General features: G+C 44.7%; 1 protein-coding gene across 1 annotated transcript; it reads right to left on the minus strand.

Annotated features, from left to right (window-relative positions):
* Nucleotides 1-54,596: 54,596 nt before the first annotated feature.
* Nucleotides 54,597-99,673, minus strand: FNDC1 (fibronectin type III domain containing 1). Its single transcript, XM_086460411.1, has 21 exons — nucleotides 99,616-99,673; nucleotides 98,697-98,906; nucleotides 96,938-97,036; nucleotides 95,570-95,684; nucleotides 94,141-94,328; nucleotides 93,385-93,492; nucleotides 89,914-90,102; nucleotides 87,468-89,131; nucleotides 86,753-87,437; nucleotides 84,834-84,955; nucleotides 82,941-83,052; nucleotides 81,607-81,987; nucleotides 76,878-76,943; nucleotides 74,793-74,954; nucleotides 72,568-72,798; nucleotides 71,042-71,150; nucleotides 62,459-62,538; nucleotides 59,701-59,730; nucleotides 57,348-57,509; nucleotides 56,169-56,291; nucleotides 54,597-54,712 (listed from the first exon to the last, which is right to left on the minus strand). The coding sequence occupies exons 1-21, from the start codon at nucleotides 99,671-99,673 to the stop codon at nucleotides 54,597-54,599; spliced, it is 5,010 nt and encodes a 1,669-aa protein (XP_086316537.1).
* Nucleotides 99,674-144,179: the final 44,506 nt, after the last annotated feature.

Genomic DNA, 144,179 nt, shown 5'->3' on the forward strand with positions numbered 1-144,179 from the left:
TTTCAAAACTATTGCTTGCCTTGCAGACTCACACATACGTTCAAAGCAGACTACTAAACTTGCATAGTAATGAAAATGTTCTTTGTCCCCATCCCCTCAATATGCAGAAAGGGTCACCAAGAATTTGCTCCTATCTGGGCTCAGGACTGTAGAGTTTTTCTCCCAGATGATAACTTTAGAAGGTGATAGGTCACTGAAGATAAACTCTCTAGAGTGGAAAAGCTTAGACAACCTTAGACAACCCAAACCATCAAAGTAAGTGTTGAGTTCTGCCGGCACCACAAGGGATGGGCATGCCCTGCTCCCTGCTGTCCTCTGCAATCCCAAGGCTACTCCATCCTGCACACCACAGCCCCCTCCCTGCTGACAGGCCCAGGTTTCCTCCAGACATCCTGGGGCCAGGATGAGCAGAGGGGCTGGGGCACCTCCAGACCCTCACTGGGCGTCGAGCTGGGAGGTGGGCAGGGTGTGCCTGCTGGGACAGAGCAGTGGGCTGCACCACTGCCCACAAGCCTTTGCATTCTATCGGCGCTGCCCCTAATTCCACCTTCCCAGGTTGTGGGCTCTTTGCCTTCTCACCCGTCACTGCTGTCTTTGGTTTCACAAGTTTCACAGTCCTAAGCCTGCAGCTATCTCACACCACATCTACCACACTTCAGCTTGGACAATTGATTTTGCCACGGTTTTGTGTCATGGTCTTGTTGCTGCCAGAACATGAAACAAATCTGAAAAAGTATTTCTGTAAAATCATGTATCTGTCCCCTTTGCTCAGGACAGGATCAACTTCATCTAATTCTGGCCTCTCGTCAAGGTGGAGATTTCACAGCCCTCCTAGGGAACCTGTTTCAGTGGCTGCTGGCCTTGCTTTGAGAAAACATTTCCTAATATCTATCTAATCTCAAATCTTTTGTCCTTCAGTTTTCTCCAACACTCCCTATCTTACTTAGAGGGGGCACAGAAAAGAGCCAATTATCTTCCTCTATGCAGTTTTACATATATAAATGCTGCTAGAGCAACACTTTTCAGTCTTCAGGGAAGGCTCCCGCCTTTCTTTCAAGCTTGCCTGGTTTTGCGTGCTTTGCAACAACTCTACCTACACATCCCAGAAAAATACCTGTTTTCTTCTGCAGCAGTTCGACACCGCTGATTCAGGCAGCCTGACATCATGTGTAATCCTCAGGTTTTCTTCTACATGCCTGCGATCTTGCCAGTTTATCCAATCTTGTACTGAACCAGATGATTTTTTTTCTATCCAAGCATGACGTTTTACATTTTGCTTCCTGAATTGTTCCCGTTTTCCATCAGTGCAGACCTCTGCTCCAACTTGTCAAGATCATTTTGAACTCTCACCCTGTCTTCCAGCATATTGGAAACTTGGCAGCAGATCTGAATTTAATAAGCATGCTCTTTCTTTCATCTTTCCAGTCATTGAGGAAATCAGTGAATACTGCTGTCCCTAGGAGAGGTCTATTCAGTACCCGAATTCCAATGCAATGCTGCATCACTGACAGCTACTCTTTTATATGGCTTTCCAATCAGTTTTGTATCCACTTGGTTGCTATTTCCCAAACTGTCTTATAAGGATCTCTTGCAAAACACTGGGACAAAGCCTTATGAAGTCACAATGTATTGCATCTCTGCTTCACCTCATTCTCAAGACCTGTTGCTCTGTCCTTGAAGGGTTGAGGAGTGGTTTGAAATTATTTGTCATTGAGATATCAGTGTTAATTGCTCTTCATCTCTTTTTTATCTTCTAGGAGCCCAAAAATAAATTGTTTGATAACTTCTTCGATATTTCTCAGGTTAACTAAAATTACACTGGTTAGTCTGTAATTCTCTGTCTCTCTTACCTCTTCCTTTAAAGGGAGGGCACTCTGTTTCCTCTTCCTCAGTCTCCAGGAACATAGTCCATCTTCCTCAGGCTCTGTTAGTTTGGTGTGTCTCTGCCTTGCTTCCTGGGTTGCTCCAGGTTGAGTCTGTGGCCTTGTGCACGATATGACCATTGTTGTTGGGATTCTTCTTCTTGCCATTTGGAAGTCCATCTATTGGGCTAGATTTATTTTCTTTCACCTTGGAGGCTGGAATCCCACTCTCATACTTGATCCTGCTTTAATACCTCAAAATATGCATGGAGATGACAGTCAAAGTATAATGATGATTTCTGAACTCTTGATTCCCCTCTATTTCTTGCTTTCAGGTTTTTTTTTTTTTAAAAAAAGGTATTTTAGAGTATTCTGATATTGCACTTCTGAATACTGTTTTGACTCACAACACTTCAGTTTTCCTATCTGCTTTTTCAAGATGTTTCAAGCATTTCTGCAAGCATCAATGTTTCATTTACTTCCGTGCCTCATTCACCACATATAGGAGATAGAAAAGTGCTTTCCTTTCATTTTCTTTACCAGGGCTTCCAAAGTAAGTTCAGTAAGTAGACTCAAGTCAAGCTTTCATTGTGTTCATGTTTCAGAATTTTTTAATCTGGACAACCAGCTTTCTCGGTGGTCTGTGCATCTCATGCTGTCTATTCCAATCTGCTACTTTGTTTGTCTATCAGTCACACCCACTTCCTTGCTGTGGGCCTCATCAGGCTAATGGCTACCAGCATGTTCCATATGCTGTGTGCTGGCAGATAGCGCAAGGGAATTACAATCTTGCAACAGCTTAATTGGCTTTTTTACTGAGAAGAAAAATTTCCAGAGATGCTATGATCAAGCTAGCACTCCAAGCAAGTACGTTCAAGCTGACTTCCTTGTTTCCCAATAAATTAATCTGATCTTGTCCCACTTTTGAAGTTATGTTCAAGAATGGGGGAGTCCAGAAACCCTGGTGTGAGTGTCTTCCAGTCTGGGGTGGCCTCATGTTGATGTCCCTTGATTTGAACCAGCTCTTCTAGTATTTGATTCCATTTCGCACTATCCATCCATGGAGATGGTTGAGAGAGTTTGTGCATAGGAACCCAAGACACTCCTAATAATTGTATCATTTGCTACGGAAATACTTGGTGGCTTCAGAGTTGTGCAGACAGCTACAAAGAAAGCCTGTGGGTCTGATGACTAAATAAATAGCCCTCTTAAATATTTCACTCACTCAGTTCCTTGGGATGGCTCAGGTTCAGCAGAGAGCTGTTTTACAGCCACTTCATAAGGGAGGAGGGAGGAAAACAGTAATTAAACTATCTCCTTTTGGCAGCGCAGGCCCTGTCACTCAAACTAATGAGGAAGTTTGATGCCAGACAGGAAAGTGCACTGGGAGCACAGGGTTTTCAGCACTCCCCTGACATGCATAGTCTGCAGATACCTTCAAAGGACAGGCTGTACCTGAGCTGAGTTCAGCCCAGCTTCTACTTCTTCTGCCGAGTCTGAGGAGGAAGTTGGAGTTGTGAAGGGGATGAAAGTCTCTAACATGCATGAACACACCCTTCCAGCTGTCTGGGAAAGAGCTCTGTGCAGCTAAGGTTTTGGCCTGGCTCTCCAATCTCACAATTATTTTATATAATTTAGAAGATATTGAGCCTCAGAAATATGCGTTTCTCTCAGAAACCCATTGACAAGCTGGGAAATGTTGATCAGGTTCCTGAGAGCTACCTTCACTCATGCTCTTCTAGCCCCTGAGAGCCTGCTTCCGAAGCAGCCAGACCACATGTCAGTTCTGGGTTACAGCAGTGTTTTGGTGGCTACACAGACCAGTAGATATGGAGCTGTTTGAGTCACCAGTGGAGCCAAACCACTGCATGGACAGCTGCTGGGCCTCTCTAGGGGTGCAGGGCATAATTGCTTGGACAGTATTTGGCTGAAGTGTGTTTATGTCCAGGCTGTATGGGCCCGTGCCTGGGACTGCAACCAGCATCTGTCATGGTAATGCTGACAGCACTCCCACAGGAATTTCCTCTTGGACTTTCCTTCATTTACTAGTTCTGCCTGGAAAGCTTTTTTCCTTTGTCTTCACCCAGAAGTGCTCACTGAGCTCAGGACCGCTCTTTCCACTGACATAACACCGCTTACCAGCAGAGGCTTGGTGTGTTATTTGCTTTCTGTTTGCCTTACCATCCGAGCCAGCACCGCTGCAACTCCAGCAAGGGAATTGAGCCACCTTCTGCCACTCATTCCTCTCCTCTTTCTCCCACTGCTGTGTCTTGTCTGAGCCTGCTGTGCAGCCCAGCCCCAATGCCCAGAAATCATAAGTCAGGTCAGTTTAGGAAATTATGGGATTTCAAAAATAATACATGTGGTGATTTTTTTTTTTTCTTGCCTCTGGGGTTTTGAGACTTCAAGACTGTGTTTTACTAGCCTGCGTTATTCTGGGTCATTTTTAAATGAAGATCAAGGCCCGTGTTCCCTCAGTATCATGGAACAATGTCTTGAAGAAATGACACTGGATACTGCACTGAAGTAGTGACTGCTCTTTCTGTTTCCTACACTCATTTTCCACTGTGGAGGTGAGGGATACATTTGTGGAAGTTTAGTCACATTCTTCTAGTCACATGAGACCTCTGATATTTGTCATGATTAGCACAGTAGAAAACCTGAATAAAGGTGACAAAAAGGATAGTCTTTATTCTGAGATCTGCACCCAACAAGTCTATCTAATTTAGTGCATCTGGCTTTCTTACTAAAACAAGAAGCAAAAATGTTTTCAGCGTTTCAGTAACAAGTTTATCAAAAAAAACCACCAGCTAGTTTTCGCTTTATGAGACATTAACTTGTCTGTGACTATTCCAGCACATCCTATTACTCTAGCAGTTTGTGCAGCCCGGTCAACAGCCCCGGTTCCTAAATGATTCTTGTTTTAATCCTCATAAAGTGGGAATACAGGCTTTATTTCTTGGCACCCATCACAAGCTCTGCGGTTTTAGAGACATTTGAGTACAAATATTGGTTTTCTCTTTAGCTGTTGATGCTTTCCAATGACTGTATATACAGTTAAACTGCCATTAAATGTAATATTTCTCAAATCTGTCTTGCTCATTACACTGTAATATACAAGCTGAAACCGTATTCTATGAGAAGGCTGTGTGTCTTCTAGTATTGGGTAATGGAGCATGCTGAAGATATTTCCATGTTGCCAAAAACAACAATAAAACTAAGAGACAGTGTGTCGCATTTGCCTTATAGACAGATCCAGCTGTTCTCAAATGCCTGGAAAATCACAAGGGTGAGCAGCTACAATAGTTAGTCGTCAACACTACTCATTTGGCAGACTATACGAACCTTTGGTAGCTCCGTTTTACAAGCAGAGAACTGAGGAGCAGTGGCCTAAACTGTCTTGAAAGTGCATGGTTTATCTCCCACCCAACCTGGGTTTCTCTTGCATGAAAAGAAGGGCAGGGAGGAACGGGCGCCCATTTGTTTTGCCCCAGTCTGGCATTTGCCTACGGACAGCCCCACTTGGGTATTGCTTTTGGACTTTCCTGGTGAAGAACACCCTGCTGTGGCCTGAGATTTTGGGTGACCCCTGAGATCCAGGGAGGCATGCAGTGTGTGCTGATGTGATCCTAGGTTCACATCCCTGGGGAAGGACCAGCAGAGTTTACATCACACACTGTTTTCAAGGCATATCCCAGGCTGCAATCACCAGCAGTGATTAGTGTTCTTATCTCTAACCTGAATTTGAGGTTTAACCCATACCCCAAACACCTTTTCTCTTTTGGAGGAGACCTTTCAAAGGGCTCCGCATTTCACAGATTGCCATGAATTCTGGAAGCATGCATGAACTGCAGAGTCCTTCTGCCCTCCTACCTCAGGGCTTTTGTTGTCAGCATTGTTTTTTGGGTTACAGTGGTTTTGCAGCCAACCAGCATCCTGTTGTCTATTTCTCTTACATAGCTGCAGTGGGACATGAGGTTTCTCCTTCCCAACATGAAGCAGCAACAAAGACTGGAGAAACATGCCAGGGAAACTAGGGTCTCCCCGGCTTGGTGACAATGACCACAAGCAGAGCAAGTGGTGCAGCCTGCCAAGGAGTCCCAGCTCCTGTTAGAGCAAAGCTTCCATGGAAAGGCACAAGGTGAAGATGCTCCTTCTTAAACTGAGCACACACTTTGCAACCCGCTATGAGTTGCCATGGTTTGGCAGACCTATGTAATGTCATTAGCATTATTTGGACATGCTACAATTTCCTGCTCTTACTAGTTTCTTTATTTCTTGAGTTTTAAGAGAGACTTCACCAAGCAGCTGTCAACCAGCACAGAAGGTGAAGAAAAGCTGCATGCTTACCCCACCCTTGAGAAAAGACAAAGTTGAATAAACTCATGCATAGTTACCAATATATCAAGAAGAGGCATATGTGTTGGAGATTTTTAAAAGAAAAGTGCTACAACCCAGATTAGCTAGTCCTTCATTTAGTTTCAATTAGATTGGAAACCAATTCAGACTAAACATTTTAATTTATGAATATAGTCCCTTCATGCCAGAAATTGCCTGTAAACAGACCATGACTGCTCTAGAAATACTTACTATTAGCTGTAAGTTTTCCACAAGTAAACATCTGTCTGTGACTGTCTCATGAGTTGTTCACCACGACTATTTGTTCACATATCTGAGATCCAATATTTGAGTTACACGATTAGTTAGCCAAAGTCATATGGTATTGCATGTCTTTTCCACCACATCTGAATGCCTACAGGAGCAGCTTCAGCACAAGGCTTGTTGAAAATACTGTATTTACATGATTATTCACCACTGCCTTGCAGCAAATGCTGTCAAAAATAAAAGCTTCCCCCCCAACCAGTGACTATAATATTTGCAAACATGATAAAAGAATTCTTCACTCAATTCTGGTTTCAGTGTAATTTGCCATATCTTTAACTTGTGTTCATAAAGAACTGAAGTTTCTGTAAACATAGTGTATAGATGTATACCTTTTTGTATATATCCCTAATAACTTTTGAATCTTCTAGCCAGTTTTCCTCAGATTTGACAGAGGAGAGATGCAGACGTTAAGTTCCTAAGACTCTCTATGTTTCAGTGAAAGAGATAGCTGTATAGAAGCTGCTGAGCCTATTAGTGCCACCAATGACAGAAAGACTTCAGCACAGCCTTTCCCTTACTAGAGGTTAGAGCCCAGAAACTCCAAGGTTCAGCCTTGGCAATTTAAAGCAAATCAGGTTTCATTGGCACTATCACCCACCAACTCCTGAATTATCTTGATTTACAGCACACAAACTAGGTGGAAACTTGGTGGACTTAATTTAGAAGAGGAAAAATTTTTCTGTTTCAGAATTTTTTGTTCTTTTTGAGTATGCTCCAGTCCTTACATAATTTTTTTCTAGTCAATCTCCTTTGTCAATCTCACAAGCTCCCTCTCATTTACAGGCTTTCAGCAATGCACCTTGAACAACCTTTTAATAAGAGTCTTTATGAAGAATAGGGACTTGTCTTTCTGGTCCTTTTAAGTGCTGCAAGCAGAAGTTGAAGGAGCACAGGTATGAACCCACTGCAGTCTTGCAGTATCAGTGGGACCAAGCTATGTTTCAGAAATTGTGCTAAAGGTTTGGATTGAAATACTGAGTAATTATTATCTGTTTGAGGGTCTTTTCCATGGAGATGTCATCATTTTTGTGGTAGGAGGTGCAAGTCAGCCTTTATTGTCAGCCTAACTAGGCTTGTTTTCAATTGTCATGACTGAAATACATAATTATACTGTGAAGGTAAGAAAGTGTATTATTTTCCTACATGGGAGCACTGAAACGGAAACCTGGAGAAAGGATGAAGGGCTTTTCAAAAGTCTTGTTTGGCTTTGACTCGTCCTGTGTTGAGATTGAATGCAATACAGAAATACTTAGACTCAGTTCAAGTATTTCTGAAAACCTTACCCAGATTTTTATAGTGCCACTTTATGTCACTCCAGTTTACACACAAACATGAAATAACTTTTGGTAATAACACAAGTTCAGGACCTCATGACCTATGAAACCACACTGTTGAACATTCTTCATTGTTAACTATTGCCTTTAAGCACTTTTTAAGTTTCATGTTGAAATCTACTTTCACATTTTCCCAGTCTTCTTTGTATATTACCAGGCTTTTAAACATTTTTATGGTGCTAATAAGGCATATATACATTCAGATAGGACTTCTGGGCAGTTTTCTTGAACTTCCTAGAACTGCCTGTAGCACAGGCTTAGATTTCTCTGTCCTTGCAAAGCTATGTTCTGAAAACAAAAGTTTAATTTTGTTTAGAGGGGACAGAACTGTGCCCATTCCAACCCATTAAAGCTAACAGGACAGTTAATGATGGAAGTAAGAGAAGAACCCTGCCTAGAATCCACTTATTCAGCAAACCATTTCATGAAGAAGGTAGCTTATTTGTTTAAGACACTGTTACTCAAATTGTATAGAGGCATCACCTTCTAGGAATATTCTGCTACAGTTATGCAGGAAAATGCATATGCCCATGATAGCATTTGAGGGAAAAGGTATGGCAACACTTCCAGGGCAATGGTTTTAAAAATCTCTGAGTATAAATTGGACCTCCAGCTTCTCAATGACTGAGTAATTAGGAGTGGCCATCGGTAAAACCACTGTTTGAAACATTTGCAATTTTATTTTAGAAATTCTCCTTGTCTTAACATTCCTCTCAGAAAGACACCGGGACAGTAGCATTTATGTTGGAGGATATATAAAACCGGAGCAAATCTTGAAGAACTCTGCAGAGACACGTCTCCAGAAGCCCAGAGTAGCAGAACCTGACACTTCCCCTAGAGACATCTTTGTTTTGTTTTGTTTTGTTTTGTTTTTTCCTAGGTCCCCTTCCCATTCTTTCCACACCCACGAGAATAGTTGCCTCTGACTCATTTTGAGAAGTCTGGATTTCAGCTACCAAAAATTTCTCTTCTTTATTCTCTGAGAGCTTTGCCAAGGTACTGGCAGCCTGAAAGCTGGCCATTTAACTCCATATTGCTGTTCAGGCTCAGCAAACTGCAAGTGTCAGAGTATTTTCCACCTCTAAGCCTACAGGAGTGTGGTGGTTTGGCCCTGTTGGGATGCCAGGTGCCGACCAAAGCCAGTCTATCACTCTCCGTCCTCAACTGGACAGGGAAAAGAAAAAATGTAACAACAGGCTCAGGGGTCAAGACAAGGACAAGGAGATCACTCAGTGTTTACCATCAAGGCAAAAGAGACTTGACTTGGAAAAAAAGTGTAATTTATTACCAATCAACTCAGAGAGGAGTAATGAGAAACAAAATCAAATCTTAAAACACCTTCCCCCCACTCCTCCCTGCTTTTCTAGGCTTAACTTTATTCCTGATTTCTCTCCCTTCTCCCCCCCGAGCAGCGCAGGCGGATGGGGAATGGGGGTTATGGTCAGTTCATCACATGTTGTTTCTGCCGCTCCTTCCTCCTCAGGGGGAGGACTCCTGACACACTTCCCCTGCTCCAGCATGGAATCCCTCTCACAGGAGACAGTCCTCCGTGACTTCTCCAGTGTGAGTCCTTCCCAGGGGTTTAGTTCTTCATGAACTGCTCCAACGTGGGTCTCCTTCATGGGATGCAGTTCTTCAGGAACCAACTGCTCCAGCGTGGGCCCTCCTCATGGGGTCACTAGAAGCAAACCTGCTCCAGCGTGGGCTTCTCTCCATGGATCTGCAGGTCCTGCCAGGAGCCTGCTCTGGTACAGGCTTCCCATGGGTTCACGGCTTCCTTCATGCATCTGCCTACTCGTGTGGGGTCCTCCACGGGGTATAGGCAGATACCTGCTCCACTGCCCATGGGCTGCAGAGGCACAGACTGCTTCACCATGGTCTTCACCACAGGCTGCAGGGGAATCGCTGCTCCAGCGCCTGGAGCATCTCCTCCCCCTCCTTCTTCACTGACCTTGGTGTCTGCAGGATGTTTCTCTCACATATTCTCACTGCTCTCGCTCACTGCAATTACTGCTGCGCAACAACTTTTCCCTTTCTTAAACACATTATCCCAGAGGTGCTACCACTGTCACCGATTGTCTCAGCCTTGGCCAGTGGCAGGTCCATCTTGGAGTCAGCTGGCATTGGCTTTATCGGACATAGGGGAAGCTTCTAGCAGCTTCTCACAGAAGCCACACATGTAACCCCCCCTGCTACCAAAACCTTGCCATGCAAATTTATGACAGAGAGTCCAAACCACTCATGGTAGGGAGCCCACTGAGTTTAAGAGGACAAAAGCAGGGAAATTATAAGGACAAAGATAGATTTTTGTCACATGGCATAAAAAAAGTGTTACGGATTGCTCACATCTTTTGGTGACTTGAGCGGGAGAGCAGTCCCCTCAAGTCTGGAGTGTCTCCAAGGGGTCATGCCAAGAGACATCTGCAAACCTGGTATTTACTGTTTCTGCTTTCCTTGGTCAGAGAGGAGGCCACAGGCAGGACCTGGGCAGCAAGACATACTCTCACAGGCTCATTCACATCTATTCAGTAGCTCCTGCTGCAGGAGTCATCCCTCCACTGCCCTGCCAGCTCCTCCAAGAACTCTGGTGAGATGGGAAGGGAAAGTCACATGAAGAACAGTCTGCCTGCCTGGGCTGAGCGGGCAGAGGGCAGCAGTCTGGCCCTAGGCCTGCTGCTCCTCACCTTCCTTCTCAGCGTGGGGGCCACAAGCATGCTGAGCCTTCCCCACAGTTCAAGATGTACAGTGCAATGGTTTTTGTGGTGAGCCGAGTAAGTACGCTGTACTTGGGTGACTCAGAGTACATGTCATGTGTGGCACCGAAAACTGTGTTTACTGAGGGACACAGCCCCAGCCAGCATACTTCTGGAGAGAAGTCTCTGGTTTGGAAGGACACTTGCAGTAAGCCTGGGATGACACACAAGAATGCATTAAGATCCTTTCTGATCTCCATTTAAGTTGTGGCTTTCTGTTGAAGCGATGGAACGGTCAGGCTCTGGGTTTTATTAATTTTCTGGTGCTGGATACTACCACATGCATCATTCTGTCCCCTCCTGCTCTTTTGGCAGGTGTTTCACTAGCATCTGTTGTCTTAGCCCCAGAGGACCCAGACCCCTCCATCAAAAGAGAGCAGTGGGAAGCAGACAGTCATATGCTCTTTTAATGACTCAGACATCAGCATGATGTCCATGGCACCATGCCATGGTGCCACGGACAATAATGATTGAAATAGAATAAGTGGATAAAAAAACTTCAGCATGATCTTGTCAAGAACTAACTGCCTCAGACCAATCCAGTTTCTTCCTCTGAAGGGATAATTCACCTGGAGAATAAGTGGGAAGCAAGAAAGATTATCTTTACTTGACTTTTTTACACCCTCCACCTTGATTTCCTTTTGTGAAACAAAGTGAAATAGCCTCTGTGGAACCACTGTGCACAACCAGTTGTATAACCACATGCAAGAAGCAGTTGTCTGTGTGTCATGCTGTCTAGCCCAGCAGATATGTACAAGAAGGAAATGCAAAGATCTGGTCCATATCTTTTTCTATTTACAATTTGGACCTGGACATAGAGATAACTCCTGTAAAATTTATTGACAAGACAGACAAAAGCAGGCACTAAATCTAAAATTATTTTAATAAAACAGAGACAGTACCAAAATTGCGTTATTGACTTATTTTTATTTTTGATCATGTTTAGCTATTTGACCTTTCTCTGTAACATTCCTGTTTGGCTGACTGTTTTCCTCTTTATATCTGTGCCTTTCACTTCTGCCTTGTAGCACTTTTCATTTCTCTTACACCACTTTCCCTACATAGCTTAAAGTGAAGGATAAGAAGAAATATGCTTAATTTGTGACAAAGGTGGTTTTGGATCAATATAAGGGAAGATTGTGATGGAGAGACTGTGGGCTCTTGTCTACTGGAAGCTCTGAACAGCAGATGCGACGAACATCTGTCAGGCCTGATCTCCCAGAACTGAACCAGTCCTGTGTTCCTATGGTTAACTTTCAGAGAGCAGCTGTGGATCCTGCAGCTGCACCAAGGACACGTGTCTCTTGAAGACCCAGAGTTATTGACTATTTTATAAAATCTACAGCTGGATTTTATCGAAAACCCCAACATTTCCCATCTCTCCCTGCTCAGAGGCAAACAAGTCATGCTGCATCTGTGCTTTGGCCAAAGAGAAAAGCTTCTGCTATTGAAGACTGATTTTATTTACTTAGAAAATCTTCAAAGGCATATCCATGTGTGTACCTTTGCTCTAAGTACCTCTGGTTACCTAGACATTGCTTCAAAAGCAATGAAGAAACTTTGAAATTTTGCATACCTCATTGACCTTCTCACACAGGAAAGTTGTAGAGCTGGAGCAAATCAGCTCAGCCAGCATTTTCACTGGCTGACCTAGACATGCCAAAGCTCATGCTGGGCTTCCCAGAAGCGAAGGAAAATTGAAAGTGTCTGCTCTAAGAAGGAGGGCCAGGTCTGGAGCCATAAGGACTTATCATGCCTGTCACAGGGGAGGAAAAGGGAGGGAGAAAGAATAGCAAGGGAAGATCCCCACTGCTGTCACCTTGCCATGCCTCCTGTCCCATTCCTCCAAGAGGTGGCAGACCCAGCACAGAAAAAATGTGCAGTGGAGTCCTGGCCATTTCTCTGTAATCAGGTGTCTGTTGCTCTCCATAACTAGCTGTAGAGCAAGCCCAGAGTCTTACTTGTCCTACCTTGCTTTGTCAGTTAGTTACGAATTATTTTACCTTGACAAAATCCTCCTGGCACGTTTGCATGAGCAGAGACTGACTGCAGGTTACAGTGTCAAGTGTTCGCTCTCAGGAGAGCCCTGCTGGGATGCCGCAGCCCGCACCAGCTGCAGGAGCTGAGAACTAGTTCACCAAAAACCAGTGCTGAAATTAGCATGATTCCCTCATGTGATATGATGCCTGGCTGAGTAGCTTTCAAACGCTATATCACGCTTTGGAGGAATGGCATTTCTGCATTCACTGGTAGGGTGATGTGGCCTCAAGTTGGAAATCCTGGAAGCAGGAGATTTTCGGCAAACTGTCCTGGGGGGCAGCAAGAGCTCTGCCATGCAGGAGACATACCATGGCTTTGATCTCGCTGTAGAAACAAAAAATTCCTTTATTTCTCAGAATGGTTCCTACTCTGCCTGTCCAAGGGCCTGCGATGGCAATTTCAGAAGACATGAATACAGATCACTGTCATTTTGCTACTCTTAGTGGCAAACCATTGCCATGCTGCTAGGAATGACAGAGTATAAAATCTCATAGAACTGAGTCATTACAGCAACACAGATAAGGCTGTGAAGACCATGTTCAAGTATCTAGCTAAGTTTGTAGCCCAAGAAAACAGTCTTTAGAAGTATAAATCCGTGTATTCCTACAATTAAGAAAAGCTTAATTTATATCTTGGACTTCTATGGATTTGGCACTCCTTTAGTGTTAATCCTTCCCTGTTTTTCTACATAACCAAAATTTTCAAGAGGCTTTTTAAAAATGAGAGCAAATTGTCTGAAGAAAAGCACATCAGGCCAATCTCACTTCCTGAAAATAAGTTTTCTCTAGAATGTGAAAGTCTCAAATACTCCTATACAATCCATTTTGGTATCTGAAGATGCTTGTTCATTCATGAAGATCTAAGCTTTTCAAATTAATGAAAAAGCTTGGCAGCACCCTAAAATGATCTAATTTGATGGCATTTCTTTCCTGGTGTGCCAGCATGAAATTTGAAGAGGCTGGTGTCTCCATGGCAGTGACTGAATGTCTCAAGTGACTTGTCAGTAGGTGGCAAAAAATCATCATATCTGGATCTCAGCTCATCACTGAGGTTGGAGTTATGGGAGAACCATTCAATAGCTGTCACTGGTTGGAGAAGCACCAAAGCTGTTAAGGGATGGTTTGCAGGAGATTGCATCGGATTTGGCCATCTTCCATTCACTATAAGTTAAGTTACTGGGGGAGATGCTAATTTCTGTTTAGGCAGCCTCTTGGCAAACTTGGCAGCCAGCTCTGAACCAATCCTGTGAGCTGGCAGCCCCTGATGGAGGCAGGGTAATGCCAGTGTCAGTCAGTCACAGTGCTAAGAGCCACCAGCAATGGAGACGGTGGTTGCTGTGCACTGCTTGTCATGCACTGCTTTAGGTTTTGGAGCCCCACAAACTTGTCTCCCTCAGCCTCTGAGATTTTTGCAAGCTGAGACCAACAGATACAGTTGGAGGGACAGCTGTAGCCTGTGAGCCCTAGATAGGGGAGCAAAATTGCACAGTTTTCTTCTGAAACAACTATCATTTGCCCTTTCCTTTCACTGTGTTCCTTCACATATGGACTGCAGGGCCTTATTACCAAAAGGAAGGCATTTCGCATATCCAGATAAGCCACCTTCAGCACATCTTTACACTCCATACCAGCTGCGTTCTTCCCCTCCATTATTCTTCTGGTATCAGCAAATGGAAAGGTTAAGAGATGACTGTGGCTGGACCTGACACATAAGCCAGCTTATTTTAGCAGGCTGCTATACTTCTGTAGTTCAATACTGGCAGCCTGACAGGGAGACAAAAAATGAGGAGCACAATTTCTAAATGAATTCCCAAGCATGCATTCAATTAGAGAGGTTGTTTTTTGACCTTTTGCAGGATTCATTACAGCCCCTATCACTTTTCCAGAAAAAACAATTTTGAAAACAGATGGGAGTAAATGAAAAATTCATGCCTGCAGTGCCACACAGCCCAAGATGAGCCATCTTGAACGATCTCTGCTGAGTACTGGTGTGCAATTAAAAGGTTACTTATGAAGCCTTCATACTGTGAAGTACAAACACTTGCCTATAACCTACTGGGAACTGCCTCACGAGAGAAAAACCATACACTCTATTAACTCAGCTGGTATGGAGTTTTGCATGTAGACTATAAAGTGACTTAGAAAGGTGAGTTTATGGAAGCTGGTATTAGTCACTATGTGATGATACAAAGCAGAAAAAATACAGGAAATAATTATTCCTTAGAAACAGCTTTAAAAATACATAGGAAAACTCTGAGAAAAAGTAGGAAAAAGGTTTGGGAAAGACCCAAAAATCTATTTCAGGGGCCTAAAATCTGAGGAGCACTGGAGGAATGAGACAGTTGTCAGGTCGATAGTTGCCATTACTTACAAAAATTAAATACTCCTTAATACGCACATGTGATCCTGTGTTATTTTTTAGCCTATATGTAACTCTGCCTAAATCCCTTTTGGATCTAGCCTCAAGGCCCTTCTGATATCCGGAAGAGTTGTTTTCCAGTTCTATGAGCTGGAATGTTTTATTGGAAGCACTCTGCACCCCACCTGCATGGTACTGTGTGCTGTGCCTCTTACACACTCACGGCTGAGCAATGCTCTCCTGAGTGTACGTCATGACAAGCTGTCATCACTGAAAGTGAGCTGTGGCCCACCTCTACTTGTGTAGTAAATTGTGGCAGAAAGAATTGAACCAATTTGGACCAGGTCTCCTGACAAAACTTGCTCTAAGCTACTTGAAATGTGAGAGAGTGAAAATGGTCACAGTCTGCTGAAGTTCAGGTAACTACAGAAGACCTTTCAGATGTTAAAGCAGGAATCAAAACACAGTTTTACTCCTTGTGGAAATCAGTGTAATCGTATTGGTATAAAACCAGGTGACTACTGTGCAGTCAGGTCTCACTGAGCAAGCTCAGAAGTCCAGTGCTCCATTGCATAGATCATTCCTGTGCTATTACTTGATCATCCAGCTATCCTTACACAAAAGAATTTGACCTTTGGCCACAAAAGGCACACGCATCTCTGTAGCAGCTTCAAGTACAGAGAGGGGATGATGCTGATGCTGTTGTTCATCAGGCCACTTGCTGTAGACTCTCTGCCAGCAACCCTTGACAATTTTGTGTTAGTACACAGACAAGAGGGGCATGCGTCTTCAGCATTGCGACATACTCGTGATTCATGGGTATTTTCTTTTCAAACCATGGTCTCTGAAGTTATTCCTATTCCTCTCTCTTTCTGAAATACTTGCAAACGGCCATCTCCCCATACCAGACTGGAGAAGCAACTACCTGTTCTCAACAACATGAATGGTGACTCTGCTTTACTGCAGGTGGCAGGGGTCTGCACCGCAATGCTGCAGGCTAGGAGCACCCCGGTGAGGGGGGATGACTCCTTGTGCGTTACATGGCAAGGCACTGCCTGAGCCAGCCCCACAGGGACCCTCACTCAAATGAGTTAATCTGTGGCTGACTACTGCACTGAAAGTGTCTAATAGAGGCTGGAGCAAAGGCTGAGCATTTTGCTTGTATAGTCTTTGAGTCTGTGAATGGTGCATATGTTTAACTGTCTGGAGAACATATGAATCAATTTCCTTGTACGCAGCTGCTTTCTTTATTTCTCTGCAAATATTCTTTTGGAGTCATTAGTGCCCATATGGTGGAAGGCTCAGCTAACAATATGACGAAACTGAGCTTCGTCTGGAATGAGATTAAAAGTGGTTATTTTATTATGCCAGTCGCATTCTGCTGGGTGAGATGTGTTCACCAGTTCTGTCATGACCAGCATTAAATCATGCAGTCCCATAAATCTTGACATTTTCAGCTGTGTATACTTCTAAATGTCAATTCTAAATATAAATAAATAAATATTCCCAAGACCATGCCTTCCTATGGAAAAGGACACTTCTTAACATTTAGATTTTTAAAGATCTTCAGTTTATTTAATGTGAGAGCATTTGAAAATCATTCCCTGACCTCTGACTTTCTCTGTGTACTTATACAAACAGTTCTTAGGCAAATTTGAACAGTAATATTTTTAGGGAGGAGAGGAGAAGAGAAGAGGGTTTAGAGTTGATCCTAGCACCTTCTTCTACTGCTTATATGTGGCCAGTCACACTGAATGGACACGTGCTCAGCTGTACGTAAAAATGGTCACTTCTTCCTGAACAGCAATGACAGGAAAGAGGGAAGGAGGAATATTTGAACCTGCTTGTGCCAGGCTGACACTTGCAAAAGGAGGCTTCTTAAGCTTAATAATTTCCTGCTGCTTCTTAATATCACCCTGTAGTTTATCTTTTAAAAGGAAACAAACAACAATAACAAACATAAGCTTATAATTGACAACATCAGTGAAATCTGCTCCTCTGAAGATGCCACAGGCATGCGCTCCCTTCCCCAGCTCTGCAAGTGCTCAGAGACTTTCTGCCTCAATTATTTGGCCACGTGTTGTTGACATGGGGCTGCTCAGGTGCACGGTGTGCTGCAGCCACAGGTGCTTTTTGTTGTACGCCAAACTAAGTTCTCAAACCCTTCCTCAACAAGTGTGTCTCTGGTCAGGGTTTAACCCACAGAGAAAAATCTGCAGCTGGGTAGAGAAACCCTAGGAGAAGACCCTTACTATCCTCAATGGATCCATCTCAAGGCTTTGCACTTCTCTTCAAAACTTTTTCCAGCATATTCCTTGTTAGGCCTTTGTGTGTCAGAAGCCATGCAGCGGAAAGAAAATTTGAAGAGGGGCATTAAAAGATGTACCCAAGGCTTTAGAGGGTACCAGGTCAGTATTAAAATTTGCATTACTAAGTGACTTCCTATGCCATCCCCATTTCTTTCCAGACCTGTATGTGTTTCAGTTTAAGAAGGGACATGAGGCACTACAGAGCAAGGAAAGGAAGCTACTTGTTGTTAGCTGAAATTAGCAATCGGAATTGGGAGAAGATGGAAGCAGTTTCCTGAAGAAATATGAATTGCCTCTGGTGAGACACAATCCCCCTCAGCTGCAGGTGGGTTCTCACTGAGGCAGGCAATGTAGCCTGGCCCATGGCTGAAGCTACTTGCAGTGACTTTCACTTCTGCAAGCTTCAGAAACTCTAGCCCAGTCTCTTCTCTCTGAGGAAAGCATGTGTAACCAGCAAAGATCCCAAGTTATTTAGAGAAACACTATACAAAGAGGAGGAAAACATGTATTCTATGCATCTAGCCATCCAGCTTCTTCTGTTTACATTAGCCAAGACTTTGGGGAAATACCTAAAAATGAAGGTTTATAACTGCATTAAGTCCAACAGCATATCAGTGAACAGCATAAAGTTATTAACACTTCATACCAGTGTTTCCCCTCTTTTGCATGCTGCTTCTGCATGATCCAGAAGCTTTGGGACAATTGCTATAATTCACTTTTTCAAAGAGATGACATGTTACATGGCAATGACATTATACTTTTTAGTAAATCTCTGAAACTGGCACATTGCTGGCTGTTGATTCATTTAGTAGCTCTTGTCTGGAACTGAAACAGATGGAATTAGCACAAATATGGTGCTGTTAAGGTTCAGCACTTGGCGAACAAAGGTGCTTTGTTGCTAGGAGAGCGATTTCTAACAACACATTTTTAAAACAGAAATTAATGTTTTACCCTTGTCATGTTGCAATCCAGTGTCCCATGTCTCTAGCAATCCACTTCTCTCCTCAGAGCAAAAAATTCCACTCCTGGAGTCCAAACTTTCTTGTCTGCTCAGGAGCTATGAGAATACAGCATACAGGAAAAAGTGAGGCTCATCCAGCAAACAGCCATTCCTCAATGTTAAGAGCTGGATATTGATTGTCTCCACACTGAAACACCTCTGCAAAAACAAGCGTCCTTTGCTAGTGAAGAATCCAAGCCCTGTGTCTCTGATCCATGGGTGTCTTTCTGAAATAACTATTGGCCCATAATCAAAAGTGGCCAACTAAACGTACTTGTGAGAAGAACTGGAAGAAGTTGTGTTACTCCACTCTGGGCCATTTGGAAAACGACCATGAAAAGTGCACAGATCAAATCTGATTATGGTCTCCAGAGCTGGGCACAACGAAGCTGCTGAAAGACATGACGGAGGCAGGGAAGAGCTCACTATGCACCAGCTATGTTGAGAAGAAATAAGGTTAAACAGACATGCCTGTGCATGAGATTTATCTTGGAAACTGGGGATCCGACTCCAATACTGCCACCGAAGGCCATGTGGCTATGCAGCACTGAGAGAGCGTATGTGAGCACTGTGGCAGGCCGCATAAACAACACTGCTGCGTGATAAACGACTGTCACTAGGAGGCAAAGCTAGTCGCTTAAAAACTTGCAGAACCAAGTATGTGCTCACATATCTGGCAACAAATTAAAACCAGAAAGAAAGATCATCTCGCATAACACCCATGCAACAATGCCCAAGGAGCGGTGCAAGCCTGCAGAGCTGAGGTGTTTGCCAGCCATGGCAGGTGGAGGAGCACAGCATCTCACAGAACTGGGTTTCAGCGTCAGCCACAGCTCAGTGTGGGAAGTCCCCACTGCTCACCCTACCAGGGCTGGCTTTGCTCCCCTGTGCGCCCCTGCCCCAGGAGCACCTCAGCAGCCGGCAAATAGAAACTGGAGGCAACTTTCTGCTGTACCTCAAAGTATGTCCCCCATCTCTCTTTTCTGGGAGTATTAAGAAAGTAGCTGTTCAGATGGAGAACTGAAAAAAACCTTGCTTGCAGGGGCTGGAGAAACCAGGGCCCAGGGGTTTGCTCCAACCCTGCCTGGTGTGGGGTGGCTCCAGCCCATGTTGCTACTGCTGTATATGGAAAGAGCACACTCATGTTTTTAACATGTGGACAGAGGGTTTGCCTTACCCACCAAAGTGGAACAGGGCAGGTGTGAAAAGGGCTTGTTTCCAGAAGCGTCTTCTGTTCCTGGCCTGTGGGATGGCAGGCACTTCTGAAATGAGGCACCTTTGTGCATGGCCACGAGTGCCAGCCCAGGGATCCCTGTGAGCCTCAGAGGCACCAACAGGACACCCTAGAAGCAGCCACCCTGTCGCTTGCAAAAGTTCTGTGTGGGACAGCAATGAAATCTGGGCTGCCTCATACAGTTGGACTTGTGTGTGACGCTTCCCATAAGATGCCTTGCCAAGTAAGACAGCTCATAAGCCATTTTCCACATGCCCTTTTTCTCCTCAGCTCCCAGTGCGTCTCTGTTCTTTGAAGTCCCAGGGGCTTGAACAGCATTAACTGTGCACCTGGAAGCTCAGCCGGCACCTTTCATCTCAAAGTCCCCACAGATCCACTTGCCCTGAAATTGTGGGAGCTGTAATGCAAACAGCTTCCCGGGGGCTTGAACCCCACAGGGATGCTTCCATTACACTATTACAATACGAAAGGCCCAGAAGAAAAAAGCAAAATTAGGCACTCTGCATAAGCCTGGTAGATGCGCTGGAGGTCTCTGCAGGCTTGCGGCAAGCAGTAACCTCTCAATGTGTTTGCAGTCGTTATTGACGAACTCAGTGTGCCTGAGCAAACCAGCCAACAACAGGTCTCAGCACTGAGATTGCCAGGGCCTGATTTAACTAAGAAATCTGCAGAATCCCTTAAAATGTCATCATGCCCAGCAAAATATAACACTAGAGCCATGGGAAAGGAGCAGAAAACAGCACTTTCCAGACTAACACAAGAAGCAAGACCAGTAGCTCACGGACACACCATGAAAGCTGCAGGTGCTTGCAGCCTCTGATGGCAGAGCAGACCCCCCTGTTCAGCTCTGCCTACTGCCCCATGCCTCGGCGCTACCCCAGCTGCTTTCCTGATGGCTTTTGATGCAAGGTGGCCACAAACTTGGCACAGATCTGCTTCGTTTTGCCACTCCAGAGGAGAGTAAAGCACAGCTTGACAGTTGGCCCTGCATGCGAAATTACCTTTTCTGCTCTGATACCCTGCTTCAAACAGAATCAAAACTTGTCTTTCCTGTGAGGAGTTCTCATTTATCAAATTCATCTCAAAGTAAGAAAATCCCATGAGGGAATGTGCTCAACATATAAACACATTGATATCAACGAGCAGTCGTATATGCCCGGATACTTCACAGCTTCTCTCTGAAAGTGTATCCAAGATGTCACAAGTTTTGTGAAAGAAAGTTGGCTTCATTTCGCTGGGACATCTTTCTTTGCTGTCATGAAGTTGCACAGTTTGAGGGTCTGACACAGCGGAGTACTTAATCATTTCCCTAACTCAAAGTATCTATGTAGTGCTGTACTGAGTACCTGTGTAGTGCTGTACTGAGTACTTGTGTAGTGCTGTGGTGACCCTTGGTAGGTGGCTTCACTGAGCTGAAACTGTTTTCTGCACTTGGAAAGGCTCCTGGCCTTCCTTGGACTGTTGCTTGTTTAACAGCATGAGTCTTCTCTGCTTTGGAGCTGTGCCCAGGTAATTCGGTCAGATTTAAAAACTAAGTCAATTTGAAAATGTTCTCAGACTGACATCTACCATTTGACTGACTTGGCTCTGCAGGCAGGGCCATTGGCCATGGTATGACCAGCACCCTGCTGGGAGGAGAGTGGACCAAGCAGGAATGGAGATGGTGTCTGATACCACCGGGAAAAGGGAGTAGGGGAAAGCATTATGGGGAGGCAGGGGAAGGGAGAGTCATGTGGACCTCCACGGGAGGACCAGGAGGTGCCTGGAGCCAGTGAGGAAAGAAGAAAGTCGTAATTGAGACGCTGTGGGAGAAGAGAGTATGTCTGAGAAAGAGAGGTCAATTTGGCAGGCAATATAAAGACTCTTTCTTTTCCTATTCAATTACTGGCTGCTTCTACAGTCCAAAATTAACTACTGTAGTCCAAGACAATTATAGGCTTCATTAAAACCATGGGAGAATGAGCTGTCAGACTGAAGAGCTGTCAAGCCCTTTCGTCTAAGGAAAAGAGTGAGAGGCTCAGGCTGGTGCAAGCCACACTGCAGGCAGCCTCTGCAAATAGGCAGGGTTTTTCTCTGGCGATGGGCTGGGGGTGTATACAGGAAAGGCAAAGCCAGGAGGATTTGTGCCGAACGTGGGTGGCAGATTGAGCTTGACAAGCTGCTGGGCCAGCAGGTTTGGGAACAGCTGAGTTGGCAGGCACTGCTGCCTCCTTGGGAGATGGGGCTGCCATACTTCCCTAGGGATGCAAGGCAAGGTCATGTCAGATAGCCTCCAATTATACAACTGGTTCTCACTCTAATGGACACTGTCCTCCAAGTGACTTCTTCCAGTCACACAAGCTGGACAGTGTCACTGGCTGGGCAACATAAGGCAATGCCCTTTAGATGCGTTTCAGCCTATGAGAACAGCATTATGTACCTTGGGGTAGGGAGGGGAAGGCAGGACTGATTGTGTACGCTATGCTAAGGATAACTGAGATGTTATAGACGGCTTTGCATGTTGGCATGAACGTGGTCTAGTTCAACCAGCCTCACATCAACCGGAATTCGGTCCCACAGCCTGCATCTGCCAGATAAGACATTCAACAGCGTGTACTCAACACAATACCTCTGATTGCCCAAGGTCCGAAGGTTTCCTTTCAACCAGACTGCAAGTCACCAGTTCCACCTCCTCCCTTTTCCCAGCGTTTGGCCTGCATATTCTTCCTCTTCTCTGGGTCATGGAATAGGATTTGAAGACTATTTAATGCTTAAAAAATCTGTGCAGCCGTGTTCTACTTAACAGAGTTTTACATGGAAAATATGTAGTTTTTCCATTATGTTAACTTCTCACAGCTCTGCCTGCCAGTTGTAGCTCCTTGCTTTCAAGCTACTGATGAGCCTCAGCATCTGTTCTTCTGGGCATACAGGCTGTTTGCAGAATCTTTAAAAGCAAAAGCTGTGAAATGCTCATTTGGTAAAATGACAGGGTGACTTCCAGGGTTGGAGTCAATTAGTGAAACAGGCCCTCAATGTATTGCTGACATGATGTTGCAAGAAGAGTAGGTTGAGGGCTTGTCCACTCACTCTAATGCTACCACAGCCTTCTCCTGTGCTAACCCAAGCAGCAGAGTTCCCCTAGGCACTGGGGAGTGAGTGGAGAAGTCAGTCCTTCTAGTAAATGGCAAGTTGGAAAAACAGTTTTGAATACTGCTGACAGCCTAGCTGCTCTTTAAGCCTGCATTAGAACAGTCTCCTGACATGGAAAACAAATCAAACTTTTAACAAGGCAAAACTGTAAGCAAAATATCCGGATAAACCCTGATGGCATTTTCCAGCTAGTAACGCTAGAATGTTACACTTTATGGCCAGAAAGAAAAGTATTCAACAGCTGTCTGGGAACTAAGCCAAAGTTTTGTGACAAAGATTGTCACTCCTTTGCTATCCAGCCAAGTTTTGCCTGTGGAGATTTTCAATGATATGGCTTTCAGTCTTTAGTGACTTTCTTCCAGGAAAGAGCACACTTTATCCATTGCTGTTAATATCCAGGTAGGAAGGAGAGCTGACAATGAGAGATTATCTATTGCTAAGCTTCTCCAAATGAAGACTCAGTATTTCTTCTCGACAGCAGGGTTGAAGGTTTTCCCAAGCAATGCACAGAGCTCTGCACTTCCGTTGCTGCTGAGATGTTGTGGCGCATGCCATTTTTTCATACTAATGACAAGTCTGGGAAAGACAAAATATGATGCCCAGATGTGACTATGAAGCAATTTTCAGTGACTGCAAAGCAGTTTTCCTTTCATCATTTTCTGTGGCAGTTCATCCTGGGCCACACTCACTTCAGGGACACAAGGAACTGGAAACTAGTATGTCAGGAATGAGGACGTAACCCTAAGGTTTATCAGGCTGCCCTTCCCATTCCTGTGCAGATCCTCTTGAGAAAACAAAGAGAGGAGAGATGGCAGGGGAACATGTGTCTGCATAACGACCTTCTTGTCACTGCTGGCACAGCAGGAGTGTGCACATGGCATAAACCAGTCCAGCCCCTCCTTGATGAAGTGAGTGTGCATCAAAATGGGAAGTAAATAGGAATTAATCGAAGCACTTCTCAGTATATCTATCCCTTGGCCTGGATACGAGTCCATTAATCAAGCTCTTTTTTGTTCTTCTCTTTTTCCCTTTTCATCAAGTTAGTCTTCCACAGACATTTTGTCTCTCTCCATTTTTCCCCTTTTAATCACTCTAGTGACAACAGCACTAAGATAAATGTGTTTACAGACCAGAACTGGGCTAGTATCTCAAATTCCTCTCTGCTGCAGACAATTGCATGACTTCACCCACTGGCCACACAGCAGAAGGCCAAGGGGCTGCCAGCCAGCTGCACTTCTGGCACTTGGAGAGCTCGAATGCAGCAAGGGACACAAAAGTGCCGTGCCTCTGTCAAGAAGAAAACCATAGGGAGAAAGTTGGGGATGGGCTGTGCCCGTATGTGTCTCCACTCCCCAGTTCATCCAGCTTGGGGGACTCCAGGCAGGTTCATGTGCATGTGGCAAATTTGCACCATACCTGGGTAGCCTCAGCCGGGCACGTGTGCACACACATAGTGTGTGTCATACTCTGCCCTGGGGCACTTCAATGTGGAGTAAAGTCTTGCTCCTGGTCCCTACAGGACAGCCCTGCCAACTGTTTCTGACTTCTGAAGTGAAGAAAGGGAAACAAGCCCCCTTCTGAGCAGACCAATGTGGCAGGCAACTCGGTGAGCAATGGTAACACAGATTTTTTTCAAACTTAGAGATTGCAGAAGGGCAACTCCAGTTGTTTTACAGTTTCCTTACAACTACAGAGCAAGGGGAAATGCCCGTCTCTATTTTAACTTCATAAATTCTCTGCTGTTACATCGACTGAGGACACCAACTGTGTATTTGATCTTGCCTTCTGTTTTTCTGAAGCATGTGATCTTTTTTTTTGGCTTCTGGTTTCACCTGCTGAAGGCCTGGAGTTTGCTGTAAGCTGTTGGGCAGTACATTGTGGCTGTGGGCGTGCAGCACATAGGGTCTGCCAGCCCTCTCTGCACAAGCATCTCAGCCCTGGCCACCAGCTGGCCCCAAGGACAGCATGGAGCAGCCCAGGCTGTTTTTTCCTGACCCAATATTGCCTAATTGTCCAAGCTAACAGCAGATGAGGGTTTCACTGATTCAGGGTGCCCCAGAGATTTAGCAAGGCAAATCAAGTTGATTATTGCTACCCCAGTTTCGGGGAAAGACAATTTTATAAAAGACATATTGTTTTTCTCCCACAGCTTACTTTAGAAATGCCCTCTAAAGCAATTTCACATTTCACATTTAGGAACCCCCACATTTCAACTCTTTGTTTCCAGACTCTTCTGCCCCGCTGGGGGAATATGATGAAGGTTGGTTTGTGTTAAGCTAAACCCAGCCAGCTGAGGCACGGATTTTTGCTGCCTCCAGTAGATTTCCCCTTTTACTCTCCTACCTATTTGTAAGAAAATCTTCTCAATGAGAGATGAACTCAAGACAATTTTTTGCTTGGCTTTTCCCTGCTGATTTTGTGATCATTCATAGCCATTCTAGATGTGTGGACTGGTAGTGTATTTCACCTCCTTCTTTTAGTGTGAATTGCCACCTCAGGAGCACATCACTGATAGCTGGTCCCATCACATACCTGACTGACTGTAGTCAAAGAGCTGTAGGATTGCATGGCTTTTCATAGAGCTTCCACCCACCAATGTGCAGAATCATCAGCTCCACCCACAAGGGCAGCTAAAACTGTTTACAAGCCATTTCAGTACTAGGGAACACAGAGCGCTCACACAGAATAGGTCAGGTCCCAGCACGAAAATCCTTGATAAAACACTGTGATCAAAGTGAGTATCTATATAAAAATGTGCATAATTCCAAATTGTTGTACATGTCAACAAATTAGAGACACCCTGCTGATAACATCTTTCCGGTGCCCCTGTAACAAAATGTAATTTGTAATTCGAAAGAGCACCGTCATTTCCAATCTGATCTCCTCCAAGTTTTCTTTTCATATCCAGAGCATAAAGTGAAATGAACTAAAATCTGGGAAAGCTGAGTTTCTTCTGTTTTGTGTACTCAACTTTCTCATGGCTGCTTTAGAGACCTAAATACTAACTGCTTTGCAAATGGAGATTCTTGCATCATTAAAACAAATGAGACCCATAACTTTGTGAACTAAACGATGCTGTTTCTAATGTTAATGTCACAAAAAATGAGAGGTGCTGACCAATATTCAAAAGCGCTTAAGTAAGTGACTTAGCAATGTCAGTTTCTGAGGAAAAAGCTTCAAGTCACTGTTGACAAATGTTTCTCATGGCAGAAAACATTTTTGATGGGTATGACCATGGTGTAAGTTTGAGTGAGACCTCTCCCTGCTCTGCATTTGAAAGTAAAGGACTTTTTATATACAAATGATTTATATACAAAAAAGTATGTAAGTAATACACTGCACAAGCCCAGCAGCTTGTGCCTAGTATTCTAGGAGGAGCTGCTTGATTTGTCAATGGCTCTGAGTACTAATCACGTTAAGCCACAGATGTTTGGAGAAAAGAACCGAAGTGTTGCAGTCTGCTCTGTAGGCCTGATCTGCACACTAAGGTGCTCCATTTACACTAAATGGGACGAAGACTGTAGTTTCCAGTTCAGTCTCTAACATTGATTTAAACCTGGCTTGTGTCAGCTTGAGCCCGGTAAAATTCCTGGCAGCCATGTAAGAAAATATCCATGCAAAACACTGGATTTAACTAAACTTGACTAATATCATTGGCCTGTCTTACAACATGTTTTTGTAGTCAGTTGACAGCTCTTCAAACCAGACATTTATAGACTTCGGACATGGATTTAGTGAGAAGGCACCGTATTTCATCAAGGATGACTCTTCACCCAAAATTCACCGAATATGAACAAAACCTCAGCTTGTTATTATTGTCTTGTTTTCTGTATTACTTCCTTGGCACTGGCATGTATATTACAGTTGTGTCAGGATCCTGCTTTAACATCAGGTGAGCCTTCAGTAAGATCCAGCCTAGCCAATGAAAGGCCCCTAAATAGTATGGCCCTTTGAAGGGGAATGAACAGTTCAGGGTAGTTGGAGTTTAGTGCAGGTGAGCTAGTCAAAAGGGCAGTCCTAGCAGCAAGGAACTTGTCTCCTGTGTCTTTGCACCCTGTAATTACAACACCACCCAGGAACTGCAGACTTCAGTGTAAGGTCCCCAGGGACCTTTGCACAGAAAGGACTGATGTCCACATGGCCTCTGCTTTTGGGGAAAAGGCTGATGGGACTGAAGTGGAGTATGTTTGCCCCACAGCCTATGGGGGAGGGCTAGACATCTCAGCTAGCTTGCCCTCAGCTGTGCCAGGCATCTGCAAGGCAGTCGATGGGGAACTGTGTGCTGCAATGGGTGTACTATTTCTGGTACTCAAGTTACTTTGTTCAAGGCAAGCTTACTAAGCTCTGCACCACAGAGTGGTCCATGTAGATGTTCCCCTGGAACTCTAATCTCTTGACTTAGAAGAAAAAAAAATGGAAGCCAGACTAAAACCTTTTTGAAATCTACTCCCTGGCTATATTTAGTTCTGCATTAGCTTTCCAAAAACTCAGTTGAAACTTCAGTTGCACCCCACCATCCCCCCCAAGGAAAAGAAACCAAACCAGAACATCAAACTATCTGTTGAAATTTATGTTCCCTTCAAGCATTCAGCAGGGCTAGGTCTTGCTTGTGAAATATAACAGTCTCCCAGTGGGGGACAGCTCACTTGTTACTATCGTCTCTTCTAGGACTGTGGAAGGTTTAAAAGGATCAGGAAAGTTCAATCAATATCAAGATTTTTATAATTCTTTTTTCCAGTGTTAATTTCCTGTTCTCCTTTCATGTGAAAAGCTACCTGGACAAAGCACAGTGCGTGATTGGCCTGGTGTTCCTTTCCCCATTATTGAAAAATATAATCAGACCAGAAGCTATTCAGGGAGGATTAATACCAACTGAAAAGCAAGATTTACTATGGAGAGTATCCAACAGAAATTTCCTTTTTCTCACCACAATTTTACATGGGATTAAAATCATATTCATCAGCACTTTTGTAAATGTTTTTCACTGACATTGCAACCGATGTTTTCTCTTACTATTTTAAAGAGCTTGATCCATTACCAAGCACAATAAGTTCTTCGTAATTCCATCTGTGTTATAAGAAGGTAGGTGTTTTACTAAGGTTTGGAAATTCCTATTTACCACAGCAATTTGACACAGCCCTCCCAACCTTTGGAGCCACAGTGGTTCATTTTCTTCTTCTCTGGCAGGCTGCCTGGTCATAACTGAGGTTCCTTTCCTCATTGCCCTGTTGGTGCATGTGAGGACTAACACTGCTTCTACAGATTGTGAAAAATCAAGGTTTGGAAAGGAATGGAAGAAGAGTGAGGCTCTGTCTAAGGCTGCAGTACAGTTTGTGCCCTGTGCAGGCCTCCTGCACCAGGTAGTTGACACGCAAGGAGGTGTCCCTGCCTGGCTCATCCCAGGCAGTGCTATTCTCTGCAGACCATCCCTTCAGCATGGATACTAGGACGTTGCTTGTGGTGAACAAGAATGTCAGAACTGATCTTATAACAGGTGCAAAGCTTAACATTTATCTGTTCTGCAAGGTCTGGAGCACAGTAGCTAACTTCAAATTCTGATTGGTGATTGATTGCTGTAAAATGGAGTGAACAGCAAATACATCTTCACTGTGTAACACTGGCCCTCTTGCCCCTTGACTCTGGCTCTCACCTACCCCTCCAGCACCTCTGAGCTCTTCTCAGCATTTGCATTTGCACCCTGGTCTCTAACACCCTGTGCAGGGGTCTAGCCAGTCCAGCCTGACAGTTTTTTACACTGTCTCCCAAATCCACGTGTTGTGTGAGGACAGGTAGTGGTATTAAGTGAGGCATCAAGGTAGTCTTGATTGTCTTCTGGAAACTGTCTACCTTATTTCTGGGTCAGATGACCAAAGCTGGATAGTATGAACACCTTCCACCTCTCCCTTGCTCTAGAAGCCCTGGGTTCCCCTCCTGCAATATTCCTGTGTAATTCCCGTGTAACAGCCAGGTGCTGTTGGCTGCAGCTAAGGCCTGGCTCAAAACTGTCTTTAAATTAAGCTATGACTTTAAGTCCTGACCCAGCATTCATAGCCTCACTATATATAATCCCAGCATGCTCTTTCTAGGCATTAAGTTCCCATAAGAGCTAAATCCTGGCATGAAAAGTGGAAAAGAGAGCATGGACTGACCTTGTAAAATGAAGTAAAATGGTCTTAATGAATAACAGCTTAAACAGCCTTCCAAAGTAACTTTGAGAATTTACCCTCCATGTACTTGACTGAATCCACATCAGCTGCCACCACACCACCTCCCACTGCCACATCCACTCCAATTCCTGTTCCTAATTTTTTGCCTACAGGTAACACAGTTGTTGTATTGTCTCTTCCAGACCTTGGGAAACACTTGCTCATCCTCAAGGTTTGGATAAAATTGCAAGGAGAAGAAAAAGTAATGGTACCTGGGATGTGATCACCGAATCCATGAGTGATTTATTGTTTTCTGGTGTTATGTATACAAATATGACCAGTATTTGTAAACTAGAAAAATGGGAAAACGCTCAGGGATGTTACAAAAGGTGTCCAAAAGCAGTGAAGAAGGTTGTCATGATTAAGTGTGGTCATAAACAGCCCAGGACTGAACAGAACTGCCCTCTGCTAACTATAATCACCTTCTCAGGGAGAAGTGGTTTTGGCTTTCACTTCTTTTCAGCCGCTTCTGGAGATATTTTTCCCCTTCATGGCCTCACAGCCCTCTGTTACTTTGGTCAGTTTTCCAGACAACATTTCTCATATGAAAATAAGGTATATTTTTGATCTATAAATATGAACCTTGAGAGGCATGGAGCAAACAAGTAGCCTGATAATATATCATGAACACGGAAGTGTACGAGTTTAGACAGCATGGAAGCGGCCAAAGACAGATGAAAACCAGGCCTGGCTCCTGGTCTGGCCTAGGGAACCAGGCTGGATCCAGTGCTTGGCATCCAAAGTGCTGTGTGTCATCAAATCAGGATACTGGACAGCAGGCTGCAAGCTGAGGTCAGACCAGTCTTGCTACAAGTTGATTGGAAACCACCATGCATTGTTGTGGCCCTGTGCCCCATGCTGACACCCTGCTACCCAGCAAAACTGGGTTCTTCATAGAATTGAATGGGAAAGGGTTAAAGGACATGCACAATCCTTTGTGTCCTTTCCACTCCCATTGCTGGCCTGGCTTGACCTAAAACTGGTCAAAAAAAGGCAGCCTGCAGACCGCTCTCATTTACCTGTGTTTGCTAGTAGCCCTTCAGGCTATTCTGCAAGCTTCTGTTGGGGCATGGGCACGCCATAGCTCTGTACTCTCTGTCCCCCACCATGCCCCACACCGTTATTAACCTCTGTAGAGTTTACAAGTTCGTAGCTGCAGATCTGGATCTGGAGTGACGCTGCAATAAGACCTGCGTGGCTTTAGGACAGCTACTGTTCTTCTGTTCTCCTGTGCCTCTGGAAGCCAGAGGCAAACCCTAACGCTCCTCCCCAGGTGCTCTCGCTTTGCGTTGCCCTTTCTGCCCTGTAAAGGTGGGGGACAAGGTGGAGAGCAGCACAGATGATGTCCTGGCTGTTTAAGCGGGCTGGAGATGACCATCTGATTCCCAGCGCACAATGGGGCAAGATTTATCTTCCCCCACTGGAGGCAGACCCAGAGCAGAGGGGTTGTCCCCTCCATGGGGGCAGCTGATGAGACCTTGTATGAGCAATGGAGGCACCTCATTGGCACAGTTTCATCTCTGTCCTTATGACCAGCTCCTCACGGACAGGTGCACCCAGCATGGCTGTGTTAGTGCTGATGTCCCTGGGGCCAGGCCACTTAGTGCTCAGTATCTGACCAAAACCCCAAGACCTGTGCTTCAAGCACGGTCAGGGTTTGTTTTTTAATTCCTTTCTTTTTAATCGAAATACCACAGGGTTAGCGAGGTGCTGACTCCCTGAGCACACAGGGGCCGCTGCTGTAAAAACAACCTGATGTTGCCAAGTCTTGGCAGGGCAGTTGTCAAAATGTTTGACACATTGTGAAACGTCCCAGCCAGACCGGTCTGCACATCTCCTTGGCATCCAGTGGGGCTGCACCCCAAGCCCTGCCCCGCACCGTACCCCACTCATCAGGCAGACGTGGACCCTGGGAGGGTGCAATCCCAGGCCAGGGACAGACCCTCAGGCTGTGCCTCTGCCCTGCCTCTCGCCAGCAGTCACCCTGCAGGGCCTCCACTGAGCTACAGGGCAAGGGTGTTGCATCCTGCCACCCTGGCCCCAAAAGGCCTGTGTGCTTTTCTCATTCAGATTGAAATCTGCTAACCTGTCTGTTACTACATGATGCACGTCATTACGTTGCCTGTTAGCAGCTTACTGTCTCTGCAGTCACGGTTAAGGCACAGCTGCCACGTGCTACGCCAGATGTTCTGTGCAGCCTACCTGCCTCCTGCCCATGCAGGAATGGATCCAAAAGTCCCTGTGGAGTCAACATGGATGTCAGGGATTTTTTAAACCTTCTTTGAGTCTTTCTTCTGTACCTCTTGCTGGTTTTGCTGATTGTATGTTGCATCCCCCTCCAGCCACGCTGCATTCCCTTGACTCTCCATTATCAGGCGACTCTGCTGCCTCTCTTGATGTTCCTGCTTGATGTTATACATCTCTGGTATCCTACCTGTCTCTACAGTTCTGTGGCAAAGAAATGGCAGGAGCAAGATGGGCAAAGTTTCCTGGAAAGAAAGAGGCATTTTGCCCTGTAGAAGAAGTGATAGCCCAAAACAACTAACTCAGTAAGAAAGAACTTACCAATCAACTCACAGACAAAAGTTCATATGGCTGCACCAACTTCAGCATAGTCAGGCCAGTTTACAACAGGTGAAGAAAATCATTCCCCCAAACCAATTGATCTGAGGCCTAAGGTGGATCTGGCTTTCAGACTCCCCGTACATACAGTATATAGTGCATAGAGGGTCAGGTATCCCAGGAATGGATCCCAAACTGCCAATAGGTCAAGTAAGGTGTCCTGCAAGGGAAGGATTTTCAGTGCTCATTTTCCAGATCTAGACAGCTTCCTACCACTGAGCACTGTAATAAAAAACTCCTAGATATCAGGTCTTTTCTATGTGTAGGACCTTCTCCTTTGAAAGACTGAAGCTGAATCTTAAAACAAAAAAAGCAAGAACAATTGGTTGAACTTATGTATGCGCACATGAAAGACTTAGTGAATACGGTGAAAAACAAAGAGAGACAAGAGTGACTGGATAAACAAAGAGTATAAAGGTTTAGAGAAGTATACAGAGGAAACAGGAGCTCAGGATGAAATCACAAGATCAGAGAAAAAACTCAGATACTTGTGGAAAGAAAGATAAGCATAATAAAGCACGTCTGAGCAAAAAGTAAATGAGAGAAAGAATATTTTGGAGATCTATAAAATACACAGAATATCCCTTGATGCATCTTAAGTCTATGTATTTAACGACTATAAGTAGTCGTCAGCAGCAGTGTTTCTACTGCAGGGAAAGTGACAAACATCAGCTATTCTTTTCATGCAAAACTGTGCTGGCCTTTCCCACGCAGAACTTGTGGCTAAGCATCTGAAGCAGTCTGTTTGGGACAGTTGCTTCTCAGTGGCCACATCAAGAGAATGTGAAAGTGTGTGATGTTATTTCCGCTTGCCACCAGCAGCAACAGGCAAACGCCTGGCTTCACTTCAGCTGTCCAGATGGAGGAACGGGAGTGAGGTTTACCCTCCATCTCTGTGCATCACACCATACGGTTAAGGCAGACCAGGCTATCTGAAGGAGCAAGGTGGCTAGCTCTCCCCTCGCCTTCTTCCAGCTTGTGTAAAATGATACTCACAGCTGGGTCACGCTTCAGGACAACTTCAGTGTGGGACAAATCTATGAGAAAAGGTTTGAATGCATGCTGTGCTTCTGGCTTCCCACCACGTTCTCCTGGATGTTGAAATATTTATGGGGAAAACAGTCTTATGAGTTGAAAGAAAGAGATAAGAGTTACAAAACTGCTGATTGCAATAAAGACTCACCCTCCTTTGGCAGACTTGCATTTCTCCCATTAACTTGCAGAGATAGGCTTAGTCTTTCTGGCATGGAGATGGCTGCAGTCCAAGAATTCACTTGTTTGGTGAAATGGGAATAAATACTTCTGAGCCAGTAGGTCTAGATGAGATTTGTTCTGTCATTATTGTCCTTTCCAGTTGAGAAGGGTGGGGTATTGTGATAAAGACTGGGTGGGCTCTCCTTAAATGTTCATGCTTGGTTTCCAAGTCACAAAACTTTCCAGACTTTACATGCTATCCCCTCAATTTTTATTTTTTTTTTTTTTTCTGGTGGCAGTAAAATATTGCTTTGATAGATAGCAGAACTCAGGCTCCATCAAAGTTCAAGCCATAACTTCCCTGTGGCAGCCAAAACCACTGAGTAAGGGAGCCCAGCTTGGAAGAATTTAGGGGAGAGGGGTTCTGGGAACTCAGATTTGGGATGATTGGAAGGTGCTGGGAATGTGGTGCAACTCAGCTGAGGGCTTTCAAGCCATCATGAATTGTGCTTCAGAGGAGGCAAACTGGAGAGTAATTGCTTCTAATAAGCAGGTGGATAAAACTGATGGAACTGTTTTAAAAATCCTAAAGCTAAGGGATCCTATCCTAGGATGAGTTCAGAAAGTATTTCACATCATTAAAACCCATCAGGTAGCTGCTTTTCCTCAAGAACCGAGAATCTTTCCGCAGCAGCTCCACACGGTCCTGCAGGCTGCCGGACCATTCGTCACCAATTTTATCTCAAATTATACAGTGGCAGGCAGCATGAGCAGAGGGCAGAGAAGCCTGTATCTCTACACTGAGAGAATATGTGAGTCACAGGCTGAAAGGAACAGGAGGCAACACCTGTCTTTTAAGACGGGTTGATGTTGTCAGGAGTGAAGTGGAACCAAACTGGACTGTTGAGGATGATAAGTACCTCAAGCTGTCACCGCTGACAGACAGCTGCTTTAGGTCAAAACCTCAGTCACACACACTTTCTGCATGGAGTGGGAGACCGCTCAGGTAGCGGGTGCAGGTCCTTTTGGGGCTGGCCTTTGCAGGAACAACCAGCATCAGCCTGGCCACTGGAGCCACACTATGGGCAAACCCCTGCCCTTCCCTGCCCCACGTCTCGCCAACGAGCTGCCACTGCACAAATCTCTCACACTCGTGTATGTCCCAGCGCAAAGAGAAAAGTTTGGGGATAGTTGGAATATTTGGACACTCTAGCATCCCAAGGATTCGCTTTCTAACATTTGAAATGGCATTTCCTTTTGAAAGGTTTGCTAAGTTATTTGAGAAGAAAAAACATTTGGAAGCATTTTTAAAAGGTCAAAATCAAACTAAACATTTGGAAAATCGAGAATCCGCTCACCCAGTCTGAAATGTTCATTTCCTTTGGATTTGCTGCACAGAATTTTTTTTTCAGGGCCTCAACATTTCTTCTTTTCTGGTCAGAAAAGAATGTCAGATCCTGACAGTCCTTGTGGGGCTGGAGGAGCCTCTCCCACTTGGCCCTTCTGTGCATGCATCATTCATATGAGAAATGGGCCCTTGGACCGTAAACCAGTTGAGCAATTTGCTTCCAAAAGGAAACCACCACCAGAGTAGAAAAAGATGTTGAGAACAAAAGTTATTGTTTAATGTGATAAAGAAAATCAGTGTTGAAAACAGCTTCCACTGTATCCCACTTTCTACAGCTTTGTCATTGGAAAACAAAGATTCTACTCTCTCTCCTCTGCAGGCTTGACCTAAAGCTTATCTTTCTCCCAGTTATGTCACTTGAATTCTACTGACTTTACACTCCCTGCAGTTTCTCTGACTTTGCTTGTCGGGTCCATGGGGCAGGGATACATTTTTTAGCCACTTTCCAAAGCACAGTGGGCTACCACTCCCTGATGCAGGCACTATACCAGTACAGATAATAAACAAAGAGGAACATGCCAAGGCATACAAGAATTAGAACTTTGAAGTTTTCCCTCTTTCTGTTTTTCTCATTGCAATTTTAATGTAGTTATTTAGAAGTCAATACATTTCACCCTTGCTGCTCACTAAATATTCTCAGAACAGCAGAGCTGCTGAACACGCTTAAAGCAAGAAGGAGAAATTGTTTGCCAAACAGATGTAGAACATTATTATTAATTTATTGTTTTTCATCATTCCTCTCCGGTCAAGAAAAAAATCAAATAATTGAAGTCTGAAACTGGTAACAAACCTTATGGCATTTGGATTCTAAAGTAAGAGGCAAACCCTGTGTCTGCAGTCATCCAGCAATTTGTCCTTCAGTCTTAACATGTTTGTTGTACTTGGCATTATTTTAAAACATCTCTATCTCAAAAGTTTTCTTCCAGCAAGTGAGGATTTCTAAGGTATTGGTGGTGCCCTCTCTCTGACTCTGTGAGGGCAACAGCCTGAGATGGCTGGGACGTCTCTGGGTTTAACTCACTGGGCTATCGGTGAGTGCAGGCTCACTTACCCTGAGTTTGTTCTCACCATGCATCTGATATCCTAAACGCAATGAAGCCATGACATATGCTTTGGTCTCACTATGTTGCAGGTTTCCAAATTCCCAGTGATGCTCCTTGTGCACTAGTGGTGCTGCCAGGCAGAACTGCGGCTTCTTAGGCCCCTTGTTCTTTCGCTTCTAGTATTACGAGACTTCCTGAATCTGTGGCACGTGGTAGGATTTCAGAGCTGCACTGAATGCTCAGTGGTAGGTATCCTGTGTCCCCCACCCTGACGGTTCAAAGGGCCCCACAAGGTATTGGCTTTCCTCAGAATGAATGAGCTCTTCTAAAATAGCAAACATGCCTTGCTGCGTGGCCAGCCTCTGGCACCCCAAGCCACCCACTTCGAATCGCCAAGCTCTGATGCCCAAGCATGGAGGCTATGACCTTACCTGATTCTGAGGTGACAGCTAAGATTAAAAATAAACTGAAGAGAAGACAGCTGTGGGCTGTGCAGTGATCTGGCAGCAGCTACTAAGAGGGGCCATGCCCTAGTTAGCTCCCAGTTCCTGAGGCTGCATCCGGGGCCTTTCCTCAGCTGTGGAAAGCGGCTGAAGGCACGGTAACCCAGAAGATCTACCTTCTTCATGTAGTCTGCATTGCTCCAGGCCTCAATCACGACCAGATATAGAAAAAGTTTGACCTCAGGTCTCCTCAAAAGGCAGACATCGCACCAGCCTTGAGCCATCTGCTACACTGCTGCTTAAAAGTAATTTTGTGCAACATAACCTCCTTGAATAGGGCAATAGAAAGCAGCAGAAAACCATAGGATAAGAGTCATCTGACCAGCTTAGGCATCTACAGTGGAATTTTTCTCCAGACACAGGCAGCTAAATGTTTGTGTCCCCATGTAAGTGCCTGTGGTAACATTTAAAGCCTTGAGTGAAGAGCTGCCCCGTGGAGCCAGCAGAGCCTACAAAGCCGTGTGGTTCACCTTAATTTCCTTGCCTAAACATAGATGCCTAAGTCTAGGCACGCCATGGAGCTAGCAGCTACAACACAAGACTTATGGGTGACCCACAGCTTTCCAGGGTTGTGTCTGCGGACCACACAAGATACGCTATTGCATCTCAGGGAGAGGCCTGTGTTTAGCCAACTGAGTCCCACCTCTAGAAAGCATGTAGGCAACAACACTAAGGTGTTTGCCTAGAGCTAGATCCCTCCCCTGCTTCAGGACGAGCTGGGTCTTTCCATAAAGTGCCTATTTCTCTTCTTTGACTGTATGGGAAATCCGCGCACCTGGGCAGGTGTCAGCAGCTGTGCTGTAGATGCTGGAGACACCCCCCCCTCCCACCATCTAGGGGAATGCCACGACCACCACCACACTAGGTGAGCATTGAGGGGGTCTTCATGTTTCTGTGGAAAAATGCTTTGGAAATATTGACTTCTTTCCAATGAAATATTTTAACTATTTGGGGTAGGGGAAGAGGAGGGAAATGTTTTTATTTGTTCTAAAATAAATATCAGGTTGCCAGATTTCTTCAACACTGCCTCACACGTGTTTCTTGCCCATTTCAGGTTTGAAGTCTATCAAAAATTTTGTGGCTGCACATTGATCCCTCACAGTGATGCTAAAGGCAAGCAGCATGCCAGGATGAACTCTTGTCTAGCCAAAAATGATGGAAAGTCTCCTATGAACTTTGGTAAGGGCAAGATTTTACCCCTAATTTATGCAGTCAAAGTATTTCCATGGGCTTTAGTTCTTTGCTGGTATATAATCCCCAGCTGGGGTAGATTGGGCCACCACAGGGAAAATTCATACAAGTAGCTCTGAGATCTCAAAGCGGGGCAGAAATATCCTCAAATACCATGTGCTTGCACAGGGATGCTACAAGGGGATTTGAAAGCAGCAGAGCAATGAAGAGCCAGAGGAGGCTGTCAGGAGTAGAAGTGGTTCTGGAGGAGGTCAGGAGAAGGCAAGGTGAAGACTTTTCTCTGAACTGCATGAAAATGCAGCTTGAAACTGGGTGAAAGTTCAGGGCTGTACTGCCTTTATCCAAACCAGATTTCCTAGCTTCACTCTCTGTGTGCAGGATTATTTTTCAGTTGTTATTTCCTAGCTTTCCTGTTGCTGTATGTAATCATTCCAAGGAAGGTTTAGCTATTTTCAAAACTTAGCGCTTCATAATTGAGGTGGATTTTGTATAGGGCATGGCTTTGTCTGCACTGACAAGCAGTGCAGTACAGTTGGAGCAGATCTGTGGAGTGGGTCAGTGCTGAGGACGCCCCTCACACTACTCAGCACCTTGGGGTTTTCTTCAACTCAGCTCCAGCCTGGACTTGGTGCTCATGAGGAGATGGCACACACTACAAGCACTCACAGGGACCACTCTCACCGTGGTTTCACCTGGCAGGAGCCCAGTTTGACCTCTCTAAGGCCAGTCTGCAGTACAAATCCTTGCAGGTTGTGCATGGGGAAGGCAGATTATCCCTTCAAAATCTCACTTCTGCTCCAACTGAATGCTGGTGTCAGCACAGTCCCAGGTAGCTGTAATGCAGGGACAGCAGAATAGCTCTCCTCTTTGCCCCGATCAGAGCAGACTGAATCACAGTGCTCCTAGCTACAGCAATGCTGTTTGGGAGGTCCGGTGTGGCACCAAATGCGAAATGAGCCTGCTATCAAGACATTAACTACAGGCAGCTCCAACCATTTTTCTCAGAAGCCACAGCAAACCATGCTGATCCAACCCATCCAGAGCATCTGGCTGTACAGAAACAAGAGTGCTGGAAGTGGTTAACAAGGAGTTCAACACTAAGCTGGCATTATTAAGAAAGGGAGATGGAGAAATCTCCTTTCCGGTCACCTCTCCCTAACCAGTGCTAACAAGCTGGGCCAAAATGCACCAGTTTAGCTTGTGCTCAGATGCTGACAGCTACTTGTTGGGATGTGAGTAACACCTGCTGGGCTGCTTGCAGCTCATCCAGCTGGTATAAACATAAATCACACAATCTCTGGACTGTGCTTGAAGGGAGTCACTAGTTCAGGCTCATTTTAATTGTCATTTGTATGACTTCCTGCTTGGAGGAGCAGGCAGAGAAGTGTGAAAGCACTGAAACCCCTTTCTCTCCGTGATCGCTGACCCACTTCTCACCCTACAAGGGTGACAGATGCAGTTACCACAGTGCCACACCAAGCTGCTCTGCAAGAGCACAGTACTGCCCAGATGCAGCATTGTCAGCTCTTAAGGGAAAATTTGCCCTTTTTGAGGGCAATTCTTGCAGTTCTTGTTGTTCTGCTTACCCTGTTATCTTCTGAAATCAAGGTAAAACAGAAGTGCACCAGATGTATTCTATTTCTTGAGCCCAGCTTTCATGATCTCAGAGTAAATCTTGTGAAAGCAAAATGCTCCAACTCAAGAATGAAAATGAAAAGAACTCTAAATTTGCTGTTTAAAAATGCTTAATTGATACGACTGTCTTTGGGGTGAGAAGTACAGTGTCACACGGTGATTTGCTGAGAGTTGCAATAATTAAACAGCATGCTTTAAGACTAACGGCTAGTTAAACTCTTCTCTCTTTCCAAACTCTCTTCTAAATTAAGTCAGTGTCTCCCATGTGCTTGTTGCCTTTTTGTCCAGGACTGGATATTCATCCCTGACAAGAGTTCAAAATATTAATTTTGAATGGCTCAAAACCTTTTCCTGGATTCATGAAGACATAACTCCTGGGTTTAGATAAGAAATTTCTTGAATGCAAAACAAATATTTCATGATCTGATCCTGCAAATGTCCATGAGTCAATAAATCTATGGAAGTTGCTCATGCACAGTGTTTGCAGAATTGGGTCCCCAAAAAGGATCTTCTTAGTAATGATCAGCAAAATCCCTAATGGTCAGGGGTCCAGTGCAGAGATTTGGATGCCTATTTTACTTATGTAAACCTTCTGGATCAGCAACACTTGGCTGCAAATACAAGAAGTAAGACGGTGGAAAGAATTGTAGCACTTCTACTATTAGTCAGGCCCCCGAAGAGCAAGCAGGATCAGGGGGAAGAAAAAACACTGGAAACGAAATTAACCAAACTTCGCTGAAATGGCAATAAAAAGCTTGTTGTAGATGGAAAGAATATGATACATTACCAGAAATGGCTAACCTTTCCAGGTCCATTCCAGCCAACCCTTCAGTGGGTTTGTAGCTTGAATCTTCTCGTTTTCTGAAATGCAACATGTCACGGCTCCGGGCCCCTGATCACAGCGATGTCGCCGTCAGTGCCCTGCTGGCTGGTAGCATCTGTCCTCCCAGGCCTCCAGGATGCTGTGGGGAGCTGACCTTGAGCCAGTGCAGATGTTTCACAGGTGGTACCATGACCATAAGTGCAAAGTATCTGAAGAAGAAATCACAGACCTAAACAGGTAGCTCAGCTTGATGAGGGAATACAAACATTTTCCTTTGGCTCTCACTGACTTCATAAAGCCAGCATTTCACCACATCTCTGAATTTCCACCTCAGTTTCATGTTTTGCAATATTGGCTACAGCTCCAGTATGACCAGGGACTCTGCACAGTCATGCATCTGGGGACATGACCCACTAGTGAGGGAACATGGGGGCCCCACAAGGCAGTACTTTCGAGGAAACCTAGAGGGGTGGTACAGGTCCTTTAAGCCTCAGCAAATTCAAGGCTGGTGTTGTGTGCGTTAGTCATACGGTGTAGGAAAACGTATGAGCAGTTAAAAATTCAGCTGAGAGGACCATGGACCTTGGTCTGATGCTAGGTGGGAGGAGATACCTGCCCAGTGAGGTCTTAGTGTGTGGCTGGGAGTTGGATTTAGCTGTGTAGATCAGATAAAAGCAGTTTCCTCTACTTTCATCCCTTGACGTTTTAGTAGTTAGCAGTTTAAAAATTCATTGGGTTTTGTGGTTCAATGTATTTTAGTTATTTTTTTAATTGTTTTCGCATCCCTCTGTTGCTCTCCTCCTCAGCTCATGACGGGCTGAAAGCTATTTAGTTTGGTCCAAATTCTGCTCTCAGGTCCACCAAGCTAAAATTAGTGACTAATTTAAGTGTGAGCAAAGTTAGGACTGATCTCTCTGTCCTTTCTGTCCAAAGGCAGCAGAGAAGGCCAGCAGCTCTCAGGGCTGCATGAGCAGAAGCACAGCCAGCAGATGAAGGGAAGTGACTGCTCCTTCTACTCAGCACTTGGTAGACCACACCCAGAATATTGTGTCCATTTTTGGGTGCCTCAATACTAAGAAGACATAAACGAACTGGAGAAATTTCAGCAGAGGGCCACAAGCATGGCCATGGCTGAAACACTTGCCTTGTGAGGAGAGACTGAGGGAGCTGTGCCTGCTCAGCCTGGAGAAGAGATGGTTTTGATGAGACCTGACAGCAGCCCCTGGTACCTGCGGGGAAGGCACCCTCCATCGAGGATGGAGCCAGGTTCTTCACAGTGGTGCACTGTGGGAGGATGAGAGACAATGGGCGTAAGGTGAAATAATAGAGGTTCAGTTTGGATATAAGGTGGAGCTTTTTCACCGTGAGGACAGTTTGGGAGGCGAACAGGCTGCCCAGAGATGCTGTGCAGTCCAAAGCAGGTTGAGGACAGAGTGCATTCTGTCATTGGACTGACAGACCAACAGGCTGACAGACAGGCACATTGCTAAAGGCTTGGACACAGGTGGAGTCCTTCATTCCACATCTGTGCAGTGCCTGTACGCTGAGGCAATGCCCATCTCAGGTACAGCAGCAAAACCTTTATTAGCACTCCTTTTGTTGTTACTATTGTTTTGGGGAGTCATTATGAATTAGGCTGGATAATTAATTAATGATTATGAAAAGCCAGCTGCTTCTGCTGTTCCTCTCATGAGCTGGGTAAATAAGCAAACAGTGTCCAGCTCTGTGTCTACACCAGTTTTACGTCTGTGCAGCTCCATGTAAGCTTCAGCGGACAGTACCATGCGCCATTTGTGTCTGATCACGTGCCCGTAGTTGATAAATGGCCCATACGTACATCACATACATCAGTGGTTTTGTTGCTCCTTTTGCAGATATTTCTCATCTGACACTTTCATGATACATGCCTTCTCTCCCCATGGGAATGAAGTCTTCTGACACAGACCTGAGTGCAGAGTAACACAAACTTTGGGCCAGCAAATAGTTACAGACTTAATAAAATGTTGCCTTCTGTTCACAAAAGGCTTTTGTTCCCCTGTTAATTTAATATAATTACATATCAGAAAATACTTTATAGACTAAGCTTTTAAAATTAGCCTGGTCTATATGATGCTGGGAAGCAGGGATAGTATTGATCACTAGAGGAACAACGACAGCAGTCTCTTCTGGTCTAATTTGTGAAGGAGGGCATGGGTGACCAGGGATTGGTCAGGGAACAGCTATGACCTGTGATGTTGTTCTTATGGTCCTCAGCCATCTGACTTCCCTCCATGCTCATGTTATTACATTACTGGGTATCGTTAAGGGACCTCGCCTGCCAAAGCGCTTGGGCCTATTTGGCTCTCAGCAAGGAAAAATATTCCTCAACTCCTGTTCTGAAGGAAACGTATTTCAAAAGTTTTCAGGTTGCTCAGCATTGCCTTATCAGAAGATGCTGAACTCAGATCCTGTCTTTGGTCGCCACAGTGAGACTTAATAGAGACGGGGGTGCTGGGGCTCTGCTGGTAGTCGCTGCACCCCATGAAGCTCTAAAGGGCTTGTTACAGTATCTCAAAGGGCCAAACAGAGTACTTAATGTGGGTTTACATTTCATTGACATTCTAATTTCTGCATTGTATTTATAAAGTGGAAAATGAGCTACAGTTGTAGAAACTGCTTGCCACTATGTGGCTTCCAGGAGGCAAGGGAGACCTGGACCTGGAACAGGATGTCTCAATAGCAAAGGGAAGTGATTGTGCTTGAAAAGCACAGGGTTAGAGCTGCCCCATACCAGTCTGTGTCATACTGGCAGTACAGAACAGACACAAACTCATCCTGGCCAGCCATGGTCTGGATGCAACATGTAGGTACGCACCTCAGAAATGTTCTGGCTCTGTTAGGTCTTTGGGCTTTCCACTCTCCACTCTTTCTTCTGCTTCATATATTTGAGAAGACTTTAAAACATGGGTGAGGGAGCAGCGCTCTGGCAGTGGCTTTAGCAGGAGCTGTGTGTTTTGGAATGCTTTCTCAGCACAGGCCAAACAGTGAAACCGCTGAAACCCCAAACCAAGCTGATGACTTTTCATTTCTTGAGGGATTTCTGTCCATGCCCCCAACATCCTGGAAATGGCAGGGCTTAGGAATGTAACTTTTCTTTTTTCAGTTAAAGATTTCTAGGGACCTTTGCAGTGTTTTTTAGAAAAAAAAAATGTTCTGACACTTTAGTTCTTCAAAAGCTTTATTGGTGGGGGGTGCAGGGGGGGTGAAGAGCAAATATTGTCATATGAATAATGTGTGGATTACAAAAAGGGTAAATATAAATTGAGTTAAGCATTTTTTCTTATCTGCAGCTCACTACTTTTGTCCTTTTTCCAGCTTAGCAGAACTTTTAGCAAGCTCAGATGTTTCCTCAGAGACCCATAAAAGCTCTACAGCCCAGAGCAAGACCCATAAAATAAGTAAAACCTCCCAGTGTGAAGTTCTGCCTCCCTCCTACTCAGCAATTAACTCTTCTGCCTCCCATTTACATACAAGTCAGCTTCCCACACACTGAATGCCAAGTTTTCTGCTACTCTTCTTTCACACCAACCTCCAGAGAAGGGGAAGGGAATTTTAACCATCCTATCCTTGGGCTCTGCTGGGCTCTTCTCATCTCCAGGTCTCTCCTGGGACAGCTGCAGTCTGCTATGGGTTTGTCTCAATTTTATTGGCCATCAAATCTCCTTGCTTTCAACCATTTCTCATATGGGGACATGTCTTACCCATACCTATGATATGCCTTCACCTCTCTTACTACCATCTATGCTAGGAACTGAGAAAGAAACACTCTGGCTCCTGAAAGCAAAGTTCTGGTGAAGGTCTTGGCAGCTCTTTTACCTTGTGCCAGGAACACAGAGAGGTTACAGTAAAGCAAAGCCCCATGGTCTCAGGTAACTAACTCCCACATCTCCCTGTGATACAACCCCAGCACTGTCCTAGCCCACATCCCTCCTTCTCTGTTGATGGCAGACCTGCAAAAGGTCTCTTTGAACACTCACATTAGCCTTCTTTCTTACTTTATTTTTTGCCCCTTTTATTTTTCCAGAGGATGAGAATTCACTTCTACCCTCCATTTCCTTCTCCTGCAACTCTACATTTATAATTACTTACTGTCTGAGCCTGTTTGTTCAGAAACTCTGGAAGTACAGTGCAGTTTGTTTTAAAGACCATTTGCAAGAGCAAAATATTGAATGTTGGTAACAGTGCTGACATTTATTATATGGAGTTTCCCTTGTAGCTAGTTCATATGAAGTGTTCATCATATGACCTTGAAAAAAGCATTTGACTGACATTGACTGTTTTCAGAAACAGCAAAATCTCTTCTATAGCTGGCTTCCAGCCCCTCTACAGCTGCCTAGCTTCTGCTAGTTTCAGAGAGGCAAACTGGATAAGCAAATACATATGTCTGAGTGTGGCCTCTACATAAAAAGCTGAAAGCTCTGGAAGACAAGTCTAAGCAAGCAAGACATGTTCAGATGTGGATGCACCATTCCTTGAGATGCTTTCTGGAGTTCAGGAGTGGGTTAAGCTGTCCATGCCGACACAGACAACAACCGGAGCATCCACACAGCAAGGGAGCCAAATGTAAACCTGGCGCTATTCTGTTGGCTCCTCTGTGGTCATTCCAGATATTAAAATCCCCATTTCTTACCTAAGTGGAAGAATTGCAATTCAACTGGGATCTGACTGCCTTTGTCAAACCACGTCTGCTTGTTCTGGCATGTATTATTTCCAATTAGATCTATTTAGATCTTGGAGGAGAACCACTTCCCAGTTCAACATCATAAAACACAAAGCAACATAACAGTAGCCACATAAACATTGATGATAAAATATGGAAAGACAGAGATAATATGCATGTAAAGAAAGCTGCACTTGCTGTGCAATTAGAACAGACTCCTAGAATCAGCCAGGAATGAGGGAAATAGCAAACAAGCCCTTACATGCCACTGTCACTCTTTCTAAAATACTAAGTTTTCTATAGTCACTTCCAACCTTAAAAGTAATAAGCGTGAAGCACAACAGAGACATCTCTGCTGACACATCACATGAGTATATTGTCACAGCTGCTCTGCCCTCCTGGCAGCACATGGAGGCAGAAACTGCAATGTGAGCCCAAACACAAGCATTTAGTTTATTGCATCTGTAAACAGTTAGTTGTCCAATTTTATATAGCAATTCAAATTCAAGATCATTAAATGTTCTTCTCCTGAGGCTGACAACTGACGTGAAACCATAACTTGTCCCCAACCCAGTACTGAGGCAACCAACTACTGCTAATTAATGCCATTTTTTTGTAGGAAACCTCAGCTTTCAGAAGGCAGATTTTGCATTTTGAAGGACTGAGAAGTTTTCTACTGCAATCTAGGGAAGGAGGTGGGGATTAATCAGGCGTCCAGCCTGTTTCCTTGCAGCTGTAAGCAACTGTCTAACCCACACCCTGGGTATCCAAATGATGGAGGAACCTGTAGCTGAGGTTAACCTGTAGCTGTTAGTTGAGGTCTTGAAAAAGGACTACAGACTCATGTGTGCAAAATGTGTGGATCCTGTACCAAAGTGGATTTTTACAAAGTTTTTCAGGCTCAGTGACAACAGAAACAAAAGGTGGTGGAAAAGACACAAGTTTGAAAACAAGGCCCATACCGAGGAGCTTTCCCTATAACTGAGCTTCCTAAACAATGCGCAAGTCTCCCAGGAGCAGCGAAACTTGGAGAAATCCAGATTTTGGGTTTCAACCAAACTTGGTCAGATTTTGATCCCTTCTGAGACATCCCCAAGATATTTGAGTCCAGCCCTGTGAAGCATCAGAAGTCAGTGGGGATTCCAGATTCCCTTTTATACTTCTGTAATTGCATAAAGCAACATTAAGACAAGGATAATATTTATTAGGGGATTCTCTTAAACAGGAAAACCCTCAGAGATGGTTCCATTGACACTCTTGCAATCTCCTTTCCCATTATTCCTTGGCAGGGTAAGATCCAAGAGGACCAAAGCAGCCTTTGTTTAGTGTACTGCTATTGAATGAAATGCCAGGTGTTGAACATAAGAAGACCTCAGGTTCAGTTGCATGCCAAAGACATATATTATCATCATAAAGGGATGAATGAGGGACACATGGCAAAGTCAGCAAAAACCCGGAGGACAACTGGCTATCATAGAGATTCCTGCCTTCTTTTCTATTTGGAAAACCAATATGTTGTGTTTGATGCTGCTGACAGCAGCTGAAAGCTACAGAAAAATGATTGCACACCATGTAGAAGCACGCTCCCCTTCACAGTAACAGAGCCAACAAATAAAGCCTTGAACGGAGAGAGGCAAATTAGGCAGTATCTCACTTGTTTTACACAACAGCTATAAAAAAATCTCAATATTCTATATGCTGCAGAGATTAACCCACATCACAATATTTTTACCTCCCAACTGACACATTACACGATTATTTCAAGCAGATGTTTTTCACAAGCCTGAAGCTCTTCTTTGGAGCTATGACCCCTTGGGTGCATAGAATGTTTGTACAAATGAAAATTTGGATGGCAAGAAGGGAAAACTGCCATTAGGCACCAGGATGATAGAACACCCCTCAACCTAGACACCTGTCTTCAGCAGCTTGCTTTTGCTGATGACAGAGTAAAGATCCCTGAACCAAACATGCTTGTATTGGCAGACTATGATTCAGCCTTCCCTTTTTGCAAAGGAAGCCAAGGCCTGGGAACGTCAGAAGTTTGAAGGATCACAAGAAGTGCATCACATTTTGATCACTTAACTGAACCGACCCCAAGCTGTTTGGGGTCACTGACAGTAGCAAGGGACATTGTGCAGCCTCTTGAGAGTGTCACAGCAGGAGTCCAGTGAAAGATTTCCAAATGCTTTCAGGATTTTCCAAGTTCTTGCAACTTGCGTGCAGGTTTCACATGCACTAGGTCACTCTCCCACTGGTGTCAGTTAGTGTATCTTTCCCTTGTCTAAGAAGGACATTTTTCCTCCTGCTTCTGGGATTCTAAAGTGGGTTCAATAACCTTGCGAAGTCTGCAGAAGTGTGTTATGGCAGGTCTTCAGCACGACAGCAAGCCCATGCCCTCACTCTGTCCTGGGACACAAACTCAGTCTTGGGCAAAATGTGTAAGCATCATAACTCTTCTAATACCTAATTAATTCACTTCTTAGAAACATCAGTGTATCACTAAAACTCACTAAGAATTTACTATATAGTACCATGTGTTGTACATCTGCTATATACTTCAGCACCATACATTTTTCTCATTAGATGCAACTCAAACCATCCCTATAAAGCTTTTTGCCTCTATATTTTGTGTGATGGCTCTGTGAAGCAATCCTGCTTTCAGTACAGGTTAATCAAATGTGATGTGATATATTGATTGATGTACACAATATTGTAATGTACTCCACATACATACAAGAATTCACTAACTGTATGAATAAATGGCATTTCAGTTACTCTGAGAAACATGTTTTTTCTTGTTTCTGAATCTTTGGATTTTTGAAGAAAAAAAGGAGATTTCTCAGCACACATGTTTCCAGAATAATTTTCAGAAGAAAATTTCAAAAGGAAGAAACCAAAGCAGATTTTTCTTTGGAACAAAAGATATAAAGCATATTTCTAGCAGGAGAGCTGAGAATCCAGTATAGTACCTTAAAATGTAAAATGAGAGCTGCAGCAGTAAAGGCAACCGGGAAATTGCTGGTCAGCTATAAGAAGCTCCGACCTAACCTAAACCATTTCTGTGCAAAAAGCAGGTGGGAAAACCGGGAATCACCAGAGTTCCCACCAGAAGATTCCCCATCACCTTGGAAGTCATGCTGTGCTTGTCAGAAAGATCAGTTTTGAGCCTGTGCAGGCTGAGGATGAGTAGAATACTTGGCAGAAGAGCCAATAGCCTGAAGCATGACCATGGATGCTCTGTGCAGGAGCCCACAGTGACGCGGTACAGTGGACAAGCTTATCAATGTGCAGTTTTGAAAGGTAAACATTCAGAGCAGGACAGTACCAAAAAGGAACAGCAGAGGTAATAATAACCCATAGTGCAACTTGAAATTAATGGACATGTCCTCATTCTGGTTAGTTACTTCTCTGTTCTGTTTAGGTTAAGCTGCACAAAGCTGGTGTTGACAATACTATTCATTTTGTAGGTCTTGTTCTTTTCCCACATTCAGGGAGAGGAAATAGTAACATATTTGCAACTTGGAACCATTTGCTCTCGTTTGTTCGCTGCTGATTAGCAGCTTAAACTAAACACGACCTCAGCTGACTTGTATTTCTACTTGTGCCTCTGCTGTTTCATTAGAGAACAAAAAAATACATAGTGTATCTGCTCTTTGCAGCCTCTCATCTGTACGCTCATGCCTTTAGGTAGCTCTGCCTGTATGGGTCACCATGTCACACAAGTTTGGGCTCTCACTCTGCTCTTCTCCAGGGGACGGGACTCCTGGCATCTGCCCAGGGAGGTCTGGCGAGATGAGCAGTGCAGCTCTGCAGTTGGTCTCTGCCTTTCTCAAGGTTCTTTGCCTGAACCAAAAAGCAGGGCAGTCAGTATACTCTGAGGAACCTTTTGAAGCAGCCCCTTCCCTCCTCTCCACAGCTGAAGTATGAATACTGACCTTCCAAGGCTGGCCAAAATTATCCTCACCACCCAGTGTGAAGGCGCATGTAGCCTGGGGGAAGGAGGTGACTTCCTAGTGCCTGAGTCCAGCCCATGAGCTTGCCCCAAGCAAGAGATGTGAAGCCAGCGCTCCTGCTCTATAGGGACACTCATGGGCAGCAAAACAAGGGCTCATACAGGAGAATTTTTGCAGCCTGGGCCAGGAAAGACAGGAGCCAGCATGAAGGCAGAGATGCTGGGTGAGCTGGAGGAGTGGAGAAGATTCAATCCCAGGCCCTCTCCTGTCTTTCATGCTCTCCATTTAATTCCCTCATGATGCTGCTGACCATAGGGAAGGGGGAAATGCTGCTACTGGGTGTTTTTGGGGGGACTTACAGAGTTGTGGCATTAGCATCTCCTCTATTTATGTGTGGGCAAGGCAGGTAAAACATCTGCTAGAAGACATTGAGTGGGACAAGACAGATCATGCCCATGGGTGCCAGGGAGGAACACCAACCTCTGAGTGCTCCGTTGTGAAGCATTTTTGGGAAATACCTTAGACCATACTTTCAGGACACAGTCAGTGCTTCACTGAGCTCCAAGAAAGAACCTCCAATTACAGAAGGGAGAAGGTCAATGAGGAGAAAAAAATAAAGGGTAATGACGAAGAACCAACAAAAGCTTATGGGGATTTTATCAGCAGTTTAAATAAACACAGCTCATGTTTTCAACAGATTAAGAAGACCTGCAGCTCACAGAACAGACTTTCAGAAGGATGAAGTGTGGAAAGCAATTAGGTGGGCAGAAACACTATTGCAATTACATTCAAGAAGAGCTTGACAGCCGCTTGGAAATAGTCTGTAATGGTTTTACTGCTTCTGCAAGACAAACTGGTTCTTGCTGCCCACAGTTCTCTGGGGAGAATCACAGTGCCTGCAATTTTAGGAAAAGTATCTCCTGAGAAAGCACAGCAGGAGCACATTGTGTATTTGCACTTTGTCTGTTTCTACTTATAATCTTTCAAGTTTTGCCTTGTGAGGGATGGACTCCTTCTTAGAGATTCTCTCTAAGACCTGGGACCGGACTTTGCTGCTCCTGAACCAAAACTGCGCTCTCATTAAAACAATTTTCTCGCTATGTGTGTGCAATGCCATCTGCACTCCTGCCACTCATCCCCTGCTGTACGGGCCTGCTGCAAGGCCTGGCCAAACAGCATCTCCTGCCACCTAGAGGCTTTTTGCATAAACATGAGGGTATCGTCAATGCTCATGTGTGACCTGATCCCCAGACACGGCTGTGAGCTTGCACAAGTCACATTTGGAAAGCATGTGCAGGAACTACTCACAGCAAGAAACCAAGGTCAGAAAATCTTCATGGGAGTCTAGGAGACTACACGCCTTCCCTCGCTTGCCCTCACAGCCTCCCTCACTTCCTCAAAAATGATCATGATTTATTTGGGAGCCAGCTTACAACTTCCACTTAGAAAAAAAAAAAAAAAAAAGGCATTTTTTAAAAAATGAACATGTTTATTTCCAAAAAGGTGATCCTTCCCCTTTATTCAGCACTGGTGAGGCCATACCTGGCATACTGTGTTCAGCTCAAGGCTCTCCAGTACAAGAGAGATATGGACATAATGGAAAGAGTCCAAGTAAGGGCCATGAAGATGACAAAGGGACTGGAGCATCTCTGATACAAGGAAAGGCTGAGACAGCTGGGACTTTTCAGCCTGGAGAAGAGAAGGCTCAGTGGGATCTTATCCTTGACGTGGTGAGTAAAAGAAGATAGAGCCAGGCTATTCTCAGTGGTATCCAGTGACAGGACAGAAGTCAACGGGCACAAACTGAAATACAAGAAATCCCATTTAAACAAGAGAAACATATTTTTTTATGGTGGGATGGTAGTTAAACACTGGCCCAGGTTGCTGAGAGAGACTGTGGAGTTTTTCACCCTCAGAGATACCTAAAACACGAGAGGACATGGTCCTGAATAACCTGCTGTAGCTGACCCTGCGTTTAGCAGAGGGGATTGGACTAAATGATCCTCAGAGGTCCCTTCACACCTCAGCCTTTCTGTGAGTCTATGATCATTTTTGTCCAATAAATAAATCCACTGTGAAAATTTCCCAGAGTTTGCACTTTGCGTCTGTGAAATTTTGGTTCTGGATTTGTCTGGCTGCACGATGCAGTTGTTGATTTTATTCATAGACTTGTATGCTTCTTCAGGTTGGAAAGAACCTTTGGAAGTCAGGTCCAACACACTGCTCAAAGCAAGGCCCACATCAAAGCTAGATGAGGTTTCTCATGGCCCTCTCCAGGCCAGTTATGAGCACCTTCAGGGATGGTGTCCCTGTGCTTGATCACCTCATGACAAAAACATTTTCCTAATACTTCATTGAAATTCCCCATGTTGCAGTTTGTGTCCATTGCCCTTCATCCTTTCACTGTGTGTGTCTCAGAAAAGTGTGGTTTCATCTTCTTTACAATCCCGTTAGGCCATTGAAGGTATCAATCAGATCCACTACTGCCAGCCAAGCCTTCCCTCCCCAAGGCTGAAGAAACCCAGCGCTCAGTCTCTCTTTGTACATCCTGTGCACCAGTCCCCTCACCATTGTGGTCACCCTATCCTTGATCCACTCCAGTTTGCCTTGTACTGGAGGGCCAATGGTACTCCACATGCAGGCTCACCTGTGCTGAAGAGAGAAGTACATCACCGAGCCCACTGAAGCTAATGGAGCTTTGTCTGTGGCTGACCCTCATTGCTGCAAGTATGTGCCTACTCGGCGTATGCCATGTGGAGGTTCCTCCAGCTCTTCTGCTGGTCAGTTTGTGTTTGGAGCCGAGTAACACAGCTGGCACTGAGGAGTTACGGCAACCGTTAGCACCCAAGGACCTGGCCCTCGGGCTGTTGCCTTGGACACTTGACTTTCCAATGTTGACATCATGATTATCACACTCAGCTACAATTCTGGTGTTATTCTGCTCCAGGTGCTCATTCCCACCACGGCTGTGCTTTTCACTGACTGTAGTAATGCATCTGGCATAGCAGTGTGGCATAAGGCCTGCAGGAGCGCGTCCTGCTTTATGTGACACAGAAGCATGATGAGAAAGGGAGCAGCAGTACAAGGCACCGCTTTGTTTTCAAATGTTACCAGCTAAGGGCCCTCAAGCAGACTGGCAGCTTTCCAGGGGCGGGATTTTTTAGACATCCATGGATGCCAGCTTCGCCTTGGGAAGCAGAGCCAGGCTGCCGCAGCGTTGACCTCATTCCCTTCTGCATTTACCTTACTCTCTTCTGCCAGAGGAAGGCAGCTCTTCACGTGAATAACATCTATCCGCCTGGCGAGAAAACAGGACATGGGGACAGAAAACTGTATCGTTTCTTGTAGGGAGGAACCACAAGGAGCATTTCACATAGTTCAGTGGGTTGGGTTACCTCCTACAAAGGCTTTCAATTATCTTTCCAAGTGACGCCCAACATTTCCTTCATCAGCAGAGAGCTCTTCTGTTCACAACCCGGGTCCACATGCTGGTCTTTGGCTGCCCCCAAAAGCCCTTGGCATTTCTCACATGCTGGTGATTGTTCCTGCTGCCTTTGAGGCAGAAATCCCAATCCTCACAAAAATATGGTACAGTGATCAGAGATTAGCATCTGGAACTGACCAGGGCCAGACAATGCCTTGAGCAACTTCTTTGCCTGTCTTTTCCTCTCCACCCCTTCCCCCATTGTGTTTTTCTCCCTTTCTTTTCCAGCTCTGTACAATTCCCCACCAGCCAGGGCCCTGGCATCCCTCTGCCCCAGAGACACTTGGACCAGAGGCGATGCAGGCACAAGCTGTGTGGATTTGCTTTCTGTGGGGATCCTCCCTCTCCTCCATCCTGTTCCCTCAAGGATCGCTCTGACAAGAAGGCAGGATTGGTGCAACATCCCTCAGAGCCTCTGAAGGAACATGGCATTGTCCAAGCTGGTGCCAGCAGTAGGTCAAATCATGACTGATGAAACCAGGCCCTGATCTTTAGAGTCAGTGGCACAAGTCCAACTCACATGTGCTGAAGACTGGGCTCTGGCCCAAGGCATGACTTTGATTGAGTAAAAGAAAAAGAATACATTTTATTATTGCATGTCTCCTCCAGAATCATAAAAAGTCACTAGATAATTTAGGTTGGAATGGATCTCTGGAGTGCTCACATTTGATCTGTTGTTCACAAGGACCCCCAAGTCCTCTCCTGCAAAGCTGCTCTCTGCAGAGTCACCCCAGTCTGTGAGGTGCTGCAAGGGGCTATGCCATCCCATGTGTGGCACTCGTCACTTCACTTCATTGAACTGCATGAGTTCCTGACAGCTCATTTCTCCAGCCCATAAAACTCCCTCTGATGAGCAGCTCTGCCCTCCAGCACATGAACTGCTCCCCAGTTTAGTATCAGACACAAGCTTGCTGATGGTGCACTCTATCTGTGCACTCCACCCATGCACTACATCCCATCACTCAGGTCATTAGACAGTACTGGCCACAGTACTGGCCCCTGAGGGTGGCACTTGCAACCAGCTGCCATTTGGACTATTTTTGATCACAACCCATTGAGCCTCACGATGCAGACAATTTTATGTCCACCTTCAAGTCCAACTATCCAAGCCACATTCCACCAGTTTGGCTACAAGCACACAGTGGGAGACCATGCCAAGTGCCTTACAAAAGCCAAAGTTAATGAAATCCACTTTTCTCCCCTTGTGCACAGAGCCAGTCATCTCAACAAAGAATACCATCAGGCTGGTCAGGCATGATTTCTGCTATGTAACTCCATGCTAGCTGCTAACCACCTTTGAAAGGGAACACCACACTCACATGCTTCCAGTCCCTTAGAAAAAGTTTGACACCCACTCCTCTCCCAAGGAAGACTTTTTGAAAGCTAACAATTTATCACTTTGCCAGCTTACTTGACACAGATGACCATGAAGGATGAAATAGAAATGGAACCATGTATCATAGGTTTATTAGGGAAAAAGTTATAATTCAAGGCCATATATTTGGCACTGTACTGAAGCAGAAGTATGTGAGAACAATTAAAATATTAAAACCCAAATCACCATGAAAAATTAAATGCTCTTTTAATCACTTTAGTTCCTTCTTTGTCCCTATACAATTTACAATAACTACAGGAAGCAACTGAAAAGGTATTACATTAGACCTACACTACATGTAAGCTGGAATGAGCGTGAGAGATAGACCAGAGACTGGATCCATCCCCCAGGTATGCTGCTACTTTCCCAGGCTGTCAGAACGGGGGAGTCTTACTAACATGAGCAAAGGCTGTTGAGATGTTACCATGAAATGGCAAGACAATGACAATTACTGAGTAACCATTAATGCTAGATTGCCCAGAAGGACTAGTAAAATCCTATGTTATTGCAAGCTTCCAAATGCCTGCTAAAAAAAATCATCATTATACCTTTCATCCATGTCAGCTTTTGCTTTCTGGTCTGAATGGGAGAGATTTCGGTAGTATTTTAAAGGAAGTGTATCCAAACTTGTCCCCAGGACAGATCAGTCAACTGAGTTTCCTGATAGACGACCCTTGTATTGGTGGCTTGGGCTTCTTTTTGGAGGGCACATAAGTTAAAAGCAGTTTCTAATTTGCAAGTTATTCATCTCATGCCTCCACAGAGTGAAATGAAAGATACTGAGAAGGAATAAATAACATATCAAATAAGATGAGAATGGATTGAAGAAAAGTTGCACTAAAACTTTTAAATAGTAAAGGACAGGAAGTTTAATAGATGCCGATAAACTGCTGAATATGTGTTTTTGTTGGACCATACAGTGCCACTCTAACACGAATAGAGGGGTAGATTCCCATTGAACATCCAGTCCAAAGGCTGCCAAGGAAGTGGGACACAGGTCTTTGATCAATAATTCAAACGTTAGATCAACAGTACTCACAAGAAGAATACAGCTCTTTCCTTGGTTAATATATTGTGCATAGCAACATCTCAAAGAATTAACAGCACCTTTTACATAAAAATTCCAAACATATTTATCTAGTGAACAAGAAAATTTCAGCATCTCTAAGCAGTACTTCTGCAGATGTACAGTACTGTATTTATATAGATATAGATATACATATATCTCAAAGTGAATTTACACTGTGACCTAGTGTGATTAGTCCAGCAGTGGATGAACCCACAGGGTAAGTCTTCAGGAGAATCTATTGCCTTTGGTGGGTGGCCAGTTACATGGCACAATTGCATAGGGGAGCCCCAGTGGGCAGCAAAGGACAGTTTAGCATCCCATTAAGCAAGCACAGCATGCTTAGGTCGTTCCTGCAAGATATAAGAAACTTCCAAATTTTCATGGCTAATACAGTTCTATTTTTCACAGGTCGCACATCGCAACCACTTCTCCGTGCCTTAAAGACTCAGAGGAGGAAGGTAGGACACGAAACTTAGATCCTGTCCCTGCTTCCAAGCAGAAATCAAGCAGCACCACAGATTTAGGCTGGTAAAGGGGAGAGCATGTTTGGCTTCATGAGGGTTTCCTGAGCAGCTGGTCTTCACTTGTTTGCCTCATTTCTCCTTTTTTTTTTTTTTTTTTTTTTTCTCTTCAGAATCAGTTGCTCACAGTCCTCTGGTAGAAATCATTTGTAAAGCATGGTCTGCCTAAGACAGGAAAGCAGACTGCTACCATTTCCCCGGGATGGGCACGCCACACTCATACCAGCCCACATAGTAGTAGGGTGTTGTGTGTCCAATGCGTCCAAACGATACTGGCTCCTGGCGGTACTGGCGGTAATACCCTGTCAGGAGAAAAACACCCATTTGCACTTCAAAACGAAGACACAGTAATTTAGTAAAAGTAACAGATGCAGCGAGAGTCAATCCCACAGCCTAAAAGAAAACTCAGAAGCTGTCTGGTAGGCAGTTTAGACAAAAGGGTATTTGCTAGCCCTGGTATTTGGCCTAGATCTTTCTTGAACGAATTAATTCTGGTCCTTTGTATTTCTTGTAGTTTTGATTGGTTTTACTGTTCAAAATCTCTTGAACTATTGTGTAATGCTGTGGTCAGCCAGAGCTTCTGCATTTCACTTCAAAAGGTGGCTATATTTCAGTTGTGTTTATGAAGTTTGTAAGTCAGTTTAAATATAAGGACTCTGAGGCAAAAAATACCATCAAACCGTATTACCTCATAGGGCTCAAGAGACTATCAACAAACATCAGCTTTTCACAAAACAAAAAGTTATCATTTCATGCAGTAAAATCATGGAGTTAAGCCCTTTCTCCCCCTTTTTCTTCATCTGCAGAAAGAATGTGACTGCTTAAAGCATTAGGAGAGGTGCAGCATTCTTCTCCACATAGCTTGTGCACTGGAACATCTGAAACACTCATGTCTTGTGCCAATAATATAATTTCTGTGTGCTCTCTATCTCTGTCTCCTAGACCTAGTAATACACATCTGGATTAATCATCCCTCTTTTGAACTGAGAAATGCAGTACTTCCCAGTGATATATAAGTACCAGTGACTATTTCAGTTTCTTCCTGGTAATGTCACTATGACAAGCATACAAAGAAATAATTCAACATGGAAACCATTAAAGCCAAGTGAATAATTTAAATCAATAGACTTATTGAAGAGATTGGTTGACTTTCATCATTGGGATCATTTTGTGAAGAAAGCCATCACCCTCTTGGCTGTGTGAGCTGAGCAGTTTACTCAGAGAACTCCTTCAAGGTGAGAATTTGTACTCGGAGGGAGATATCCACAATAAAAGTCCTGTAGTTCAACCTTAAGTCACTAGACATACTCCTATATGCTTTGCATTGAATGAACTGGTCAGAAACCATTCACAAAAGCCGTATTTGCAAAGATGTAGCTGGTCCTTTGTGGCATGTGGAAGTTTTTGCAGCTTGATTCAATGAGGCAGGTCTTATAAATACGAGAAGGGTTTCATAGACCTATACAATTTATTTCTTTCTATTTTTGCATTTTGTTCCTGTAAATTATTTGCATTACATGTCCATCTCTTTCTTTCTCACTCTCTCAACACCCACAAGTCCTTCTTGGACTTTCATAACCTGTTCAGCTAGGCCTGAGGACAACATCACCTCATCAGCTACTGCATCAGCTGGACTCCTCAGAGAGCTGCCAGCAGCTGTGGGCAAAGAGCCTCACTCCGTGCTCCACACTCTACCCCTTAATCCTACAGATGGGATGACAGGCACCTAGCCAGCACCACACTCCCCAGTTGCTGTACCTCGGATGGTGGGCAGGGCTTCGACGTACGACTGAGGTCCTGTTCTTCCATCCAGGTGTGAATCCACAAACTGGCAGTGGTCCTCACCCCTTCCCCAGCTATCCCCAATGCTGTAGAAGGTGTCTGAAGGGTGATACAGACAGATTATTTGACTTAGCATTACTTTTGTTTGGGATGCTCCTTACCACCAGGAAAACAGATGTGGGAGAAGGCAGGAGAAGTATTACAGTAAAACCCACAGTATTACCAATGAACAAACAGTGGCTGGAAAGAGGGAAAATACTACCTTCGCAGTACAGAAGGAGAAAATATGGAAAAGAGAAATGGGTCACAACTCAGTAAGGAATAATCCCCATTTTGCAGGTCCATGGACACTGCGTCACAGGTGACACGTGGAGAGAATTTCAACTGGAACACTCATTTCAATATATAATGAGAAAGTAAAAACTGCTCTACCTGTCAATACTGCTAGTTTAGTTGCAGTTTCAAGTGAAAACTAAAAACTGTGGAGCTCTCTTTCTCTAGCAGACGGGGTGGGTCTTGCCACCCTGTTTGTTTCTTATTGCATGTTCAAAGACTGTCTTTAAATTATACCAATGCACTGCAATAAGAATAACACATCAGCATAACCTAAAAAGTCATTGAGCTAACCCCAGTACCCCAGATCAACAGTGTGGAAAGTTTTCTCCATTATCTCTCAGCAAACACAACTGTACAAGAGCTATTGTTAACTCTTAGGCATACTGCTCACACAGTCACTGTAATACCAGTCTTTCCTTCTCTGTTCCCCACTTTGATCTGCCCTGGGGATCTCTAGGGTGTACTGCTCTGTCTGATCGTGTGTCCCTGGGGCTCACCTGCCCACGGAGAAAGGTGGAACTTCCCAAGGAGATGTCGGGAGAGCAGTGCTTCGTTTTCACAGTACAAAGCACATTGCTTTCTCAGGATACAAATACACACAGGCTTTCCTGTCCTCTGTCTAAAGAGCTCTGCTTGAAAGCTAATGCCCAGGGATTGAGTGTAACGCAAAAGTAGGGCAGCTCAGCTACCACAGTGGACCTTCTTGAGAGAAGGACTCCCAGATAGCTATCACACAACTCTTTCACAGATGAGGTGAAGAAAGCAAGAAGATGGAAATGACAAGTAATCATACATCAGGAAATCAGTCTTGGTGCCTACCTTTCAGGTCATCACTGAGGTAAATCTTGTACCTTAAGGAGTTGCAAAGAACCACTCCTACAAACTTGCGGTACCAAGTTCGTTTCACGTACTGCTTGCCACTGCAGTCTGAATAGGTGGGGTCATATTTAAAAGTGAATGGGATCCAGATAGGCTCACCACCTTGAAGAAAATAAATTCCACAGTAAGGGCAGCACTTCGGTCTGAGTTTTGCTGAGGTTAACATCTGATAATATGTTTTACAAGAGACACTGCAGTAGATTAATGCATGACACTTCTATATCCAGAAATACTACTTCAATAACAAACACTATTAAAAAAAATTAAAAAGCAAGGGACTCTATTAAATCCCTTCTAAGCATTAGATGATAATAACTGTCAAAATGATAAAATCCCCATCATTTCAGGTACTGAACCACAGTTTTAAGTGAACAGTCTCACTGTTTTCCGTAAGACATCTTCTCTATCTAGTGACACTCAGTTTCTTTTCTCAACAGAGCCCGACCTTAGGTCTGACTGTGACACTGTCTAAATACAGTCACTTGCATTTAACACTAAGTTCAAAACTTAACCCTTTTGCTAAAGAACAGATGTGAAGAATTCTGTAGTGAGTAACAGCCTGTGATGTGAAGTCTATTCTTGCTATTTGGTTAAAAAGATCAAATCAGAAACATACTTCTTTGTTTTGTTTTCCCAGATTACATCATAACAGATGAGTTTCCAATAACAGACAAGGGAGACCTTTCCTGGGGAAGTCTGTCCAGAGCACTGCTGCAGAGGAGACTGTTTAATTGTATTGCAAAAGATGAAATATTCATACCAGCTTACCTAAATGTTTGCTTTATACTAACCAAAAGAATAAAATTTCTTTAGAAACTGCTGTTGTAGTAATGTATATAGAATTACACAAAAAGCTTCCAATGTGATAATCAGTATTTTTCTGTCTAGCTACAGCACAAAGCCCTCTTTTTACTGTGCTATTTTGAGGTGTTTTACAAATGAGATTGGAAGTTTCTTCTGTTAGTCATTCTTCCTCCCTCTCACTTGGCACATTGACCAAATCCTGCAAACACTTGCATGTGAGATGCAATCACTGATCAGCAATCCTCAAAACTTCACCAGTATGGACTCAAACATAACTGGACTGACTTTATGCAATTAGTCACATGGTGAAAGGATTGCAGGATTTTGGCCATAGCTTTCTCTTCAGAATAAAACAATAAACTACCTATTTCTTGAATGCAGTTTTATTGCTGTGAATAGTCTGCTTTTGTCCGTCACTTTTGCCCACCTCCAAAAATCCTGAAGGATAAACTTAGCATATGCTGTAAGAGCTGTGATGGATGTTCAGAAGCTCTTCATTTCCACAGGTTCCCAGAGCTCTGCCACCTCTCTTTGGTCTAATCTCTACTACTTCAGTGACACAAAAGTATTTTCTCTTTGTCCAGCTGAAGCAGAAACTACAAGTGTGAAAGCCATCACCTTCCAACTCCTCCTTTCCACGAACAGACCCACAAAATAACTGACAGTGAAAAACCTGAAGGTGACTGGGGACATGGGAAGGCTACTGCTCTCAGAGGCCTCCCACACTGACTGCCAGAGACATAGCGTGCTCTGCAATATCTGTGCATCATCAGAGACATCTGAAAGGACACGGAAAAAACAGACTAACAAGCATAATAAAGCATAGAAGGGAGGGAGACAGTGGACATTGTTTTCATGAACAATGTAGTAAAAAAGCCCCAGAACTTCTTAGGAAAGCTTACAGAGCATAATAACCATGAGGGTTTTTTTCCTGCATCTATTCCAAGAGCATGTGCTGCTTGGGATTATCCTACCAGTGTAGGTAGGGTCAACAAGGTTATTCCCAGCACCAGGAAACCAGCTCTTCTGATTAGGGGCTGAACTGGCTTATTGCAAATTTGGAAATGCAAAGCAAGCTCAACAGCTTTGTGGCATATCATTCAGGTTAGTAACAAATCCTTGATTTTTTTTAATATTTAATAAGGGCATGTTAAGTTCAAGCTATGCTCAGGCACCTGAGCGACACAGATATGGAAGCAATATAGTTTACTGCTTATTACTAAGCAATTAAAGCTGTTGTACCAGGCAAAAGATGGGACAAAAATCAAGTCCTTATTTTAACATATCTTCACAAGATTTCTTTTCAAAGACCAGAATAAGGGATTCTAAGACCGAAAACGTTCTGTGAATTAGCACAATGAATTATTACCTGTTTCCTGCTTAAAACTGTAACTCAAACTGTGTGTTAACATGCTTCTAACACCTATATTGTAACTGTTTTGCACAGGTTTTACACACTTCATGAAAGAAACAGCAGAATAAGACTTACCAGGTGGTCTGACAATGAGGAGGGGATTGTCTAGAAGAATGAAACAAACAAAAAATTTAGTATTTTGTTCCACACCTTGTTTTGTAATATGAAACATACAGTGTCACTCAAGAGAATGTCAGTTGCAGAGTAACTGCCTTTAGCTACGTTATGAATGTGGGATTTACATGCCTGGTCAATTTGCAGAGCTAACGAGTGTTTGTTATTTCACTGTGTTTCTCAGCTGATGAAACTTGCCACAGGATTGTGTATTTATTCTGATACTATAAAAACTCTACTGAGATTAGCACCAAAGTTCAAAGCCAGCTTTGAAACAGTTCCTCTTCTCAGAAGGTACTCAGAGCAGGAGGACAGTTTCACCGTATGCTCCTGAATATATAGTGTAATTTACACCTCTAGGCCTACCTTCCAAAGGAAAATGTAACCTACTCCTTGTAGGCAAATCTCAGTCTCAGACATCCATCATGTTTAGCACAGTTGTTTAGTGCTATTCATAAATATGTGACATTTATCATTTTAATTCTTTTTGTCATAGGGGCAGAATTTTTGCAGGAGCCCCTTGGGTAGAGCAAGGAGCACTGTCCACTACCTCAAGAGCTTCTGCTTGCCTGAAAAACTCTCTTTTTTAAACAAAGAAGGATGGAACTGGTATGGAGTAAGGATAATGAAACTACATGATCTAATACATTGGCTTGTTTGTATTCTTTACATTGCAGTTTCTGCCATCTCTTAACTAGCCCATATTGTACACAAAATACCTGAAGGAAATGCATGGTGCTTGTCTACTGATGGGGAAGAAAAATTCCAGGTAGTTTTTACAGTTTGATGAAAGAGAACAACAGTTTTCAGCTCTGTTCAGTGTGTTACTAGGGGTAAGACTGAACATTTTCAATAAGCTGCTTGATCTTATGACAGCATTCTTTACTGAATACTTCCATCAGCTCAAACCTTTCAGTTGCACTAGAACAGCACTCTGAACTAGCAATTCCTATCTCTTCTGACCTATTCCATCACTGTAACTATACCTTCTGGCTTTACATTTAGGAACTGCTTTTGTACTTATGCCAGCTGGAAAGCCACCTTTGGCCACATGACAAATGAAAGATCAGTGCTGCAAATAAAACTTTAAATTTGGTGGATTTAACCTGTTAAATAAAGCTCACAAGGTAGCTGATTTTGGATGGGAAAACTAGGCATTCAGGACCATATACTGGCAGCCAGCTAATAAGCAAAACTCCCTGCAAGATATAGCATAGAATCAGAGAATCGTTTAGGTTGGAAAAGACCTTTAAGATCATTGAGTCCAATCATAAATGTAGCACTGCAAAGTCCACCACTAAATCATGTCCCTAAGCACCACATCTACGCGTCTTTTAAATACCTCCAGGGACGGCGACTCAACCAGTTCCCTGGGCAGCCTGTTCCAATGCTTGACAACACTTTCAGTGAAGAACTATTTCCTAATGTCCAACCTAAACATCCTCTGGTGCAACTTGAGACCATTTCCTCTTGTCCTGTCACTTGTTACTTGGGAGAAGAGACTGACCCCCACCCCACTACAGCATCCTCTCAGGTAGCTGTAGAGAGCCATAAGGTCTCCCCTCAGCCTCTTCCAGACTAAACAACCCCAGTTCCCTCAGCTGCTCCTCATAAGACCTGTTCTCCAGGCCCCTCACCAGCTTCATTGCCCTTCTCTGGAAACACTCCAGCACCTCAATGTTTTTCTTGCAGTGAGGGGCCCGAAACTGCACCCGGTATTCAAGGTGTGGCCTCACCAGTGCCGAGTACAGGGGCACGATCACCTCCCTACTCCTGCTGGCCACACTATTTCTGATACAGGCCAGGATGCTGTTGGCCGCCTTGGCCACCTGGGCACACTGCCATATTTGCCCAATATTAAATATTATACTTGGACTTATACTTGAGCTTCTTACTCCTTTAAAAAAAAAAAAAACCTGAATGCAGGACAACTTACTTATCTTGCATTTTTGTCTCCCTTCTGTGAAAACCTACTTTCATGGTTCTTAATGGAGCTTCTGAAGTGAGCACTACAGGGTGAAGTTAAATGAGCAAAGACAGAGACTGCATAAACCTCGTCAAAAGGGCAAAATTTGAAAGCGACAACAGACCTTTTGCTCAAGTAAAGACTGAAAAATTTGTCCTTTATTATTCAGTGAAGTCACTGGCCTCTGGCTCAATGGAAGAAGAAAGAAGAAAGAAGAAAGAAGAAATAGGTAAAAATAGCTCATTTAACATACTATTTTTAGAAGGGGGTGTTGGTCTCGAATGCACTATTAGCCCTGTGAAAAAGCAGCATGCCTTGTCAAAAAAAAGAACACAGAACTTTGCCCGTCTGATGGAACAATTGTTTCCTATATTTCTTCCAGAGACAACCGCTTCCAACTGTTCAGCTGTTCACAATTAGGAAGCTAACTTACTAAATGTTTGGTCAATCTATCAAAGACATTAAACTTCCCATTGCTTCTGTATTGTTGAATATTAGTAGTCTTTTGTATTTTAAATTCAACTTCCTGTTCCCCTGAAGCTCACTTCAATGTCACTTATATTTTCATAGTGGCATTAGGAGTGCATACGATTTTCCTAGCTCTACTGAAAACAAATAATTAACCTAAAAAAAAAGCTCAAAGCAGCAACTTCAGGATAATCACCATTACTACCCTGCTGGTTTCAGTCATTGTCCTGCCATGTCTGTTGTTAGGAATTCAGTTTTGAGATTAAAAGAAAAAGCAAAGCATACCAGATTCTGTGATAAATGAGACTGAAGAGCTAACAGGTCCATAACCAAAGGGATTCTTTGCTTGGACTTTAAAATAATACCTGAAACAAAAAGAGAGGGGAAGTAAGATTAAAACTGCAATGGCTAAATCATAAATAATCCTAAAATAGGGTGAAAATCAAACCAGCAGAATTCCACTGAGTTCAGGTGTCCTTTGCATTAAATGGAGTTGGATACTGAGCCAGGGTATAAGCTGGCTGTTACAGACAAATTTCTCCTTTTTGCAATTACTCCCATGTATATTTTTGTCATTTATTTAGATCATCCCCCTTCCAAAAACCACACACAACTATGTCCACTTTATATGAAACAACCAATAGCAACAAACTAAAAGAAAAAGTTGCAAGGAAATTAAATACTGATCTCAGGAACAGTTTTAAACTAGATTAACTCCTATGAAAGCAGTGGTGTAAACTGCGAACTAAAATTGGATTAGATTTACACCAGATCAGAAGCTAAGCTTTTGACCTTTCTGTAAAAACTCTAGCAGCAGTAAGATCACAATACTTGAGTAATACGATAAAGTTTCACATGTTGCCTTATTGATTCCCCCAAAGTATTTAATCATATGCTTAACTCAAAGCATATGACTCACCACTAGAACTCCATTCTTTGCTCGACAGAAGCAAAATTATCCTCGCCCTTAGGGAAGAACATGTGTAAGCACATTTTTAGATAATTTCCAAATACAATGATTTTTAGTTGATGCCTACCCTGACTTTTTTTCCCCAGATTAATGTTTTCTTCTTTCCCTTTTATCTTTGTATGCAGTCCAGCAAAAACCAATTAGAATGGAAGATTACTGTAAAAATTTCCAACACGCCATTTTTAAACTGTCTGAGTTTAGGTCTTCCTTTCTTGCCTCCTTGCTCAATTTCATTCTTGTAAAGAAATTAATAATTAAAAAAAATTACCGTGCCTTTGTAATATCCACCTACCATCTGGATCTTGATTTAGCCTCTCACCCAAAAGCAGACATCTCCAAAAGCTCCATACATGACCCACATAACAGGACAAGTGCTTACTTGCGGGGTTGCTTGCCACCAAGCGCTGCATTACCTCCCATGGCAATGTCCCATCCAAATGGCAGGCCAGATGCTTCTCAGCTGGTGAAAGTGAGCCTGCCCCACTGAAAACAGTAGGCTGCTCTTCATGGCAAAGATCTCCCCATTCTGCACAGAAACCGCCCAGTGCTGCTCAGCTTGCATGGCCCATGCTGGGCTGATCAGCGTGGTTCATAGCAAAGGGGGTCTGACATCCCTGGAAGCTATTGCTACCTTGCACAGTTTATGCACCAAGCTTGGACACCATCCACATCAAAAACTTCCCCTTTCTTCCCTTCTGTCCACAAGAGACATAAGTGTGCAACCTAAGAGTGTAACACGTAGTTTAACGCCATGTAAGATGCTCATGCTTTACAGCCTACCAGGCAGCAGGAAAATTCAGCACAATCCTGTTGCAGGAACATTGCTGGTTTTAGTCTGCCACTCCATTTTTACTGTGTGCACTTTCCTGTACCATCAAATGTATCTGATGACATTCCTCAAGGACTTAGCCACAGAGCAGGGCCTAGAGGTTGCTCCTGAAAGGACCCTCTTTGGCCTAAGCACCAGCTAAGCACATACAAAACTATTCACGATGATAAACTAGAGTGGACCTGGTTGAACCAGCCCTTAGTCAAAGATGAGTATCTTACTTCCTCAAAAGGAACGCCTTTTTCCATGAAAAGCTAAATGCTTCACCTCAAAATCAAACTGATCTCTATGAAAAGGCTGAAAAGATGTGCAAATAACATCCACTTCTTCAGTAGAAGTGTGGCAGTCATGTGACCACTGACTGGATTTTGCCGTGAAGCAAGCCAGTTATCTCCAGGGTACATGCCAGGGCATCTTCTTGTTCACTCCAGGAAAATCACAGGCAGGCCCTCTAGGTGAGATCAATGTAGAAGCTGCGGGCATTGAAATATTCTGGGCTTCGTCTGTGGCATGAACTTTACCTCATATCTGTGCCAGACTTGGAGCATATGCACGATCAGACCCTCTGCAGAACAAGTTCCCATCCATGCACGGGGGACGTGCCCCCTGTCCCTGCTGTGTCCCACAGCTGACACCAGAAACTGATTCCACTTCTGCTTTCTGCAGACAGTTCTGCCTGTAATGAATGACTATACGATGCTCACAAATGACCTATGGCTTTCTTTTAAAAGACACACACACTGTGGCAAAAAGAAACCACGCTAAATAGTGAAATTTAGCAAGGCTGTGCTTATTGCTCATGTCTAGCACAATCCTCTTGCTGGCAGAAATATTTGCCCGTGGTTTTAACCATTCCTTGTACTGCAGCTTCTGAATGTTTAGCATGGCTGGAGAAAGAGAAGAGGGGAGGCAAAAAGCGTCCTGTGTGCTGCTCTATTTCTGGCCGCCCGAGCAGAGCACGGCAGCCTGAGCACTGCTTTAACCCCCTGAGTGGCCAATGCTCTTATGGGACACATGCATCCATCCACACCTCCTTCACCCACTCGCACCTTCTCCATGCAGATCAGGGCAGGAGCCAGTGGCATAAAGCTGACCACAGGGACGGGATACAGGGCAGCAATTCTTCACGCTGGCTCCCGAAACGGCTGCAAAAGAGCACCAAGCTGTACTGACTTAGCCCAGCGCTTGGTGTAACTACTTCAGAAGAGTAGGAGGAAAATGTTTTCCAGCCCGTATCTTTTCCACCGTAATGCTCCAAAGCACAGTGAAAACATCTGCATGGATGTCTGACTTCCCACTTCTTCCAGAGACATATAATTAGACACCACCTTTGCAACACAGTGGCACCTTCTGAGCAACCCTTTCAATGCACTTAATACATGTGTACTAATGCTAGCTTCAAAACATTCCCATGAGATACGCAAGTGCAATGATCCACATCTGAAATAGGAGAGAGCAACCCAAGAACCTCCTGCACGTATTTAAGTGGGGAAAACCATGCAGTCTTGTACCTAAGGTATAATGCAGGAACTGATTACCTATGCAATCAGGGCAACTGTGCATTCATGTGTCCTGTTACACACACAGAAGCCTGTCCGGGACACATGATTGTTCAAGTTGCCTGCCTGACTGTCTGGAAAAAACAGCGATGGAGTTAAGAGTACATTTTTCCTCGCTAAATTGGAAAATTAGTTCTTAAGCCTTTATACACACAAGAAGCCTCTAGTTATGCCAGAAAGAGAGCCAGGTCTTATGACTTGCTGACCTGTGATTTAAACATAGATGATGCTATGATTGCTGTATTAAGAATATCCATAAAATAATGCAGTCAGGATATATTTCTTTCTCAGACATGACAAATACAAAAGAAATTGCCAAAGCCTTTCTAGGTCCAAGCATCTGACATTTTCATTAGTCAGAATCCTTCAGCTGGTGAATTTGCCAGGAAATCTCAAATCAGTATAACTCAACTGTTCTTCAACACATAAATACACGAACAAAATTTGTAGTATGTAAGTTGATTGTGCTTTGACTACACTTTGCTTAGGCAGAATTGCAATGAATTTTTACCAGAAAAAGGCACAGAAAAATCAGAACTGCAAGAGATGCAATATTCTTCACTGTTCATTTTCAATACAGACAAGAAAAAAGCTTTTCCTCCTAAGAATAAATGTCTTTTGAGATTTTATATACCACTTCTACTGACGCGTCAAGAAAGGACTTAGTAAACTGTAATGGGGCAATGAATATGTAATACTTTTATTCATTTAGATAATATGACTAATCGTATCATCATACCTGTCACTTGGAACAAAATGATTTTATGACTTAATTCGAGGTGTCTCCCTTATGTTGGAATGAAATAGCTGGCACTTGTAGCCACAAAGTGAGATAATCACTCAGCATGCTAATCAGGGAAGCAGCTGTTTTTCAAAAAAAATAGTCAGCTGTAAAATCCTTTTTCCAGCCTCTCCGAAGGCACGCCTGCGTGGGTCCCCAGGCCTGTGCCCCACCCTTGGCAGGCTGAGATGGCGGGATGCCAGCCAGCCGTGGGACGTGCAGCGGCACCATCCACACGTGCTGCAGGTGGCAGGGCGGGAGCCATAGCACCATGACCTCGAGCCAGCCACAGGGACTGTGGGATGGCTGCTGCCAGACCTCCGCCAGCCCTGGGTGAGAGCCAGGGTGGACGGGCAGAGGGTACACGCTGAGCATGTAGGTGCTGCCCACGGGAAGGGACCCAGAATGCCTGACCCCATGTCTGGGAGGGAGAGACACTTGCTGCACAGAAGGGGAGGGGATGAGCCTACATGACAGCCTCCCACAGACCCACTGACCAGCAGGATTGTTGGATGTGGGGGAAAAGGGGCTGGGAGGGGGTTGGGAAGGACAGGCAGGTTTCCTCCCACGAGCACATGGAGAGGGCAGCAGGAGCTGAAACTCTCCTCCTACTACTGCACCATCCTTCCAGAAGAAAAACATGCAAATCAGCTGCCTGAAGGTTCACAGGCTAGAGCAAAGTGTCTCCCTCCATCAAAAATGGCCTAGCACTACATCTCTCATGAATATTTACAACAAATATTATAATAAGACATGAGCAGAGCTGGAAGAGGAGCTTCCTACACAGCTGATGTGAGGTACGTATGTGCCACACAGGTCTACATCTTGTAGAAGACAAGGGTTTCATTGACATCTTACCTCTTTTGTGCCGCTCTGGTGATATGCAGCAGCCAGCTGTGGCTGAAGCTGCTTGTTGGACACACCGCGGCTTTGCTTTAATGGAGATATAGAAAGGAAACAGAAATTTTTGGTGCATCTGGCCTCCAGACCCAGGAGATCCAGGCTTTGTTTGCAGTTGTGAGCCCTGAGTAAATGTCTGACAGCCTCCTATGAAATGCTCTGTACAATACTGGAATTGGTAGCAGGCACTGTGGGATCAAAATGTCCCTGGAGAGAACAAAAACCAAGTGGACAGGGAATAAGATTTGATGAGACAGGGAGACATGGTGGTAAAGGATGGTGGTTTAATTCATTAGACTATCTAGCTACTCCTATCAGGCACTGACACAGCATTCTTGCGAAAAAGCACCATACTCAAGAAGGAGATTGAAATGTTTATGATGAGGATTATAATGTTTGTGACTGCAGGAGACTGGATTTAGTGGTTGAGCAGATGCTGTCCAGCCCTTTGCATCAGCCTTCTGTGATGGCTGAGAATGAAGGTTAGGGAAGGGAAATTGTCGAGACTGCTGTTTTTAAGATTTAATAAGGTTTAAAGTAATTTTAGCATTTACATTCACATGTCACAAGGAAGCAGCTCCTGTGCCCACTGAAGTTGACCAGAGTTTTACTAATGGAAAAACTTCCACTTCTCAAATGGAGGTTAAACCAGGCCTCGGAAGAAATCTTATGGCGCAGGTTAAACATAGACTTCTGTTTTGTTTGTAAAACCTAAACACTAGGCAGATGTTTTCCATGGTATGTTGACAGCTTCAAATCTTCTCTGGGGCTGACTGCTGCCAAGATGCCAACCCGTTTCTGATACGCTGCACGCGCCACAAGATTGCGCCACCAAAAGCCCCTCATGGGACGCCCAGCAGTCAATAGCATCTGCATACAGTAAGTCCGACTTAATCAGAGATTTCTCACAAAATGCACTAACAATGCAAACACAAAATTTTTAGACTAACTTCAGATTTCACACCATATTTTGTCTGTTAGGCATGGGGTCTTTTCCCAGTGGTTAGGAAGTTATTCTTAGGACAAAAAATATGCCATGAATTCAGTCTGTGGATTTGGAGAATATAAATGAGATTGGCCGACACATGCAATTTCTCTGTTATAAAGAACCGTCTTTCTCCACCACAGACCCCACATGAAGCCCTTATTGCCTCCACAGAGCATACAACAGAGGCCAATGGATTATACCATTCTTTGGTAAGATGCTGGGGAAATAGTCTGCTTAAAACAAATAGCACTGGCTTGAATCTCCCTACTTTGAAACAGAATCTTAATATTTGACATGGGAATTACTAGGTTCATGGAGATGCATGAACCTATAACCTTGCTGATCCTATAAAACTTCATTCAAATACAGCCAAATTGGTACCTTCTGAAGTCTGGAGTTAACATACATCTCAGCAGATATAACACAGGTTGGCAGCTCAATTCCCACCAACTCCCCTGCACTGAGCGTGGCTGGGACAGTGGCTGCAGGGCTCCTGGGGGCTTTCACTTCAACTGCTCTTTCTGGTTACCTGGAGCCCTTGAGATGTTGGGCACAAGAAGCAGAGAGCTATCACTGTCCTTCAACACTGTCCTTGGGGCAGGAGGAGAGGGAGACTTGACTGAAAGACAGGGAAGAGGTGAGGAGCTGCGTCTGGAAGGTGGCAATGGCAGAGAAGCAAGAGATGGAGCAGCCCAGCCAGGGGAATCTAGGGCATACAGGCAATGCCTTCCTGACCCACGTCAGGGACAGGGTGAGAGTGAAGGAGCGAAAACTGGGGAAAGGGAAAAAGGCTGGGGCTGTACAGGAGTCTGGGACGAGAAGGCAGGAACTGGGACTAGTGGCAGGAGGAGGGAGGTTTAGGGAAAGGGTGTCCTCAAGTCGTAAGAATGTGGACGTACAAAGGCAAAAGGGTCTGCACCCACTTCCCTTGCTTTCTAGCAACAGAGTTTAGGAGATCTCAGACCTCTTTCATCTTGTTATAACAGATGAAATCCACAAATAAACTCTGCCCCATACCTCCCTCTGTACATTTGTAACAATGACTTTTTATAAGAAGGGCAGTAGCAGATGCAGAGCATAAAATTGCAGCTCTCTACTGTGCAAGTAATGTCACTTTAATGTACCATGAACCACTCTAAAGGACTTGCACTGAGGTCTAGATTATTAATCTTCAGAATAGGTTGCCTTTTTTAACTCTTGGATATGTAAGAAAAAGCCTTATGAAGCATGTCGCTGCAGCACTGTAGACAGAACAGGAGAGGCACAAAGATGGCACAAAGGTTTTCCTGAGTTTTTTTTCCAGTATTTCTGGGTTTTTTTAACTCTTTGGGTGTCCCATGTGTGCTTATCCTGCCTCTCCATACACCTTTTGCTTGCTAGTTTCCCAGGTCTTTCACGCTGCAGGTGTCCTCTGGTGGACGTGTCCCTGGTGCACCTGCCCTAAGGAACTGCTGCTGAAGTTGCTCCAGTGCTGGCTTTCCCAAAGAGATGCCATGTCCTCAGAACTCCCTGGTTGGAAGGAAATCTCTGGGGAGGAGACAGGGAAGCAGCACCACCTTCTTAACAGTTACTGTGATTTCTTGGTGCTTGGACGTTTCAGGGCCAGCAGCAGCAGCTGCAGGGGCACTCACAAAGTGTATGTGAGTCTATGCTAAAGTCAGGGCTGTGTGGAGAAGCACTGTAATGTGGTCAGAAGAAATATGCCTGGTCATATTTGAGACCCAAATGCTACACTACACTGCCTTTTCATAATTTATTTATTTTATCTTATTTTATTATTTAGATTTTACATGAAGGCCATGCTCAAACAATCCTCTGTTTGCTAGGCTGACATTCTCAGTTAAGTGATTTCAACCCACAGAGCCTTCCCTTGGTCTATAAACCATCTTGGAAAGAAGATACTTTACATGACACTGTTTCTGTCTTCTGTGTTGCCCTGGCACAAATCCTATATGCCTGTCCTAGGAGTGGATGCTCTGATCTGTAGCTCGTCGCACGCTAGTCCCAGACCACGATCCCAGTGCATCTCTCATGTTATCAAATACATGAGAAACACCCGCCACCAGTGGCTAAGAGACTGTAGTCATCAGCAGGTGAAGAGCAACCACCTAGCCCAAGGCAGCACCAAAAGTATTTCAGACTCAGAATTTGAGAGGAAAGTATGAGACGCATGAAGCACCTGTCGAATGAAGTAATTTTAATGTAGTCTCTTTGTGGCCGTTTACTTCCTACCCAATTGCCATGAATTATTCCAATATCATGCAAAGCATGCATTCTTGTTCTGCCATTTCAGTGAGATCTTTTGCAAGGTAAAGACCTAAAGCTCCTGCCAAACTGACTTGTGAGTAACAGCCATGGCCTCATTACATACCACCGAGCCTTCTCTTCCAACACAGCTCATGTGAACATGAAAACAGATGAGAGCACTCTCCCCACCAGCCCTTAGGTGTCAAATCTTGGCCACAACCAGTATGTGGGAATGGCCACATCACATCACACCAAGGGTATACTGTAGTATACTCTTCCCCCCAAAACTTGATTCAGTTATGCATAAGACTAGAAAATGCATTTTTAAGATAAAATTTTCTCTGTTACTTATATGTGTTTTTATATAGACAAACATATATGCATGTACACACTGTCACCTACCCCAAGGTTAATATGTTAAAGATAATCACGTAAGTAGCTGTGTGATTTATAAAACAATTTGCTGTCAAACAGAATGAGTAAAATCTAGTCAGATGTAAACATTTATACTAAGGCCAAGAAAAACGACTGACAAATCTCAAAAATTGTTTTACTTCCCTAACAGAACTGAAAAAGAGTGGATCAAATCCTTACCGTGTGTTCGGCTTCAGGTTCTCAATTGGCAAATGAGTAGAACCTGCAGTCCTGGTTGACCACTTATTTTTTAAAAAGTCATCATAGGATGCACTGTAAACCAGATAGCCTACAAATGGGAAGGACAAACAGTTGTGAGGATTCTAAATAAATTTAAAATAAACAATATCCCTAGGTGTCATGGTATATGTTATATGTCAAAAGGAGTGGAAGCATCTTTGAATATGTAAGTGATTTGATGCCTAACTCTCCTGGAAAATCCCAGGCTACAAGAATTTCCTGTCATTAGCTAATAATGATGGAACATTAAATCAGAGGATGGTACGCAGCTATGAATTCTGATTTAAAACACGATGAAGGCAAAAAGACGACAGAGGCAACCCATTCACTGCTTCAAGTGATACAATGACTGTGCAGAAACTAATATAGTCAGAAATACCAGATTTAAAAAAAAAAAACCAACAAATAAAACCCCAAAAAAGTTACGCAAACTGCGCTTGGTAAGGATCAACAGGCTTGAAGAATGAAACATTGTGGGACAGGCAGCACACAGCCTGTTCAAGTGCCAGCTTCTCCCTTCCCAACCATTATCGCTGCTCAGCTCCAACAGCTCTCACCCCTCTGCCATGGCTGTCAGCCACAGAGCTGGGTGAGGCTCCTCGAAAACTGGACATTAGCACCAAAGCAGTGGACTTTTCCAATGCTTACTTCAGCTCTTTTGGGTCCACTTATAAACAGGGGCTGATTAATTTCTAAAATATTTTGGCTATTTACTCTAGTGTTTTTCCAGCAATTTTTGAGATTCATTCTTGAAGTCATTTGTGAAGGCTTCTCTCTAGCTCTCAAAAGGTCTAAAGACACTAAAGGAGATCTAATCTAATTTGTTTAACATATTCCCCATCCCCGAACATCACTGGGCAGACCGGTATTTGAGCAAAATTTTCAGAAAAACAAGGTAAGCATAGCCTGGGTCACAGAGTCCACTGGAGATAATCGATTCCGATACATTCTTTTCCTACAAAAAGAGACGTCTAGAAGACCACCAAGCCAGAAGCCCCTCTACAGGCAGACTGCTCCTGTAGCCATGCTCATAGCCAGGCAGAGCCCAGCCACGCATTCACCTTTGCTCAGAGCGGACTGAAGCCAACTGTGGAAGATGCTCCAAAGGCAAGCTTGGGAAGTGCCTGCGGTGGAGCTGAGGGAGCTGCCTGGGGGCAGAAGTGCTCAGCCAAGCCAAGCAGTATCACAGCTACCATCTAGGTGAAAAGGGGTGCCTCCAGAACCACTGGCACAAAATCAGTGCCAAAATCTTGAGATATCTGGACAAGCATGGGCTGGTCAGTCTGGCACTGAGGGATGACAAAGGAACCTTCTTGCTCCTCAGAAAGTAGCTCATCTCCCCCAAAAAACTGCAGAGGAGTGAGAACTTCATGAGCTGTTGGCTCAGTTTAAGGTAAAAATGGTCATTTAAGAAAACCTTCCCCTTCCCCACTACCCCATCAGGGAAGTAACCCTCAGGAAAGTACCTGTTACCATGTCTCCTCGAGCAGGTTTGGCCCAGTCCACGATGACAAAGGAGTGACAGCCTTCAACTGCCACAACAGTGATGTTGTGAGGGGCTTTCAGGGGACGCATGTCTTTCTCTCTGAGGTCATTAGGGATGATTTCATCGAGACTCTCCACTTGGAAGTGCTCCAGGGCCTCAGTCAAGGAGCAGGGGGCTGCTGGATCTTTATTGAGATAGGTCACATAAGGAGCTGGAAAAGACGGGGAAAGGTGACGTTTAGTCAGCAGTCTGTAGGTACCACAGAGTAGCACACAGGCTGGCAATCTCCTGAAGAGGGTCAAGTTTTGTGATGTATTTCAGAATTTCTTCTCTTCCAGCCTGGAGATGGTTCACTGCTGCCAACAAAGCATGGCTTGCCCTCAATTTGATTGATGAGCATGGAGAATGGGATGTCACTATTCAGGTCTATCTCACACTCACAACTGTAGCCAATTATGCAAAGACAGAAGGATCATCTTTGCTACAAAAGGCAGAAAGAGCAGTTTGACTGCAGGACCCTCTGCATGCTACCTCCAGCTGCTCTGGAAGGTGGGGTGAAAATGTCACCCAAACTCTCTGCCTTTCCACATGTGGGCATAGACCCCTGTCAGGGCCTTAGATCATCTAAGACTTTACGTGTCTAAGTGGTTGGCTTTTACACAAACATCCTGAAGCTGGAGTGAAACAACAGAGGGAACAAGAAGAGTAATTCCAAGGTGAAGTCCAACCAGGTTAAACAAAGGGATTATTGCTGTGGTCCCTTGGGTACTAAGGGACCAGAAGTCATGAGTGCCTACCTTCCAGGCATGTGCTCCCAACCTGTACTTCTGTTTTTAAAATCTTTATACTGACTGGAATTGTACTTCAGTTCAGGAAAAGATTAAACCATCTTTTTAATGCCTTAAAAGTCACTGTAACTTTCAAAGTTAGGACTATAAAACTTGCTTTGGAAATGTTTATTCAGTTGCAATAATACAATTCATTGAAATGGTAATATCATTTCCCTAGTGCCTTGAATGTTCATAAACCAACATTTCTTGGTTTATCTTATTGGATTTCATGCCCTAAAGGGATTTTTTCCAGATCTTGCAATGAAGTTAATTTTAGCCTTTCCAGCTAAATGAATCAAGAAGCACTGCCAGTGAGAGAGCTGACAAGAAACATCATGAAATTGTTTGGACAGGAAAACTGAAGATGCACTGGAAAAAGTCTTGGCATATATAAAAACGATCTTTTACTCCAGCAGCATAGCTCCACTCTAAGCCACGTGAAGCTTGTGGATATTGGAAGGGAAGGCAAGACATGAGTCAAAGCTGACTCTCCATCCCCTGAACTCCCATCTGAAATGAGATGAGCCAGCAGCTGACCTGACCTCAGTTCAAATGCCAGAGGTTTGCAAAGGGTTGTGGGTGTGTCACCAGTCTGGGGTGGACGCTGAAATGCAGTGCCCTACCACCCCTGAATCCCACTGGTCTGGCCCCCAGCTGCTTCTCTGACAAAGAAGCAGAGCAGCTCTGAAGTCAGAGCTGCAACACCTACCTACACACTTGAATGGCTCATGTACACAGGAGCCAGCCCCCTGGCTCATGTCAATGTATTGGGGGTTTCTTCACCAAGTTCCTTCTACAGAGCAAAGATATAAATAACAAAGTCAAATTTATCTCTATTGGTTTTATTTTTTGGGAACTTCATATCCAAAATACCGTTCATTCCATGACTTTGAAGCACACCTTTGACGTACATGCTTGTGCAAGATGAGTGAAATCACTGGAGTTGCATGGGTTAGTGGAAAAGAATCACATCCCCCAGAGGAAGACACACCTACATGGAGACTTGCACTGATTGAACTACTGGTGTGAACTTAAAATTATGCAGTTGAGCTAAACTGAGCACCAGATTAGACACTCTTGCTCTCTTGCTGACTTCAACTAAACAGAACACAATGCAGAATACACAGCAGAGCACTTAACACTGGAAGAGTACAAAGAGGTTTGCCCTGCTTCAACAAAACCGGTGTGGGTCCGCATGTGGGCATACAAGCATCAAAGCTATGAACAAAGTACTGCTGCTGGGGTTTCCCAAGGACCACGCACTAGTCTGTTGGACATATTTGCACAGTGGTCTCAGCTTAAGGGCTGACCTAGCTAGAACAAGAATTCTTTGCAGCACAAGTAGTAACCTACATAAATCAAAGGACATCCTTACCAGTGAACCGCTTCTTCCCAGCAACATCATATTCTGACACAGGGCCAGTGCCAACAACACTAGTCTCCGGATAGATAACTTCCGATTCTGTTGTTGCAGAAGTGGTGGTGGTGGTGACAGTGGTGGTGGTCGGTGGCAAAGTGCTCTCAAAAAACTCATAGTCTTCAGAGGAAACACAAAATGAAAATGTTAGTTTGCTTCATGTTATTTTGGCTTAATTATGAGAAGGGAAACATTTCTGTCACCAGCCATAGTCCCAAAGGAGCGCCATGCACCTTGCCCTAGCTGCTGCACACTCCTTACAGGCATTTAAGTCAGGGTTGGTCACCCTTCAGCCTTGCAAGAGTTTTTGCCAAGCTGATGGACAGCAAGGACAAAGTCTTTGCCTTAGAATAATAGTGACATTGCTGATTTAGATCTCACTCACACAGGAGAAAAGGATGACAATAAACAAATGTATTCTTACAGCAATATCCTGCATGTGCTTTGTCTGCCACCTCCCCTCACAACCCCCAAGAGAAGACAGGACAGCAATTGAATCCCTGGCCACAGCCCTCAGACGCCAAAGGAAAGAGATAAGGGAGTGAAAAAATGTTTTAAGAAAACTCTGTGTTATTATTCTAAAATGCTAGAGCTGGTTCATACCGCTCTTAAACCTTCCTGCAACTTAAGAGGCAGGTCTTGTACTTGCTATTCATGGTCCCATTAGGGCCATGAGGGCAGGCAAACTGGTCCACATGAATCACCTGATACTCAATCCTCCTTGATATTCAGTCCTATGAAATCCAGTGCTCTTTGAAAAGCTACTGCACTACCAGATTGACACACAAAATGAAGGGAAAGAAGCATTTGGCATCTCTGCCCTGTCTTTATACAGGCTGTGGGACTCTGCTCATGGCTTTGAGTGTTTTCTGCTTAAACTACTAAGGCATTTGTTTTCGGCAGGTGACCTTCACTGAAGAGGAGGCCTGGCAAAAGAACTGTGCACTGAGGACATTCTGCTTTCATGGGGATGTAAAGAACATGGCATGTAGGACTTACGCAGTTTTTAGTTCATCCTCTCCTCCCCACATTCTAAACGTTGGCCTCTGTACGAAGTGATCAGAATAAGAAGTCAATGTATGATATCTTCCTCTCAGCTGCTGCACTCTTTTTAAACACTTTTCTATTGTTGGTTTGACTTAAGATCCCACCATTGCATTCACAAAGCAAAAAAACTTTCATTATTCTAGAGCCATAAATCCTAGTAAAATGCTTTTAGCTTAACAGAGGTCTGTACTTATCTGCTTTAATATGCAGGGGTAGGAGCAGGAATCTGAGGATTAAAAGTAGCAGAACATCAAAAGTCACTGATGGCAGAAAGTGAATGCTAGTTCCAGTAACTGAGAATTTGCATCCCCTATGCAAACTTAAAATTAACTGCTGGGACTTGAGGCTTTCTCTTCAGCTAAGTTTTGCATGTCCTGAGTTTCAATATCAAGATGACATGAACATAACTCTGCAAAAATCTTTTCCTTTTATCTGTTTTCAAATCACTCTGATTTAAATTCCACATGAATTCAGCAGATTAATTATTTTATATGTAGGTGACCTCATTCAGTATGAGCATGTTTTACAGTCTAAATGCAGACTACACATAAAAAAAAAAAATATTATCAGTGCTGTAGAGTTCTAAAAACTCACTAAGGTATTTCAAGCTTCCAGGGCTCAGATGTTATTTGGATTTCCTATTTTAGAAGAGTTCACTGGCTTTGACTGGAATTAGTTGCACTGGAGAAAGTAAATCTATGATTGAAGCAGTGACTGTATGACCCAGCTCTGAACATAATTTATTTCCACAATAGGTTCCTATTAAGATTGCGAGACCAATAGAAAGGAACTTGCACATCCAGAAATAGTTGCCTTTGCACCCTCGCTCTTCACATGTGACACAGGACTTTGGAAAGATTTTCCAGCTCACCACTGCTTGCCTAAGCTCCTATTCACCAACCTGCCCCCTCGAACACAATTCCAAAGAAAGAAGACAGGGAAAAAAACGACCCCAAACCATGCCACTTGCAATAGACTTTTACAGTTAAACAGTACCATCATCATATATCACATATGCCTCCGGAGTTGCTGTCACATCCGAATCCAGTCCTGAGAACGTATCTATCGAAGGAGAAAGAAAAACAATGCTGTAAGAATTCAGTGGTCTCATCCCTACACTCCCAGTAAAATACTTCTGGAATAAAGCTTAAAATAAAAATCTTTAGCCAGCTGACTTCTAAAGAAAGAAGATAACTGCCTAGTTTCCAGATAACACAGTGAGTCTCTTCTGCATATTTAGAATAACAGATGAGTAGCTAACTGCAGTAGCCAGGAGTTTTGCTGGGGCAAAATGGGTTCAGGGCTGCTACTCAAAGTCAAGAGTAACGAACCTTCCAGAAGCTGTGTCCAGAACCTTCCAGAAGCTGCCCCAGCAGCTCTGGAGCAAAGGCAGTCTGCCAGAAGCCGTTTAACACCCAGGTCAGGAACTTGCAATGTTTTATTGTCTCAGGAGCAGCAAGTATGAGAAACTTATACGAAAAAAAACCAAGCAATTCAAATAAACCGAAAACTTCTATACAAATATTTTTGCAGGGGAATAAAAATCAAACAACTCACAGAGCCATGACATTTACAGACTGTGTCTATGCTAGCAAGTAATGCAGACCAAAAGGAATGGATTTGCAGAGTGAAGTGATTGGTGCTGGATTTTCTCAAGTCTGATCCTGTGGACTGAATGCCCATTACAGGTTGGGGCACATATGTGTTATCCTGAAGCACTGCTTCTGCTTTAGTTTCATCCAACAGGAATTCAGTTCGTGCACACGGAGACTGCTCCACAATGCAAATGAAAGCATAGCAAGAGGAGATGATTGTGAGGTTCACATGAAAAACAGTTTCCGAACGCACCCCCAAAAACAATGCAAATTATCTCAATAGCTCTGCAGGTCGTGTATCCAGCACCAGTTACACCAACCATCAAGTACCTCATCTTGTGAATCCTGGAGGCTTCCCCGCATGTTCTGACAAATGTGTTTCTCCACATGTCATTCAGGGAAGCCAAAGAATGCATAAAGCTCAGATTAGCCACGAAAAGCAATGCAAACAAAGCAAAACTATCAGTCTGGAACCCACTGCAGGGGCAATCAGAAGTCTTCAATGAAATGCTGGGGCTGGGGAGAAGCCAGTGTGTGAACAAAGACAAGAGAAAGGCAGCTTTGACATCAGGATACTACACAGAAACTTGTAATGTTCCTGTAACACTTGATGTGAAAGTAAGAGTGTTATTTTTACGAAGCCAGTAATATGAACAATGCAAAATTTCAATTGCCAATATTAAATAGTTCACAAATATAAGAATGATACATTTCCTTTTTTTTTTTTTATTTAGAACAATTACTGTACAAGACTGATTTTTTTTACTACAATAAGTTTATTTTAAACTTAAACAGTAAACTTCTAACAGTAGTGATTTTAATGCCAAAATAAGCTTTGAAAACACAGGAAATTGGTTAATTCTTGTCAGACTTTCATATAGCAAAATCTGACATTTTCTCACGGTAGACTTCTGCAGCCACTCTTCAGGAGATCATCCACTTGGAAACCAATTGACTTCTCTGAGGGTAGTCAGTGACATAGTAGATCCTTTGCTGAATTCTGCAGATCTTCTCACCACAGTTGTCCACCATCAACCAGCATCTGTATCATGTGCACTTACCTTTGAGTACACGCAAGTAAACAAGAGGCTCAGATATGCAGAAATTTGGAGTTCTTCATGGGCAGATTTCAAGTCACTCACACCTATTAGCTAGCCAGCCTTTAGCCTACATACAATCCAGCAAAAACAAATTTTATTTTCTATTTTTGTGTTGTTCAGTCTCTTCTGCTTCATTGTCTGTGCTTCTTTAGCATTAGCTGTGGCAAGGTGATGATAGAGGTACTTCCCAAAAGACCTCTCACACTGTAATTTTCTGTACGTACACCAGCTGCAGTTCTCCAGTCTGCTCCATCACCCTTTGCCGCAGCTCTTCAGTGAACCCTGCCCATACGAAGTGAGGCTAAGTCTTGCTGTGACCACTTGTCATAGTCTTTTGGCATCTGTAAGGACAGTGGACTGTGCAATGATCACTTGATTTTATCACACATACCATGTGGTTAAGACTCCACTTTTTCTTTTTCCTTGTGAGTTCATGATAAAAGTTTAGCTGATTTCACTGACAAATCATGCTTGCGTGGCCAAACTTCTTCTTGAAAGTTAAAGACTGCTGAATTTACTGAAACATTGACAATAAATTCTGCTGGGTCAAGCAAAAGTTCTGCCAGAGAGAAAGTGAATTTGCCAAAGCTGAAGCAGAACATTTGGCAGTGGGTTTTGGTGCTTGCAGCCCCTGGCTGTTTGTAAGTAAAGCACTTAGCAACAAATATCAAGCTTTGGCACAAAAAGTATTTCATTAAGTGATCTGGAGTATTTTCCAGACTCAGATTAAAGGGAAAGACAACATAAAAATATGATTTAGAAATGGTCAAGGGAAAACTGCATTAAATGTTTTGATAGCTCAAATAGTAGTTGTTTATCCCTCTTGAAACAGACACTGCACTTGTTAAACAAAACCAGCCATCATTAAATAAATACCACGAAGATGCTTTCTTTTCAAGCAAGTTCCTCTGTGGAAGAGACAGGTTGTTTTGCTGAGTTTGTCCAATGGTGAGGCAGGTCACCACAACGCAGGAAAAAACAGAAGATCAAGAAAATCCTAATAATTACTCTTCTGAGAAACTTTCATAATTGCCAGGTAGCAGGTAAGAAGTAGAAGTCCAGCACCATCTTGTCCTTTCAGTCTTCCACTGTGATACGTTTGCACACACACTGTCAAAATGCCACAGTTTAGGAGTGACTTAAGGGCCATTCTCATTGAATACACAGGCTGTGTAAAAAATTAGTTTTCATTCATGCCTGTAACAAAGTTCAAGGATTCAGCAAGCCCATCTGATAAAAGGCAAAAGAAACCCCAAGCAGAATGCTTTTAAATGTTTATAAAATCACATGAAAATTCCCCAGCCCATAAGTTTGCTAAAAATAATATTGCAAAGCCTTTTGTTGTTCAACTTCTGAAGCCTATGCTTAGATTAACCCCAGCCATATTTCATTAACTCTTACTGTTCTTATAACATGTATTCTCAGAAGAGGTACTTCAGGTATCAAACAGCACTGGCCAAAGAGAGGAAACATTACAGGATATAAGCAACATTTAAGGTAAGCAAAAGGAGCTGGTGGGAGCGGCAGGGACTCTAACTCTACCAAATATCATGGTCTCCTTTACGCAACTTCAGAAATACCAGGGTGACCATATATAACAGTATTTGTAACACTTTTGTAAATACAACTAACAACAATGAAAGCACCAAAGGGAAAACCAAAAGTCTTCAAAGAAATATTTAACGATGATGGCCATTTTTATACATGTTTGTGTACACATCCATGCATACGCACACAGGCAAGCCTATTTCTATAAATACACACTGTCAAACATAGGGCTAATTGTTAGATAAATATTAACACTATAAATCATGGTAATTCCACCTGTACAAGGCACTAACATCTCTGACTCATTACTCACCCAGGGTAGCTGGTAAGTGAATTTTCAGTCTTCTGCTTCTGAGATCCTTTCCAAAGATGCCATTCTTAGACTCACTGTAAGCTGTTCCATATCCCTGCACTCTTCAAAGTGATCATTCAGCTTCCTAGGCCACGGTTACATGACCTACTTGTAAAGCTACTTGGGCTTCAGAGATACAGGTGTATGGGGGAAAGGCAACGGGGTTTCACTACCCATTAAAACTGCCTACTGCAGTTGGCAGATGTCTGACTGCCAACATGTTGTTTAGGTTGTGGCCATGCTGCTACTGCCCATTTGTAGACTGAGTTGGGGTTTACCTACAAGTGGAAAGGATAACGACTACCATGGTGATCCCTGATCTGGTTTTACAAAATAAGCAGGTAACTGGTTTGCAATGCAACGTTCAGGTGACAGAAGGGTAAAACGTGGTAGGAACAGGCTCAAAGCTCAAAGACTCTAGTGCATTTATATTTGTTTACTTTGGATTTCAGTTTGGCACCACATCCTAAGCTTGTATAACTGCAACAGGGAAATAATGACATACACCGACAGAGTTTTATATTTTCAGATGAGAAAGAAATTAGTGTACAAGTCTGCCTTATTGTGCAGAGCCAGGGTTGTCTTTCCCCAGCTTCATCCATGCTGAGATACGTTCCTGCTAGACAATCTCCCATCTCCAAGGGCTGGTAAGAGAACAAGTATCCTGTTTTGCAAAAGCTGGTTCCATCATGGCTCAAAAGAGAGACTTTTCAGAATTTACTGTGAGAAATGAACACAAAATAGACAAAATGTATAGTGCCTTCAGGTCCTTCCCTGGTCTCAACTGGAGTGAAGACTTCTTTATATGTGAGTGCTTTGACCACAAAAATACTGCCTGTACATGTGCTCATGTACATGAATATGTGACAAGACTGGATCCAACACAAGGTAAGAATTTTGCTGAAATCAACATATTTCCACAAAAAACTTCAGCTTTGGACAACATTGGCATTTTCCAATGAAAAACTATTTAACGCCCAAACCCTTCTTCAGCTGCTCTAATCTCAGCTCCTACCTTATCACATGGACCAAAATCTTCAGAGGCAGACTCTTTCCAGCTTTGTATTTGTGTAACTGAGCTGTACAAACAGCACAACCAAAGAAGTTCAAATAGCACAAAAGGACATTACCTTCTGCATTACACTCTGGCAGGCCATCGAACCCCAGCAGCAAGTTGCCCTCGTCATCATACTGTCCATAGGTGCCTGGAGGACAGGTTGGGGGTGGTTTCTCTGTCGGTGGTTCAGTGGTGGTTGGTTCAGGAGTGGTGGTGGTAGTTGTAGCAACAGTTGTTGTAGTGGTTGTAGTAGTTGTGGTGGTGGTTGTTGGGGGTATTGTTGTAGTGGTAGTTGACGGAGTGGTTGTTTTCTTAATCATTTCAAGACCAATCAGAGGTTTCCCTCCAAGGCTTATTATTGGTTTATCTTGAGCACTTGCTACAGGTTTACTAAATCTGCCATGTCCAAACAAAGGTAATCCATCAGGACTCACCATTGGGGCACCCTTTTCATCTAGGAAAGAAGAATAAAACCAAAAAATCTTGCCATTAATCTGTTTCAGGCTTATACCATAGTATTTATCAAGAGTATATACCACAAGAGCACTAAAAGCATGATTACAGCCTCCTGTAACTAAGCTGACAGAGAAGGTGGTTGTTATCTATGAAACAGCCATGGCTAAGAAAGCTGGAAAACTGTTCCAAAGAACTTCATATAAACTACAGTGGTTTTCACTTTTATCAGATGTTTGATAAACACTTCTTGGGAAAACTGCAGGGAGGTTTCACTTCAGAATCAGAACATGCAGACAGTGTCTGCATTTAATCTAAGTCAGTCTCGTAACTTCTGATGAAAGGTATGATGAATCCATATTGTGCTCCCTAATGTCAAACATGCAAAAGGAAAAACTGGGATGAGCTGGTGAAATGCTGTCACTGCAGATAAACTTTTGTGCCAAATTCTGGATACTCCAAATATTCATGGTAACCAGTTTAACAGCAGGCACTCAAGATACCTATACAGGTGGAATGATATGCAAACAGCAGTGTTTTTAAAGATCACACATGGTGGGTTTTACTATTTTTGGCCAGTTTTTGAAGAAAAAAAAAAAATCACATACATATGGCTGGTACAGTGCTAGTTGTAGGGAATAATTATTTCTATATATACAAAGATATAAACAAGCATCAGTCCTTATTCTGGCTCAGTTCTGCATTCCTTTCTGATGCTGATACAAGTGAGATGGACTTAAGTGATTCTTGCTGCCTCGTACACTGGAGCTCCACAGGGTGCCCCAAAGCCTCCCCAGGTCCTACAATGTTCTGACTGCCTGATGGAGACTCCAAGCAACTCCAAATGGCTTGCATGGGACCTGGGGATGCCTGAAACATTCAACAGCTCAAAGATTTGTACCATGTGCAAAAAAACTGTAGATTTTTTTCTGTAAGACGGAAGCTGTCACTTACCAACAATTGTACGTCCATCCCCTCCTAATTTCACTCGGAGAGGGTTGCCTTGGGAATCTTGGAGGTATTTTCCTTCAACATTTAAGACTAGCCCTCGGTCAAGATCTACAATCTAAAAGCAATAGGTGGATTCAAGTTTAGCTAACACAAGAGGAAGTGAAAGGAAATTTCACAGCAACAGAAGTCCTGGGGAAATTCAGATGCTAAGTGTGATGTTCGGGAGTAACTGCAACACCCACAGATTTTTAAAAGTGATTGTATAGTAATTGTATAGCAGTCACTGAAAAATCACTGCTGAAGACATCAAATCCCCAGGAGCTGGGCTCCAGAGTTGCACTTCGATCATATTCATATTGCCTATGTAGCTCTCACGTGCAAGAAGCAACTCCCTTGATTTTCTTGGGCTGCGCAACTCCTAAGGTGGAGTCCTGTAATACCGATTTGAGTACGACCCTGAGTCCTTTTGAAGATGGGATTTAAAAGTATGTCCACTAATCAAAGAAAAAGGAAAAGTTAAACTAGTTAATTTAGATTGAAACAGCAGTGAAAACAAAATAACTAAGATTTTAATTGGGGTAGGAGACTGAAGAAAATCCTCTGTCTCATAAAACAAATCTGTCTGAGAGCTTGGATTGAATTCAAAAGGTAATTGCAGTTAAAAAAATGGTCATCACTGCTATTTAACCCAAACTAGCTGAATTGTGTGCTGTTTTAACCTGAGGTAACAGACACTGAGCCACAGAACACAAAAATGCAAAAGGCGTCAAGTGCTGGAAGGAAACTGGGAAGAGGACATGAGCAGCAGTTTCAGGCTAGCAAGAGAGACTTACATTTAGGGCTGGGGAAAAGACTGTAGCAGGAGGGACAGCAGATCATGAGATCAGTCTCTGAAGCCCTCCAGGCCCCAGATGTTGACATAGATCCTCTTGCTTTACAAGGAGTTCATCCTGCTTGCAGCAATCCTCTCCTCTCATGGGGTAGAGAGAGATGCCCCACAGCCTCCCAAGGATCTCTCTAGCCCACTTTCTGAAGTCTATTTAAAGGGCTTTGGGCATGTTTTTCAAAATGCCTCCCTTGAATGTGACATACCTGATGCACCTTTTTATGTTCCTCTAATGCAAACAATAAGACTGAAGTGGCCATAAAAAAAATGTCTTTATGTGTCATGCCATGTGTGAGCAGCTCTACTGACACCAGGAAGGCTGGTCACAGTCTCCTCCTGCTCAGCATTTGGGCAAACACGCAGGAAACACTGGTACCTTCCCCGCATTGGTTGGTTACAAACTCACTGGAAAGGATTTTAGAAGACGAGGTCTGGGCATGTAGGCACCTACTGGGGCTTTCTTACGAATGGCATCTGAGTTTTTCTGAAAAGACCACTGGAAACATGTCTGTACGAACAGCAAAATGCTTAAAGATACCTACGTATGTGCATTTAAAGCATTGTGACACTTATGGAGTAACTACATTTTGATACTCTTGCTCACAAGCTTCTCCCTGGAGCATAAGTCTGGCAGAAGCATTGCTAAACACATCTTTCACAGCAGCTGTCCCAGGGCGTCCCCACTCACACTGCATAACAGACAAGCCCTGAGTCACTGAGGAGCCTAAGCCCCACTGAGTTTGAGGAAAAAATGTTTTACTAAATTTATGGGAGTAATGCTGTAGTTGAAAATTCAAGCTATTAGGCTTTAAATCAGACATTTGAAATGTTCAAATAATGAAATGCAGAATTTGTCATTAGATTTCAGTGGAACAGTGGAAATAGATCATTAAGTATAGCTCCACTTTACAGCTTCATTGACTGAGGCCACTGTTCTCCTTTCTTTTCTTAGTGAAAACCTAAGTACAATAAAAGGCCAAAGTGTCTCGAATTTGGAGAGGTCACCCTACCCACTTTGTTCCTTGAGGGCCATTGATTACTCTCTGTCCACTTGGTTTTCCATTATTACCAGGTAGTATTTTTCCATTTCCATTTCCATTTTTTGTTGTAAGATTAGGTCTGCCATTGTAACCTGAAACAGAGAAGAAAAAACACTACCCTGAAGAAAGCTGTGCAACCCACAAACCACCTTTTAAAATGCAAAGAAATGCATTTTCTGACTGATCTGGACATAAATGAGAGCAGAAAGAGCCCTCACCACGCTCAGCAAAGCAAGCATTTAATTTCTGCTTGGAGCAACTGTTGTGACACTGCCAAACCCCTGCAGCTGACACAAGCATCTGAAATGGTTTCTTCTGAAGAGCTTAAACACTCATGTTTTAACTCCACCATGTTTATTTGGTCTCTTTATTCTCTTTTGTTTTTTTTTTAAGACAGCAGGGCAACATTTCTAGATGGCACTAACATCATTAAAGTTGTTTGTGATCTTCATAAACATTTGAGGAGTGGAGTGGAGTGAGGGAAGAAACCATTATCAAACACAACCACTTCTTCAGTTCTACTCTTATACAGAGCTGTAGTGATGAACTGAAAGGAGAGGGGATGGTAACTACCTCCATTTTTTTTTAACCTGTACAAGGAAGGACGCTCCTTCTCTAGCTGAAAAAACAGTGCTACACAGAGGCACACTCTGCTCAGAAGCAGAGAAGTGGCACTGAGCTGCAGGCCCTCCAGCTCAAAAAGGGCAGCAATTTTCACATCCTAGCTCAGAGACCTGCCTCCAGAAAAATATATATGAAAATATATACATACAATAACTGGGGAAAAAAAATTAACTGAACACTCCTTGGCTATTAACTTCCCAATTGAATGACTTGCAGTAAATTGGTATAAAACCTCCATAGAGAAATCTGTTATTCTTTCATGCCATGCATCTCATCCTCCATGGTATTATTTAAGGTCCACTCTCATCTTACAGCTGTGCAAGCTGGTGGACCTCTACATAACATTCAGTCTGACTAAAGCACAGCAAATACAATAGCCCAGCTGCATGGTCCTCGCTGTATAACAGTGAGGCCACATTGAACAAAACATTGTTATCTACATCTAGCATAGAAGGTATTTACTAAAACACTCAAGTCACTCAATACCGTTTTGGACATCCATGCATTGGAGGAAGAAAAAATATTTCTACCTAGCGAAGTCACTGAGACTGTCTGAGATTCTCCATAGGTGACACAGGGAATTAATAGCTGATACATCTTCATATGTAGTGGACCCTCTGTTCCACTACGCTGGGTCAGCAGATACTCTTGACAGAAAGAAAGCCTCTAACATTTAGGGTAAATCACAGCCGTAAAGGTATTAGAGGGCCTGACTGTGAAGTGAGCAGTTCTCAACAGGAATGTTCAACCCTGAGATGTCACTTTGAAAAAAGAGGAAAATGGCTTAAAAATTAATTAAAGAAAACACAGAACACCAAGACAGCATGAGGAAACACCTTACTGCCTAGGCACGGGCAAGGTAGCACTATATAACCTACAAAAGCCTTTTAGTAATCCATACAATGGAGAGCAATATAGCTGAGAGGTTGTCATATTCTGAGTACAAATGTGCTTTCAGTGAGCATTCAGCGAAGTCCTTGCTCAATAAGGAACATAGCCCTTTTTCCAACTTAGTACCTAACTGTGCCATCTCCTCTGTGGATCATGGGATACTGTGCAGATCACACCACAGGACCAAAGGTGTGGGGACCACATTACACAGATTGGGCAATGTCCTCAAGAACTGGGCTCCCTGAGAACCACCAAAATAAAAAGTAATATATTATACTAAATAACTGAACCTGCATTCTAATGGAGGACTTTTCATCTAATTGCTGATCTTAGGAAAAACACAATTCAGTGAGATTACAAAAAAGACAAGGTACCTTGTCTATAAGGAGGTCTAACAAATTGCCGTTGGGAAGGGCTCCGTAGCCTGGAGTTCAATAGTCGCTGACGAGGGGACAAAGTGGAAGAAGAAACTGTTGGAGAAACAGTGTGTGTCGTGGTAGATGTAGAAGAACGTGGCCAGACAAAGCTTGGTTTAGACATAGTATGCTTGTTAGAGGACTGAGTAATCCGTGATGCTATGGCAGAGGTTCCTGGTGATTCAGGAGAAGATATTTTTAATGTTGGAGTATTTTCCTTCTCTTCCTCTTCAGAGCTTACTTTGTGAGGTAGAAGAGTGTCCATAGATTTCCTTTTATTGCTGGTAGTGTCATCGTATGTGTTTTTGTTGCCTCTAGAAACAGAAGGCGCCCATTTTGCTGCCAAAGATGTGGGTTTCTCTTCCACTTCTTTCTGATCATATTCACTGTAATAATCATCCTCTTCATTAGAAACTGACTGACGAGATTTAGACGAAGAGGAGGAAGGAACTTTTTGAGGAAGTTCAGCTTTGGACATTTTTGAGGGCAACAGGCCATATTTTTTCTCTGTTTGGGACACTGTTCTTGTATCGACCCTTGAGCGAGTAGGTAACAAAGGACGAGCTTGTCTAGAAGACGTGGATGACAACCTTGGATTATTCTGATTTTCTTTTGCTGTATCACTGGCAGAACTGGAGTCTGGCTGAGTAAATTTTAGGTTGTAGGAAGGTACCTGAGAACCTGGCTGCTGTTGCTTTGATAGAGATGAACTTGAGCTTCCCTGAGAGAAAGATGCAGGTAATCCCCTAGAAGAGGCCACCTCTTTAGGAAACACAGAGTGGCTGCTTGGTCTGTCCCTGCCTTCTGTTACATTCTCATGATCACCTTCCTGCAATTCTTCTTTACTCTGGGATGAAACATGAGACGGGAGGCGACGGCCCCTGGAATGCAGTAAGGATGGACTGGTTTGTGCCCTCTGTGGAGGCTCTGAATGGGAGGTCTTCTCCAATGGAAGATGAGAGTGGAGCGTCTTTTTAGGCAAAGATACACTCGGTTTTGACTGAGCAGGTATTTCTTTTACCTCCTGACTGTCCTGCTCCTGCTCTTCAGGCTTATGTTTGGAAAGAGAAGACTGCAAAAGGGAATGCTTTTCTAGAGCAGCTGCTCGACTTTGTTGTTCTTCTGAGCCAGAGTGGGGTGACTTTTCACCATGTGTGTGTCTGAGGTGAGAATCAGAATCGACCTGAGGACTTCTTCTCTTGGAATAGATTGCTGAAGAAGACTGCCGGGAAGAGGGTAGAGAAGGAAATAAGGGGTTTGCATCTTGTGACTCCTCCCTATAATTCTTATCAACATCCTTTCTGTCAGATTTGCCACTCGTGGAGGAGTGAGAGTGAGGTGAAGTGTGACCAGAAACAGCAGACCTTGATGAGACTGCCACCGCAGCTAATTCTGAATCCTTCCACGTGTGAGAACGGGAGCCTGAGGGAGCCCTTATTTGCTGTGACCTAGAACTGGGCTGTCCTGCTCTGTCCTCTGCTTCTTCACTGTCAAACTCATTATGGCTATCGCGAGCACGGGAACCTGCTGATTTGGAAGAGGGTTGATGTGAATGACCTAGAGAGCCAGACCTACTGGGATGGCTTAGGACAACCTCATGAGAGAGAGCAGACTGTCGATCTGATGTCAAAGCCAGATGACTAGGCTCTGAAGTTTTAGAAGTCACTTTGACCAGCATGGTAGCTGGCTTTCCTTCCACATTACCCGCAGGATTGTTATTTTTGGCAGGCAGAGGATGGGAAGAGGTTTTAGAAGGCACATTAGTGTTGCTTTGCCTTAGTTGCTTTGTTTCATTATCTGTGTATTTAGGAACGGACGAGGCAGAAGAGTGTTGTGCTGATGACGGTAACAGTGCTGGTGTCTCACGTTTCTCTGTGCTTGTCTGCCGTGACACCTCTGATGTGTGCGTTCGAACAGAGGTCCTCCCTGAGGCAAGGACAGGGTGGACTGGCCGACTAGATGACAAGGGTCTAACATTCCTCCTCTGATCCTGGACTTTTGGTGGCATCGTTGGAGCTTCTTGGGAGGAATCGTGATCATCTGTCACCTCGGTGGACTGGAGATCAGGTTCCAGCTCTCCTGTCTTTCTAGAAGGTAACTGAGATTTACTCAAGACCCCTCGAGTCAAGATTTTATTCTTATATTCAGAAAGAAGACTCTTCTTGTCACTAACATTAGGTGGACGAACAGACGACTGCTTAGAGGAAAGCAATGGCTGGACTTTGGAAGAAACAGAGGAAGTTTGAGAAGGAGATGAGCCAATATTCCCAGTTTTTTTAGCCTCTGAATTATTTTGAATATTTCTTTGTTGCTGAGCAACTGAATCCTCATGAGCAGCTGAGGGGGGAAAAAAAAGTGTTTATTCAGAATAGAAGAAATGCAAAAAAATGACCAAGGAAAGAAACTAGCCAGGTAGCAAGAACAAAACAACTTATGAGAACATGAGACAATAATTACTTCTGTATTAACCAGCCTGTGGAGTCCAGTTGAGTAAGTTTTCATTTGTAGGAGGGTACTTTCGTAGCTTGGGTAAAACTTAGAGCAATTAAAATCAAATATCTAAAAGCAGGGACTGTAACTTCTTATCAGTGGAACCAAATCTTCATCAGAGCTTAGTCATGTGGACGGCATGGTGCTGCATTATCCCATCTGAGGCTGTGGCCCACATTTTTAGTTAACTCAGCGAACCTTCTGTCCCCACAATAGCATCTTTTTGGCAAGGAGCAAATGCAAGTAGTAGTATCTGAGGCACTCTAAGTGACTTTCAAGAGCAGGAGCTGTCAGAAATAGTGTAACCAACGAACCAAAGCATTGTGTTCTTTGGCCTTTGGATAACAAGAGCCCATAGTTTCATGCAGGAAACAGAGTATGGTATGCACTTATTTAAGATGTTAAAATGTCCATAAAATGTCCTTTTACTGCAGAGTGACAAACACTTATCTACAAGCATCTCTTTGGACAATATAGTGATGAAAAGAGCTAACAGAAACAGTATCAAGGGAGTAAAATCCCACGGGTTAGATGGAGTGTAGAGAAAGCTAATTCAGTAAGAGTTAACATAACTGGGACCAAGGCAAGAATGGGCAGACTACACAGGCTGTGCATGGCTTGGTGCTCACCTGCTGGGATGGCGACACTGAAGGCTTTAGACTGAGGACCTGGTCCCCTCCTGTTTGCTGCACGAATTTTGAAAATATAACGCTCCCCGGCCTGCAGACCGTCTATTATGGCTGATGTTGTAGCTCCAGAGTAGGTGATGGACTTTGCTCCAAATGGCTTGAGAGCCGGGGCGTATGAAAGAATGTATTCTGAAATGATTTGGCAGACGGTTGGAAGGAGGAAACTGAAAACAGTCCTGTTTCCAGCGGACAGACTGTATGGGTAGGATGAATTAGAACGTGCATTACTAAAATTAATACACTAGCAATGCACGCTGAGTCAACAGCTGGAGTTTAAAGACATGAGAGAGAGATATGCACATATATGTAGGTAAGTCGAACATTTGTTCATCTTAACAGACAAAATCAATTCCCATCAATAACCTAATGACTGCAACAGAATATATTAGCTACACTTTTGTAAAAATACATAAGCAACAATGCTCATCAGAGTGAAGTGCCACCAAGAGGAGCTGGACGACAGACGTGCACTTCCAGAGGAGGTACAGGAGGCATGAGAAAATTACAGCACCAACTACTGCACAGTTTGGTGTGCTGCACCAGGAGACCTTTCTTTGTTTCTGGACACCAACTAATAAAGGGGGAAAAAAAGAGTCCTCTGGAAAAATTAACTGCCCTAAATCAGAAACAATAGAGGAAACCTACAAAGAGAAAATGCACTGGAGGCAGAAAACATGTGTAAACATTGGCAATACGCACTCCTACTACTTGTGGAACTCTAGTCTGAACGACCATGCAAATGGTAGGTAGTGTGGATTGCTACGATCAGAATACATGTGTTGTTATGGCTGACAAACCACAAGCACATTTTAGACTTCCCAAGAGAAAGAAATTTTGAGCTTACTAATTAGCTACCAAGATATTTGCAAACACATGATCCAGAGAATACTCTTCCAAAACATTGCTTTCTCACAATGGTGAACAATACATAATTGTGGTGCTGACTGTAGCTAAGTCCACAGCAAACAAGAATGTTAAAAATTTTTATTTCACACAGAAATTATTTGGAAGAACAACAAAATGGTGTATTCACACAATCATCATTCAAGACATCAGTATTAAAATCAGGTGACATTATTCATTACTATTAATTGACCTCTTATCCTACATTTCCAACAGAGCCCTGACACAGCTATAATTGCACTGTACTTTAAGACCCTAGTGGTGCAAAAGCAGCTCTGCCAGCTCCGAAGGCCATGGGTACTTGTTCCTCAGCAGCGCTGGAGCCTGAGGGGCATCCCCATGAAAACACCAAAGCATTTACTTTAATCTTGGAAACAATATTACTACAGTTACATATAAGTGTTTCCAGCTGACTCTTTGCTTAGAGGAGTTTTAGCTGTAATCTACAGGCCAGTAGGTAAAATTCATGCCTGGATGATTGAGGATCTTACTCAGAAAAGATACCTCTACCAGGAAATAACAGCACTGCATATTGCCAAATGTTAGCAGTGGCACAACTGCCCAACAAAATCAAAATGTGACACACTGTGCTTAACTATAGCTAGGGCCAAATACCACTGCAGAGAGAGCAAGACAAGGTCTTGTTGCCACTTAAGAAACTCACCCTTGCTCTCACCTTTCAGTTTAGGATTACAGCGGTACCTATGCTCTGTATTAGCTTTCTCTGTCGAGGGAAATTTCACCCCTATAGGAATAATCGTAGGCATGAAGAGAGTCTTCCCTTTAGACTCCCAAGGAATGCAGGTTAAGATCTCAGCCATGTTCAGGCTTTCTTTCTTTTCTTTTCTTTTCAATTCCCTGTAAGAGGTACAGGTATCAGCCCAAACCAGGGTTTTGAAAATAAATTCCAAGGGCTGACAGTTTTCTCTCTCTACACAAAGAAACACAATAATACCTGAGGAGTCACAGTGCCATGTTGGGAAAATTGTAGAACATAGTAACACCTTTAAAAACAGAAAACTTATATTTTTCTGAAAACGAACACATCTTAATTGTGTTAAGAAATAAGCCATGTATAGGTTATCAAAATTAAGAAAAAAAAAATCATCAATATTTTATATCCAAATGCTCAGCTGAAAAAAAAAAAAAAATCAATGTATTGGAAGGCATGGTAAGCTTTGGGGGGTTTTTTGTGTGTTTGTTTTAAGATACACAGGAGATGCTTTAATTGCAGAGGCACTGGTGTAACTTCTGCTAACTCTCGAATGCCTACTAGAGGGCATTTTTTTCCATTATTTTAATATGTGGTTGAAAAAACAAAAGGACCAAAAGACAAAAATTCCTCATTACCATGTCCTATCAAAACAATTATGAAGTGCTAAATCAGTGATTTCATTTAGCCAGTATAAATATCATTTTTGTCATTTATTTAGTTTAAAAATAAGACCTCTCCTGTAATACTTCATATCAAGAAAAACAATTATATATTAGACACGTATAAGCATTCAGCCCTTGAATATCAGGTATCTTTAAAATTATTGCCTTGGATGAATCATATAAAGATCAGCAGACAAAAATGGACAAAGGGCTAGAGAAGGCTCAAAATTAGGAGCAGATCTGAAATTTCAGATAATGTCCCTGCATGTCCCTGTTTTAAGAAATAATAATACTTGGACACAATTGCAGCTCCATTGAAGCAATTGGCAAGACTCCTACTGACTTCAAAGAGGAAGGAATTCCACCACTGCCCTGAAGAACTCACAAAGTAGGTCTTGTATGCAGCCACAGTAGACTTCCCTCCAGGCTAAAGGTTTTTTAAATCCTGAGATGCTACAGTGCTGATAAGGCACCTCCAGAAACTTGTGTAACTCAAGAACACAAGCCCATCAACCACTGGAGAACAGGAGCGGCCAAAAAAATCAGCCTGTTCATTTTCAGGGGAAAAAAGGAAAAAAAAAATCCAGAAAGCTTTTTTTAAAAAAAATCCTATGCAATCAAATAGCCACTGACAAATTAGCTTTATGACCATGTACAATAACGCTATAGGACAAAAGTCTTACACGTGGTATCTGTTGAAATCGCTATTTGTGCTTGCTTCTTAAGCTGAGGCTTTCCTCTGCAATAAACTAGAAATAAAACACAACATAAACCCACTCACTTTCTCAGCAACTACCGAACTTTTCCTTTTTCACCTAACTGTTACAAATCCTTTGAGAAATTCCCTTCTTGAGCTTCATTTCAACCTGCTTATTAATGGCGGAAGAGGTAAGCATGCACATGTGACACCCTGGGAAGCTCTGTGACATCCCAGGCACATGTTGATGATGGCTTTGCAGTGGCAGTGTGGAGATCCTGGGCTGGAAACACGAAAATCTTGCTCTGGTATAAGCCATTATCAAGTGAAAAAATCCCGTCACAGTCAGTAGTTCCAGCTTGCTGCAGAGTAGCAGTCTGGCTTCTAGAAGACCAGCTCCTTGAGGAGGTTAAAAACCGACAGTGATGACTTACCTTTGACTTTTCCTTCACTCTCTGGGAGAGCATCCCAGGACGCTGCTACAGAGGTTGGTTTCCCCTTTAGTGGCCAAACATCCAAATTTTCAGGTGCGCTGGCAGGAGCTGTGAAAGACCCATACGCAGAAGAGACAGGTAAGAAAAGTTGACCTACACAGCATACACTTTTGCTCCTTATTTTCATAGCAGAAATTCCTATATGGCCGTTTCAAAGATAAATGTGAAAAGCACATATGGCTCAGGTCCACACATGCCTGTATCACATCTCTCAGGCTCCTGTGGCGAAATTTTATTCCACACTTTTAGGAATAGGCTGTCTGCACGAGACTGCTACTATGGCTTAGCTCATGGTAATTTGGTTGTTACAGACCACTTCCTTGTACCAAAGGGGCCCGTCAGCTTCTCTGTGGTGAAGGCAGGATTTAAATTTGCTGCCCACAGAGAGGGACAGCAGCCAGGCTGCTCCTCCCAAAGAAAGTGGCACACCCAGCTGCAGGGGTCCAAGGTGCTCATCCATCCCCCAGAAATACCCAAACCATCTCCCCCTGTTCTCATCACACCACAAGAGCTGCCCTGGTGAGCTCTCCAGGGCACTGCTGCAGGGACATAGGCAGCAGCACCGAGGCTTTTCCCATGCTCCCTACCCCCTGCTATCCCAGGCAATCACTTATTCTCGCTTTCCCTCAAGTTGGCCCTATTTCACAGCTCAAGCCCTGAGATTTATGTTACCCCAAGGACCTTTTGAACACATACCTGCCTCTGGGGTCCGCTGATAAACAGACACGCTCCATTTGCCTTCCTTTTCTCCCTCCAAAATTTGGACGGCAAACTCATACATGGTGTCCGGCACCAGATTCTCCACCAGCGCCCGCCGGTTGGACACCTGCTTGTAATCCCACCTTGCCGATTCCCCCTTTTCCCGATAGCGAACACTGTATTGCCTGGGATCAGAAACACATGAAAATAAAAATTCACATGTTGAAACCTAGCATTAGCAGAAATGGAGAGGGACAGGGCTGCTTTCCCCTCAGCTAATCTGTTGGGGCATACTGGGGAACTTACCAAAAGAGCAAACAACAAAGTACCACCACCACCAAGAGCCAGCATCCTTTAAGCAAACATTTGTGCCTTCTTCTACTGGCATCTGATTGCTTCCACGCCAAGGGACAGACTGATCTTTCCAGTCTCTTACTCAAAACACCTCCTGCCCAGGGGGGAAAAGCCACAGGGCTTTCTGAAACAAGCAAGGCATCCCAGGGGGCTCCATGCCAACACCTCGCTGCCCTATGGCCATGAGCACTGCTGGACAGTTGGGAGTCACTTGCTCCCAGAGCAGCGTTGGCAGCTTGGTTCCCATGTGTCTGCCCAGACAACCACTTCCACAAGGAAACTGAGAACATCTAAAATTACCACTTCTCCTGCTGTGCCCCTTGGGTGTTTCAGCGCCGGGTTGCACAGCCCTTCAGTGTTCCCAGGCTGAGCAACACAATCCAGCACTTTCAGACCTTTGGCAGTTTCCAGCCCGTTTCTCTGTTTATTTTAGTCTCCAACTGCTGTGGCACGCTGCTTCAAGCCAACCCATCCCACTCATGTGAGCCCCTGCCCTGCTCATCCTCAGCTGCACAGGGTTTCTAGAGGGTCAGTGGATGCAGGGGGCAGTGACAGATGTCTTTCCCATTGCAGTGATGCTTCCTTCACCTACTGTATGGTTGTCTCAAAGCTGTAGTCTGTTCTGACAATCCAACTCAACATCTCACCTCTGTGGGCTGTGCCCTGTCCCCCAGCCCTTCTGTCCCCATGCACGCACAGGAGCTTGCTGACCGGGGTGATATATCAGCATTTGAATAGCAAAATATCCCCAGTTGGTGCTGATGACGTTTCAGAAGGGATCTAAACCCCTGCAGTCCAGCACTTACACAGACCTCTAAATACTACAGACCAGGGTGCAGGGAGGCATGGAGGGTACATCACCCCACATCCACCCACATCAGGTTTCTAACAGCTTCTCTGAAGCACCCCCTACCAGCCATTGTCATAGGTAGAGATACATGAATTCTTAAACCCTAACTTAAATTATTCTCATAACCAACTGTAATTAAACAAATGCAAAAGCGATCAGCAGTGTGATGGCAGCAGTTCACCTTGAGTATGTATTCAGAAAAGAAAACACAGGGCTAAATACCTATTTGCTGCAACCTTCTGTTTCTCATACAGTGGGTCTGTCCAAGCAACAAGCACAGACTGAGAGGACATAACTCGAACAGTTATGTCTTGTGCCACCTCCACCTCTTCCTCCTCTGAAATGGCAAAACAAAATATCATATCAATAACAACATCAGAGTTCTCACAAAACCCAGTAACTATCTTCAACTGATGTTATAATATGCACACAGCACAAATGAATAACAAATACAGAGGTAGTGGAAAACCAAGTACATTCGTTACTGATGGGACCCCATGGAAACATCATTTCTTCTGTTAGTTGTCTGCTTACAAGACCAGAGTTATAATACAGTCCTTCAATATTCTATCAGTCCCCAGACTGTTACTTACAGCAAGTGCCTTATTAACATACGGACATTCATTGCCTCTGGCAAACTCACTGCTAGAGCTGCCTGGAGAGCAGAAATTTTGCCTTATGGAAAATTTTGAGATTTTAAAATTTGGTTTCATTCTGAAGGACAATAAAACCAGGGGCTGTCAAAAATTCTTCAGAAGGGAGAATTCCTGCTTATTTTACATTTTTGAGTGCTTCAAACAGGTTGTTTGAATTCAGCTTTTCGTTTTTTTTATGGTATATAAGGCAAAAATAAAAAAAAATTGAGAGAAAAAAATGTAAAATCATTGAAGTGGACTGTTCTGACATATCAGAATATCTTTTGCAAATTATTTACAAAACTTTAAGTGAAACTAATCTGATTTTTTGAGGTTTTTAATTTTGATGAGGCTCCTTTTTCTATCTGTCCATCAGCCTAGTCTACCTCCTGCCACACGAAAGATTTATTACTCTTCCTATTAGTGTCACAGTGACTACTCCCAAGTCTCCCAGAGGCACAGAATGCACAAGGTGCAACTTTCCAGCCCAAGAAAGTGGTGCTGGCACGGAGATGACTCAGAACCTCATTCATCCTTTTTAACCTTGGCAGCAGTACATAATGCCTTCTTTCCAAAAGAACGTGAGAACTTTTGCTGATCAGGTTTCGGCTTCTGGAAATCAACCCTGCAAAAAAGGGGGGCAGAGATCTGACAAGAAGGCATACCGTTGTGGAGGTCCTGGCTTTGATTTAATCAATTCTTCTTATGTGTTTATTGCAGTGCAGAACATTTGCCAATAGCTAGAGAGGAGGAGATCAAAAAAAAAAACCCAAACCACCAACCAAAAAACCAAACCCCCCAACAACAGAAACCCAAACAACCACGTTACTCTTTAATGCACAGAGAAAAACCTAGCAGCTCCAGCACCAAAAGACTAGCAGTCTAAAAAACACAAAGCTATCTCATTGCATTAAATTGTCTCCATGAATTGACAGCAGATGTGAAAGAAACATACCTATGACTTTTCTTTTAGTTAAAGATGACCTATAGACAGGTTGACTCCGCCCTTGGGAGCTCCTTGATGGCAGTGAAACCACATGAACTGACTCAGAGGCTGGAGGATAAAAAACAGAGGCTTTCCTGTAAACTTTTTAATTGAAAAAGATTTTAGTCTTTTCAGGCAGAACTCTGTTTTATTATTTTCTGAGATACAAAAGGAGAAGCTTACTTGAAAGTTAATTTATTTAGAATCACAGCATTTATGTCAGGGGGTTAAACATGCATGCAGTAAGAACAGTAAAGTTTATATTTTAGAAGCAGGAAAGCAAATTATTAACATGAAAAGATCATTATAAGAGACCTATACTCTAGGATTGAGTTCTTCTCCTGAAAACTTGATTATTTAAACAACATTCGTTCACCCTCTTTAAAAAAAAATGGTATGAAAGTAATGAAAACAGTCAGATGCTCCAAACCATGTTATACAGTATTTCTCATCAATATTAAGTTGGTTACTGAACTCCCACTAAGTCCACGACAAGATTTCCACTGACTTCTGTACTGCCTGGACAGACTCTCAACCTGCAGAGCAGTGGTACATGCTGGGCATCAAACAATCAGGAGAGCGTCTCCCACGCATATGTGTCTCGACCCTCTCACCTTGGTACAGATACCAGACTCTCCTCTCTGCGAACGGTGCACAGAAAGATGAAAAAGTGAAGGGATGAGAAGTAAGTACAAGATTCCTGTTAGGAAAAGGGGGAATAACTGATACAGGTGACTGAGGAGTTCCTTCTCTTTGGATAAACAGAGATAAAGACGTGCATTTAATACAAAACCGACAAAACAGAAGGCAAAATAGACATTTACATTGCAAAGCCAGGAATTCTGTCAGCCAGCTGTGATTTTGGAATCCTCACCCATTTTGTAACCCAAGACCAGGCTATCTGTGGGACAGGCCACAGTCTTAATTTGCTCCTGTGCTGTTTGGGTATGTTTGCTCAAGTAAGTAAGACTTGTGAGTTCAGACCTAGCGTCTGCTCAGGCGAGAGAAGCTCAGGCAGCAAGACAGAGACAGGTCAGCCACAACACAGGGAAGTGACACAAATACTGCAAAGGGAAATGCTTCCGCAAAGGGAAATAAAACTGTTGCAAACCCCATTGACACCGTTAGATGGGAAATCCTTCAAACCAAGGGCAGGTGATCTAGGGCACGAGTGCAAACCATCACAGCATGGCAGGGCAGGGAGCACAGAAGAGGCCAACCTGACTGTCTCAGGAGTTCTTAGTGACCAGGACCTCATGAAGGAACTGGATGGAACATGGACACACGAGTGTAACATTCTAGTACAGAGGCCATGAAACAGTTTTAATGGTAAGCATGAAATCATTTAATTAAATCATTATTTTTTTCTTCACTGGCCTGAAATAACACAAGGACTTCAAATGTAAGAAGAGGACAAGAAACAATGGATTTCAGAGTGGTTCCACCACATGCAAGGAGAATCTGAGCTATGGTCCTTCTCCCCAGCCCTTCCCTCTGCTACTAATATGAAAAACTTGGACATGCTGTCTTTTTAACACAGCATCAAGTTCTGCTACACTTTTTTCTGTTAAGAACATGTTACAGAATGCAATTATAGTGAGTATTTTCATTTATAGGAAGAAGTAATTTTGATGGCTACAACATCTACGATCCGTGATCACCTAGCAGCTGCAGGGGATTACAGAAGTGTGCTAGCTCCCATAGATGCTGTCGGGGAAATATGACTCACCCAGTTTTCTCGCTTCCTGGTTCTGTCGCTCTTGCAGCAGTGGAGCATAGCTCATCCTTCGGCTGCTCTCTCCATACCCACGGAGATAACCTTGGGACCTGCTGCGTGGCCCCCTGAAGCCTGCTCCATAAGGTGGCTTCCACCGAAAAGATAACTTGCCATCTGGAGACTGGGTGCGCACTCTCAAAGGTCTGTTTGGCATGTCCTTCTCTTCAAAAAATAAGCAGACACACACACAAAATCCATCACGGTTATTATGAAGCACGCGACGTGTATAGCAGCCCACATAAATCTGTCGCAAGCACATCTATTAAATAACATGAGAATTAAGGTTATAATTTTATAGTTTTTTAATTTTGCTATAAAACCCAAGAGCTGTACCAACGAGAGTTCCAAGCAGGATGTACAATACTCAATAGAGTCTTTTCCCAGGCTCTTCAGACTGACTGGTGCAAGACACCAAAAGTGAAAACATATCGTAATCCAAGGACTCCTGCCAGAAACTGGGGATGTCTTGTAGCTTTCCTGTTTAATCTTTTCTTTTCTTTTTTTTTTTTTTTAAATCCCCTTTCCTTAGTTCAGGCACACCAGTATGTTATTTTTTTGGCAAGTGCTAAAGGTCAGCGTAAAATGAAGCACAGAACCGTTTCACTATTTTTAAAGTTTCTTTTACAAGGAATCCACATTAAAAGCAGGTTCTCTTCTCCTAAACCCATCACTAGTGGTTTTGCTCGCTGACAGCTTTGTATTTAACAGGTCTGCTCTGCACATGCTTCAACTCTTGACTTCCCAAATTCCCATTATAAGATCCCTTGAGCATCCAGCACTGTAACAGGTACCTTATGCAAGTCGTTTATTTTCACATCTGCTGGCAAGTTGGCAGCTTTCTTTTAAGAAGTGACACTGATGAAAGGATTACTCAAGTAACCAGTTTGATTGCTCTGAATGGCTTCTCCAGTTTTCGTGGCATTCTCCATTGCATATGACCTGCACCATGCTATGGTGCAGGCTGCAAGCAGAGTAGAAAGCAGGAAGAAAGGTGCTGCTAGCACCAGGCAGGACTGAGATCTCCCACACTTGTAGTGCTTTTTTGGTATCTTTTACATTTCACACTCAAAGCGGGTCTCCCTCAGTCTCTTGTAGCAATGCCATTTCACCAAGCACAAGGTTGCGTGAACCTGCCAGCACAGGTTACACTGTATTCAAGGTTACACTTCCATTCGCTGGCTAAGCCAGTCATTGCAATCACAGCAATGTCAAGAGAACAAGCACCTGGGACAACAACAGCTGTCAGACAACAAAAGACAATGCACCGAAGTACCCCCTACCAGAGCAACAGTGAGATCCTCTTTCCAGCACCAGTTCAGGAGCTCATATTTATTCACGACAGCACTTAAAAATGTTACTTTAAGTATGAATTGATGTCTGCATGTCCCTATATACATCAAAAGCAGGTCCTTTTCCAGTATTTCTGCTCAGGATCACCTTCTATAACCAAACTGCTCACTGGTCTTGATCTGCTGACAATGTCGCATCTTCTTACACACTCCCAACAAACGTTCTTCTATTAAATTACCCTTTGGAAGGGATCATAGCAACTCTCAAAGCTGTTTCCAGAGCTTCTCTTGAAATCCCTGTCAGAAATGCAAGGTTTCAGTGATGAGGAGTGTGGAGAAATGCTAGGCTCGTAAGGTTCAACTTAAGCAAAGTAAAGCAGCGTGTTTATCACACTCTGGATAGAGCAAGGGCAAAAGCTGAGCAACTTGCTCATCTGGCAAAAAACAGCAAAAGGGTGCTGGTATCTGCTTCTCCCTTCTACAAACCTTGCGAGGGGAAATAACAGCTGAAAGAGGTAGCCTTGTGGCAGCAAGACAACTCTGTTTTGGCTAAAGAATTAGGAACCATGTAGAAAAACAGTTTCAGCACAAAACTTTGAAGGCTATGATGCCCTGGAGTGAAACATTTGCTTAATTATCTAGAAAATTAATATTACAGTAAACACCCCTGTTTATGTTATGAGGATCATGCTGTACATATACGACTACGTTAAGTCAACTCTACGCCTAAATCTTGCTATATGTAACCCATGGGAGCGGAAACAAAGAATTAGAGAATAAAAAGAGGAGAATAAGAGGTAAAAATTGGGAGAAAGGGACTGAAGATCTAGAAGAGACATTTGACGGGCTGTGCTCCTCTTTCTCCACCCAAGATAGGGGCACTTTCTTGGTAAGAATCGTGCCTTCATCCCTGGTGAAGAATACCCTGGAAAACTTGGCCAGCATTATTATAGTATATTAGCACTATTTCGATAAGTGTATTTATCAACGGCAATTCCATACTTGTTATATCTGTCACCTTAATAAGTTACCTATATTTGCAACTTTGCTAAACTGCCTCAGTGAAAGTCCCTGGGAGGGCTCTGAAAGGCAAACGTCACGTCCTTACTCTTAATGCAACAATGAGGTGTATAACATATGCAGAGAATCACACACTTCCAGGGAACTCTGCTTTTCTACCGAGGCACTGGGCAGCAGTTCAGCATGGTAAAGCTTGCCTTTCTATTTTGCCTACAGAGAGAAGGATCATCAGTTTAAACACACAAACTCCAGCAGCTTCTCTCTTCTAGCCGCTCCTCACCACCCCAGCAAAACAAAGCAGCTACAAACCCAGATTAATCAGCCAATTAAGCTGGTATACAGACACTTCGTGTCGTCAGAGCTGGATCACAGCAGTGGATCTGGTCCTAAGTGTTTAACAAACAATAGATGCTTTTCGCTATACAGTAAATATGGTTGCTTTCATGAAGCTTCCTGACCACTTTTCAAGAATGTTCTGTCACGCACTCTTAAAAAAAACACCTGCTCCCACATGGTTTCTTCTTCTTGCTCTCCTGAGAGAGCAAGCTCAACACAGATTTCGAAAGCCCCTTAAGTCACTGATTGTGCAGGCACACAGCTTTCATTCACAGCACCACCATGAAGAACGGAAAGAGGGCAAAATTAAAGATGGAACGGGCCCCTGGAGGTCTCTTCTCAAACTCCTGCTCAATGACAAACTACATCCAACACTGCATGAGGCCAGCCCTGGTTATTCCTAGCTCAGTCTTCAAAACCTCCCAGGACAGAGAAGGCACAGCCTCCCTGCAGACCGGCTCCAGTGCTGCACCAGCTGCCTAGGCTGAAAGATTTCATCAAAGAATCAGTGAATCGTTTGGGTTGGAAAAGACCTTTAAGATCATCAAGTTCAACCATAAACTGAACACTGACAAGTCCACCACTAAACCATGTCCCTAAGCACCGCATCTTTTAAATACCTGCAGGGATGGTGACTCCACCACTTCCCTGGGCAGCCTGTTCCAATGCTTGACAACACCTTCAGTGAAGAAATATTTTCTATGTCCAATCTAAGCCTCCCCTGACACAACTTGAGGCCATTTCCTCTTGTCCTGTCACTTGTTACTTGTGAGAACAGACCGACTCCCACCTCACTACAGCCTCCTCTCAGGTAGCTGTAGAGAGCCATAAGGTCTCCCCTCAGCCTCCTCTTCTCCAGACCAAACAGCCCCAGTTCCCTCAGCTGCTCCTCATAAGACCAGTTCTCCAGACCCTTCATCAGCTTTGCTGCCCTTCTCTGGACACGCTCCAGGACCTCAACGTCCTTCTTGTAGTGAGGGGCACAAAACTGAGTGCAGTATTCGAGGTGTGGCCTCACCAGTGCCAAGTACAGGGGTAAAATCTCTTCCCTTCTCTTGCTGGCCACACTATTTCTGATACATTTTCTTAATGTCCAACCCAAACCTTCCAAACAGCAACTTGTGGCTGCTGCCCAGCGTTAAAGTGTTACAGGTGGCCTGCCACCACCAAGAAGTGGCTTCCTTGCAGCCCCCAATCAAGTTGGCTGCTGTGGGATGTCACTCTGTCCTCCCATTTGTCAGACTGGGTCAGCCCTGCTCCCGCAGCCTCTCCTTGTAGGTAGCCGTAGGTAGCCACCACCTCCCCAGATCTCATCATCTCCTGAGCAGCCAAACCTTGGCCAGAGGGGAGTAACACCTCCCCTTGACCAGCCACACTCTCCCGGGTGCCTGTGGCTTGCTGGGCTGCAGTGCAAGCACACCATTTGAGTTTCCTCTCAGCGGCCCCTTATGTCATGGAGCACCAAGTGCCTGCTGGCCTAGGGTGGCTGGAAGGGATGCTGCAGGCCATCAGCTCTGCTCCCCCAGTAAAAGCCATAGCTTCCAACTGGAATTAAAATAGAGTTGTAAGGGACAAAGGATACAAAAGGAACCATCCCAGCCAGAGAGCCATATGGAAAGTATTCAATCTAAAACAGATGTGGCTTTAGGCAAAGAGAAGTTTATCGACCCTAATGCTGAACGCAGGGGATCAGCTGAGATTTTAAAACCAGGGCTTTCTAAGGCTTTGATTACTTTCCTTATGGTAGCACCACACTTTACTGCCCATTGTTCCCATTTCAGTGGTTAGCTCCAGTTTCTATTTATCTTTCCTTGTCACAGTTTGACTGGCAGAAATCTGAAGACATCCAGGATGGAGCTATCAGAGAATGGTTTAAATGGCTTTGCTGGTAACTGCTGATCGAAAAAACCCAGTATTTTTGTGTGAAGTCTGGGCCAGGCTTGACCAGAAATGGATTTCTCATTAAAAACAAAGAGCAGCAGCAGGAGCTTGTCCACCCCACTGTAGCCCACGTCCCAGTGAGGGATAAAGCTGAAGTCCCTGACCTCAGCCACACAGAGGGAGAAGGTGAAGCTGGGCTCACACCACCTTATATGAGCACCTGCAGGGCTGCTGTCCCATCAGGCTCAGCCGCACCGTAGGGCCAGCACTCCCCAGACAGGACATTTCCCACTCAGGACAGCAAGTCACTGCCTCCTGCTGTCACAGTCCCTGCACCTGAGCACTCTCCTGCCCTGGTCTCCCCCTCTTGTCTTGACTCCACGAAATAGCCTGGATTTCCATGGGGAGGATAACGCTAGAACTGTGGAGGTTGAGCAACAAGAAAAGCTCACTGTGTCCTAAGGACCAGAGGTTGGTCCTGCTGGCCAGGCCCATTCATCTTCAAAATAAAGGCAAAAACATTGTCCTAAACAAGGTACACTTATCAGGGAAGGGATGGGAAGAGGAAGAAATAAATCCCATGCATCATTTAAGTCATTGTCAGGGTTTGAGGCTGGGCTGGCCACTAACAAATGACAGACACTCTCTATTAACCCCTCTCCCCTCCCAAAAGGGAATAGGAGAGAGAACAAAGGAGAGAGAGACTTTACAGTTTGGAAAAGAAAACTAAAACAGCTTTAATGAAATATATATAACATGTACAAATATATACAAAACCAATACCGAACCCAACTACCCCCCCACCCTGATGACAATATGTCACCACCACGCTGCAGGGCTGGTACTGGGGCAGTCCCAGGCTGGACTCGGCAGCAGACAGGGACAGAGTGCTGGAGCTGGACTCAGGCACTGGATTCAGGGATGTACGGATCGGGATCGATGATGGAAGAACAGACAGAGTCCTCCTCAGACGTCGGCCATCGAAGAAGAGAGTGAGACCCTCATGATCTCATCTTTATACTGAATATGACGTATATGGGATGGAATACTCTGTTGGTCAGGTTTGAGTCACCTGTCCAGTTCGCTCATCCCTGTAGGTGCGACCCCTTTTCACTCCCAGCACCCCAACAAGGAGTACAAGATTTAGCAGTGATCTTGGTTGCTACAAGACCAAGTATAAGCAAGGGCCTCTCTGCACACCATTCCTTGGTACAAACTATAAACATCAGGGCTTATCACTGCTAGAAGCAGTCACTGTCTGGAAAAACATGCTGCTGTTTCAGAAAATGCCGTTAGTTAGAGAAGACTTAACTGAAAAGTTAAAGCACTAAAGCAGAATTAGTTCTGATTTAGCCCAAACCAGGATAGTCATTCAGTTCCCAAAGTAGCCCCTTCCACTGAACTACCCTGCAACAACTATCTTGGACAGCTCACAGCTAACGAAAAAAGAATTAGATGATGCTGTTACCACAGGTCAAGTACTATGAGGACACATTCCATCACCTTCCTGTACCACTAAGATTCCATTCACTGCACATCTAGGTAATGGAGGTGAACCTGGAGACAGCAAGATCTGAACCTGCTCAAGAGACTACACAGTGGATTTTTTTTTGCCATACTGGGCTAAAGAAAGCAAAACTTCTTGAAAAATCAAGGTATCATTTCAATCCTAGACCAAGGAAGACAAGAATAGGTCCAAGAAAAGGGGCATGGAGAGGAGGAGTGAAACAGGGGAGATCAACATCAGTTGAAAGAACTACTATAATAATATTAAAGGTGACAGGGCAATAGGAACACACATGGAAATCTGATGCAGAGAGGGAAGAAAAGTAGTGCTGAAACTGAGAAAAGGCTGAGTGAAGTAGCATGAGCAGAAATGAGGGAAGGACTAGACAAAGCTAGCCACAGGATGCTGGGCTTCATTCACCCTCAACAGGACCTTACACAAATCCTGAAACCTCCTCCAAACAGGTTAAAAAATAAAAATGGCCTCACTTAAGCACAAATATCTTCTAGGTATATAAGTACACCAATCTCAGCAACAGTGGTGTGGAGATCTGTAAATAAAACCTCATCCTCCCAGAGGGAGAAAAGACACATCAGATTATATTTGGGAGTTCGGATTCTCAGTGATGCAAGAAGCGGTAGATTTACCAATAGGAGGACCGAGTGCAAACATTGGCATAACACACCCCCACGTCACAGGACGGATACATTGCACTGCTGCTCACTCCCAGCACCAACACCACAGCTTCCCATCCAGGTCAGCTGAGTCCAACCTAGATAAATGGGCATCCAGAAATGGCCCAGGACACTGGTCACTTTTAGGCCCCTGAGCAGTGGGGAACATTTCCACCGCTTCCCTGGGCTGCAGACTGATTCTGCCAGGCATTCCCATCTACTTTTTGCAACGGTCTAAACTTGGGCAGGTTGCCTGAATCCTCAGTGGAAGATGGCCCTAACGGGTATCAAGACAAGATTTTGGATAAGCATGAAAGCTGCACAGCTGACAGGTACTACAGTGCCTGCAGTTTCTCCTATCAGAGACAGGAGATCTGACCTTTATGAAAGTGTACAGGACCGCAGCTGCCTGTTCCCCATCTAACACCTACTCTCGCACACCAGGAACTCAACTGGATTTCAGCAAACTCTGGACGAGGTCCCAAAACAGTAGCAAAGAAAAAGCTGTCTTCAGATGCATTCACTCCCAACCCCTTTTTTTCTAACAAACTATGGGAACAGCTACCAAGTGCTTGATTGAACTGAAGGTTGATTCTTCCCCACCTCCCCACTATTTGCTCCTGTAAATATCGCTTTTTTTTTTTTTTCCACTTTTGGTTCCAAAACTGATTCAACAGTTTTCTGGACCTCCACTCTGTTCAAACTAAATCACCTAGTAAACACCTTCAGACCTCATCTAAAGTGCTACTTGAAATTAAAATAAAATCAAACCCTTTTCTATGTTCTGGAAAATGAGAAAGAGTTACTCCCTTGTGGTCTCTTCAGTGTAGAAATCCAACACTACCTACAGCTGCAGGAATTTGTGTATAGTATCTTGGCCCCCAAATTGCAGGGCTGATTAAAGCTTCGGTATTGACTTTTTGCAGTTGAAACATCCATTAGTACTGCCAAAGTTCCCGTGCATGTCAGGACTGTGGGAGAACATTTTACAAATTATGTAAGCCCAGAGCATGAAGTCTAAGCTGAGGGTAAAACATCCTCTAAACAACCACACAAGGAGGCAGCTTGCACTTGCCAAATCACACAGATTCTTCAGAGGGCCTCATCAATTATCTAGCAAAGGAAAACACAAAATAGCTCCAGAAAAAAAAGTGAAGTACTGACCCTAGTAATGAGTCTATAACTGTGGGGGAAAATATCGCAACCAACTCAAACCTATTAAGGTATAAGTGCAAAAAAGTTGAAATATGAGGTCACAAAAAATCAGGCCCTTCAATTTACCACCACAGGTCCAGGTACAGAATACTTGCTTTCTCCTTCCCTAGTCAGCAAAAACTTTTCTACATTTTCCTTCTATGTGCCATTACTTCAGGACTGGAAAACTGGACCTATAAAATGTGTTCTGCTGCAGAGAGGTCACATATTTGGCACAGTCAGTAGACAACACTCATGGAGTCTATAAACATCTACCAACCTCTCTTTTCACTTCAGGCAGAAGAATGGGAGGCCAAGTACAGTGACACAGCCATGGGCAAAGTAAAAGTTGTAGCTGCTTAGAGATAACGAACTCATCAGAAAGTAATCATCTGCCTTCATTAGAAAAGGCCAAAAATCCCAGCTGGCAAATGGAATCCCGTCATGGGCAACTTGACCAAAAGTCATTGTAGTCTACACTGCAACAGCAAACTGGTGGGATTCTCTGCTTATTTTGTTTTGTTGTGGTGGGGGGTGGTTTGGGTTTTATTGTTATTTTTATCTTAGAAATTATGTTCTAAGCATCAAATGAGACTGACTGACTCTGTACCCTGGATTTGAGATTACTGCTGCTTTAACAGTATGGAAAAGTAAATAAAATGTGCCAAACTGTTCAGCTCATTCACCCTTCTCAAAGAGTAGATCCCTGTTTTAAGAAGTCCTTAACTTCTCACTAAGCACAATCAATTGTCCTCTGAGGTAATAACCTTGCACCACTGCAAATCTGCAAGAGCAATCCAGTTTCAGAGCCGAGCAATACAGTTTACAAACACCCTGCAGCATGCCTCCCAAAACCCACCACCAAGGCTAGAAAAGTACCTCAGCCAGCTGTGGTTCCTAGATATCTGAGCTATTTCTTTGGGATATAACACTCCCACCATGCACTCTCATAAGTGTCTAAGCCCTACCACCATGAAGATATTAGCTGTACTTGTAGCAAAAAAATTATAGTTAATAAGTGAATGGAAAAAAGGACACATTACGTTTTGATTCTTCAGCTAGCAACTCTAAAATTAATTCCATTTGTGAGGTAAGACCCTTTGGACACATCCACACTCCTAAAACACTGTGTCAGCCTCTCCTAAATGCAACTGCTTGAGTGGTGACACTCAAGTTCATGGCACACAAGGCAAACACATCCCAGGGCACCTCTACAATTGCCCTTGTTTGGCAACTTGTGAAACCAAGACAGGCATCTGCCCCAGGGGTGCAGAAAGACTGAGGGACGTCAGCCCCACAGAAGGCACCAGGGAAGCCACCGGGGTGGGGAAAGCCCCACACTCAGGTGGCAGCATTCATGTACCAAAGGCTATATCATGGCCAGCCCTTCACCAGGCAAAAGAGTTCACTGTTTTCGAAAACACTTTGCAACATGATCACCCACCCTTTCTTCATGCCTGCAGTGGGCATTGTTTTCCACATGGTGCTCTACCATCTTCCAACAGGTAAACCACTTTGTGCATTGGCTTTAAGGGTTGGGACAATTCCAATCCACTATTTTATTTTTTCACTTCATTTGAAATAGATTACAAAACACAGTGTATTTGAAAAAGGTGAAAGCAGAGCTTTACTAGCAGAGCCAGGTGTCTAAAACCCTGTAGTCCTTTGTGCAACTCAAGGCTTTCAATCCAGTTGTTATTCATGAACAGGAAAAGAAAAACGACATTCTACCATACTGAGAAGCACAAGGGAAAGAGAACATCCACCTTTCTCATCCAGCAATCCACACAGTGACTCCTGCTTTGCTTCTCATCTTCACATACTCTCACTGCTACCTATATCCATACAGCTATCCCAAAGCCACATCAGCAGCAGAAAAGTAAAGAAGAAAGAGGACAGAAGAAATATCACAGGAAGATACTTGTTTTCCACCCAAAAATTAAGGCACCAGGTCACTTTGGCAAAGTATTACTGGATTGTTTTTTTTTTTTTAGTTGACGGTTTGATCCAAGCTTCGTTGAGAAAATGGGAGCAATTCCACCAGCTTCAATAAGGGCTGGATCGGGGCCATCCCAAGAAGAGTTCACTCTGCAAAGATCTTTCCTGCAGTCGGTGAGCCAGCTCAAACAGTGCTGATGTGGCCTTCTGAACCGAGATGTTCTGACTGTTCTAACTCCAGAAAACTCTGGGCTCATTGATTTACTTCAGACCAGCCATGGCACAGAGCACAGCACTAAGTCTAGCGGGGATCTTCGTGGCATTGCAGCGGTTAACATGTGTAAAAGCCTATGTATATGATCAGAGAAAGTAGAACTGAAATGGGAGAACAAATCCAGCCTCAGGCTTACTGGGTTGGTAGGTCCTATAGCATTTTAAAATGCACTGTCAACCTTGTCCCTATGTGGGCGGATCAACTTTTTTAATGCCACTAATTCATACACTCAGCATCGTCCTGGAAATAAGCCAATCAGTTAAAGCAGTGGAGGCAAGTGACACATAAATCCTTTGTTTCTCACAGGAAAAAAAATAATCTCTCAGCACATTTCCACACACTTCTGCTTGGCGCAGAAAGCAGGGACTGGAACACTTTAGTTCCTGCAAAGCACAATGGAAAGTGTGCCATAATTCACCGGGCTCCAGTCAGGCGTTTTGGGCAGAGAACCAGTATCCAACAGTAATGTCTGATTTAAGCAAAGCAATTCATTATACATCTGTAGAGGAGTTACCTGGCATCCGGAGGACATTCTTTAAATTGACAGCATCAACAGAAGTTTCTAGTGTTCCCTTTGAAGAGCCCTCTGAATGCTAAGCACAGTAGGACTAGGGCATTTTCCAAACTCAACAACGTATTTCTACACGATTAATACATGTATTATGACTTAAGAACAACTGAAAGTGAATTACTGAAGGCTTCACATTCTCCCTCTGACGTCCATGCACAGGTTTTCTTCTGCATCAGCACCCTCTGAAGGGAGCCCACCAAGCCTGGGCTACCCTCTTCTCCCACACCTGCTGCCTTTGGACACCTCCCATCTGGGCTTCTCCAGTGACCAAACCACCATGGTGGTAAAAACCCCCAGCAATTCCAAAGACGCTGTGAAAGCACACTGCAGCAGTGGCCCTGGTCTGCAAGCATCCATCCAAGGTGTTGTCCAACACCTGCCGCTTCACCGACTTGGAGGAAAGGTGGTACTGAAGTGACATCACCTTTGGGGGCTCCTTGCGAGGACAGAGCAGGCGAAACCAGCTGGCAAAGGTGTGGGGATGCCCTGGCCGTGGCCAACCTCACCACCAGGCTGAGCTGGGGGATTAAGAAGCACTTCTGCTATAGAGGCAGGAGGGCAAAGGAGCCCAAATCAGTCTATTTCAAAACACTTTCCATCACAGATCCCCTTCTCACACCCCGACCCTAGCTCCATTCATCCCATGCATGGCAGAGCAATCATGTTCAAAGCCAAAACTAGTCTGTGTCCTCCTCTGCAATCTTCATGTCTCCATTGTCAAACACATGCCCTAAACTGAGATGTTTTCCTAATGGCTCGATATCAGCAAGCTTGGAGGACAAAGCAGAAGACCTGCGAGCGGTACGGCTCTGGGATGCCACAGCATCTGTATGGACAACAGCTTCATCCCTGCCTTTCCTGACGCATCCAAAACCATTGATGTACCTACTTTTACTATGACAGTATCTACCAGCAAAAATCATTCCAAATACTATTCCAGAACACGAAAAAGAGCCTGGTAGCTGGTCAATAAATCATAATAACAATTTAACATTTACTCTCAGCTGACTTTTTACTTAACTGACCACATGAACAGGCTTCCATGAGCTCTGCTGCAGAAACAGTGTTGAGCTGTTCCCTCTAATGCAGGCAGAGGACCTGATGCTCCCAGCTCCTCTGGGACAGGCTTCAGGACCACCGTGGGATAAGACTGCAAATTTAACTTGGAGTTTCCTGAATTTCTATTGTTTAAGCTTTTTTACACTAACATCTGTGAAAAATAAGATACACATATAATAATAAAGACATTCCAGTAATATGCATGTGCTTGTAGGCTTAACAGTTCCCTATAGTTATATATACACGAATGTAAAACACAGATATACGACTCACAGATGAAATTTAGAACAGACAACACACATAGGAAAAATCGGAAAAAGACACCACAAAGTAAACATCAAATGGAGAATACCATGCAAAGCAGTAGTATTCAAGACACGAATCTGGTGGCTGTAGTTGCTCACAGATTAACCAAAATAACAATGCGATGTTGTCCAAAAAAATCCATATAATTCTGGCTGGATCAGTTGGAGATTATTCTACTCTATTGTGCAGTGAAAACTCACTGCTGTAAGAACTGTGTCCCACAGCCAGTCACTATGTTTTAAGAAAGATACAGGCACACTGAGGAAAGTCAAGAGGAGAGCTATAAACACAGTAAGAGATCTAGGAAACATGACCTCAGAGCTAGAAGAAAGGAGGAACACTACAGCACCCAGGGACTGAGGCATTATGGGCTGTCTCTGAAAACATAATGTCAAATGGATGATGGAGTTCCCACAAGTAACACTGGCAAAGTCTTTGCAAAGAGCACTTCTTAATGAATCCACATATTTTCTGAGGAGTTACCAGAAGTCTTCTACTATATACAACACATCCTGTTCCTTAGATCTCCTAGGCAATGCAATGTATTCAGGAAGTTACAAAAATATCTTTCCAACTGCTCATGTTTTGATTCCGTATTATCTACCGACAATAAGTTCCACAGGTACCCTATGCATTGTATAAAATCCTAAGTCTTCTCATGGGTTCCAGAAATACAGTTTTCCACTTGAAGAGTTGGTCTTCTCCTTTGTATTGTACAGGAGTATTTAAATACAAATTATTTCGTTACACCCTCTACCATATCTGTTATTGGTGACTCTAAGCCTCTTCGTTTCTTTCCTTGGCAGTTTTTTGGGAGATTTGCCCTTTTTCCTCTGGAAATTCTCTGCTTAAAGTTTATAACTTTCCAGGATTACCAAAGATAGTCCCTATCTCAAGCTGAACATGATTATCACATGATTAACAGCAAGCACCTCTCTGAGCTAGCAGAACCAAGCTGGATCCCAAGGGACAAGACAGAAGGTGTCAGATTGCTTTTCCATGCTGTCCTACAAGGACCTGGAAATCACTATAACATAGTGACAGAGAAGTCACTCCTTTCCACTGATTTATTGGGTTTTAATTGTCTGTCTGTTCTCCCAGATGACTGTGCCCTTGGTATCTTGATCCCAATCATGATGTTGCTCATCTAACTCTGCTAGTGTATTTATACAGCCAAAAATTTTAAATTGCAAGAAGAAATCAGTGGCCATGTTGCTCGTCAGGCAGGTACAGGCACTAAAAAGAACATCAGCATCAAAACAATGAAGTGCACAGTCACTGCAACCACACATAGGCAGAGACAACAGGTACCTGGTCTGCACATTCCCTGGCAGGACATCCTCCTCTTTTCACTCGTCATGAGGACAGAGCTGCCCTCTAAACCTGATGCTTTGTAGGTCTGACTGGTTGGCTTGAACTGTCATTGTAGGAGAAGGAAAAGCTTCATTTGTATCAATGTGGCCAGCTGAAGCATATCCCTTGGGAAGGGCTTGTCAACCAAGACTCCCGGACAAAAACAACAATGTACCAAGCACAGAAACACAAGGATGGATTAAAGCCCACCTCCAGTTACCTGCAGAATGACAACTACAAAAGGCAGTGATAACGTCTCACAAACAGCCAGTGTAACAAGGGCGTGAAAACATCGTAGTTGGTAGGGGAGAACTGAGACTCAGTAAGTTGTACTTTGTTGCATGCATAAACCAAGCCACAAAAAATTAATGGAAACAGTACCTCCAGCTGGGTCCAGAGCAGTAACAGCAAAAGCCATCCATTCTAAGCCATACAGCTCCCAGAGTCACCACTGTTAGAATATTTATAAAAGGAAAGCTTGTACTTTCCATCTTTCCCTTTCTACACTCTTCTCAAGAGATGCTGTGGAGAGCTATGCCTTAAACAAAGCTCCTTTGCTTTATTTTACATAATTGTGTCACCACAGCATCTATTTTTCACTTACGGTCATCACTTGGAGACTGACATTTGTCTCACAAGCACTTAAAAATATCCCTCACCACATTCAAGACTTCATCCAGGGCTCTTTGGTGCACTCCCAGCTGAAACCTTGGTAGCACCCTCTGTCTCCAGCTTATTTTGAAACCTACTCCCTCTCTGGAGGGAGAGGCATCAAATCATTGCTCCTTCAGGTCCATCCAGATGACAAAAAACCCACGACAGTCCAGAAGAATTGAGCAGGAGAGTTGCAAGCTTTTCTGGCTGTATGGCTCCAGCCCCCGGGGCTCCCTGCTGCCACCCACACAAAGCGCACAGCCTGGGCTCCAAAACACATGGTTTACATCAGGCCACTGTTTCAGTTCCTGGAGAACTACAGCCCACTATTTGACTCAGCAGCCACTTCTGGGACAATAAAACACGAAACCCATTCCAGCACCAGGCCTCCTGAAAACTTCCAAACATAAGGCAGTGAGACGGAGATGGATGGATACAGCAGACTGTAAAATCAGGTACAGTACATAGAGCTGTAACCCTTCTACAATAAAATATTCAATTGCTAAGAGAAAATGGAGCAATATTTAGTGAAGAATGTACTTTGCATGTCATAAAACCTTTAATTATTCTCCACTCCCCAACAAACAAAAAATGGAAAAAGCTAAACATTTGGCAGACCCATTTCAGAATTGTTTTTAAAACTGGTTACTACAAAAGCAGCATTAGAAAGTGGCTTTTAAACCTGCCACTCAAACTATCCCTTTGTCTAGATACATCTCTTCCACCTGACTGTCCAATACTAACTCATGTTGGTATTACTTTTTTTTTTTCTTGCTAGAATTGCTTTTTCTAATTTTCCTTTGGGATTCTCTTCAATGCATCTTTCAAGGTCCTGATATTATTAGCTTGCTTACGTTGGAAGCATCTGAAGTTCTTCATCTGTCAAAAAAAAATTTACTTCTGCAGTATTGTTCTCTGACATGGTCATAGGTACTGCCAAAACAATTGACAGTGTAAGGATTTGTCTTCCCATGCAGGACAGAGCCACAACTCTGACTCTGACCATTCCTCGAGGGTCCATCAGTCACAGGATGAGAGCACACCTGGATTAGGTGGCACCATCAGCAGAATTATGCTTACAGCCTTTAAGCTTTTGGTAACAAACGAATGTCAGATCTATACTATTCGAGTTTCAAATGTATACGCAGGTATCCTTTTAATCTTTGTTTACAGACCTTCAATGGGGGCTTAAACATGGAAGGGGATAATGAGGGACTGACCTCTGTGGTACTCCAAGTTCGACCCAAAAGCTCCCTGGCTTCAGTGGGAACCTCTCCTTTATCATGCCTGTCACCGTAAATTTGGTTTGCAAGAAGGGGGACTCACTGATTTAACAGAAAAACAAGTTTATAGCAAAGCTAACCTATTTCTTTTACACTGTCCATATGACAAAGAGGAATAGCATGACCTGTCAACTGGGTTGATAAAGCCACTATTCCCATCCATTTCCTCCATGCACATCCCTCCAGTCCCTCATCCTCAGAAAGGGGGGAAAACTAGTGCTACTTGCCTGAGATGCCCCTGAGGCTCTCCAGTGCTGACACTGCACCCCCTGCAGAACTCCTAACTGTCTCAGCTGGTGGCTCCCATGACACTCAGACCCTTCCTAGCGGGCAAGAAACTCACATTCCTTGGCTTCAGTGGACATTCAATTGCAGAAATCGCACAAATATCAACTTACAACATCTTAAGCCCTGTTTCTGAGATAAATCAGGGCCTAAGTATGCTTGAAGTGATGCAGTCTGAATTTAATCTGACTGCAATCACAAACATGACAAAAGCGCAGGATAAAGTTAACTGATGTTGTTTTCCTCTAGATAATCCTTGTATAGGCTGTTCTCTAGCCATAGTCAGAAGTTCAGCGACAGGAAGGAAACCTGCCTGAGAAAATCAGAACGTGAACCCACACCGAGCGACTCATTCCGTGGCAAGACATTGTCTGAAACAAAACACACCCCTTCGAAGCTTGTGCCTTTCCACACTGTGTTCATGAGAGTAGCCTCCACATTATTTTCACCTCTAATTTGTTCTTGTTTTCACATTTGCATTCTTTATTTACTCAAAATTGAGGTAACTTGTGTGTTTCTGACAGTCTAAAGTGAAGTATATAGTACCTCAAGACCATGTCAGGGGAGTAAAGAGTAAACGTAACATTGCCACAAAGCTAACGGACCTACAATTATGGTTAGTCTGCTCTTTAAATTCTGTGTAACTTGACTCATACTGGGTTTTTATGCACGTTTTGCTGTCAAATAAGGCCTTGAAAATACACTGCCCATTGAAGAGAAGAGGTGGACACCACAGAAGAAAGAGCCACCACACAGTGCTGAATACTCGGAAGCCACATCTCTCCTGGGACATGTCTGACTTCCACCTGCATGTGTTCACCATCCTTACGCACTTCTCACAGCCACCTCTATGAATCCTGGGGCCTTTAACCGCATTGGCCCTTGATGCACAGTTTGAAGCAGCCTGTTGGTATCACAAGAGATAACACTTTCCTTAGTGGAAAGAAAGTGGCTTTAAGCCCACTTCACATTGCTCTCTCTGAGTGCAGGAGAAGAAATGATCCCCCGAGATTCCCAAGGCAGCAAGATCACCCCTGTGTGACTCCACAGCTCCTCAGGGCTGACACAAGGGCACACACGCATAAGCGTATCTGCCTCCTTGGTCAGGATTCATCTGTCACTCGTACCCAGGGCAAATATATGGGTTTCAATGGGCCCTTCCACTGCAAGCTCCTGGAGAGCAGGGCTCCCGTTTGCTCTCCACTGACCCAGTCTGCTCCTTGTCCCCCAAATAGTTCAAAGGCTGTCAGGGGCATGGGGCTACTGGAAGTGCCCCTTGGAGCCCAGGTAGGATTTTGGCTGCACAACCCGTGATGCTGAACAGCGACACCCTCATTCTCCTCTAACTTGGCAATTTTGTCCACAACAGCAGCAGAAGGCGGCATGAAGATAACACAAAGCTTGCACCAGGATGGACATTATCCCTCTTGTAAAATACACTGACTCCCATGCTGAGAGCTGCTGTTTCTAACCCATAACCTCTACATGCGTCTCTACAAGAAGGAACTGACCCCTGGTACAAATGCACATGGTAAAATCCACCATGGCAGTAGAAAGAAATGACATCATCTGCTAGCACTGCTACGTTTATCTGCAATTTCTAATTGATTCATGAAAACATGAAATAAGACAAAAATTTTGCTCAGACTGACTTAATTTCAGCAGCTTTCTCATATTCTGTGAAGCTTCCACCGATGGAAAGCTTTCTTTAGATTTCCACACAACAGAACATATACAGAGCTTTTTTTAAGGTGAAAACAAAACTTACTTTTCCACCCACAGCTGATGCCCACGCAGATATGGCTAGACAGGAAGGGTGACTGAGCTGTGCAGGACCACAACCCTTCTCTCCAGCACTGACACCAGTATGGAGCTTGGATGATGCCACTCTGCTCAGCCTGGACATTGGACCTGAGTCTGGGAGTCACTACATTGCAGCCTACCCACATTTATTCTCACCCCTGTAAGATGGGTTGCAGGTGAGCCAGCCTATTCCCCTCTAGGTGGGCCTCAGTGGATGCCTACAGGTGAGGCAGTAAAAAAAGAGATTATTGTTTCGAGGCTGTCATGCATCCCCTCCACCACTGCTCCACTCCCCACATCCCAGAGGCCTGAGCTAGCTTTGAAGTGGGTTGGCAGGGGACACAAGTCAGAGCCAGAGCATGTGCTCCTGCGAGCCAACCTCTGTCCTGCTTCCTGCAGGTATGGCCATAGATCTCCAGGGAGGAAAACACACCTACTAAAATTGCACTGCACATTAGGAGGCTAACTAAACCATGGCAGAATCTTTATGTTGTGGACCTGAATTACTTATTATTAATCTAAATTGTCACTCCATTGCTCTCCTTTCATGTTAGTGAAATCTCATTAAAATCAGTGGCACACTACAGAGGCAGTCAAGTGAAGAATGAGGCCCTACTCATTCAAAGCCTGAAGAAAACATTGTGCATAATTATACCGATGAGAGATATAGACTAGGCTTATGGAAAGTCACAGTAAGCAGCACAGCTCTCTTTCTGCACCAGCTTTTACTCCAGCCTCACCAAGCAGTGGCCATCCACATCCGTAGAGCACAAAGCTTTATATGTTTAGTTTATATTATTCATTTCATATGTGAATTGTATTTTTAACAAAATACTCCTATTCAAACATCTAATTTCCTTCCAAGCCTCGCTCAACTCTTGGCTGCTGGGATGTTTTATGGCAGATCCTCAAAGCAGGAGACAAATGTAAACCTTCTCTGTATTGGTTTGAGGTGTCAGGTTGTGGGGGGAACTGACAACTCTCAGCGACCTTCACCTTTACATCCCCACTCCAAAGAGCTTCTGAAAAATCTATTCATCTTGGGCACTTTAACATCACCAAATGGATTACATCAGTCATTTGTGGAAAAAGCAACAAGTGTTAACCAAGCCACATGTAGCCAAAAACTTATGGCTTCAACTGTTCTTTAGATACCTGGGATTTTGAAAATGCCAGAAAACTGTGATTTTCACACACACACATGCGAAAAAAAAAAAAAAAAAGAAAAAAGAAAACGGACAGTGAGACATTTCTGAAGCAAAGATTAGCTTTGAATACAAAGTGTTGGCAACCTGGATGGTGAGGCTCTACTTTTGGCTCATTCCTTTATGTGTATTACAGACTTCACCAAACCATCCTCCTTAAGGGCTCTGGATTACTTTGCATGTGGGGATGTTGGTTTACACCTCTCTCCAAAACCACCTCAATATATCTAAACCTGCTCCCTTTCCCTGTAAAGTAGCACAGATTTTTTAATCTACTGGAGATTCACATGTTTATGTAAAGTCTTTCCATTCCATGGAATGCACATTCAACTTTCCACTAGAAACTGCCAAAAATGCACTAAGTCAGAGAGTAGGAATTCAAGCTTCATCATGCATTGAAGGAGAAAAAAAGGTTAAAACTCTCCATTTTTATTTCGCTTTGAAAACCTTTCATAAATCAGAAAAGTTTCCCAAGGTACAGGTTTGCTAAGAACAAAACACTGGCTCAATGTTAGTCTCTGCTCTTTCATTAGCAGTTCTCAGAGATTAAGTTTCTCCACAGGGATTGGAAAAATACATCCTAAAACAACACAGTCTTTGCTTCTTCCTTTTCATGAAAAATGCAAATAAAAAACACTAAAACATTATTTATCTACCTGTAATATCAAACTGTTCACAATTCATGTCTTGAAATAACACGAGCCCTGATTTTTCTAAATAACTTTCTTTATTGTAAAGGATCTTTCAAAAAGTACATCCATAGCTTTGTACCCTAGAAAGGGAAGCTGGCGGCACACACCCCATGTCTCCCAACATGCAAAACTCATAGATACTACATAAAACACATGCCAAGGAAAAGGCCAGAATAGTATTATCGCCATTCTTAGGAGCTCTGCATCAGGTTGGCCTCAGATAAGAAATGGATAGGCACAGATCTTCATTCCTTCTTATTTCATTTTCAAAAAGCAAACCTCTGCAGCCATATTCAAAGCAGTGTCTTCATGCACACCCCTGGGCTGTACTCACGTTACTCTGTAACTAGTCCTATCACAGCTGAGCAGACACGACTGAGGCAAATGGCAGCAGCCAGTTTCAATCACCACATCAGTTTACACATCAGGGTCTGTCAACTACTAGCTGGGGTGGTCAGCAAAGGTTTTACCCAATCAACACCCCTGAACAGCAGGTGAACATGTCAAAAAGATGCACTCATAGCTCTGCATGTTTGTAAAAGAGAATCCATGCCATCTTCCTTGGTTTAGCTGAGGGGCATCTAGAACTGAAAATGCAAATATCTACAAAGGAACCAATGGTTTGGCCTTCAATGTTGAGGTGCAAAACTTGCGGCTTCTCCTCACGCAGCACAGAGCATCCCTGATCAGTGGGATATACAGCAAGAGGAAGACCTGGGGAAGAAATTCAGTCCTTCAAATCAACAAAGCCTCTGCAAAAAATCAGGAGAGCAAGTCTCATGAAAGACCATGGTAGACTTCCAGAGTCTTTAACATGCCATTGCTAGCAGCCTGCCAGAGCCATACATTACCAGTGTGCATGGACTCTTATTTTGTGTTATTCATGTATCGTTGTTTGAACACCCAAAGTGGGAGATTTGGAAGGAGGTGTGGAGTGAAAGGGTGTACTGATACCGAGTACATTCTCTGACTGCTGCTAGGTGACCCTCTGTCACTGAGCTGGCACTGGTGCAGTTCAGAGGAACGAAGCTTTCAAATACCAAAACACTCATCCAGCATTGCACACTTTGCTTGTGAGCTCTGAACAGCTCTGAACATCCCATCACCAACACTGGCCACTCGCTATAACAAGCTCCTGCTGAAAATCAACCCTTACTTCTATGACAGTAACACCTTCTACTGCCACAGGGTTTTGACTAGACCTGCATGGCACACAAGGAGATGTTACTCAGCAGAGTTACGGGCAGCCTGGATCTGGATGTTCTGTGTGGCCAACGCTGTGTAAGCAGCCCTGCAGTGACAGCAGAGACAAAGCCCTAGCTTGGATCCCTCAAACCAAGGCTGGCTGCTACTGGCAAGGCAAAAAAATTTCCACTGCTTTACTACTAGCTTAAGCAACTCACTACCGTCTTCTGGGTTGGCCATCTGCTACCGTTCAGTAGCACAAACATTTTGTTAAAGCAGCAAAGCTTCCTGAAATGCAGTGATTTCCTTCCATACAAAGGGGCCCTAAATTACTCAAAAGCTCCTACAGAGATTTCAAAATTTCACTATTTGCTTTCTTGTTTTTTATGGGGACTGCTTACAACCATAACAAAAGGGTTTTTTTAAAGAGTATATATTTATACAGTACAAGTAGCTTAAAATATATATTTGCAAGAGGCCCCTCTTGCTGAAAAAGTCAAATGGCTCCTTTCTCACTGCCAAAAACCTTGCAAACCCTATGGCTAATTTTATGAAGGCTCCTATGTTTGGATTCATAGCATCTGTTTCTGCCACCCTTACTGCAATTATTAGCAGCTTGTTCTGCAAGTCTTTGGTCTTAAGAAAAAAAATTGCTTCTCCCCAAAGAAAGCAACAGGTAGAATGATGGGAACATGCTAAAAATAATCTCCCCCCTCTTCAGGCACCCCACCTTCTTTCAGAAACATCCATACTAACTCATCAGCTATTATGATGCTTACCCCCACCAGACCCTGAGGTCCACCTATTACCTGAGCTCTCAGTTTAGGTCTCTCCATTGGGCTGACATCCTTCCTCTCTCCCTGCTGGTGCTAGGAAAAAAACCCAAACTTGTTTTCTCTTGTATTTCCTTCTCCCTCCCCTCTGCCAACACATACATGGGTGGTTCCTTCCCTCCATTCCCAACGGGGAGTGTGGAAACCATCCTCTCCCAGACATGCTCCCACTGCACCACTGTGCAGGCACAGCCATGCCCACAGCAGCCTTCCTGCGTAGCTACAACTGCCTTGTGCTAGTGCAGCATGGGACAGATGGCTTGTCAGCACCACAAGGAAAGACTTAAGCCAATACAAAGCCATTTCTCTTTTAACTTTAACAAAGTAACACTGAAATCTATTTCCACCGCTCCAAGGTTTCACAGTCATTCCCATTCCCATGTCACATCATCAGCTGCAGGTTTCCAGCCCAACCTGCACAGCATGGTACCAAACACAACTAGAACCCCACAATGTCTCACACCACTCATCATCCCCCCCTGCCCCAAGGGTAATTTAAACAGCTGTTTTTGCAGTGAAAAGCGAGTGTGTTTGCAGAGATGTCTAGCCCTCAGCAATCAGCACTTCCAAGGGCATGGCATGACCTGCACTGGGGACTGAACTGGTGGGAGGGCAGCTGAGGAGCACGTATGGTCCGAGATATCTCATGGCAATAAGCAGGTATTACCTTGCACTCAGCAACAGCAGCTCTGACCCTTACTGGGAAGGCCTTTCAAGAAGATGCACACAGTGCCCGCTGAGCAGTTGGTCCCCTGGCACCAATTTAAGCATGCACTCACATTCTCGGAGGACCAACTTGACTTATGGTAGCCATTAAGAGCAAAGAACATTAACTCAGCACCTTGGCACAGCAAGCATCACATTGCAAATAAAAAGGTACATTATTACATACATCTAACAAGAAAATCTGGCTTGGTAATATTGCTGTTTAAGGTTTAGACTTTCTAGGTTTTCAATAGTGTTGCTGTGCCATAACAAAAGAGCTTATGTTTCTGTTAAATTTCATTTTCTGTTGGCTTTGTTTCTTTGGGAAGACAGCAATTTCTTCTATATCTTCTATGTCTAAGCACAGGACACTTCAAGGGACGAACGGCATTCAGGTGGGTCATGAAGGTCATTCTTGGTGGGTCATCATGGTAGGAAAAGATATTCAGGTCTTTACAGTCATGCACTCCAAGTGCGGCTCTTCCCCTCTCCTTTGCATATATAAAGCTTTGGACCTGAGACTCAGGAGCAGGCCTCCAGCATGACCAAAGCTCCCCTAAGATCCTACAACATAGCAAGTATCTAGATTGATAGTAAATCATTTCACTGACAAAATAAACAAGTTAAGGAACACAGAAGTCAATAAAAAGTACAAATTAAAAATCACTTTCTAAACAGTCCCAAGCAGACTCTGAAGTTTACTGACTGGAATAAATGGAAAGCCAGGATACTCTACACTTTCAGGCTCTCCAAGCCTGTGCTCACAGTCTCTTTCACCGGAGAACATGGCCTGATCACCAGGATGAATTTATCCTCAAGCACCTCTCTGTGGCGCACCTGGATTAACATCCCCAGATTGGAGAGGCAGACACCAAGCCACATCAGTTTGCAGGTTCAATCCAGCAAACGAATACACATGTACTTTCTTCAGCGGCATCCAGTGACTTCAGGGAGCAGCACCACACACAGCAGATAAGCACACATTAAGTGTATCGCAAATCACAGCCCAATACACAAGGAGAAGTCTAGAGCAGGGACAACATCAGAACCTGCGTCCTGACTCACGGAGGGGGACTTGAATCCACACACCCCTCTCCACCTCAGGTAACAGCTCATTGCTTTGCAGGGATGCTATGTGCAATGACAGCACAAAACCAACAGGCTCTTACTGAGTTTTGATAAAATCCTGCAGAGAAACTATTGAGCATCTCACTACAGATTTCAGTCATTATTTCTTGTTTGGAAAGTTTCAAGTAGAAGAGAACAGTGGCTTAGGTTGGGCAGTTCTCCAGCACCACAGTGTAGAAAAAGCATTCAACTAATTTTTAAAACAGGGACAATGGAGCCCAGGAAAGGTGAGATGTCACTTTGAAAGTCTGTCTTGGACCTATGAATGAAACTAAGTCCTATGATCCCCAGCCCACCTCTCCAGTAAAAAGACCTCAGACACTTACTAAATACTGTATTAAAAACACACGCAACCTGAAATCAGGCTGAAGTGTCAGTCCAGTCGAGACAGATGGAGCCCTTCCATCACTGCCACTCTCCCTTAAGTTGTTTATAATACATTTACTTCAGGAGACCAAAAATGTCAAACCGATAGCACAGGGAGGAGAGAGAGAGGCCAATGCGAAGCTTGGCTGACACAGACGGTAAGGCTGCAAGCACATAACCCAGAGCGCCCACTCCTGCAAAGTGCGGCAAGCCTTCTGCCAAGTCCCCAGACTGCTGTCTGCTTCACGCTGCTACAGCCTCTCCGTGCGCGAGCTGCCGGGCCATCTGCAAAGCATCCAAGCATCTGATGCTAAAGACCACACAATTATGTCACCGAACTCGGCCTGGCTTCAAAAGGTGATGAAAGGGGAAGGCATTCAGACTATGCAAAAGTGCAGCTCAACTGTTCAGCAGGGCCAGATTTTGACACTGTTGGGTATTTCAGCAGGGCTGCCACGTGAAGCAAGACACTACCCAGCAGGAATAATGGCATCTAAATCCAGTCCTCCATCTACCTGGCCCAAGAACATCAGCAGCACAGGCAAAACTAAACGCTGGCTTCCCAAGGCTGAAAACATGAGGCCCAGCTACTTCTGCTGTAGGGGAGCAGGGACCAGAGTGCAAACCCCCAGGGCTCACTGCTTCAGACACTAACGCAGAGGTGGCATGGGTGTGCACAGTGTGCTGCTCCCACGCCCCCCTCCCTTGGCAGCAGGAGCATCCAGGGGCTCTGTGAGAGCTGGCCAGGTGGGTGGCAGGGCTCAGGCTGGGTGCAGTCATCACGAGCTCCCAGCTACAGCATCACGGTTTGCCAGTCATGTCTGCTGCTTTCTGTTGCGGGAATTTTAAGATAAACTCAGTAGTTGTTGCCTGTTACCAACTAAATCCCTTCCCACCATGTACGCCCTTCCAAGGATGCCACTCTGAAAGGAGGGATAAGGCACTTCATTACAGAGTACCACAAAAACTATGTTGACTATCCAATTTCTCTTATTTTTGTCTTCTCTTCAGAGACAAGGAAAAACTAACATTCCAGTTCCAGCAGTTCTGCACTTTTTCCTCCCCAAAAAAAAGCTTCAGCCAAAATATTGCAGCCAACTATACAGTACACATGATGACAAATAACCATTTGAAGAATTGCCTCTTATTTTACAGCAGATGTATATATTAAGAACAACCGACTCCTCCAGTGGAAAAATAATCAGTTTAACGCCAGAAGAATACAACAGTCGGAAAGATTTGCTGGAACTGGGACCATTGCAAGATGCTCAAGAGGACTTGATGACTGAGTAATAGTGAAATAGCTGCACTGGAACAATGAAATATGAACACACTCCACAGTCCTCAAAGGGTAATTTGCTCTGTTTAATGAAGAGCTGATTTGATGATCAAGTTACTCACTGAAGTGAGCGATTTAAAATCCACACTTCTCCAGATCGCTTTCTAATATGTACATAGTTAAATTTGGATGTACCTTTTAGGTTTTCTTCCAGAGCAAAAAGCAGCTTAGACTGCCTTCCTTACAACAGGATTTCAGTATTTCATCTGATGTAACTAACAATAATCCCTTTGTTCAGGAAAAGCTGTTTAGCGCACAATTTCTACAATACATGGGTCTTTCTTCCACCTTTCTTTGTTTCCCCACTCCTTGGGGCTATTTGCTCTAAATACAGACCAACTCTGCCAAATGCAAGCACCTACACCAAAATGGAACCACACAAAGAGACCGGTTTCAGAGGCACTGAAGTGAGGTCAGCTCTTACCACTGCACGGCAGTGTGACACAGCCAGGGCATGCACCCTGACCTGGCACATGGGAAGAGCTCTCACATCCCATGGCACAGATGTAATTTATAAAGAGCTAATGGTGGGCCAAGGGTTACAAGTTTGATGAGAGTGAGGTATGATGACTGCTGCTCAGGAAACGCACAATGTAACCTACACAGACTTTAATCATCCTGAAAACTCTGTGAATGGTACAAAACACAGTGAAGCTTCAACATACATCTGCAGAAACTCTGAGGGGCAGAGGAGGAGAAAAGACCTTACATTACATCCCAGAGAGCAGTTGCAGGGAATCAGGGAGGAGGAATCAGCATCTGCAGAGCTGTGTGTGTCAGAAACCCAGAAGCCATGTGCCTTAGGAGGGCAGGACACAGGACAAGAGGTCTGGAGAGAGGTGGGCATCAGGATCCCCTCCAGAACGAAGGAGATGGAGGGACCTCAGCAGCCTGCACAGGTCTTGCTGGAGACCAGAGGGACATGAGCTGTCAACACAACCTCCCATCTCCCCAGGCAAGACAAGACCACGCAACAAACGAGCCACCGTGTAATAAACACTGTTTGATGTTGCTTTTGTTAACTCTGCTACCAGTATAGTAATTCAGCACTCAAACGTGTGGTCCACCCTAGAAAAAGCTCCTTTTCATTACAAACTTGTCTAATGTTTAAAGAGCAACCAGGGAAACCTGACACTTTCCAGGTCCTTGTACGCCCCCAAAGGAAACGAATCCAACTAAGGAGGTGCGCTGCAGGCAAACACTGCTGGTGCCTGCAAGTCGGAATAAATGCAAGAGCTGGGACCAGAGCGTCAGGAGTCCATCTATCCAGACACAGAGTCAGTGCAAAATGCCTTCCTTGGTCTAAATGTCTCTTTGGTAAGAGGCAGGCAGTGGAGATGCAGACTAAACCATACCCTCCCTTTAAATCCCTAGACATCCAGGGTGTGGAGGAAAGCTTGGAAACGTGTGTCCCGAGACTCAGAGAACAGACAGCAAAGCAAAAGATCTCAGCAGTTCTTGTTTTTTTAAATCTTGTGCTTTTTAAGCCACTGTCTTGATCTTGGCAGTGCTTATTTTGGCATTGCAGTTTGTGAACATTCAACACAGACTGTAGGTTTTGCAGCCAACAGCGCAGCAGAGTAAGAGTCAGTACAGCAAACACATATAAGAAAAATGTAAATGTGATTTCAAAGGCTTTATACGGGGTCACGTATAGAGAAGGATCTTCCAGACGACCTCCCATTTCTTCAAGAGACCCATCACTCCTCTATTGCCCTGAAAAAGTAAGCTATTCCACTCCTCAGAGGCTGTGGTGTCAGTGCAAACACAGCCAAAATTCTCAAGTTCTCAGCCCACATCGAAGCAAAATACTTGGGCTCCTCATGAGACAGAGGGAAACGATCTCCCCAGCTTCAAGATCTGCTGCTCCCCTCTGGATTTCACTGTCTCACAACCCAGCGCTTCACCTCTGTCCCGTGCTGGGCAGGGGCACAGGCTGCAGAGATGAAACGATCTCTCATCTTGAGGAATACCAAAAACCCTCATAATTCCAAGCAAATAAAATTTCAACTGCACTCGAAGGAATAAAAGCAATCATGTAGTGCAACACACCAGTGAAATCGTTGCTGCTTTACGAGGCTGTAAAACTGAAAAGACAAGTGGCGATTTGGGAAGGGGTGAAAAGCACAACAGGGAGCGCTGGTACCTGCCCGAGGGATCAGTGCAGTGTCTGCAGGGCTGGGAGTGCCCTCTCAAGGCTGCTCAAGCACACAGTACGCCTGCAGCTCCAGGGAGAAAACAGCAGCACGGAGCTTCCCGAGAGGAAGGCACATTAATGTCTAGGCCATTCCCTCCGGAAAAGTGAGCACTTCACCTGCTTAGAGCATCAGCGGTCTGCGGGAGGCACAGCTAAACTTCCACACCTCCACCTACCCCTCAGCAGCAACCACACACCCAAGTGGTAAATATTCTGGTGATACATGCATGCACCTAGTTATGAATGATGTGCTCGTGCAAGCGATTGGGGAGTTAAGGAATACTAATTTATGAAGGCAGGTAACTCAAGGTAAACAATATAAGCAGATCCTGACATCTCAAAACTGGAAAAAGAAAAAAAAAAAAAAAAAAGAAAAAAAGAAGGTGCTGGTTTGGATGCAGGTTTTTGAATATTCAGGATTATGCTCAGGCTACTAAACAGGCTCACTCTACAAGTCAGGAAAAGATTCCAGTCCTAGTTATACCTGAGCTGCATGTCCATGTGCCGTCTGAAGAGCTGGAATTACGGACTTGGACGGCACAAGGGCTTTCATACCTCTGACACACCCAGAGGCTGGTACAGAGCTGTACAGTTAAGACCATTACAGCATTGTCCTAAATAACTGAGAAGATACATTCCTTAAGGCTAAATGAAGTGGAAAATTCCCTTGGAGACCCTTCTGTTTTCTCTAGACAAGCAGGGAAAATGAGAGTTAGTGCTGCTGTCAGAAAGGCTCTTGCTGTGAGCACAGCCTCTTCTTAACGTTCCTCCAAAGTTTCTCCCACTGGCCATAGGTGATGCTTGAATATTGCTTGTATAAAAGCAATCGAGGGGGTTTCTACAGGAGGGCAGCTTTCTGCTGCCAGTATCCATCCTTCCACACGCGGGATCTGGCAGCAAGCAACAAAAATCTCTCTTGGCAATACACAAATGGGATCTGCCCCCTAAGCTGGCTCCAGCACAACATCCTTCTCTTATACTTCCTTGGCCTGAGAGACTGACCACAGCAATCCTGGGCACAGGCCCCATGCTGACTTTCCATTTTGATAAACAGAAGCACAGTCAATGACAGCACCAGCCCAATGCCAGATCCTCACTGGGGAAAAATCTTTTCTTTCCACAAACAAAAAATGAAGGGCTCTTTCACTTCCTTTGTGGGAGCCCCTCCACTGAGCCAAGGCAGCCTCCCCATCTCCCAGACACGGCACTCAGGCAAAGGCTCCAAAGTGCAGAGTGAGTCTGGGACAGGTCACCTAGACAATAGGCCTGCTGTAAAGGTGAGGAAAGGAGGATGGGAAGGGGCCATTTCAAACATGGCTAGAAGATGAGAACGCAGGGCCAAGGGCAGAAAAGGCACTCAGCAATAGCTTTTACCCCCCAAGAAGGGACTCCATCACCCACCAGCCCTCCTGCCTGAGACTGCACCTGTTCAGGGCACATTCTGGGTTTAATGGCCTATAAACTACTTTCTAGACTGGAGAAGGAAAGTGGTGCCCAACCAGCATGGCCAGCACACCACCAGGGACAATGAGCACACATGCAGCCCACACCCAGTCCTGTACAGCCGCTCTGGGGTTAACAGTGCAGTGTTCCCACTCCAGCAGGTTTTGGTGTGCTCCAGAGGTCCGTAGCTGGGAAGTACGCAGAGCTCTGTGCAGCACTATGCCAAGACATTTGGGTTTGTTCAGAAATTGGCTTGGTTTTACAGCACATTCGTGTGGGACTGCAAAGGAAGAAAGACTGTATGGAGGTTACATCCAAGATTTTCAGTGAAGTTTCAGACTCCCGTAGTATCACTTTAGACATTACACAGTCAGAGAAGCAAAAGCCTGCTTGTGATCAACAGCTAACACTCTTCCTCAGAGACTATGACATTTCCCATGGATGTTGCCCATGCTATCAGCACACAAACTCCTCTGCTCCCTTCCCTCCTCCTCTCACTTGCCAGCAGGCAGCCCCGAGGACAGCAGATCCAGTTCCCCCTTCATTTCCCACTGCCACAGAGTAGCACTACTACAAATCCACTTCCAGGAGAGCGATCCCAGACTTAACTTGGACAGGCATAGCATGTCACAGAAAGAGAGACAGCAGTGGGTACACGGGCACCTGCCAGCAAAGCTGCTCTGAGCTCAGCCTCCTGCAAACGCACTCTGCGACTGTGCACCCTGTGAGCCATGCACCTTCAGCAGCCCACGAAGAGAGAGCTTCACAGAGTCTTCAGACTGGGCTCCAAGACCTTTTCCTCATTCCAGGTTAAGCTGATCTTTCCAGTTTGTTTAGCTGCACACCCACCAGGAGCTGTGGGTGACATTAGGTCTCCTGCCCAGCCCAGAGCTGCCGGGGGGTGAGATGCTAACGTCCTCGGCTCGCTCCTCTGCATGTACAGCACCGGGCTGGAGACGGGACACCCACCACGTCCAGAGCCGGGGAGCAGGTGTCCCCGTACCGCCCTGGCCACTGTAATCCCAGCAGTTAAAACCTAGTGCTGAGATCCCTCCATATGTCCCTCTATACCGTGCCTCTAGCCGTGCTCTGGTGCAAAGACCTGGTGCTGCGCAAGGTGAGCCAGATCCGGAGCTCGGCATTGCCCGCGGTGCAGACCGCGCCGCGGGGGCTGCAGCGAACGCACACTGCTTCCCCGCGGGAAAGGAGGAGGAAGACCTGCCACCGCACCCCGCAACCCCACCTCCAGGGCTGAGAGCCCGGGGAATCCTGACAGCAGCCCCAGCCTCGCCCAGGCTGATCCAGGGTCCGATCCGCAGGGCTCCGGCGGCGGGGACGGAGAGGGAGCTCGCCTGGCTTTCGGCGGAGAGATGCTCAGCGCGGGGCCGCCCGTGTCAACGCCGTTAACCGCGCCAGCGGGGCTCTCCAGCCGAGCCCAGACGGGACGAAGGGACCGGCACCCGGTGCCAGCGGGAATAAGGTACCCTCGGGCTAAAGGCAAGAGGGCAGAAACTCTCCGTGGCCCTCAGCTCACGCCTGGCCGGAGGCGCCGTTGCGGGCTGCAGCCCCGCGCCCCGGCGCTGCCCCGAGCGCAGCCGAGCCACAGCGCGCTGACCTGCCGAGGGTCCCGGTCTCCGAGAGCCGCGGGCGCCTCCCAGACTCTCGATACCGGAGCTTGCCCGGTTTTGTAGACCCCCCCCCTCCCCGCTCGGTCTCCCTCCCCTGCCTGCAGGAGGGCAGCGCTGCAGCGGCCGGGGCGCCCACCCCGGCGCCGCCGGAGGGACCAGCACAAACACGGGGCAGCGGCAGGTGCCTTAGCCGCGGCCCCGGCTCGGCTCGGCCGGGGTGTCCTCCTGCGATGCCGCCGCGGCGCCTCTCCCCGGGCCGGCGGGGGCAGGGAGCGACGACGCCCCGCATCCCCGCCACGGCCCCCCAAGCACCCGGTCTCCCGTCACCGCAGGGCCCCGAAACAGCCCCACGCCCCGCGGCACACCTCCCCGCCGCGCACCCGCGGAGGCGAGGCGGGAGGCAGACGCTCACCCACGGAGCGCGGAGGCACCTCCGGGCGGGCTCCCGGGGCGGCTGCCTACCTGGTGCGGCGGCGGGCAGGAGGGCGGCGAGGAGCAGCAGGGCGGTCCAGGGCCGCGGCGGGGCGCGGGGGGCGGCGGGCCCCGCCATGGGGCCGGGGGTCGCGGGGCGCGGGCGGCGGGAGCGGCGGGGCGCGGAGCTGCCGCCCGCCCGGCGTCCGTCTCCGCGGGGCTGCCCCGCTGCTGCCTGCGCGCCCCGCCGTCTCCTCCTCCCGGGCTGCCGGGAGACTGCAGCGGGGCGGCCCCGCGGAGGCGGGCGCCGGCCCTCCGCCCCCCGCGGCGCCCCGCCGCCCCGGCCCTGGCCCGCCCGGCACCCGCTGCCCGCCCCGGCCCTGCCCGCGGCCCGGAGCACCCGCCCCGCCCCGCCCCGGTCGCCGGTCGCGGCAGCATCCCCTGCCCTTGCGTGCGCTCACCTGGCTCCTCCAGAAACCTGCTCCTCGGGGCGATAGCGAGCGCGGAGCCTGTCCCTCGGCACCCAGGGGAGTTTCAGCTGGCCCACGCGTGTTACACCCGCACCCTGCTCCCTTCTGGCTCGTTCCCCGTGGCGCTGCGCCCGCCCAGCTGGGGCGGGTGTTCAGCCCCGGGCGGGCACAGGGTTCACGCATAGGAAGGGCTGTACAGAGCTTTCTACGCAGGCTTGTCCTTCCTTCTTGGTATCGTCTCTTGTTCCTTCTGGACTTCACCCCACATCTGTCCGGGGTTTTTGTTTCAGTTGTCTCGCACTGGAGAGAGATGCACTGCTAGATCTACAAGGCATTTCTCAGTCAGACTTGCCTGGTTCTTTCCCCCCATCTACTTTTTGCTGCACCGTTGAAGCATACCCAATTAATAATGGGCCCTCTGCTGCAGAAACTAAGCAAAAAAAAAAAAAAAAAAAAAAGGGCATTACAGTTCTTGCCTGCTATGGAGGGAGAGATAAGATGCAACAGTTTATACAGGCACCAGGAAAAATAAATACACATTTCCTGGAGAAAAAAAAAAAAGCCATCCCCCCTAAAAAAAAACCAACAAACAAGCCCCAAAACCCCACAACAAACAGACCAAACAAGTGAAAGCACAAGTCAAAGAAAGGCAAACAACATTGCACAGCTCCACACCTGCTTCTGCTCCACACCCGTCCTGCCATGCTGCTGCACAGCCCCATGGCTGAGCTCATGGGGGACCAGCGCAGAGCCGGCTCCAAATCACAGGCTACATCTTCTTTACTCTGAGGGTGGCAGAGCACTGGAACAGGCTGCCCAGGGAGGCTGTGGAGTCTCCATCTCTGGAGATATTCAAAACCTGCCTGGACGCGGTCCTGTGCGACCTGCTGTAGATGAACCTGCTTTAGCAGGGGGTTGGACTAGATGAGCTCCAGAGGTCCCTTCAATCCCTGCCATGCTGTAATTCTGTGATCTCTGCTGCTGCACATACCTGCTCTAGGGAGCTGCTGCTCCAGCCCTCCTGGCCGAGCTGCTCAGACCCACCTGCCCACAAGAGCACACTGGTGGTGTCTCCACTGCTAACAGCAGGCACATGGTCTCCTTTAGGCCCCGGGTGTTACATGTGTGCATTTTCATCAGCTTGCAGTGTCCTAAATGAGGTGAAGACAGTGTTAGCTGGTGAGCTGAATTGTGCTTTCATAGCAAAACACCGTGGGCTGCATACCCTGGTGATGTTACAGTGGGGATGGTGTTGGAGGGCTCTGTGGGGCACAGGGAGCCAAACCTGGTACTTGCTCAATCCATACTGGGTATGGGGTAGCCCTCTGCAGAACCACACCTGGGTTTTGTTTCAGAGCAAGGTGATCACTGCATCCCAGTTGGGAGACTGGGAGCAGGTTGAGATTTAAGCAGCCATGTGCAAGGTGGGGGCTGTAGCCCAGAAATGAAGCAGGGAGCTAAATTACGTCACAGCATAGGCACACCATGACAAGCAAAGGGACCCAGTCCCAGCTGTGGGGGTCTCCAGAAAACTGTCTTTCACCACCCTTGGAGTATTTCCTCCCAGAACCTAATTGCTACAGCCTGGGAGAGGATTTTAAAAACAAAGTATCATATTAAAAAGAAGGACGCTCTAGATGACAGGGTTTGAGACAGCTCAGGGTGAGGGACATCTGTAACACCACATGTTCAATATATTGCTGCCTATTGCAGCCTGTTCGCTCTGCACTGAAACGAGCAACATCATTGGTAACTTTCTCCTCACTTTTCAGTTCCCCTCATTGTGCTGAATTCTGCCCCTGTTGTTGCTTGGGCATCACTGCCTCGTTATCCCCCCTCAGCTTCGATTCTTCCCTTCCTGAGGGGCCTCCTCAAGGATGGGGCCTGCAGTGAAATAGTGGCGGGCGTGCAGTGGGGTGTTGAGCTTAGCTAGCCTTGTACATTAAAGGCCACCTGTGCCCCGAGTGCAAATTTTAAAGACCTCTTCTGAATTGTGAATCAAGGACTGACTTGAGCACTGACTAGTTAACAACACAGGCAATTCTCACATGGGGCAGCAGCTGTTCCTGAGATAAGGTAAACTCCACTAGCAAGACATGGCAGCTAGGGGAAAAAAAAAAAACACCCAAACTGAGAGATCTGAATAACTGGATCAAAAATTTTAGCAAATAAACCTGGGTAAAGATCTATCAGAGTCTGGGATCTCAGCATCACAGAAATCTAAGTCCTGCATAAAATCAGTAGCAAGAGCCTTTCTGTGTGGGGAAGGCACTGTGGGACATAGTGCCATTTGGGAATTGCAGTGGGTGTAGGTACTGGACAATGTGGCTGTGCCAGTACTCCCTGACAGGGATGTCTGAACATGTCCTCAGTGGCAAATGGTACCTGGCAAGGCAGGAGCCACAGCCTCAGCATGCCTCTCCAGCACCCACATGGCCCCCCACCCCCATCTGGTCATGGGTAGCAGAGGCAACACAGAGGACCCTCCATGGGAGCTGACATTGCTCAGCAGGCTCAAACCCACTTCAAGCTTTTTAAATAATAGCTATGAAAAGGGAAAAGCACTGCTCTTTCCAGCTGGAATGAAAATGGTGTATAAAGGTATTGGAAAGGATAAATCTTTGCAGAGTTCACAAATCTGGAAGGGTTTATATTTCCCTCACTTGTTTCTTCACTGATGACCCAGTGCAAGTGCATCCAGGAGAGGCAGAGGATTGAATATACAGGAGTGCAGCCATCCACCTGGATGAAAATACCTACCCTGCTCACCTGTTTGTGCTGTGCAGCCTTGGAGGTTTTTTATTTAAAAGGCAGAATTCCATTAGGAATGTGAATAACTCAGGAATCACTCAAGATGCCGTGTTTCAATGAGTATGGACTTGTTCCTATGGTAATGTGTAATTTGTTTTTTTTTTTCAGGAAAGGCATTTTCTGTAATTAGCCCAGCTGACATTAGTGCAACATCTTAGATTAAATTATAGCCCAAACCAAGACAAGGGATATTTGGGATTGCTGATACTTTCTCTCTTGTTTATGCAAATACTTCTCTTTCAAGCCACATGAGGCCAGACAAAAAGTAATCACTGTACGCTGGAGAATCCCCAGACAAAGGAGATGCAGCACACCAGGAGCTTGCTTTCTGAATTTCTAAAAAACTCATTGGAGCCGGTCCTCAGCTGGCACAATCTAGCAGAACTTCTTGCCTCATCTCATGTCATCCTCTTTCGAGCTCCGCTAATTATACCAGCTAATGAAACAGCCTTTTGCGTTTGCCAAACAAATTTATTTATTCTTGGCTTCTAGAATGTTTGTCATTAATGCAAAGGAAAGATAGCTGGAACCTCTGGGGTAGAAATAATAATCTCACCAGTTTATAGAGGCAGGTTTATAAATAGAAGAGACAGATAGAGGCATGTAAAAGAAGAATTTTAGTAAGCCGAATTGCCCGGATATTTATAGGCAACCTGAAAGGTTCTGTACAGAGAGTTTCTCTCCTCTGCAATCCGGAGCACTGGCTGCAGCTCACTTGGACAAAAGCAAGCAGGATTTGGCCCCAGCACCTATACAGCTATGGATGTGGCAGCATGGGCTACAATACAGGCATGGTCCAGCACTCAGCAGCTAAAGACACATCTGCTGTGATGAGTATCTAAGAGCACTAGCTTCCACACAAGCTGAAATCGCAGCTTTGGATCCAAGTGAAAACATAGCATCCTTTCACTAAATTCCAGTGACATTTGCTTTATGCACAAGAAAGTAGGAATACTGCATTAAGCACTGCCAAGGGACTTTCTGACCACTTATTCTAATGGTGATCATCGCTCAGCACAATTTTGTTTAAATTATTTGAGACCCTTGTCCTGTAAACATTTTGCATCTATTTAACATTAAACCTGCAAAAAGTGCAAGGATTATTTATATGCATAAGCCTAAGCATCCATCTTACTTCAAGATGAACAGAAACACTTTTAAGCATGTTAATCATGTAATGCTTTTGAGTTGAAGTGTACAATTCTGTTGAGGGCCACTAACAGAGAGGACAGAGGCTGAAAGACAGCCAGGAAATGCCTGCCAGCCATGGAAAACTCCTACGAGCACCTGGTAACCACCTCTCTTCCCTGCGGGTTGTCCTGTTTCAGCGTGAGCATATGCACAGGTTGGTAGAAGCACAGATAGCTGCATCACAGAAACTAAATGCTCATTTTTAAAAAATAAGACAATAATATATACTTGTAATGGGCAAATTACTAGTAGTCAATAATTTATTTGCAGAATTTTGCATCTTTCTTCTGGGAAACACTTGTCTGCAAACAGTTTCTTTATTGTATTTGTTAATTCCTTCTGTTTAAATGCTTTGATAATCCTCCCACTGAAACCAAAGGAAAGATTTCTGGTTTTTAATAATGAAGTGGTTCAGGCCCATGTTCATGATGAAGCTGTTTGGGATATTTACCCAATTCAGCTTCTAGATACAGTTTAAAAAAAAAAACAAAAAACAACCTGTCAGAAGAAATTGAAAAATTGTTCAAGTTAAATTAAATTACCAGATGAATGTCAATGCAGGCTGAATTTTTCTGTGCCCATCTGGTAGACTCATTAAAAAAAAACCAAACCTAAAGAAGAGGAGATTATGTCATTAAAGAATGCCTGCACACAAACAAGGAGTAACTAAAGTTTTTCAGGCAGATGTAGAGCTGGTGTTCCTTGCTTCTTGAGTCATTTGTGTATGGAACCATATCTTTTCCATGACATCCTCCTCACAAAAATGCCAGTGTTTTAACTCTGGTTGGACTTGATGATCTTAAGGGTCTTTTCCAAACTAAGTGATGCTATGATTCTATGACTTTCAGGAGCAAAACGGCCAGCACCACTTCTGTTGGGCTCCATTTTATCAGCTCTTCCTTCCCACAAAACCAAGGCAAAGTGGTTTGGTTTCCAGCCCTGTGGCACCAAATGCCATGAAATGAGCTGCAACTTTCTCCCCAGAGCAGACACCGTTCTGCCTGCACATCCCGTACAAGCACGCCTTGGTCTAGAGAGCAAACCCCATGAAAGCGGCTGTTGAGACAGCCGGTCAGGCCACCCAGCCAGAAGGGCTTTGGTGAAGGCTGAGCTGACCACATGAAACACAGCAGCATGAGCAGAGCAGTGGCTTCATTCAGGCCAATGACATTATGGTGACAGTGTGCTGGGAGCTGGGGGTTTGTGGGGTTGCAGCCTCGGGAAGGTATGGCATCCCAGCCTACCACCTCCAGAAGTGAAGTTATATTAGTCTACTTTTTCTAAGATTCTTTCGTATTGTCATTTTTCTCGCTTTTTTATCAGTCTGCCTTGAAAGGAGTGTCTCAGTTATTGCTACAATGGTAGCATCTGCCTCCAAATCCTGATTCTCCATCTTCTCTTTCCAGTACTCTGCCTATATAAACAGTAATTATCTGACATGATGAGAGTGGGTGGCAGTAAGAGATTGCTGCTCCTCTCCATTAAACAGCTTCAGCTTCTAGAGTGAATGAATACTTTCCTTCGAGCGTTTATGGATATGGAGATAGCACTGTGTTACTCTACAATGTGATTTTGTCATAACAGTGAATGTATGATGGCATGACTCTCTATTTCTCATCTCTCAGTGAGACTGAGTTGATAAAATTCAGCCACGAAGAGTCGTAGCCTTTGCTGCTTCACCAGACACCTTTCAACACTGCAACTAGTCAGCAATAAAATAGCAGAATATAAGTGCCACTTATGAAAGTTTTTGCAAAATTTACATTTAAAACCTCAAGAACAAGTTCTCTGTGCTCTAGCATAGTGTCACAAAACCCGAGCCCAGCTTTGGGACTGACAACTCAATAAAAAGCAAGATGGGTAAATAAAGCAAGACCTGAAGCTTGTCAAACCTAGGTGCTGTTGACTGCCTGAAGCACACAGTCCCCAGAGGTACAGGACCTCTGCCAGTGTGATGCCTGGACATCAGCGTTCACACCCTGGGAACTGTCAGGAGAAAGGCTAACTGATACGAACTTTGATCACGTGAACCATGAGAGAAGCAACATTGGCTGACCAGGTTCAAGACCGTTTCAACTGCTAAAGCTCACAGCATAAAGAAGTAGAGTCCTGAAAACCTCCTCTTGGCAAGTAGCAGCCTAACAAAAGGTGTGTCAGCTTGACTACTCTTACCATGGGTTCTTCCAAATTAAACACAACTGTGGTTGCTGCTAGAACAGGAAGAAACGCCTCATCCCTCTGCACTGAGCCCCCCACCATGGAAGATCACTGAACTGGAAAGGCACATAGAGTTTCAAAGCTGCAGTTCCTGCATAGCTCTTCTGTGTTGCCACCAGCTCACATTGCAGCTGGTGGCAACGTCAAGACATGGCACTGGAAAAAGCCTCAAACAGAGACAGAGTTTGGGCCTCTACACAAAACCCTGACCTATGCCACTTTGCCAAAGTAAACAGATTTTCATCACACCTCCAAGGGGTAGAGGGCACCTGAATTGCATGGATGGGCCCTGCAGCACAGCCTGGCTACATGATGGAGAGTTTAGGACTTCTAGACCCCCGTTTTCATCTTCTTCCCCTTAACTCCTACAGCAGGAGCTACAGCACTCTGCCAGAAATTAGGAGTATTGAGGACACAGGAGGGGCTGCCCTTACTTGCTGCTCCTCTTTGCCTGGTGACAGCACAGCCAGCAGCTCAGAGCAGCAATTGCAGGGAAGCTCCCATGCTGCCAGCCCAGGGATGGTGACCAGGATGGGGACAGGGACAGGGGCAGGGACAGGGAAAGGAACAGGGACAGGGAGCTCTGGTCCTGCGAGGAAAGGGCTGTCGCCAGGCTCAGGACTTGCAGGGATTGTGAAAGGATCAGGCGTGCTTCATGAAGATGACAGCTGCAGAGGATTCATCTCCCAACTCCAATAAATGTCTGCTGGACCCATATAAACTCCACTGATTTAGATTTATCTAAGCTCGTTTTCCCTAACACTCCCTCTGTTCCCCCACCAGGGAGCAAGGCAGCCTGTTCCCGACAGGCACCTCCAAGAAACTCATGTTCCTGGAAACTCAGCAGTGAGAAGGCAACTCTATTTTTCAGAGATGTAGAGAATATTCCTTTTCTGAGGTCCTTCTGTTAAAAAAGCAGGCTATTGTTATGTCTCTATTGGGCAAGAAAAAAACTAAAATTGACCAATGGCTTGGGGTTACTTTTTCCGTAATGACTGTAACTGCTTTGCTCTCACACTGTTTTTTAGGGATATTGTTTACTCCAGCTTCATCTCTGCTCAGAAAACTTGGAATTCAAATAAACTGCATTGCATTGCATTTTCTGGCAGGCACCCAGTGCAATGAATTTCAACTAATGTTTGATTTTGTCAGCTACAAGGCAGAGAGGCATCTCACTAGTCAAGACTAATTCTTCCAGTTGACACACACCATGACCCCATGAATTTGCTGCCAGTCACATTGCCAAGGTCACGTTATCCCTCAGTAACAGTACCAAAAAACTTGGTAATGTGCAGATGGTGATCTGCAAAGTTAGGAGACTTTGAACCTGTGGTATTTAATACCTGGAATTAACTGTGGGTGTATCTATTGACATTTGGAAGAGACATAAAAGATTTTCAACCTTTAGGATGATTCACAAAGACTTAAAATATTTGAAGATGTGGTTGCAGATCTTAAACAGGTAACTGAAAAAGTGTTGACCAGACATGACTTTTCATCAATTAGACAAGAAGAACAAATGATCTCTTGAGGTCAAGAGATCTTCCCCAAAATATGTCACACCTCCCCCCCCCCGGCTCCCCCCCCCAAATTATGTTATATATATTTTCAAGTCAAGGTTTCCCAAAGAGCTTTACAACATGCTACATGATGAACATGAAGACAGTGTGTCACTCAGACCTATTAAACACTCTGTCCCATGCACAGCACAGGCTATTTAACGCCAGATTTAAAGGGGAATCCTGGTCAAGGCCTCCTCCCTCCCACACATTTCACATACACAAATTAGCCGGAACCCCCCTCTGATTCCTCACATGCTTCAAGCAAGTCTCCTGCAGCACTGAGATGTTTGTGCTTCCCCTTCCTCTTCAGAAAGAGCCCTCCTGCCAAGCAACCCAGTTGCCTAAATCTTCATGTCAGCCTGGAGACTGGAAACAATACTGCTGTTGCACAAGCCGACCCCCAAAACATTGAAAGGTTGTGCCTGATTTCTTCATGAATGGTATTCCTGTCACCAGGGCCACGAGGAAGGCCAGATCTGCACCCCAAGCCCTGGCTGCCATCCCACAAGAGCCGGATATTTCTGCTACAGTGCTTGGCAGCAGGCACTGCTGATATTTGGCTCTTACGACTCGTTACCCAAAGAAGGTTTCCCTGAATGTGCAGTGACCATCTCCATTGGACCTGTAGGCTCAGACAGATGGGCTCAAAGTGGCACTGCGTTGCCCAGCTGATCTCAATGGGGGCAGCTCGGAGGGCAGTGTGTCCCTCAGGCACAGCTGGGGCTGCCAGATGGGGCTGCCAGATGGGGCTGAAGGATGCTGACGGCACACTCCAGCTCTGCCCACAGCCCAGGAACAAGGGTGTTGCTTTGCTGAACATGAGACTCCAAGCTGCAAGGGGCAAAGTTCTGCTGCTGCTGCCTTAGGAGAAAGATTTTCCCAGCACGTGATGTCTGTGCATACTTGAAGCACCACTTTGGAAACACAGCATAGGGCTACCCTGACAAAGCTCTTCTGCAGTATCTGTTTTATCCTTCAGCTTTGCGTTGATGAAGTTCCTTCTCTGCTTCAGGGACAAGGTACTTTTACTTGAGACACCTGGCCTGGGACTGTGGATTATGGACTGTCAGGATCCAGGTGCCACAAAGGGAACTGGAGCTCAACCTGGCAGAGAGGAGCCAGCAATAGCTTGAGTGCGCTGTTGCTGCAGAAGGCACCTCTGCAGCTCAGGGACCTGCGTTGCCTTCCCTTTCTGTTGGGAATCACAAGCAACCTGAAGTCCAAGGAGCATTTTCAAAAAGACTTCTCCAACTGCACCCACCTCCCTGTCCTCTCCAACATTGTTTTCCTTTGCCTAGTCACATTTCCTCCCTTTTTACCTTTCATCCTTCATTCTCAGATAGCATCCCACCGTTTCTCCAACCTTACGGTTCTCTAACTTCTTCCTTTTCTCTCCCCCACCTTTCTTAGCAACGAGGTTGAGTCCTCTATTCCAGGGAGAGGGAAGTGGAGCAAAACTGCTGGGGTTTTCTTCTCATTACTAAATCCAGCACCTCCCTGCTGTTACTCATCCTCTTCCCATCACCACTGCCTCATCCAGTTCTTCTTCCTGCCCCATTCTGGCATTGCTGTCCCATAATAGCTCTTTGATGACCTCCCTTAGAACTTTGATTTTCCCTTATATCTTTACCTTCCAACCACACCGTCACCAACTCTCACCTCCACACTGATGCCCATTTGATTACCTGGCCTCTTTAGTCTTTTCCCTTGATTTGCCCTGCAGCTGTGGTCTGTTTCAAACTTGCTGAAATGGATCTCGCCTTTGTTGTGAACTGCTTCCTCATCGGTCTGCTCGACTGTGATGATGGTATCTGCTTTAGTACTGCTATCTGCATCTTACAGGTCAATACCAGCTTCCACTAAGCCCCCTCAGTCCTTTTCCTGGATATCACCTTTCACTTGCTCCCTCCTCTGCATACAACTGTTTCTATGCCTCAATTTTCTTCATCTTCTGCCACCTCTCTAAAACCTGTCATTTCTTCTCGCATCATTTCACAGCCCTCCTCCTTTCCAGTTCGTCTGCTCTTCCATGCACTCACTTCAGAGTACTACTCTCTAAATAATTCTCTTAACTCTCTGGTTTTGCCTTCTTGCTTCCTAGCACTCACTGAGTCCACCTCATCAAACACGAGCTTCTCTTTTCACCTTTCGGACTGTCCCTAGGTGACCCTTCTCAGCCTCTATCATCCTTCAGCCTTTGACATTGCCTTGCTTTCTCCCATATAGACCTTCTGCATGTGATAAATTGCTAGAAGGGCTGGTGTCTACTCAAGCCTCATTTCTTTAACAAGGCACCCAGCTCTCTCATTTCTGACCCTGTCTAAGCAGAATGACTAGTCTTCCTTCCGTCCTTCCTTCTTTTAGCCCCAGCTTGGAAAATGGAGTTGTACCATGGCCTGTCCTCTCAGAAAAATTCACTGGAATTCATGAATACTGTGAAGTGAAACTGGCTTAATAACATCAACCGAGTCATCTTCAGTTTGAATGAGAACATCCATACAGACAGATGATTTCACTCATTCCCTTCACGTTTATACTTCCAAGTAATCTAGATTACCTCTGCAGGCACCCACTTCTGAAAAACTCTCACCACATCACGGTCATATCTCAGCAGTCTCCAGTGCCTGGCTGTTGTATGTCTTTCCTTTTTCTGCCTGTAGGCACCTCTTGGCAGGCTTAATCTCTTTTCTCCTGCTGCATAACAGCCAGAAGAACAAGACCTCAACCTCTACTGGGGTCTGGCAGCACCAGAATTAATAAGGTCTGTAGCTGCCTCACCTCAGAGTCAGGGCTGCGCTGCATGGCAGTGCTCCATCCAAACCATACTGCAAGCAGTCTGCCCCATCCAAACTGAACTGGCATCGATTTAATGGCAAGAGAAGAGGCTGCCTGAAGGGAAACCGCTCCTGCAAGTAAGATGCAGAACTCAATATTTCCTCATACTTGGGATACTTGGCACAGAGGTTATGAAAATAAAGGACAATCAACTCTTTTCTAGGGAAGTGTGTACAAAGATAATCTTGATAAATTCTTTTCAGAAACCAATTTTCCCCATGAGAATGTTGGCATCTAAATGCATTTTAAGAGCTAAGAAAAATGCTCAATTTGTTCTCTGCTGCCAGACAGGAACACTGCATTTCAGATTTGTCTCAAGAACTTCCTGAGCAAGTGGGTTTGCCATGTTCACATGGCTCTTAGTTGCTAAGTGCCAATATTCTATGAGTCTATTGATTGCTTTTCAGGATGCAAAAGAGAGGAGTGTTTCGAATAGGCAGTGGGGCTTACCTTCACTGTTAATAAACCACATGCTTATTGAAATGGAGATAATACTGTTGTTTTGAAACAAAATATGCAGAAGATGATTTCTCATTTCTTTTTCAGGAGGGGACACAGAGCCCCTCATTCTGATTCAATAAGTTGATTTTTTGGCCACCCCTCTTGTGTTTTGCTGTCTTGAGCAAATGGTTGATGAACAGCATAAAACTGAAAGAACTGGATCTTCACTAATCAATGTTGCCAGCACCCAGATGGCTAACCAAAGGAATCCGTTGCATTCAACGCTGAAGTGATTTCCAATGGGTCCATTAGAGCAAAACAATTTTCAAAGTGTCTCTAAATTGAGGTGGTGGGAAATTAGCTATAGGACAAACAGGAGCTAGGAAAACTGCCCACTAGAACTGCTCAAAGTCTCTAAGAGGGCTATCAAATGTAGAGGTACTACCTCTAGTTCAATGAATACTTTAGCTGGAAAACACTGCTGATCAGATGAATGCTGTAGGAAACAATGACTACATTTGCTCTATTCTTATCCTCTTCCCTAGGAATTAGACTTTGGCCATTGCCAAAGACAGGACACCAATCTAGGTGAAACTTTGGTGGGACCCAAACTAGACATTTCTGTGGCTGTGATGTGAATTGCCACTACGGAGAACAGCTGGTATGGTGACCGACTTCAGCAGAAAGGACACACATTGGGGGGGTGTCAGTGCCTCATCCCACCCCTATCCTCCAGGAAAAGGATCTAAATGAACTTGCACTGAAGATATCTGAACCCAAACTGTATCTTTCTGGCCCATAAAAGAAGCCCACAAACAAAGGCTGTTCTGAGTCAAACACCCCCTGCATCCTACAGGGAAGGCAGCTATCCTTCCTCCCAAACTGCAACTGAGGAAAGCTGCAGGACATGCTATGGTTTTAGCCAATTACTGTTCAGTATGAAGCCTTAGTCCTGAGCACATCCATAAAGCAGCTAGCCAAAGCTAGCCAGCGTCCAGTTATCCACCTAAACATGACCTATCCTGTCCCGGAGTGTTTCAAAGTATGTTTTCTGTGATGGGGCTTCTGCCATCTCCCCGGGCAACCTGTTACAGTGTTTCACCACCCACATTGTAAAAAAATTCTTCCTTATATCTAGTCTAAATCTACCCTCTTTCAGTGTAAAACAACCACTCCTTGTCCTATCACAACAGGCCCTGGTAAAAACACTGCCCTGATCTTTCTTATAGGCCCCCTTTAAGTACAGAAAGCCCACAGTAAGGTCTCTCTTCTCCGAGCCTTCTCTTCTCCAGGCTGAACAATCCCAACTCTCTCAGCCTGTCTTCATAGGAGAGGTGTTCCAGTCCTCTGATCATTTTTGTGGCCCTCCTCCGGACTTGCTCCAACAGGTCCATGTCTTTTTTGTGCTGAGGACTTCAGAGCTGGACACAGCACTCCAGGAGTAGAGGGAGGGAATCACCTCCCTTGACCACATTTCTTTTGATGCAGCCCAGGATGCAGTTAGTCTTCTGGGCTGTGAGCACACATTGCCAGCCCATGTCCAGCTTTTCATCCATCAGTACCCCCAAGTCCTTCTCCGCAGGGCTGCTCTCAATCCCTTCATCCCCCAGCCTGTTTTGATACTGGGGGTTGCCCCAACCCAGGCGCAGGACCTTGCACTTGGCCTTGTTGAACCTCACGAGGTTCACATAGGCCCATTTCTCAAGCTTGTCCAGGTCCCTCTAGATGGCATCCCATCCCTCAGGCATGTCAGCTGCACCACTCAGCTTGGTGTCACCTGCAAACTTGCTGAGGGTGCACTTGATCCCACCGTCTATGTCACTGATGACGCCTGAGGACGCCACTTGTTGCCAATCTCCATCTGGACATGGAGCTGTTGATCACTACCCCCAGATGCAACCATCCAACCAATTCCTTATCCACCGAACAGTCCACCCATCAAATCTATGTCTCTCCAATTTAGAGAGAAGGATGTTGGGGGGGGGGGGCGGGGGGCACGACACACACACACATATCAAAGGCCTTATAGAAGTCCAGACAGAAGACATCTGTAGCTCTTCCCTTGTCTACTGATGGAGTCACTCCACCATAGAAGGCCACTAGGTTGGTCAGGCAGGACTTGCCCCTGGCGAAGCCATGATGGCTGTCTCTAATCATCTCCCTGTCCTCCATGTGCCTTAGCATAGCCTCTAGGAGGATCTGTTCCATGATCTTTCCAGGCACAGAGGTGAGGCTGACAGGTCAGTAGTTCCCAGAGTCCTCCTTTCTTCTCTTTTTAAAAATGGGTGCAATGTTTCCCTTTTTCCAGTCACCTGCGACTTCACCTGACTGCCATGACTTTACAAATATCATGGAGAGTGGCTTGGCAACTACATCAGTCAATTCCCTCAGGACTCTGCGATGCATATCATCAGGTTCCATAGACTTATGTATGTTCAGGTTCCTCAGGCGGTCATGAACCTGATCTTCTCTTACAGTGGGAGGGACTTTGCTCCCCAAGTTCCCATCTTGTGGCCCATGCACTTGAGAGGTGCCGGAAGAGAAGTTGCCAGTGAAGACTGAGGCAAAAAAGTCATTGAGTACCTCAGCCTTCTCCTTGTCTGTTGTTACCAGTTTGCCAGTCTTGCTTATCGCGGAGATATGCTTTCTTTGACCTTCCTTTTCTGGTTGACTTACCTATAGAAGTCCTTCTTACTGTTCTTCGCATCCCTCACCAAGTTCAGCTCCAGCTGTACCTTGGCCTTCCTGACCCCATCACTACACAACAGGGCAGCGTCCCTATACTCTTCCCAGGACGCCTGTCCCTGCTTCCACTGCCTGTGCATGCCTTCTTTTTTAGTTTGCCCAGCAGGTCTCAACTCAGTCATGCCAGTCTCTTGCCTTTCCTGATTTCTTATACCAAGCGATTGAGAGCTATTGCATGCTATGGAAAGCATCCTTAAAGATCTGCCAGCTCTGTTTTGTGTCCTTGTCCCTGAGAGCCATTTCCCAGGAGATCCTATTGACTAACTCCTTGAAGAGCTGGAAGTTTGCTTTCCTAAAATTTAGGGTTCTGACTTTACTCTTTGCCTGACATCTGTCAGGACTGGGAACCCTATCAGTGTGTGATCACTGCAGCCCAGGCTGCCTCCAATCTTGATGTCACTGATTAGCTCACTTGCATTGGTGACTATCAGGTCCAGTACCGCATCCCCTCTGGTAGGGCTGTCTATTACTGGGCTTAGGAAGTTATCCTCAATGCATTCCAGGAGTCTCCTGCATTGCCTACAGCTCACTGTGCTACTTTTCCAGCAGATGTTGGGGTGGTTGAAGTCCCCTAGCAGGGCAAGAGCCAGTGTGTGTGAAGCCT

The sequence above is a fragment of the Leptosomus discolor genome, chromosome 2 (assembly GCF_034619465.1).
Source record: "Leptosomus discolor isolate bLepDis1 chromosome 2, bLepDis1.hap2, whole genome shotgun sequence".
NCBI lineage: Eukaryota > Metazoa > Chordata > Aves > Leptosomiformes > Leptosomidae > Leptosomus > Leptosomus discolor.

What these genes read in the sequence shown, in the direction of transcription:
- FNDC1 (XM_086460411.1), bottom strand. Translation starts at nt 99,673, where the DNA reads ATGGAGAATGCCACGAAAACTGGAGAAGCCATTCAGAGCAATCAAACT. An exon ending in AACAGCAGCCAGGTTCTCAG is followed by an intron (nt 87,438 to 87,467) that starts GTACCTTCCTAC and finishes AAATTTACTCAG; the next exon opens with CCAGACTCCAGTTCTGCCAG. An exon ending in CCTCATTGTCAGACCACCTG is followed by an intron (nt 57,510 to 59,700) that starts GTAAGTCTTATT and finishes ATTTTCTTCAAG; the next exon opens with GTGGTGAGCCTATCTGGATC.